A 108,622-nucleotide genomic window follows, 5' to 3' on the forward strand; every position below is an offset into this window, starting at 1 on the left:
ATATTTATCAAACATGACTTTTAAATTTAAAAATATTTTATAAAATAATACAATTAAACTAGAAGAAATACAGGCACGATTGCGCTGTGTTTGGATACTTTATTATTTTGTCTTACAGTAATTTTAATTTCATCTTTTATAAATACATTTATGTGTATATATATATATATATGTAATTTATTTATTATATAAATATAAAATAGTTAAATATAGTAAATAATTTTAAACACTTACAATTTAACTGTATTCTGTATAGTGTAGGTAGATAATTCTTTTATTTATGTGATAGTCTCTTCTGTGTGTAAATTAATTTTTTTATTTTATATTTTTGCCCTACTATAATTTAGTTATTTTTTATTGTCTTATTATTTTATAGTGAATTTTTATAATAAATTATGTATTGTAATTTTAAAATATTATTAAAATTAAAATAGATAAAATATTACTGAATAGGAAAATTTCATTGTATATTATTACACGAAGGTTAAGATAGCTAGAGTTTATTTATATTTGAATTTATTGAATAATCCTAGTTGCGGTGTTTAGATTTGAGTTGTAAAATTTGATAAAAGATAATAAAGGAATCATATTTATTTTATTTAAATTATTTTATATTTATATGATCCAGTTGGCAAGTTTTACTTATTCCGTGAGATCACAAAAAATATAACTTTATTAAAGTGTATTTATGAATTTAATTATATTAAATATTCTTTCATTTCAATTAAGCCATATGTAGTTAATTAATTTCTTAAATAATCAGAAATAGTTTATGATGCTGATGCTGATGTGAAAATGAAAGGCTCATTGATTTTGATGTATATACTAACAAAAATCCTTTTGAAATTTAAAAATATATGCTTGTGGAATAGGGTTTTTTAATTTTTGGAATCACGAGGGAGTGAAAAGAAAGATAAATTTGAGGATAGAAAGAGTAAAAATGATATTATTTTGAATTAAAGAAAAGATGGTGAAAAGAAAAGATGGTGAAAAGAAAAGGAAAAATATATGAAAAATTATTAATAATACGACCACTATGATTGGTTAAAAAAAATAATTGATAAAATTGTAAAATTATGATTTTTTCTTTCCTATAAAAAATAATTTAAAATGAAATTTGATTATAGAATTCGTATATGATTAAAACATTATTTCTGTTATAGCTTTTTTTATCATAAAAAAATAGTAGTCATTTAACATTATAAACTCATGTAAAATTGTTAAAAATAGATTTTGATAAAATTAAATAAAAATTATTGTAAAAGATGTAAGTAAAATTATAAAGATAGTAAAACTTAATAAAATAAATCAAAATTAGTGTAAAAATTTAATAACTAATTAATATTAAACAAATAACGATATAATACAAATGGTGAAAAGGAAAATTAAATTATAATAATTATGAGAAAATTAAAAAAATTATAATATCATGAGAAATCATTTGAGGATGTTCCTAAGTCAAATTTTCGTTCTAAATGGTTAAATATTAATTAATCTACTATGTCAAATTATTGGTTTATATTCATGCTCAATCTTAATTGATCTTGTTATTCTTTATTCCGTAAATTTGTTTAAAAAAATACATCAAACTCCATGTATAAACTACGAGAATAATGAACATCATCTTACTCATTGATCTTGACATCAAATTCCACTAACAACTCGTCTTAACACAACAATGTCAAAACACTTTCAGCATCAGTCTTCTTCAAAGCTATCAACATCAACAAAGCAAAACAAAGCATCTCACATAAATCATAACACCTAAAAACTAAGATTTGAAGATTCAACATTGATTTTTAATATTATGATAAAATCTTCACCTACTCATAATATAGTTATGATCATGCTAATCTTTCCTTCAAATATGTATGAGAGACCTCTTACATTACCTATGAATCTACTTTCTAATTATTCACAAAAATCATATAAACAAATAAGTGAGTTACCCTCTAATCAATAATAATTATTAATTTTTATTTATATATTTATAATTATATTATATAATTAATTATATTTGTTTTATTATATATAAATACATAATCAATTATATAATAAATATTTTATTATATTTATATATATATATAATTGTTATATTAAATATATAGTATATTTTGTATATAATTAATTATTATTATTAATTCATTAATACTTATATTTATAAAAAATAATGAAATATAAAATCTGTATTAGGAAACACAATTTGATAGTTAGTCCTAGCACACAATTACACAACAACCAAGAACCCTCAATCTCACGCGTCCAAACCAAACATCCCGACAGCGAGATGTGGGGTCAAGAATTAAATTCTAATCGCGCGTGGATTTGCGTTCTCGGAGAAATCAAAGCACTTTATATATCGCATTTAAAATGAGAAATTGAAAAGAGAAATTAAATTCTCATTCTAACGTGAAAGGGACAGAACAAAAAGAATGGGGTAGAGTGGACGTGTGTAAAGAATATTCACTAGATTTGAATTAATAGTTCAATTCCGCAATACTCTGGACTGGGTTCTTATCATACACGAAATGATAAGTCTATATGATAAGTAGTTCTACTGATTGAATAAGTCGATGTACTTATCTCTGATGGGTCAGTAGAAAAAGAGCGACCTTGTACAACGCATCGAAGATAGCGAGACCGAGTTTCTCTTCTCTCTCTTATCCGCAGCCTTTCAAACCCTAAAAATTCTCGAATTCTGAGCCCTTTATATAACCCAGGAGGCTCTAGATTTCATGAGGATTTTAAGGTTACCTGGGTTGGGATTGTTAGAGTCGGAGTGAAGAGGGAGAGTTTGTGGTTCACATCTTGTTGGTCGGTGGGATTGGAGTTTTGTACTGTTTTTGGTTCTTTAAAGGTCGTATTGGTTCTGTTCGAAGATCGAGATTCGGAGATCGAAATTAACGGTGTGGTTTTCAGATTGGAGTTCGATATGTCTTCTCTGAGCAGAGAATTGGTGTTTCTCATACTTCAGTTTTTGGAGGAAGAGAAATTCAAAGAATCTGTACACAAGTGAGTGCCTTTACTCCCCTTTTTTTCCCCTATTTCCCTGCAAGTTGCAAGTTGTTATGTCGTGTAATTTGGGTGATGGTTAGGATTTGGTCTGAATTTGAAATGAGGTAATCATGTTTTGAAAGTGTTTATTTTTTCTATGAGTGTTCTGGTTATCTAATTATTGAGGAATGAGGCAAAATAAGAAGAAGAAGAAGAGAGAAATGCTTTAATTTCATATATTAGGGTTTTTTCTTGTAATTTACAATTAATTGAGTATCAGAACTGCTGTGGTTTTTTTGCGTCTACATTACTGGTTTTTGGACGGTTGGGTTTTGTACGAGGGTCAATTACTCTGTCAATTGGGCAAATGCATTGGCAGAACTAGGTGTTAAACTCTGATATTTTGAGGAGGCCAGCTTATGATTTTTTAAAAATTATTTTTTAATTTTTTATAATTTTGAAGAGATACGTATCCCCTATAATCAGACATGCCATCCCTATATACAAGGAGACATTATTATTTACTTTGACACCACCAAAGCCTAACCAATCTCCACTTGAGCACTTGACAAATAACTGCGATTTATTAACTTCTATTTGCCGTACATTAAGATATGTCTAATGTTGAGATTGTTTGAGTCTATTAATGCTTGATAGCCTGGAATATGCAACGATTTTTCTTTCAGCAAGTGTATTAGATCATGTAATGTCTTCTCCTTTCTATGTGGCCATTACACTTTTCGGCTTTATGAATTGGGGAAAACAGTTAACTACTTTAATACATGGAAGCTGAACTTGTAAACCTTTTAATGGTAATAAGCCTGTTCCTTTCACCGAAGTTATATAATGTTCTTACTTGGTGGGCGGATTTGAGAAGATAAAAAGAAAAGCCGAATACCCTTTCGGTTTTCTGAAGTTTTTTGTGTAAGAATTTTCATTATTGTGCCTGTTCATGTTACTCTTTTAAAGGCTTCTTAATGTTTGCAGGCTTGAGAAAGAATCTGGATTCTTTTTCAATATGAAGTACTTTGAGGAAAAAGTGCAGGCTGGTGAGTGGGAAGAGGTTGAGAAGTATTTATCTGGGTTTACCAAAGTTGATGATAATAGATACTCAATGAAAATATTCTTTGAAATTAGGAAACAAAAATATCTGGAAGCACTTGATCGGTATGTGGAACTTCGTATTTTTTTCTTAGTTTTTATAAATGCATTTGTGCTTGTTGTAACACTGCACGTCTTGTTTTATCTATGGTGTTTTTCAAAATTTTAGGCAAGACAAGGCAAAGGCTGTTGAGATATTAGCTGGTGATTTAAAAATGTTCTCCACCTTCAATGAGGAGCTGTACAAAGAAATAACGCAGTTATTAACTCTTAATAATTTCAGGTAATATCTAAAATATATATAATCTAATGGAATACATTGTTTGTCACTGCCTTTTCTTGACTGTTAGGTGGATGAGATTGTACATGTGATTCATGAATCTTTGATTCAATTCACAACTAAATCTAATTAAGTGTTAAGCTTGACAGTAGAGTGGTATTTTGTTTCACATAACAGGGAGAACGAGCAGCTGTCCAAGTACGGCGACACCAAAACTGCTCGAAGCATTATGCTGATAGAGCTGAAAAAACTCATAGAGGCAAATCCTCTTTTCCGTGATAAGCTTATCTTCCCCACCCTTAAGTCATCAAGACTGAGAACTTTAATCAATCAAAGGTATGTATGATTATTTTTTATCCGGTAAATGATCAGAATTTGGAAGGTTTCCCATTCTTTTTTAACTATTTCTTGTAAATTTGAACTTTTAGTTTGTTTTGTGCCTTATTTTTTTTATCAGCGAATTTATATCTGCACCCTATCAATGCAGTCTAAACTGGCAGCACCAGCTCTGCAAAAACCCAAGGCCAAATCCAGATATTAAGACTTTATTCACAGATCACACATGTGCACCTCCAAATGGTCCTCTGGCACCTACACCCGTCAATCTTCCAATTGCTGCAGTTGCAAAGCCCGCTGCTTATACTTCTCTTGGAGCTCACGGTGTATGATACCTTTCATATCAAGCAACTGGTTATCTTGATTTTTTGTTGATAGATAGATACTATAATTGTTACCATGTTGACTAACTAATAATTCAATTTTTTAAATTTTGTAGCCCTTCCCACCAGCTGCTGCAACGGCCAATGCTAATGCTTTGGCTGGTTGGATGGCCAATGCCTCAGCTTCATCATCTGTCCAAGCAGCTATTGTCACGGCATCAACCATACCTGTCCCACAGAGTCAAGGTTAAGATTGTAGTTACCCTATTATTTTCAGTAAAACTGGCTGTACTATTTTTTATGACATTTACATGCCATGCACTAGTGTTTTTTACACTTTTTTAAAAAGCCTTATAATCTTTGGTGTCTTGGCTATTGCAATTTGCTTGGCTAAGTGAATAGGAATCTTTATATTAAATAAAATATCACTTGTTCAATAGTTTCACTATGTGGATACCTGAATTAAAAATCCACATTTCTTTAACAGTGTCTATCTTGAAACGTCCTAGAACACCTCCTGCAACTTCTGCCATGGTTGATTATCAGAATACTGATCATGAACCACTAATGAAAAGGCTTCGTTCTGGTCATTCTGTAGAGGAGGTAACTTTGAAGAATTTCTGTTTAATTTAGTTGTGTCTAACATACTTTATGAAGCCAAATATTTTTGTTACTTTTTTTACTTTTTGATGACTCATGACTGATTTCAGTGTCGTTCGTTTATATAATTTAAGGTTTCTTATCCCTTGGCTCGACAAGCCTCTTGGTCACTGGATGATCTGCCAAGAACTGTGACTATGACATTGCATCAAGGATCCTCTGTGAAAAGCATGGATTTTCATCCTTCTCATCATACCTTACTTCTTGGTAATGTTTATCATAACTGCATTATTCTAATATATTGGTTGTCAAAATACTGACAAAAGCATAATTTAAATTCCTTTTCTTCTAATGATATATATATTTCCATTGATTAGTTGGTTCAAACAATGGAGAAATTACCCTCTGGGAACTCAGTTTGCGAGAAAAGTTGGTCTCAAAGCCATTCAAAATATGGGATGTGTCTGCATGTTCATTACCATTTCAGGTTTCATACAGTGCAATATTTATTGTTTGATATGTAGTACCCTTGGTTATCAGTCTGACCCAAGAAAATAAGTGCAGCATAAACTATTATTGCCAGTATATTATTTTGCCTGGCCACCAGTGTTGCTGCTGGAGAATTCAAAACAATTGTAATTAATGCTGAGAATTTTTCAGGCTGCTGCTGCTGCTGCGAAGGATGCACCTATTTCTGTCAGTCGGGTCACATGGAGCCCTGATGGAAGTTTTGTAGGTACGGAACATTATGTTTCTAAAACCATTTTTGAAGCTGTCAGTAAATATCTAACTGGTTGCTTTTCTGTAGGTATTGCTTTTACTAAACATTTGATTCACCTGTATGCTTACACCGGATCAAATGAGCTAACCCAGCGTATAGAGGTGATATTTTTTTTCTTCACAAAAAGTAGCTAAAGTTTGTTTGCAGTTTAATTTACATTTTCTTTTTAAGCAGGTTGATGCTCATGTTGGGGGTGTGAATGACTTGGCATTTGCTCATCCAAACAAACAGCTGTGTATTGTGACTTGTGGGGATGATAAGTTGATAAAGGTTCACAAAATTTACTTTGCAATTTTTGGATTGTGCAAAAATTATCACTTTTTTCTGATTAAAATCTTGATAGGTATGGGATTTAAATGGACGCAAACTGTTCAGCTTTGAGGGGCACGAGGCACCTGTATATTCCATCTGTCCCCATCACAAAGAGAGCATTCAGGTAAAAAGTGATGCATCTGTAATATTTAATGTTTATACTAATGTTTTCTGCTATATACCGCTTGCTAGAATTTTATAAATCTTTTGTCTATTTCAGTTTTACTATATGTTATTTTGTATTAAACATTTGAACTTATAAAAAGCGGCTTTCATTGTCTTGAAAAATTACAGCCCTTTTTCTGTTACACTGCATGTATTGGCCCCATTGGATGAGAATATGTATTGATTTAACTTATTGCAATTTATATATATGTACACATATACACTCTCTAAATGTTGGTTATGTAATTTTGCAGTTCATATTTTCAACTGCCATTGATGGGAAAATAAAGGCATGGTTATACGACAACATGGGTTCTAGGGTTGACTATGATGCCCCTGGCAACTGGTGCACCACAATGCTTTATAGTGCTGATGGAACTAGGTAAGCTGGATCTTGATGAGGGTATATATTCCTCCAAGTGTCATGCTCAAAGGATACCTATGATGTATTATATTGAAGTTTCCTATGATGTCTTTCATTCTCCATCTTTCTCCAGGTTATTTTCTTGTGGGACAAGTGAAGATGGAGAGTCTTTTCTTGTTGAATGGAATGAAAGTGAAGGAGCCATCAAGAGAACATACAATGGGTTTAGAAAAAAATCTGCTGGCGTTGTGCAGTTTGACACAACCCAAAACCGCTTTTTGGCTGCAGGTGAAGATGGTCAAGTTAAGTTTTGGGACATGGACAATGTTAATCTTGTTATAAGTACTGATGCCAATGGAGGATTACAGGTTGGTATTTATGGTTAACTAATTTATTTCTTCTGGAATATGACACCCAATAAAATATCCTGTGTATATGAATTTGTTTAGAGCCTTCCACGGTTGAGATTCAACAAGGAAGGAAATATTCTGGCGGTTACTACAGTGGACAATGGATTCAAGATACTTGCTAATGCTTCTGGTCTTAGATCTTTAAGAACCATTGAAACTCCCGGATTTGAAGCATTGAGGTCACCCCTTGAATCAACTGCAATTAAGGTAGTGATACAGTTTATTTTTTTGCTTGAACACTGATGTTTAGATCTAAATATGTTTGATGTTACTGTCTACTTTGTTTATGCCATGTAGGTATCTGGCTCTTCTACTGTTAATGTTAGTCCTGTCAACTGTAAAGTGGAAAGAAGCTCCCCTGTCAGGCCTTCTCCAATTCTTGTATGAATCTAACCTTGTGAAGTTAATAATTATTAATTCATTATTATAATGTTAACAATGACATTGATAGTTGCTTCAATTCAGTACACACACTCTAGCATGTGGGCTATTGTTTAGTCCTTTTATTCTTTCTTATAGTATGCTCAAATCAACAATAATTCATTACCCATGTAAACAATGGAGGACCACCTTTTGGATCTTCTGCTTCACACTTTTTGAAAAAACATGTTCTATTTTTGTGGTACCAGTAGATCCAAAAGGCATACACAAATTTGTTTTACTTATAATTTGGCATTTGTATTCCTCTGGAATAAATTAGCTAATTGTTATTTATACCTTCTCTAAGTTGCATGTGTTGTGAATTTTACTGCATCTTAATACTTCTTTGCACATGTATTGATTTTGGCCTTTTCAATAAAGAATGGAGTTGATCCCATGGGCCGAAGTGTGGAAAAACCAAGAACTGTGGAAGATGTAATAGAGAGAGCTACTAAACCATGGCAACTATCTGAAATTCTGGATCCTGTCCAATGTCGGTCAGTTACCATGCCTGAAAGCACAGATTCATCCAGCAAGGTGTGTTGCCATTTGTTTATTTGAGATTGCCATTATTCTATGGCTAACTGTGTCCTGTACGGTGTTTTAATAATCTGATCCATGCATAGGTTGTTAGACTTTTATATACAAACTCTGGCGTTGGTATTTTAGCACTTGGTTCAAATGGTACCCAGAAGCTTTGGAAATGGGCTCGCAATGAACAGAATCCTACTGGGAAGGTAGTCTTCAGCAAATAATTAATTTGCATTTTTTTCCCTTCAGTTCTTTGTTTTCTCTGTGCTTTCCATATGTTTGTTCCTTTCAGTAGAGAACATAATTCTGATGTTAATATGATTACAGGCTACAGCCAATGTTGTTCCACAGCATTGGCAACCCAACAGTGGTCTTCTTATGACTAATGATATATCGGGTGTCAACCTTGAAGAAGCAGTCCCTTGCATTGCACTCTCAAAAAATGACTCATACGTTTTGTCTGCTTGTGGTGGAAAGGTTTCCCTATTTAACATGATGACATTCAAGGTGTGTCCTCCGGATGTACAATTCTGATATTCCATTCATTTGTTTAGTTTACTGATTACTTCACTTTTTAATAGGTAATGACAACATTCATGCCACCACCTCCTGCTTCTACCTTCTTAGCTTTCCATCCCCAGGATAACAACATTATCGCCATTGGGATGGAGGATTCAACCATTCATATCTATAATGTCAGAGTGGACGAGGTGATTACTATCTTTGACTAGTTTTCTTGTTTTGATACTTACACTATTGTTTCTAATAATCTCACACCACTCTTTTCCCTATTTGGGGGTATGTTCCAGGTGAAATCAAAATTGAAGGGTCACCAGAAGCGTATTACTGGTTTAGCTTTTTCAACCAATCTTAACATACTGGTTTCATCTGGTGCTGATGCTCAAGTAAGTCTATTATCTGTTTTCCATTCATACAACATTCAAAGTGGCACGGAAAACCTTTCAAAGTGGATTTCTGGTGCAAGTATTTTGCTGGCTCGCTACACTTAATAACTTGCGTTTTTTATTTTCTTTTGGCAACTAGAGTTACGGATCTGTGTTTTAGTTGTATTTGTGCCTCTTGCATTTTTCTATGCTCAATTTTTTTATTTTCGGGTCTTAAGAATTTTAATTATTTTGTACAGCTTTGTGTATGGAGCATTGATACATGGGAGAAAAGAAAATCAATTCCAATACAACTACCCGCAGGAAAGGCACCTGTTGGTGATACACGAGTACAGTTCCATTCTGATCAACTTCGTTTGTTGGTAGTCCATGAGACTCAGTTGGCAATATATGATGCTTCTAAGATGGAACGGATTCGGCAGGTATGAAACTTCTTCCAATATTGATGAAGCTGCTGGTTGCTGACAATTAAAAATTAGATCCTCATAAATTCCTTTGCTGCAGTGGGTACCCCAAGATGTGCTGCATGCCCCAATATCATATGCAGCCTATTCCTGCAACAGTCAGTTAATTTATGCTACATTTTGTGATGCCAACATTGGTGTGTTTGATGCTGATAGCTTGAGGCTTAGATGTCGAATTGCACCGTCAATATGCTTGTCACCGGCAGCTTTAAATGGGTAGGTTTCAGATTAGTAATTTGGACTCAATTTAGTCTCTCTTATATTAAAGTTGACTAACACACTCTTCTCTCAACACTATTATGGGTAGATTTCCTTTCAGTTCCGCTAAATAACCTATTCCACACTTGATTCAGTGACTCCCACATTCGTCTCACCCAATAGTAAATAATATATATTGCCCAACATTTTTCATGCAGTAAAGAATATGTATGTAGTAAAGAATATGTATGTATATGTATTTTGCTAAACATTTTCTCTTGTACTTGCGCAGTAAAATTCTGCTTAGTCATTTAATACAACAAAGTCGTTGCTGTTTCAATTATGGATATTAAAATGGATTTAGAATTAAAATCATCAATACTATGTTTTTTTAACAAAAAAAAAAGAATCCTCCCTCAGAAACGGGTGCATGGTGATTTTTTATTTGTATTTGCAAAGCCTGAGGTTAGGAGCTTGATCCTTGTGTATTATTGCAGAAGTCCATCTTTGTACCCTCTTGTGGTCGCCGCACATCCACTAGAACCTAATCAGTTTGCTGTTGGTTTGACGGATGGATCTGTGAAAGTGATAGAACCAAGTGAATCAGAGGGTAAGTGGGGATCCTCCCCACCTATGGACAATGGAATAATGAATGGTAGAACAGCATCATCATCTACAACAAGCAACCACACTGCTGATCAGGCTCAAAGATGAGCTCAATTGTATTATACTAGTATAGTTCTTTTCATCTGTAATTTTATCATCTTAGAAGTTTAGATTTTGATTCACCAATGTGTCTCGTCAATATCAGGTCAGAATTCGACATAAAATGCTAAATGCTTAGATGTACCCTGGTGTATACCTTAATTTATTCTAGTTAACTCAATTTTATTGTTTATATATAGTTGTAATGTTCTTGTTCTTGCTTACAAGTGTATCAGTCAATTTTCCTTGCGTGTTATCAATTGTCAATTTATTTATTGCAATTAGGAAAGGTCGTAGAAAATTTCATCTCCATATTGATGAATATTATATTTGTAAGAAATAATGACAAATTTAAGAGAGAGGGTGAACTTTAAAAACATTTTGCAAATTTAAGAAATTAGATTCGGTCTTTACTGAATCAACATATTGAAATTTTCACCAATAATCTTTTAACAGATAAAAAATATATAAAATTTGTATACTAGTTCACTATTTTATAAAGTTATATCTAGTTGCTGCCCCAGTTAAGTCTACACTAAAACAAATTTTTGACAAAAGATCAAGAACAATTTTTTTCACCCTACAAGAAATGGTTCAACATAATATTGTAAAACCCTATTAAAGAAAATTACAGTGAACATCCTATTTAGTGAAACACAAGCAATCTATCTGACAACTATTAAGCAATTTATTTAGTTAAGTTATTACACCTAAACTGAATACAACAGATATGATTATTTCTTGACCAGAAAGATCTTAAGCTAAAAGAAAGCTCCAAGAATTTGCTTTCCAAATTCAAAATTATAACTCTTAGGAAAAAGTTCTTTCTCACAAAATTTTCACTAATATCAAAATGTTTTCAAAGAGTTATATAGAAGTATGCGTGAGGTCTAATAGACTAAATATTTGAAATAATGAAATTATTTATTAATGAAATACACATATTGAATCATAGTTTCATGTTAAAACAAATTGATAAAGCCTTTAAAGAAGATAAGTCATTTCAATCTATTAGAAAAATAGTTGAACAAATTGTCAAACAAAGTTTTAATATGATTCTTGCAAGTTCTTCTAAAGACCTGTTTTTTTTTGTTATACTACTCCATTTTGTTGTGGAGTTCTAGGTGCAGAGAAATTATGAATTATGCCTCTCTTTTCACAACACATTAAAATTTTTTATTTTGAAATTCTCCCCATGATCACTTCTAATAGAGTTAATATGGAAACTACTTTCATTTTCAAGAATTTTGTCAAGCTTTTTAAAAACAAAGAAAGAATCAGTTTTGGATGTAATGAATAGTGTCCAGGTGTATATAGAGAAATCATCAACAAGAATCAAAGCATAGTAATTTTCCCCCAAACTCATGGTTCTGGAAGGTCTAAAGAAATCCATATAAAGTAGTTCAAGAAGTCTTTTTGTTGAAACAAAATTATTTATTTTAAAATAAATTTTAATTTGTTTTCTCTTTGATATGCTTAACAAATTTTGTTATTTTCAAACTTGAGTTTAGGAAGTCATATAACTAATTACTTAGAAATTAATCTCCTATGCCATAATCATAAATCATCATTCTTAGATACAAACATTCACTTATTCTTAAATAACAAACATTTACTTATTGATGTAGCATGGTTAATGTCTAACATGGAAACGTTATTAATTCTCTTTTCATGAAGCAAAATTTTATCTAATGCAATATCACAAATTAAAAAACAAATTTGGTTCAAAAACAATTTTATGTCATTTGTCATGTAGATAGTTAATGCTTAGCAAACTATGTTTCAAACCTTCTACAAACAGTACATTTTGAATGATGATTGAAGAATTGTTTCCTATTATCACCTCTGCCCAATATTTTGCCTTTTCTTTTTTCGTATGTAACATATCTTTTAAGTTGAAGTAATAGAATCACAAACTTAAAAATATCTCCAATCATAATATGTATTGAACAATCACTGTCCAAATATCACAATTTCTTCTTGACTATCAAGAGTTCCTGCAAAACAAATTAACTAACAGAATGTGGTATCGTTATTAATTTGGGTCTAGCATTTTTTAACATTTTCTCTTGCACCTTTTTGACATCCATTTAATTAGATCATCAGGCACATCATATTTTCTAATTATGCAATTTTTAGCATTATGAACTCTTCCCATACAATAAAAACAAGTGGTAAATGAAGAAGTGCTAGAATTTTTTAAGAAAAAATTGTTACATTTTTTAACTTTGTTCTGAAAAGTTGGTATGAAACTAATATTAACTCCCTCAAAAACACAATTTTAAGAACTAGTACATCTTCAAAGTTACTTCTTCCTATTGAAAACTTGGTTAGAGTTTTTAAAAGATATCGAACTTTATTTTAAAAAAATACAATTTTTATCATTCTTTGAGTTTTCAGTACAATTGCACAAAAAAATTGTAACTTATTTATAAGTTTTCTAAATCAGTTTTAGCAACTCATAATTCTTCTTCTAATGTACTAACTTTATTTTCTAGACAATTATTTAACCCCTTAAGTCAAATATTAGAAATTGCCAACGTATTTGCTTATTCATGTGTTTCTTTACAAGCTTGTAATAACTTACTCTAATTTTCAAAACTTCCAGAAGAATTAGAACTTACATTGTTGTTGGACGATTCATATCCAACCATAAGACATAAATTTGCTTATTCACTTCTTTGTGATTGCTTTTGGATGATTCATATGTAGTCATAAGACATAAATTTTCTTCTTCACTTCATGAACTTGATGAGGTTTCATCATTGTCATGTCATGTCATGCAATGTATGTTTTCTTTCTCATTTTTCCTATTAAACACTTTATCCTTGTTTTGTATATTTGTCCGTAGATTGGTTTTGACAGTATTGGATTTGGGGGAATTGTGGAAAATTATAATATATGGGTTTTAGAGTTGGTTTGAGTTGAAAAGGAGAAAAAAGAATATGGGCAATGAGCTGAGTGATGTTGGGGTACAAATAGAAAATTATAAGAGTTTTTTCTTCTCCAAATACACCTCTTTCTTCTTTCACCCTTCAAACCATTTCCTTCAATCATTCTTCCTCTTTCGTGTAACCCTTTGATCTTCAAACTAATTACTATGACTGTTAAGTTCTAAAGGTACGGTTTTCTCCAATTTCTGTTTACCTTTTCAATTGAGATGCATGCATCGAGAATTTTCATAAGGAAGTAAAAGAGTCTGAGTTTAAGGTTTAATCTTGAGTATGTAATGGTTCAATTTTTAATTTTGAGGTGTTATTGGAGTGCGTTTAGTGTTCTTGGCCCGCATAACTTATAAACCATTTTAATTAATTATGTTTCTAAAAAATGACAAAAAAATCACGCACATATATATTAATTGGATAATTGAATTCATTACAATAAAATATAGATACATACTAAATAGATTAATAATGAATGTGTTTTATGACAATAAACAAAGAGATCATTAAAAAAAGTTGATGCTTTTCAAACATTTTAAAAATAATAAATTAAAGTTAAAAATTCTAAACATTAAACGTAAAATGATAATAAAAATATATTGAACTCTATTAAGTTAGTGTTATTCAAATGCATTCCAATATATTTTAAATATAAATAGATATAATTTAAAATTATAATTAAAAAAAAATGTATTCAACAAATTAAATAAAAACAAAATTTCAAGTAATTTCTAAATATTAAACCTGCATTATAAAACTAAAAAAAAAAATCAGAAAATTAATCAGATCTTATATAAATAAAAAATAATATTTTTTATTATTAAAAACTCTATAGTAATAAAAAATAAAAAATACACAAAAAAAATATAACGTAATTAACAATAGAAAATAATTTCATAAAAAACTATTATCAAATAAATTACTAACTCATACATAATAATTATAAAAAAATATATTAATATAAACACAACAACAAAAAATAATTAAAAAGAGAACTTCAAATAATTTATTAAAATGTTAAATATATACTATAAAATTAGAAAATAAATCACATCGTATATAAATAAAAAAAATACTAATTTTTAATATTAAAAACCCTTATAGATGAATTATGATAAATTCAGAAATAATACATGCTGATGTGGTTTTTTCTCTACATTTCTTCATTTTGAAAAGAAGAGAATATTTAATGCTCACAGCTATATCCTCTCCTCATCTTCCATGCAAAATCCCCTGGATCCAAACAACTGATATCCTCTCATTTCTTTTCCTGTGAACAGTACATCCATAGATGCAAACAGAGTCTAAAGTAACAATTAAGTCATCCACTTAATAGAAAAATTAAACCATAAAGACTCAATTGAAAAGTATAAAAATTGTAAGTACTTAATAAACAAAGAAAATTTAAATAAGACTCAATTAAAAATACTCAAATTTATTATAAACTTGAAACTTAATCAAGCTTATAATAAAATATAAATCACTTTAAAATCACCTAAAATCAAAATAAATGACGAATGATGTCATCATCCTCATTATACACTAAGTAAATCTTGAAATTATCACTAATTAAAAATTAATATTAAAGATAATTAATTATTATATTGATCAATTTATATATTATTTTATAAATTAAAAATTATTAATATTTAAAGTAATTTTTATTAACATTAACTATAAAAATTTTAACTACTAATTATTTTAAATTTTTAATGGTTGTAATGAATTATTGTTGGACAATTGCTTCAAGGAATGGGTCTGTAATTGTCAATCCAACTTTCTTTTTCTTTTTCTTTATCGGTGAATTTGATATACATCTTACGATGCTCGGATGTCATCTAGCACTGTCCTATAATGTTACATTTCTAGCATTGGACTCCAACACCATATTTACAACATTGTTTTCAAATGCCTATATTTTTTAGGAACGAAATGTTAACATTACTCATTTTATTTTCTACTGTTTTTAACTTACATCACAAAAGATGTCCATGACAAGAAGTAAGAAGAATGTGTGAATATAACTTGTAATTGAAGATGTAAACTAATGGAAGAACTAACTTTAAAAGGAAAGGATATATTTTTCAGCCCGAGTGTATATTGAGATTTTGATCATGATGGGGTTATTTTTTTTTGCTTTTTATCAAAATGAGGTTCGTTTAAAAAGTTTACAAATTTAGACAAGTCGTGTCAATTCGGCACGACTTCATATGCACAAATCGTCCCAATTAGATACAACTCTGCCATGTCATACTGAAGTTGTGTTGCCACGACTTGTGCCCTGTCATACTAAAGTCGTGTCAACTTGACACGACTTCTGCCGCGTCATATTTTTTCTTTTAATTTTATTGTTTATATATTGGGTAGTAAGTTATGTAATGTTAAAAATTAATTTGATACATAATTTTCTAAGAGTATTAGTTTTAGGGAACCAAAAATTGAATAATCGTGTATGGATCATGTTTGGATAATCAGCTTATTCAAACTTTGAGTCATTAACTCCTGAAGACATTGCTGTCGGACATGGTAATGAGAGTTGATTAGAGTATCCAAAAATATATAATTCCTTTTTAATAAGCATATATATAAGATTTGAAAGCTTGATAACACTTCATCTTTGAAGTTAATTAATCTGAAAGCTATCCTATTCATATTTGTAATCCAAGTAGGAAATCGCTTTCAAATTTTATAACCAAAAAGATGAGTTGATGAGTTGAAGGTTGAAATGGACATGATTAGCTTTAGGCTGGAACTATAATCTGTTTCTCCTTTCTTCACGACAACATGCAGATTGAAATCTGTCAATGTTGAGTTGCTCTTTTTTATTCTTGCAGCATGTTAGGTAAATGTTGAGTTGTCTAACTCAATAATTAGTGAAGCTGCCTATGGAATTGATACCCACATGCCTAATCTCTCCAACCAGCAAAATCTTGGGACCATATTCTTGTTCTCAACAAGTGATGAACTTGGAGGAAACTTATAAATAATCCATGCAGCTATGCTTTATGTCTGCATGAAAATATAACCTTATCATGCCTTTAAACACAAGAACTTTACTTAAGGATTGATCTACATTTAAAAAAGGAATGCCATGATGGTACCAAAGCTATAATATGAAGATCGATTTAAGACGTACATGAATCCAGACCCACCAAGCTTTCTATAGCATAATAGTTTAATAACAAAAGGGGAATGAATGAACAGTGTTCCTGGTCAACAAGATTACTTGATCATTCACATCAAATGGCCAAATCTTTTCGACCAAATCATATGCATTTAGTTTATGAAATAAATTGTTCTTTGGCTTGGGACCAATTAGAATGGTTGCAGTACTTTTTGAATGTCTTCAATATGTGGGTGGAAACCCAACCCCAAATGTAGGGCCTTCTTTCTTAGTACTTTATTTAAGGTTTGAAGATTCATAATTATTTGATTAATACACATTAATGGAAATAATAAATGGTTCGAATTGGGTTCTGAATCCTTTGGACGGTACGAGGATGATCTGTTAATATTTTTTTGCATTCTGGTAGGCGGTTCTAGATAGAAGAATGGTAGTGTTATTTATGTATAAGGGTTGGACCACCTTTAAAATGCTTCTCATTTATTGATTTTTTATTGTTGATAAAATATATATATATAAAAAAATTAAATAAATGATTCCAATTGATCTTATGATAAGAAATAATATCTGGATTGAGATAAGTAAAAGTACATTAGTTGGAAATTGGGTTCCCAACCTTTAGTAAAGCTTCACTCCTACTTACCCTACTTAACTAACAACTACTCACTTCAAACTAGCTTTTGATCTCAACCCTCTATGAAAATAATCCATTTAGATTAATATTATAACATAAACATTAATTATTAGATTTTTTTTAAAACTCACAATAAATAAGTTTGATCCCAATTCTTTAATGATTTAGTAAGATTCCACGAAATATTTGTAGAAAAAGTTTGACTAAATATGAAAATTTCTAATTGTGAGAGGGTGTTTGGTGAGATGTGTTCATATCTCATAATTATAATCATTAGAATTATGAATTTTAGAAAATATAAATCTTAAAAATGACTAATTTGTATTTGGTACTGGGAAAAAAAATCTTTCGGATGTTTGTTTAAATCATTAAGGTGTTACTACATTAAATGATTTAACATTCAATAAAAGACATTTTCAGAAACCTTGTATAATGTAAATGTTACTTCTCCATTCTTTTTTAAATATCGGTTTTTTAACAAAATAAAATTGTTCTTTTTTATTTGTTATTCTTTTAATTTTAAGATTGTACATATTTTTTTAGCATATCCTTAATTTAAGTAATATGAAAAGAAAAAAATATAATAATATATAAATGTCTATTAAAATAAGAAAGCTGAAAAGAATTATCATTTGATAACTCACTTAAAATTACATTAAAATAGAAAAAAAAATATGGATGAAAAAAATAACTTAAACTAACTATTGCAAAAGAAGAGAAACTATCTTTTAATGTGAACTAGAAAATATACTTTTTCAACTTTATATTATAAAAACTAGCATTCCCACAATATAACATAATACATGAATAATATATAAGGAGATTCATTCATTTTGTGCTATATTATATTCCTAGTCTATTCTTAATAATGTATTTTTAAATAAGAACAATAAAAATAGAAATAAGTTATTCAAATCATAAAAGTAATTACAAACATTTTAACAGTATCATATATTATAAACCAATTACATCTTTTAACTAAACAACCTATTATAAATCACATCATTATTTTTTATTTAATCCATATATTAATTTTATTTTCTTAAAAAAATATTGTCACTCACCAGTATCTATAATTCTACTATGAACATTATCAAAAAAACATGATTTTCTACCATGTTATAAATTCAAATAAGGAGCAGTAAAATTTACTAATATATTGCATTCATTAATGTTTAAGAAAATGTTACTCCTTTCAAGACTAATCCATCTAATTCTAATATCTAATTAATATTTAGAGTACAATGGTTGAACAGCACCAATATTAGTTAATTTTGTATATTTCATTTTGTATAAATAAAAAAATAAAAAATTCATGGGATCAACCTTATCATCTATCATTTTCAACAATTAATAATGAAATAAATTTCATAATTTTAATTTCTATCAAAATTCCAACTCAATTAAAATGAAGTAAATAAATAATTTTTTATTTAAAAATTGCTTGAAATTTAAGAAAACTTCAACAAACATCTATTACTACAACAACATATTAGATCATATGATATCATATAAATATTTTAGTTTTTCAATTGAATGGATATCTATTTTTTATTTATATTTTTTATGTGCTTTATAAATAGAATATTCAATCATTTGAATATATGTGTAACAATTATCTTATTTAACAAAATATATCAATTTTCTTTTACTAAATGAGATATATAAAATTAATATGGTATATTCGGATATGGTTATATTTCCTCCTTCAACCCATATATCTTTTTGTAAGGTTGCAATGCAAAAATTATGACCTTGCAAAAAAACTTATTGCGCACATCATTCCAAATACATAACCATATAATAGATTTAGCTATTGAAATCGTTATCACACATGTGAAGCCAAGAAACCATCTGATTAGACTAATTTCATGTTTCATATAAAGGATCACCAATGGGTGGTGGCGAAAGACTTCCCTCAACAAATCATATATAGTTTGCTCTTCGATCGTAGAGATGTTTTCATAAACCACATTCATTCATGATAATTGCTCTCAGTTAGCAGGAGGTACGAGAACCATAACCAAATTTCATTGGTGCTGAGATAATAATACAGATTGGAGGGATTAGTGATGTAGTCTAGAGTTTGGCTTATCATGATAAAATGGATAAAATAGAGAAATAAAAGAGATGGTCGAAAACTTCTAAAAGTTTTAATACTATAAAAAATTAAGAAAGGAGGATCTTTTAAGAATATATTTATCATCTAATTAAAAAATAAATAAAACAGTAAAAGCTTCAAACTAAGAAAACAACGGCAAACACAAATTATAGAAATTAGTTGTATTAGGATAATAATAATTAATCATAAATAATATGAATTATTTTATTATTATATATATGATATATTTTCATGGATATTGTTTTGTGTGGTGTATTTTTTATTTTTTTTTATCTAGTAGATCTTTCTTATGTTTCAAAGGTATGCATAACGACTAGTATATGAATAATAAAGTAAACTATTTTTTCAAAACTCAATACTCTATTTCAAAATTTAATGGGATAAATATATTTATCTTCTTAATCTGTTTTTTCTTATTATTTTATAAGAAAAAACAAAAAAGAAGAGAAAGAGAGAAAAAAGAGAAACGGGAAAAGAAATGAAAGATTGAAACCTTCATCTCATAACATTTTTATTCTTTATTTTATATATATTAAGTCTATTGTATATATCCAATAACATGAATTTAAGAGAGAAATCACAGTATATAATTATATATATATATATATATATATATATAAGTTCAATGATCCAACTATTCAGTTATAGACGAGTTTGATCCGGTTCATTGGTTTTATAATATTATGTTATTTACTTTATTTCTTTCTAAATTTTGCATTTCAATTTTTCCTTATTTTATATTTTTCTATTTTTGTTTTGTTTCTTATTCCAATATATGAGGATTATCTCATTAATTTTACTAAAGTATATAGGTATATAAATGTTGGTGCATATATAGATAAATATTTAATATATGTTCAAATATAGAGAATGATGCAATATTAACACCCTATTATTGCATTATTAGCTTTATTGGTCTCATAAAGTATTCTTCTTTGTACAAATTCTGACATTAAAATATTACTTAAAAAAGAACTGTTTTTCAAAGCAACCATCAATTAATATTACATTACTTTTTTTACAACTATTTAATTCCATCCCATTTGAAAAACAAATTTAGATGTATAAAATTTTAATTGTAACATTCATTGTCACTATTCTTCATCTTGACTGAAAAAAGAAGTGCAAGTTTTAATTTTGTCAACAAATAAAAAAACACAAAGATTCATTAAAACTAATAATATTTTTTTCCACATAATTTAACACTCCTATAATATTAATGTATACAAACTAAATTAACTAAAATAATTACAAATTATATATGTATATATAGACGTCATTAAGACTTAGAATTACTTGTAACAAGTTGGCTGAAAAAGTGAATTCGATTACCACTAATAATATGTTTCCTTTTTATGCTATCAATATAAGAAATTCTTGCTTTTTAGAGTAAACTTAATAAATATTTATTTTTTATACTTATTGAATATTTTGCAACCAACTTTATTATGATGTTTTTTCTTTATTGGCGAAAAGGTAGCGATCTAATCATCAAGTCCAGTTGAAAGTACATAATATAATAATAATAGTAATAATAATAATAAATAAATAAAAATTAATAAATATGTAGAATTTGACATAAAAATAATTAGCATTTTCTTACCATATTTACATGCAAATATTAGTTATTACATATTTGAGAGAAGAGTGAGATATAAACTAGAAACTGATGTTTTTCCCACCCTTCAATGTAAACCATCAAGTGAGTAGGCGAGAGGCTCGGAACCAGGTTTGGTGTAGCTTTTTCACGTCAATATTAGAAACGGGAAACTACACCAACAAAGAAAAAATTGCCCTCAGAAAGTGAGAGAAAATTTTCAATACACATTTTCTCTCTACTTTCTACAATTCTTTGCCTTTCTCTGTGATTCTGCAGCAGCTCTTCTCAGAATCACAGGGTGCAACAGGTTCATTCTTTTTGGCTTTCCCTCAGAATTTAGCTAAACTATGCTTTCTTTTTCACAATGATCGAAGTTCTTCATGGAAGCCTTGGATTATACTTAGATTGGAATTAGAATCTGGTTGGAATTTTTGTTCTTGTTTTTGAGTTGGTGTTGGTTCAGCCAAGTCATGGCGCCAGAGCTAGCCTTGTCATTCTCTGTTGTATCTGTCATCGAAGATGTTCTTCAGACGCACGGAAGCCGCTTAAGCGACATTCACTTGGCATCAAGGAAGGCTGAAGAAGCTTGTACATATCCTCTTTCTCGTTCTTTTCCATTCTTAATTTCTTTTTTTTCAGGCAATGTTCACATTCAATCCATTGACAACGTTGGTTTTTTGCCTAGAGTGAATGACACTTTTTTTTGTGTGTGTGTGTGTGTGTGTGTTTTTTTTTAAAATTTGAAATACAGAATTTGGATACTTTGGTGTTATTTTCAATCAGATTAAGTTTCATGTCGTTAATGTTAATATGCAAAATAAAGGATTTCATTAAACATCAAATACAAGTTATTGAAGTGAAATTCTGATTCTGATTGGATATCAATAGCAAATGCATTTAAGGAATCACTAGTTTTGTGGTTCTTTTGATTGGTTGTAGTAAACCCTATATGTTGATGGCATCACAACAAAAAAATACAAGTTTGATAGTTGTTAGAATGCATGAAACTAAGACTAGTGAGTGGTATTGCAGCCTCGAGAAGGAATGAAGCAGCTGGGTGGCTGAGAAAGACAGTTGGAGTCGTTGGAGGGAAAGACATTCCAGATGAGCCTACTGAAGAGGATTTCAGGATTGCATTACGTAGTGGCATTGTCCTCTGCAATGCTCTTAACAAAATTCAACCCGGAGCACTGCCCAAGGTGTGTATGTATGTTCCCTTCTGTTTATGAAATTGAAATCTAGATTATAGTTCTTCTGCCCTCTTAGTATTATTTATGCATGCATGTTGTTGACATTGGATATCAATCAATATCATTATTACTCTCTGACAAATGACAATGATTGAACCTGTATTGTTAGGTAGTTGAAGTCCCCTGCGATAGTGTTATCATTCCTGATGGGGCAGCTCTGTCTGCTTACCAATACTTTGAAAATGTAAGGAATTTTCTAGTGACTGTGGAAGAAATGGGGCTTCCCACCTTTGAAGTGTCTGATTTAGAACAGGTGAGGTTAAGATAGTTCATTTCTATTCATTACTTCGATTGATTCAAATCACTCAATGCTGCACTAATATAATTCAATCTTATTCAACTTTAACATTTTTTTCTTCCATGTACAGGGAGGAAAATCTTCGAGGATAGTGAATTGTGTTTTAGCACTGAAGTGTTACAGTGAATGGAAACTGGGAGGAAAAAATGGGTCATGGAAATATGGTGGGAATCCAAAGCCACCTACCAATGCTAAACCACCTATTCTGAGGAAAATCTCAGAACCATTCATGAGGTCTTTGTCAAAGGGTATTACGTTAGGCGATAAAGATGGGTTACTGAATTATATTTCTACAAACAGTGAAGGGGTTAGAGAGTACTATCATTTATAATCATCTTTTGCTTTTGTGTCTACATGTGGAGAATGAATATAGCATCTGTCTGAGGTTTTTGGTTGGATTGGTATTTGCAGGGTTCTATACCCTCCTTGAATTTACTAATTCGTGAAATTTTATCTGATAAGAAGCAAGAAGAAATTCCCATTGTAAGCGTTACTGCTTATCCTTAGCTTCAATATACAATTTATTGTTCTGTAGTTCATTCTAACTTGAGTTTTTCAGTTTTTACCTTTTTATTTCATTTTAAATTTACTCTCCACTAAAGAGCTAATGTCTGTTGCTATTACAGGTGGTAGAGTCTCTACTTAGCAAAGTCATGGAGGAGTTTGAACAACGCTTGCTAATCCAACAAGAAATGGTGTGCTTTCTCTATTTTGTGGCAAAATTCAACCTCATTAGTGTCACCAATCAAAAAGAAAATTTTCATCCTTTTTCGGTTTGAATGTCTCCTCACAAAACTTGAGTCAAGAGTCTCACTGAATTTTATGTCAAAATTTTTACTATTGCAGTTCAAAACAACTCAAGACTATAAGGCACTGCCTGAAGCAGAGGATTCCAATGTGAAATCTGCTTGTAATGGTGAAGAGGTAAATCTAAGATTTCAAGAGACTTCTGAAAAATGCTCATGCAATCGTATTCATATATTGCTTGGTATTATGATGCAACTTTATGTAACTTAGTTTTCTGTTCAATCAATTATTAAGATGGAAGAAGATGAAGATGTAGAGGTTAAACAAAAGGAATGTGATGATGCGAAGTACAATGTCGATGAAGAACCAAACAGCCAGAATTTTAAGCAGCTAGAGTTATTTCAGCACCAAAACGAGAACGTCCAGGTAACTCGTGCCAGAATAATATCAAATAACCACACTTACACCGTGTATAAGTCTAATACGATACCATATAAACATGCAACTAGAGCTAGATTGAATGGTTTGACTCTAGAGTTTTTCTAGGAAGTCTATTCCTCATGGACCCGGAATAAGTTAAAACACTGCTTCCGTTATGCACTGCGCATAAGATAAAGTAACCAATTTGATGTTGACAATCCTTAGGAATTGAAAATGATGGTTCATCAAACAAAAACAGGAATGCAGGTTCTGCAACATAAATACCAGGAAGATATGATCTATCTAAGTACGTATAATGCTTTAAAATATCCAACATTTTTTACAAAAACATCTATATAGTCTAGCTGATTACTACCTACCCTTAATAGGTAAACACCTGCATGGCCTAGCTTCTGCTGCTTCAGGATATCAGAAAATTCTTGAAGAAAACCGCAAGTTATATAATCAATTGCAAGACCTGAAAGGTAAAACTCAAGTGGTCAGAGTCTAAACAATTTTCTCCCTTTATATCCACAAATTCTGAATATGACTAATAAACCAAATTTGATACGACGATAGGAAATATTAGGGTGTACTGTAGAGTTCGTCCCTCAAAAGGTGCCCAACCAAATCATCAATGCCCTGTCAGTAACATAGATGAAGGAAGTATCTCACTCATAGTGCCATCCAAACACGGGAAAGACGGGAAGAAGACATTTAATTTCAACAGAGTCTTTGGTCCTTCTTCAACCCAAGGTTGGTCTTTCTGTTGTCCTTCCATAAAAGTTATTGTCACTCCATATGTTTTTCTCATGGTTGCTTTTTTGTTTTCTGTAGCGGAGGTTTTCTCAGATACACAACCACTGATTCGTTCGGTTCTTGATGGCTTCAACGTGTGTATATTTGCTTATGGTCAGACAGGATCAGGAAAAACACACACTATGGTGAGGAATTTAGACTAGACCATCTTGTTGCTTCCTCTATGTTTTCTGCATCTAACTTACAAGTAATAACTGTCTTATTGCATCTTTGTATTGATACAGTCTGGACCAGACAACTATACCGAGGAAACGGTGGGTGTCAACTACCGCGCACTGAAAGATCTTTTCCATCTCTCAGAGCAGAGAAAAGACACCATTCACTATGATATATCTGTTCAGATGCTTGAGATTTACAATGAACAAGTCAGAGACCTATTAACGACAGACAGTGCTAACAAAAGATATCCTTTTCTCTATACTAAACTAGTTGCTTTCTTTATACTGGATTAGTGATTATATTGCTCATGTCTGTGACCCTTTAACACTTCATACACTAGAAATTCGCAACAGTTCTCATAATGGCATTAATGTGCCCGATGCAAACCTTGTTCCTGTTTCATCCACTTCCGAAGTCTTAAATTTAATGAACTTGGGACAAAAGAACCGAGCAGTTAGTGCTACTGCCATGAATGATCGGAGTAGCCGTTCTCATAGGTACATACTAAGTTTATCTCTTCAATTCTTCAACTTAAAGCATTGATTTCCTTTCAAAAACATGACCCAAAAAAAGAAAAAGTAGTCTTGGTAACTTCATTATAGATTTTGAACGTTGTATTTTTCTCATTACCATTTCAGTTGGTGGAAAAACTAGCATCCCGTTTTAGTGGGCTAGACTATTAACACATTTTGGTCCTTTTTTTGACCATTCACGTTTTCCATCACAATATTAATTGGTACTTACTTATAATGCTATATGATTGCAGCTGCTTGACAGTTCATGTTCAAGGAAGAGAGCTTGCATCAGGGAACAGTCTTCGTGGTTGTATCCACTTAGTTGACTTGGCAGGAAGTGAAAGGGTTGATAAATCTGAGGTCACAGGAGATAGGCTGAAGGAGGCTCAACATATTAACAAGTCGCTTGCTGCTTTAGGAGATGTAATTGCTTCACTTGCCCAAAAGCAATCACACGTTCCTTATAGGAACAGCAAACTTACTCAGCTACTTCAAGATTCTCTCGGTATGCTTTCATTGCTTTTATATTATATAATTCCTTCAATTACTACGGTTTGTCTTCACTTAGGTGTTATCTGTTAAGGAGGTGATTTGTTTATATGTACCAGGAGGCCAAGCAAAGACACTCATGTTTGTTCATGTTAGTCCCGAGCCAGATGCCATTGGAGAAACAATCAGTACATTGAAGTTCGCAGAAAGGGTATCCACAATTGAACTTGGTGCTGCTCGAGCTAACAAAGATAGTTCAGAGGTCAAAGAGCTTAAAGAACAGGTTCTTACAATTTTGTCCGTGTTCTTAAACAATTAGTACACTAAATTAATGGGTGCGTATATCACTGTATCTGCACATTGCGCATTTTCAACATGAATGTTTCTACTGCCTTCTTTGTCAGATTGCGAGTCTGAAGGCAGCCTCAGCCAGGAAGGATGGAGAATTGGAACAATTTCATCAGTCTGCAAATAGCATTACTGAAACTCCAAAGTCCAAATCTCAATTGTCTTCCATTGCACGGTCACCTACTTCGTCTCATGGAAATCGTAAGCCACCAAGGGAAGATTCCAGTAGCACGGTGGAGGTAACGTGTTGTCAACCGTAACTCCAAGAAATTAATTTAATGCATCTATGCTATAACTTTATTTTTAGAGATGACTCTCATTTCCTCCCGAAAATTTTGACAGTAAACTGATTGTGACAAGCTATCTTGAACACAGAATTAGCTGATCTACTCACATATTTAGTAATCTCATCTTTGGACATAATGATCCTAAAATGGGCATCTAAAAGTACAACAGTAACGGTTCATGCATAGAATGTGTGAAGAGTTTTTATTGTCATTCAATCATAAAGTGTATCATCACAATAATTTAGTTTTTTCTTGACTTTTATAATAATCACCTTAGTATCTATCACAGTAATTTCTTATTCATTGATTGATACCGTGAAACTTTTTACCTTGGTAGTGCACAAAAATTAAATACAAAGAATAGTATGTGAACGAATGCCCTTTGTCAAAACCAGCGATTAATTAATGTCACGCATAAGTTCTCTGAAAAATGGTTTTGTAGGACAAGAAAAGGGCTACCCGGAAGCTCACGAAAAGAGGAAGCCTTGAGCCCTTGGAAATTAGGAACTCACCACCTTGGTCATATCATGCAGAGGAAAATGGAGATGAGGATAATAAGGAATTGGTTTCTGGGGATTCTCTTGGTAAGAGTACAAAAAAAAGGAATGACGGCTTAAGTACTGAAAATAACCACGTGGGAGACTGTGACACAGAAAGCAAACGGTCATCTTCTCCAATGCTAAGTCCCACATTTCTTTCGGACCCTTCCAAAATATGCACGGAAGTGGCCACCACAAATGACTGTGATGAGCTTGAGTTAGCAACCAGTGAAAGTTCAGAATCAGACAAGAGTTGGCAATCACATGCACACGTGCCTAAAACAACCTCTCTTTCCAACGGAGTAGCAGCTAGAACAAAAAAATCAGCACATCCAAGAGAAACCAAGAACCAAGAAAACAGGTATTCATATTTGGGCTAGCTAGGTGTTTCACTTCATGATATACTTTTGTTCTTGTCAAAGGATCATACGTATTATTCAGTAACTGAGACTAACTTTTTATTCCACTTCTTATATCTTTTTTGTGTGTGTGAACAAGGAGTACGATCCCGTCATTGTCTCCTTCATCATCAAGGAGACAACCCACCGTAGTTAGTCAACAGAGAAAGCATCTACAAGCTAAAAGAAGAACTGGAAATGCCAAATGAGAAAGCTGCTCAAGATATTTGGTTGCTTCACCACCCTAACATTTTTGTTTGGGTTTGTGTATCTATAATTTAGTTGCGCAGAGAAAGGTTTTTTTTTCATTAGAGGGGCATTAAAATAGTTACCTGTGTTTTTCCAGTGGTGAGCATGATGAGTTCCATTCCAACCCATCATTTTATACAAACCTGGTTTTTGTAAGAAAACTACCCCACCTTTAGTTTCCTGTGCCCCTTGTTGCACTAGAACTAGAAGATTGATGAATGGAAAGGAGAATAAAGAACAGAAAGACGCAGGTTCATAATTTTGCTTTTGTGCTTCGCTGCAGTTTAACTCTGTTTCCCACGACATTATATTGGCTAACTTTTGTATATAAATATGTGAACAAATGAAGGGTTTGGTTCAGGACAGTGGAGAGGGTTGGAGGGTTATTGGAACACAGTGAAAGTTGTTGGTATAGGTAAAGTTAATCTTTTTAACGTGACTAATTAATATTAAAACTTCTCTAATAGTGTTTATGTTTTTATTATTTTTTAGAATGATTTTGAAATGTGTTTTAGACCGTATTATTAACTCACTTTTATTTTAGTGTATATATATATATATGTCTTTTAACTACTTTATATTAATAAAATAAAATTTATTTCATAAAAACCAGTATAACATAATGTTTTTATAATATTTTTCTAATTTTGAGATATTTATTTATAAAATACAGTGTAACTTTTTTATATTTTTTTATTTTATAATTTAACTATATATAATGATAAAACATTGATGTATCGCATTGTAGAATTAGATTGATCCAATCTCATTTTTTCTTATTTCAGTCGAATTTAAAGTTAAATAAAATTATTTAATTAAAAATTAAGGTGAAATTTCAAAAATGACAAACCTAGTTCATACTCTCCTCTATCAAATAAGAAAGAAGGATAATGGAGAATGAGAGCAAAGATTTTTTCTTCATTTCAATAAAAAGATAAAACATAATTTAGTAAGAATGGATGATGAGAAGGAGTCCCACACTTCACCTTAGAAAGAAATGGACGAGAACTTAAACAAGAGAATTGTAAAATATAAAATCTTATTTTGTTCTATGTGACAACACTTTTTAAAACATTCGTTCACCTAAAGAAAATTCATTAAACAAATATTATCATTAAAAAAATTATTAAATAAAAATCAATTTAAAAACAAATTATTAAATAAAAATTAATTAATTAATATATTAACTAAGTTATATACTATTTTAAATACTACAAAAGTTATTGATAAAATAATTTTTATTATTAATAAAAAATTTAAATTAATTTTTAAATTAATGTTTATTTAAGTATCAAGATTTTAACAAGCATATAAAATAATTTATAATTAAAACTTGGCAGCTATATACATAATCAACAATCACCTACACAAATTACATACAACAAAATTAAAAATTATTTTTTTATAATTTAATAATATATTTTTTATTTCAATACTTATTATAATAATAGTAATTTTTTCTCAAAAGAAAAAAGTGTAATTATTCATCTTTTTAAAAAAATATTTATTTATTTAATAAAATAAATAAATTAAAAATATTTCAAAATAATTAATAACTTCTTTTTTTAGAAATAAAAATTACATTTATATAACAAATTTCAACTTTTAATATATACAATTTGTCTTTTAAATAATAAATATATTCAATTGTTATAATTTAATGAATAAAGTTATTAAAAAAAATTGTAAGTAAATTCAAATAAATTCATGAAACATTAACTTTTGTTATGTAAGAATTTATTGTTACAATATTATAGTCTTCTATCTAGAGAATTTTTTTTATATATATATATAAAAGTTTTCATTTTAGACATTACTATGCAACTTGACATCTCAGTTAGGCTGACACTTTAAACAACAACCATCTGTCATCACATGAAAAAAAAAATAAAGAAAATACAAAAATATGGGGGACTAAACCAAAACTCATATGCTAACAAAAATGATACATAGACTATAGTTGATTTTTTTTACAATAATTAAGACAAATGAAACATTCACGAAACATTAGTCATAACAGTAAACACAACACAAACTAAGGCAAAGGGATAATCATATTCAAGTTAGACATTAGTAAGTCCATCTTTTGCTCCGTAACATGTATAACTCCATAAAACTCAGCAACCATAGCAGTTTGAAATTCAAGAAAAACGCAAAGAAAGCACCAATAAACTTCTCCATACTTTCACGAAAAAGACCTCCACAAGTAGTAAATCTAGGATACCCTTGCAGTCCCATTAGTGTTAATTTTAACTCAGTCTCGTGAATAAAACTCTCATATAACATGAAGATGACGAAATTTTTTATCACTATTAATACCAAAAAACTTAATCACGTTTAAATCCAACATATTATTTTTCATTAAAGCTTTAGACGAATCTCTCACTAGACAAGTTAAGTATTTAATTAATGAAATAGCCATAAAAACTTCAATCTTATCCTGAAAAGATAGGATAAAATTATCAAACTTTAAATTAGTGTTTCGTCACCTATTAATTCAAGAAAATTATAATTATTATAAATTTATAATATGTTATAATCCGGACACAAGGCATACTATAAATATAATAAATTTTATAATTTTTGTAAATTCTAGTTAATATATTCTTTATTTATCTTGTCTAAAGTTTTAACAAAAGGTAATGTTTAATTTCAAATTTTATTTCACAATATTAACCAAAAATTACTTTATTATTTTTTTTAATAATTTATTGTAAGTGTAACGTACCAAAAAATATAATATACTAGTTTATAATATATATATATATATATATATATATATATATCATATATAAGTATATATAACGTTCCCAATATATGTCAATTTGTTTTACTAATGTGAACCATTTTTTTTTCAATTTGTATCAACTAAAATAAAGAAAACTTTTACCCAATACTAACTAGGATTATTTTCTTTTATCAATGTTAGCTGTCAAGTTTTCGAAACATAAAAAAGTAAAAAAAAAAAAAAAAACTTCAATCAACAACATGGTAGAAATAAGTAATGTCAGTCTAAAGTTAATATAAACTACTCTGGACAGACGAGTTCAATCCAGAAAAAAAAAAATCTTTGATTGAAAAATACTATTGACTAAAAAAATCATTAATATTAATATTTTTGAAATATTAACAATTTTTAATATTTAAATAATTTTTTTGTTGCATTAGATGCGGTAGTTAGAAAACTTTATCCAAACGATAATATTAAAATTTAATAAATTGAAAGTATCTTGTTTAAATAAAATATTTAAAAAATAAAGTAATTTAAGATAACATCAATTAATATTTAATAAATTGGGAAAAATTCTAAAATTTCAATCTTTATATATAAATAACAACTGCCCTTAGTGATAATTAAAAAAAAGTTTAAGTTGAATAAAAAAGGAAAATTATACATTTATTCTTATCAAATGATGTGTTGAACTATCTTGATTTAATAGGTATTACTTCCCCGAAAATATACAAACTACTGATTTATTAAACTGCAAAGTTTCAGAGAAGATTATAATTTTAAAAATTGAAATAGAATTACTTTTATAACCTATTATTAATTTTTCATTATAAAAAGTGTATCTTTTAAAAAATAAATGATAAAATACATTTAATATATAAACAATAAAAATACTAAAAGTTGCACAATATCTTTATAAAAGATCAAACAATAATTTATTTATTTTTTTGTCAAATTGAGGAAGTATATAAAAGAAGGTGATAGTGGTGGGTGGAGATGATATAAAAATAAGTGGTATCTAATTTTATTTATTTATTTTGATTATAATACTATAATATAATTTAATGAAAAGTCAATGTCTAAAAGAAAAGGAAATGAAAGTGGGCCCAACAATATGAACGTATTATGTGGGCGACAGATAATAACCTTTCCAGCTGGTAACCGCAGGGATACTAACACCACGTGTCCACGTCACCATCATATTCCCTATATATATTAAATTCTTCAAAATTTCTGATTGATTTAACATTTTGAAAATTACGTTTCTCTGTGATTTTTATAAAACATTTTTTTCTTTATCACTTTATATTTAATATTATTAAGATTAATAACTAACGAAGGGTTTTAAAGTTTATAAAAGATTAATCTTTAATATGATTTTTCTAAAACTAATTTGAGGGTTTACTTTGGACAGCTGTATATATAATTAAGAAACTGAACTTTATTGGTATACTAATAATTTGTTATGGATGTAAAATATACTAATTGTAATTTTTTTCATTAAAAAATGGTATTACTCACTTTATTATTATTTAAAGTAAATTGATTACTTTAGAAGAGAGGACGAAAAAGAAAAGGTTGCAAACTATATTTGCCTAAATTATTTTTATTATTTGATAACGCATTTTTTATTCAATAAACTTAATGGACCCCTTCCTTAATAATGACCTATATGTGTTGAGACAATGATTAGAAAAAAAATATACTTGGAAATGGGAAATTAAATTACGATAATGTTGTTTTGACTTTGATTTTATAAATATTTCTTTTGAGTACACTGTGCCAATTCAAATACAGCTCAACAAATTAGATAAAATAATGTTTGCAATAAATTAAATTAAATTATATTTTGGTAATAAGACGAGTATCATTTACCAAAAATATAAATTCAAATAATTAAGTAAGTTACGATAATATTAAAATACGTATAATTTTTAGATTTCTTATTTTTTATTTACATTTAATTCAAGTTATGAAAAAAAAAATATTGTTAATTAGGGTTTTGGATTTAGTCGCATGCTTTAACTTTGCTAATTTTGAGCATTCTCATATATTATTGCGTCTAAAACCAGACAGCGAGCAATCACAGGCGTGATTTTGTTATATTCTTTGTTGAGAAAATATGAATTACGAAATTACATATTAAAAAAATGGTCTCTCAAGAGAAAAACAAAGAAGATATTAAAAAATTCAGCAAAGGACAGACGCTGATGTTTTTTCACGATTGTGACAAGGAAACATGATTTGCTTAGACAAATCTTTGCTTCCAAATTCAAGATAGGGACATTCCAAAATTAACCCCGTTCTTTTATAATTACTAAAATAAATATAAAAGAATGTTATTTACACAAATATCCTCTTAATTCTAAATTTTTCATTAACAATTTCCAAAAATCATTACTTGTTTTATACATTTTATGTTTTCAAAAAATTAAATATGTTTTTTTATATAAAAAGACTAAATTAATTCTTATTCATAATCTAAACATTAGATATGTTACATGTTTGTAACAAGAAAATTATATAAATGCATTTTTATTAATATTTTTTTAAAATAATAAATCAATTTTCAACTTTCTGTTATAATATTATAACGTTTAGGATGATAAATTTATATGAATATTTTAACATCTAAACTTACATAAAAATTTATTTATTATATAAAAAATTGACAAGGACAATTATAATAATTTTTTTTATTACAAGTAGATAAAAATCTAAAATTTAGTAAAAAAAATATATTTAATATTTTGTGAACTATATTATAAAGCTACAAGAGAATATTGAAGACGCGGGTAATCAAAAGAAAAAATAATATTATAAAGCTATAGTTTTTAGAAATAGAGAGCGAGACAGAGAGGGGTATTGATGTAATTTCGGGAATACAGCGTTGCGTTTCATGTTCTGAAGCAACAAAAAATTGAGGTTTACATTTAGGATGAAAACGTGATGATGAGGTGGTTCTCTCTACGCGTTCCCTCTGTCTAGAAACTTTTCTCTACCAATCAAATAACAGAGCAAGCAAAATCTCTCCTTTTCTCTCTCTCTCTCTCTCTCTCTCTCTCTCTCTCTCTCTCTCTCTCTCTCTCTCCGAGTCCGTGGTGCCTCCATCCACACTCACCCACTAGGGTTTATGATATTTTTCCTCCAAATGCTGAATCTTCCATCTCCACTTTTCAACTGTGAGTGTTGCTTTTCCCACACATCCACTCCCATCTTCTATTTCACTTTATGTTTCTTAGAAACGCAGCATCCTAGTTAGGTGGCTAAGCATAACAGCTAATTATTTATGTGATAATTGTTCAATTTTTAAAATTTGATGGGTTCTGGCAGCTATTGTAATCGCCAATTTGTTGAGAATTTGCTTCCTAATTTTTTAAACTGTATGGCTTTATTTGGTTTTCGGAAGTAAGTTCTTTGTAATGTTTTATTGTAAAATGCAAATTATCTAAGATCTGTTATAGACTTCCAGATTCTTTGCTCTATGTATCTACTGAATAGGGGGAGTTAAAATTAAAATACTAAATGGATCTTACATTGAACATAAACAGTGTGATATTATAGTGGTCTTTATCGCTGCTTCTTGTTTGTTTGAATTGTGTTGCTAAGTTATATATTGACATCCTAAGAGCATTAGATCTGCTTGAGATAATTGAGTCTTTTTGGATTTCTTTTCATTATTGATCATGAATCTTATTATTGCTTTTATTCTTGTTTTCGAATTTGTGTGGATTAGGATTTCTTCAGCGGGGTTCCAGAAATGTTGAATTTTGAACTAAGATGAGTAGGACTGATTCATCTAATATGAAGCAGCCGCCTGTCCCACTGGCAACCCTGATTGGCCGGGAGCTACGAAATGGAAAAATTGAAAAGCCTTTTGTGAAGTTTGGCCAAGCTGGCTTGGCAAAGAAAGGAGAAGATTATTTTCTAATCAAGACGGATTACCAGAGAGTTCCTGGGGATTCGTCAACACTTTTTTCTGTCTTTGCGGTATTATTTATTTTTTGGTTTACATCTTCTGTTGTATTTACTTAACATGATTAGCGTCCTTTTTGCTTTTGGTGAAATGTTTCGGATAGAATATAAAGGATGAGAATATGGCCTAACCTAACATAAGGCTGAATTGGTAATCAGTGATACGGTTATGCACACTGGAGACATGTTTGTTTCTAAGGTTTAGTAAATAAATGAGAATTGAAATGTATGTTTTCTTTCTTCTCCTATATTTTTCTCAGTGATCAAGTGGAGCGTCAATTTATTCCCACAATGGTTATGATATGATATCCATAAGGAATTCTTGATTGGCAGATCTTTGATGGGCATAATGGTATATCTGCTGCTATTTTTGCGAAGGAAAACATACTAAGTAATGTTTTAAGTGCAATACCGCAAGATATCAGTAGAGATGAGTGGCTTCAAGCTCTGCCTCGTGCTCTAGTTGTTGCTTTTGTGAAAACTGACATAGAGTTTCAGAAAAAAGGTACATTTCAGAATTTTCTTTGCATCCCAGTTGTAGTTCACCAAGTGCACTTTTCCCAACCTTTTAATTTCATCTTCAGGGGAAACTTCTGGAACAACAGCCACATTTGTTCTGATTGATGGATGGACTGTTACCGTCGCGTCCGTTGGGGATTCCCGTTGCATATTAGATACACAGGGAGGTGTTGTCTCTCTCTTGACAGTTGATCACAGATTGGAAGAAAATGTAGAAGAGAGGGAACGGATTACTGCCAGTGGTGGTGAAGTAGGAAGACTGAACGTTTTTGGAGGCAATGAGGTATATTGTAATCTTCATATTCCTTTCTAATCAGTGAATTTTTAACCAGCCCATTTTGGTTCCTTGATATATTTTATAGGTGGGGCCTCTTCGCTGCTGGCCTGGTGGATTGTGCCTTTCTAGATCAATTGGTGACACAGATGTCGGAGAATTTATTGTGCCAATACCACACGTTAAGCAAGTGAAGGTTAGCTGGTTTCATTTTATAATATAGTCTTAGTTTATTGATGGATGATCATTTTTGTGTGGATGTGTTTAATTCTAAATTTCAATACTAGCGATATTCTCTTTTTGGTTTGTCAGCTTTCAAAAGCTGGTGGAAGACTTATTATTGCTTCTGATGGCATTTGGGATGCTTTATCTTCTGATATGGCTGCCAAGTCATGCCGGGGTCTACCTGCAGAGCTTGCTGCAAAGCTGGTGGTTAAGGTGATATGATTAATTTAGGGAATCTTACTATTTTTTCAGGAATAGGTGTGCCCATTATATTCTGTACTCAATGCTATGTTCTTGTTTTCACTTTTTTTTAACAGGAAGCTCTAAGGTCAAGGGGGCTGAAGGATGATACAACTTGCCTCGTTGTAGATATTATTCCGTCAGATCATCCTGTATTACCAACAATTCCAACAAAGAAGCATAATATGCTAACTTCCCTTTTATTTGGAAAGAAATCTAAAAACTCTACAAACAAAAGTACCAATAAGCTTTCTGCTGTAGGTGTTGTGGAGGAATTATTTGAAGAGGGTTCTGCTATGCTTACCGAGAGGTAACTGTAAATACTAAATTTATATTTGCATGCTGCCGTTTCAAGTTTAACAATCGTTTTACCTTGTCAACTACGTGGTGGATAGTGAGAACAAAAGTTTCTTTTCTCAATACATGTATCTGTGATACTCAGAGTCTGTTTTCTTAAAATGCAGATTGGGTAAGGATTTTCCATCTAATACGAATTCTGGGACGTTTCGCTGTGCGGTTTGCCAAGCAGATCAACCCTCTGTAGATGGTTTATCAGTGAACACTGGGTCCTTTTTTTCTCCTCCAGTATCTAAGCCATGGGAAGGTCCGCTCCTCTGCACAAACTGTCAGAAGAAGAAAGATGCCATGGAAGGAAAAAGGTCTAGCATGCCCTCAGAAACAGTATAGTAAACAGTATTGTAGTAACATAGTAAATATTGGTATAATTCTTCTCTGGCAGTGTGAGCATGCTTGCATAGTTGGGTGGTGATTGTCTAAGGTGTGTAAGAATGAGGTTGAGATAGCCAGATTAGGTCTATTGGAGGTTGTTGCAAGTTTGTCTTTGGTGTGTGTGCTCTGCTGTTGGACTGACAGAACAAACAACGTTGCCTGTTAGATAACTTCTAATAGTTTGGTACTAACGGCTTGTAAAATTAAATGACAATTTCATGGTTACCTCTTTGTAGAGTTGTCTACAACTATTTGCAACGTCTTCATGTGTGACTGTAAGACAACAAGCTGATAATCTGTATAAAAACAATTGAGATTGCGACCCATAATTTGCAATTCACCCTATTATTAATTAAGGATATTCCAGTAATTGTGTTTGAAGTGATTTTCTGACGTAAATATTTCAGCCATATCTCAATAGGTTTTCTGTAAACGTGAGCTTTAGATGGAGAGAATGGTTAGTTTGATTCTTAAGTGTATGAAGAGTTTAATTTAATTGTAAATTAAAATAAAGTTTCTAAAAATATTTTTATCCTTTACATTTATTTTCATTTTGAACATATCTTGGTATGTAGTTGTTAAAATGTAATTCAGTTTTGTTATTATTAAAATATAATTTAATTCAAATTTATAAGATTTAAATCACATTTTAATAAATGATAAAAATTGAAACATGATGAATTGAGACAAATAATAAATGTGAAAAGTGGAAGTTATTTATTTATTAATATTTTAGTACCAACTTATTTATTAAATGCCTATAAATTTTTTTTAAAAGAATTAAAAGTAAACAGTAAATTAATATAATTAGAACACATTAATATAATTAAGAAAAATAAGAATCTTATAACATATCTTACCCAGACTCTTTAACCCTCCATAAAACGTGAAGATCTCAAATTTAAAACTCAAACATTATAAGACCTTGAAACTTAAAAATAAAAATAAAAATATTTAATTATCGAAAAATTTATTTCATTGTACTAATAGTTATATAAAAAAATTTAACTGTATTAAGATTTTTTTGTAATCGTGAAAAATGAAAACACACTGTAGACCTATATTACAAGAAAATCTTAGAGTTGATATGATAAGATGAAACACACTCAAATTAAAATAAGACTTCATGACTTTGATTAGAGATGCTCCATCCTTCTCTAATATACTTTACTATCACATGAGTTATTAAAATTATAAAACTACGTAAAATTCAATTTTAATGGAATCTCGTTACGAAAAGTATTTAACTAGCACCCTACTATTAACCAATGAAAAAAAGTATATTAGAAAGAATACATTAGTCTATAAATAACTCGTCTAATGTAAGAATCTACAATAAAGTTTGAATTGTGGCATAAAAGTAGGGCTGGATTTGGATTGTCTAGTTACAAGTATGAAGGAGTTTTAGTATTTGCTATGTCGGAGTTTTGGTAATAAACAAACCTGTTTCCGATATTTTAGTATTTGTTATGACTGATTTTCCCGAAATACATTGGTTCTGAGTTCGATACTGTCCTACACTGTAGGGCTGGCACCATCAATTTGATTAATAGAAAACTTAACATGGCTTAAACATAATTAAAAAATTGTTGATGCATTTTCTTTTCTTTAGAATCTATGTGGACTCTCTACGGGTTGCTACTCTGTAAGTCTCATCTCTTTTCTCTGAAGAGTAATCTATTATATAGCAGTATGAAAACATCATGATTTCTTTATAGCAATTATGTACAAAATGCTTAAATTTCTTAAATTCTTAGTTATGCATTATTTTGGCTTTCATACGTACTTGTAGTGGAAATGCCAAGTTCTTCAGAGCTTAATGGATGCGTAGTCCGTAGCAAGCAAATACCACTCATAATCTTATACTCATCTTCTTAATAGAATTTTGATCCACCTCCTGTCAGTCTATAATGCATTTAAATAAAAAGAACGTATATCAACTTATATTGCTTTGCTGAAAAATTAGGGTATTACGATTAAAAAAAATCCAGCGTTAGCAATATTCTAGGAGTATTTCAAGCAATTTTATTGATAGAAAATACATGAGTTCAATTCCGTTTCCATTTTGTTACAACTTTTGTAATTCAATCTTGGTGAATGCCATTTTCTGTATACATTTCTCAGGAACATGAAGATACGGCTCAAGAAACGTAGTAGATTTCGAAGATCCCAATGAATCACCCGTAATAGTCTACAAGTGATAGGCTGTCATTTCAAACATAAGCAAACTTTTAGAACTATGTATTTCCAAATATTTAGTGGATTAGTAATATTCATACCCAAACTACAAGTAATGGACACCATAAGTATGTTCTTCTACACCTCTCCCATATGTAAGAAAACAACCATGGGAAACTGAAATTCAGAGTGCTAAAGAATATATTGGAAAAAAATAAAATAAAACCAAAGCATTCATTACAAATGCTACTTCAGAAGGCTAAGATTCTTACAGAAGTAGATGCTTCCGTTAGATGGTCAGATTTCCTCTAAAACAACCCTTCACCTGCCAGCATATATATTTATTATTGTCAGGTATAACACCAGTCAATAAACTTCGATCTTAATGTTAAAAGCAATATTGTTGTGATTATGGATGTAAATGAGACAAGTCAAACCTAGTTATTTGAAGTTCAAGTTTGGCTTGTGAAAAACATTAGTTATTCAACTTTGGCTTGTGAAAAAAATAAAAATTATTCTAGTTTGGCTTATTTACTCAAAAAAATCTAACCAAATTTGAGATGAACTTATTTACAAAAAAAATAAGTTTGAAATTGCCTTGCTTAGCTTATTTTCAACTGAATTTTTTTTATGATTTTTTTCTTAAATTATTTTACAACTTTATTAATTTAGTATTTAGTAAAGATGTTAAATATTAGATGATAATCTACAAATAGAAACATATGCTGGAGATGTGGCATGGAATTCAAACATATTATAGACTAGTACATTTTCATAATCCATTAAATAAAAAATTCTAAACTTGCAAACACAACTTCAAAAATTAATATTAATGCTTGACAAATTTCAGCTGATTTCCATAATGAATATATAAATAAAGGCTAGTAAAATCTCCATCATCAAATTAAACAAACAAGTTATTCACATGTTGTCAATGTCGAGTTTGCAAAGATAGACTTGACTCGTTCTAATAATTGAATTCAATCTCAATCTAAAGATTGTTGTTTATTTCATTAACAACCAAACAAAGTTTCATTGAGCATTTAACAAGTTGAACTCGAATAGTTGACTAATAGCTCAACTCATTTACCCTAGTCATAAACGTAATTAAATTCTGAAAATGGTTACCAATTTTGTAGAAACAACTATTTCCAACATGTCATTATTTGCATCTATAGTTAAAAGTACTTACGCAATTCATCCAAGGAAGTTTTGTCAATGCTCTCTCCACTCTTGATGAGGCGAATTCTCCCTAAAGAGATAAAATAGAAAGTGACAATATGCCAACAAGTTTGAAAAATTAAGAATTAAAAAGAAACACTAACATCAATTTCAGTGGGTTTAGAATAGAATCCTTTAACACTAAAAGTAAAAAAAAGAAATGCACTGCTCGCTGTCTCCTTTTAAACAAAGGTAAAATCTTCCTTTCCATGCAAAGAAAGTATATTTGGGCCAGAAGTTCTATTGCATGAAATTGCAACAAAGCATTTTGTCCACAAATTAAATAAGCTTAAGGTTGAAGATAAAGGAACAATGGTTCTACAATGATTAGGTTTAACATTGATGACAAGAAGCTAGTCAAAATTGGGTTCAGCTTAAGTTTTGGATAGTAATTTTCCCCAAGAAAAAAAAACTTTGGTTTTTAAATTTAACTCAAGTTTAATATCCCTTGTGAAGGCAGAAGCAAATTAGTGCACACATAAATGTTGTCAACGTTTCTAACCTAGCAGGAGGCATAAAAGGAACCCATACAATGTCCACAAGAGAGAACTTAATGTCCGTTTGTTTTTCATAAAATCTATGAGAAAAAAATATTCATATAAATCGTCATACCATCACGACGAACACATATCTCTGGAATGCTTTTAACTTCGCCATTGATGCTATCATTATAAACTCTAGTCTCAATGTCACCTTCAATATAAACTGAACAGCTGCATTTAAACTTCAAGATTGAGTCTGGAACTTTTAAACAATTTAAATAAAATATTCTCTTGTACAAATACTTACTTTTTAAAGAGTTTCTGTACTGCATAGGCCCCCAGCATATCATTATGAACAGCAATCCGATGCCATTGAGCAGGCTTTGGCAAATCCTTTGGGCCAATTCTCTGGTCAAACATGCCCCCTGTCCCAACTGTAAAGATGGTTACATTTTTACCATTCCTCAGTATCTTCTGTACAGGGGACTGGCCAACTTTGCCACAAATAATTGCCTGCTTAAAATGGCTACCACGTTGGTCAAATTACTTGTCAGGTGAAACATGTAAACATTACATAAATTGCCAGTTTAAGCTTAAGAACATCAGCAAACATAAATCTTGTTCGTTAAACTTTCTTCTGTTTAAAGTCTCAAGCTGTGTAGTGATGTCTTTCTATTGGCTCCAGCATGACTATTGTGTATTCAATTCATACAAACTTGTCCAACTACTGGCTATGATAATAAATAAATAAAAACTAAACCCCTCTTAAATCCTAGTATTGCAAAAACTTTTACTCAGTCATAAATTGAGTTCACATGTAAGTTTTCTGATGTTACAAAATCAAAATTCATTCCAAGAGATGTTGATATCAACAATCCATCAATTAACAACGTCTAGTACCTTGTGCACGCCACGAAACCCCCAACCCCTCTTGGGATCCACACCTTGCAGTTGTAGCTCGGGCCTTCCACCAAGAAAATCATCAAATCCTTCATCCAATTCTTCGTTCTTCGGTTCACCATTATGATGTGAAGGCAGATCATCCACACCTCCAGATGGAGACGTCGAGTACCATAACGTTCCGCTCCTCGACACACCACCTGATTTATACCAACAAAGCTAGCTAAGCATCACACATCTTGCTATGCATACACATGTAATATATTATGTCAACGACAATGAAATATAATCTTAGCCAGCAAGTGTTCGACGAAATTCTCCCGTGAAAAAAAGAAGAATATAGCCAGCGCATACATATTTAGTGAACGAAACGCATACACAGAGTAGAGCAGAACCACATTTATTTATGTTATAGGTTACGAAGAAAACTGAAAGAAAGAACCGCACCGAGGGAAGATGAGGTCAGAGCAGAGACTCGGAGATGCTTCGCAAGCCTCACCGCCACAGAATTCATTTCCGGCAGCAACCTTCTAAGGTGAACCACTGCAAGGGTTTAACCAAATACTCCTTCCTGTAAAAAACGTTGTGGGTTTATGCTATTGGGCTCACTCTAAATGGGCCCGGCCCAAAAAAGGGTTAAATTATTAATTTGTTGTGTTAATTTTTTCAAATTATACTTAAAAATCATCTATTATAGTTCTTATAATACATGTTGTTATTAATAGTAAGATTGTTAAAAGAAATGTTTAACCTTATTTTATACTCCTTATAGTTAAAGTATTGTCTCCATTAAATTTTGTCATTTTGCTTAACTTTAATCAACATTTAAGAACAGTTCCATTAGAACCGGTCTTAGTGTTTATAAATTAACATGGTAGAAACTAAAAGGGGAAAAGAAAGTGGCCTTACATGGTTGAAGGGTGGCCGCAGCACGAACATTCCCACTCCCACGTTACCGTTAAATTTTGGCACCCACTAAGCCCACGTTATTAGTGGTACCTTCTAGGTTGGTTCAACCTGTAACCGTTATCTCCTACTTCACTCCTTGCAGGGCCGTCAGTACTTAGGGATTAAGATTTCCAAGTCACCAAAATGCAGAGAAAGTTTTGCTCTCTTGTCAAAGACAAAGGCAATGGTAGTGCTGGTGGCAGCGATAACGGGGGTGCAAGGTTTACGTGTGGAACTCAATTCTCCAGAAAATCAGTTGGGTCGGCATTCTCTTGTATGCTTGCAAACAAGGGACCACCTGGCAAGCATGCTTCCAAACTGAAGAAAAAAAAGGCTTTTGGTGACTCGGGAAACGGAAAAGCGTGGCATACCAATGGAAAGGCATCATGTGGGGAGGAACCGGTTGAAGTTGCATTTTCTCAGCTTCTTGCACTTGAGGAGACTGATCGATCAGGTGAAGGAAAGCAGAACAGCAAGGATAGGCAAGATGTGAAAATGAAGCTTCCTTTGTTGAGTTTTCTATACAAGAAGAAAGGATGGAACAATTTCACGAAGGCCAGATTTAGTATTGATGAGAATGGTGATAGCAAAAATGTTATCAGGCTCGGCCAAGCGAGGAGGAAATTAAACTTACGCCACTTGTTCAGGATTCCCTCCAAAATTCTGCTCTTTCGCCTCAAGTTGAAGTTGACAAAATTTCAGATTAAAAAGAAAGCGACAGAGCAGTTTGAACAAGACGCCGGTGATGATGAAAATGAAGATAGAGAACTATGCAAGAAGAGGATTCTCATGGGAGGGAGATGCAGGCCGTTGAGTTCGCCAGGTTACAAAGAGATGTATAGTAATTCCTGGACAAGGGCACAACCCTGATCTTTTCTTTTTCTATACTTCTTTTCAAATAGTCTTTAGAGATATTTCGTTTTTTTTTTCTTGGTTAATATCGTTAACAAAATTTCGTATTTTGACCTTTAGAATGTCTTCTTTTGTATCTGGTAATCAATATTGCAATCTTTATCTTCTTTATTTCTCCTTTGCAAAGAAACGTTACACTTTTCATTTCGTCAATAAAGAGCAACGCCTTTTTTGTCAAACAATTAGCAATACACCGAAGCCATGCCCGTAACAACTTGCGTAGGGAGTTGGAATTTAATTACTAATTTTCCATTGCAATTTGAAGGGGCACGTAAAATTCTTTATTTCATATGTTTTACTATTAAATCACCTGAAATTTAAAATTACCCCCAAAATCCACAAATGAATGCTAGCGGTATTTAATCCATAAATTTGATTAAGACAAGGCTGCTAAAAGTTTCTGTGGTGAAAATTCATACCAGAGGCTCTGGACATGGTCTCATTCAAATAAAAACAATCAAAAGCAGGCAATGGACATGTACAAGTTCGAGCTGGCGCAGCAACAGAAATACACGTATGTAACAAACTAGTCCTTTTGACTGGATAACTGCCACTCGGGGATGCACACGGAAAGCAAGCAGCATCTAGAGCCACAAGGTGGTAACATGGCATTTACAACCTTTAGTTTTTGGATCTTCAGTGGTAACATGTCACAATGCCCAGATCAGACCTTCAGTGGTTTCAAACCCAGGGCTGCTCGGAGCTTGTTCGCTTCTGCAATCTCAGGATCTGGGTGGTCAGTTCCATCATCCTTCTTTTCTTTCTTTTCTCTCTTCTCCTTCTTCTTCTTAGGCTCACCATCCTCAAGTCCATCTCCGTGTCTTCTAGGGCTTACAGTACTTCTAGCATGTCTCTTTCTGTAGTCACCACCATCATGTTCCTTGCGATCCCTGCTCCTACTTCGACTCCTTGAGTGGCTCCTTCGCCTTCCACGGTCACGATCCCTCTCTCTTCGCTCCCGTTCCCTACCCTCTCTCTCACGACCATAATCTTTTTCATCCCTTAGACGATATCGATCCCTGTCTCTCTCCCTATCTCTGTCCCTCTCTCTATCTCGACCTCGTCCCCGCTCTCGATCATAATCTCTATCATAGTCACGGTCCCTAAGAAATAACATCCAAAACCAATCAAAACGTGATCTTTTGATGAGCCAAGAATCACAACTGACAAAACACGTCCATTTTATACTTCATGAAAATTCAGTACTTCATTACAAGATCAGAAAGAGGAAACCCATATCAGATAACCAAAAAATAATGCACTTTAATGATCTGTGTAAAATTTGAAGGCACATGACAACAGTGAATAAACCAGAATGTCTAGTAACCTGTGCTTTAACTACGAGCATCAATTAAACCACACCACCGCTCAAATGAATGCACACATGTCACGGGTTCTTAAAATGACAGTATAATCACCACCTCATAACATAATGCTTCCAACACAAAAAACATGCACGCAATTCAGTTTCAAATAGTTCATTCAAATGTGGACGATTGGGATTGGGATCCAAACTAACATGCTGAAGACAAAGATTAACCCGTGACATTTTCATAATAAAGCTCAAAGATTGATGGACCAACGATAGAGCTTCAGATGATATTCTTTCTAAAGGTATCTCTTATAATGGTAATTTCATAGTGAAAAGGCAAAGCATACGGGGACAACATATCAAAGGTGTGGAAACGATTAGCTGTATTAAGTTATTAACCAATTTGACAATCAAGAAAACTAACATTTTCAGTTAAAAATGAAAAGATGATTCAATAAACATGAGTAAACTAAACTCTTCAATATAAGATAATATTTGTCAAGAACCATCAACCCATGCAACATAACTGTTTGACCCATCATACTTCTCACTGCACACTGTCAATGCAGAGAAACCTGGCAGGATCATTGAATCTTACTATAGGAAGCTGTTGTATACCACAGATAGCTCTGAATGCCAGAGTGGAAATAGAAGTGTAACCTTGCACAAATTCAAAAACAGCTTCCAGCATAATCTATTCCTTTGTTGTAAAAAAAGTCAACGTTTTCCTAGAATCACGTTATTTAAAAAAAATTTAATTGATTCGAGTCTTTAGACCCAGCAGCCGTGATACACCCCCTACACTACCAGAGAAGTTGATGAAAAGTTTTTCAATGACGAGACTCACATCTACATTAATTCACGCAAAACAGTTGGAAAGACAGAACAGTACCTGTATCTATGACTATCACGCCTTCTGTCCTTATCTCTTTCCCTTGCTGGGCTTCGCCCACGATAATAATCCTACAAATCATTCAATAATTATATCAAAACATAATAACTACTTGCATTTATTTAACATAAAAAAAATTAAGAGTGGAGAATATATCTCATGACTGAGAAAAAGGAAAGGGAAGTACCTTCTCATAGGCCCTATCTTCAATCTCGTCAACAGGCTGGTCATTATCCTCTTTCTCTTCTTCCTCCTCAAAATCTTCTTCAAGTGCACTTCGTCTAGGTTCCAGTGAATCCAAAGATTCAAGAGTCCACCTATAGCAAACAGAAGACCAGAACTATACATCTTAACACCGCAAAATCTCTAGTAATCTCTAACAATTTCACAGTTCCAAAAAATGTTAACTAAAATACATCATCATAAAGACGGAAATGTGCTCAAAGCTCAATTAGAAATAAAGAGTAGAAACATTTTAAAAGAGAAAGAAAAACCGAGAAGATACCTTTTCTTGACGCGAGGCAAAGCAATGTCACAGGAATAATCTTTTGTGAGAAGTTCATCGATGACCTCATCCACATGCGTCAATGTAAACTCTGCAAACCAAGAGCAACACTTTAGTTTAACAAGCGAGCTAGTAATTGATAAAATCAACAGAGTATGAACGAACGAGAATTGACATGAAACCCACGTCCATCAGAAGACTTTTGCCGGAGTTTGCGATAGTCATTGTACAAGGGTTCGAGGTAGCGGTAGACGTCAATGTCCGATCCAGTGAGACGCAAGTAAAACGCGCCGAGTATCCTAACGTATTTGTAATCCTCGTTCTTGATGAACTCGATGACGATTTCTTTCTCCGGCTGAATCTGGAGCATCTTCATGACGAGGCACATGAAAGGCGTAGGTTTTCGGTTTCCACCGTAGGTTCCGCCGAGGTGGTCGATCTCCATGGCCTTGTCCACCAACGTCTCCGCCGTTAACCCAAAACATTGCTCCTTCCAGTACGTGTTCTGATAAATCTTTGATCGGAGAATCTTCTCCACCAGGTTCTGAGGGTTCGTCCCTCTTATACTCTTCGCTGCTGGGTCCGTGCGATTCGCCATCGATTACGCACAAATGCACCGTCGCTGGAATTCAATAGCACAAACCCAAACCCAAACCCTAACCCTAATCCTTTTCAGGATCAGGTCCAGTACCAAGAAAGACTGATGGCATGGAGGAGTATACTTTTATTATTTATGTTAATTATAATTTACTTTTATTTCAATATAGTGCCTTTCGTTTACGTTACTATTTCCAAAACATTAGAAAAATTTTCAGGATTGGGCATTTGGTCTAGTGGTATGATTCTTGCTTAGGGTGCGAGAGGTCCCGAGTTCAATTCTCGGAATGCCCCTATTATCTTTTCTTTTTCAGTACTTTAATTGAATTAAACAAGTTTAAGTACTGTCCTAAAGGTTTTTTTTATTTTGGATTATAATAAAATATTCATTGATCCATATTTTTATCTTTAAAAAACTTTTGAACAAAAAACTTGATTCATTTTAATCAATTTGATTAAAACTCAATTCAATATATCTATAAATACTTTTTTCATGCATGGGTTCACCCATCTATAAAGATATTAGAAAAATCTAATTATATTGTTTTAAATTTAAGAAAAAAAATAAAAACCAAAATCTTAAGTATACACTTTCAAAATATTCTAATATTGATGTGAGGGTCCATCCAATTTTCAAAAATAGTTTATCCATAAAATTAAATAAATAGATTGAATTCAATTACTTTTTTATATTTTTGTAATTGGTAAATATCTAATATTAATTATGACTGTTTTGAAACATGCTACTGGAATTAGGGATGAAAATTGTATAATGGAACAATATTTTATTATTTCATCCCATTTTTAAAAGAAAAAATTTATCTTCATCTTCGTTAACATTATACCTAATGACATGATTTTTTTTATCTCATCATCATTCTCATGTTATACTTGTATTTATGTCTTTATTATTTTTAATTTACTTAATTTTTTTTTATTTTTAAAATATATATATATATATATAATATTATCAATAATTCAATGTAAAAATATACACATTTAATATTTATAAACACTTGAAATTGAAATATTCTCATATGAAAAAATGTCAATAAATAAAAATATTAAAAAAATAGAAACAATCAAATATGTGCTCTAAAAATATTTTATATAATAAAATAAAAAAAAATTCTGAATAAAAATTATTTGACATCATTTTTTACACAACGACTTCTCATCTCTCCAATCCTCATTGAGTCGGTTTCGATCTATTGTTCTTGATCTATGATATGGTACCTGCAAAAAAAACTTTGACGCTTGAGTCAGATGTATTTGTATGATCAAATGTTCATTATCTTTCATTTTAAGGGTGTCTGTCTATTTATAATTTTGTCATGAACTCATACCTCTAAGGGATTATGCTCGCCTCATAAAGACTCATGTTGTCTTAATTACATTTTTAGAAGATAATTTAAATTTTACCAATCATTGATCTTGTATATCTATATTATTAAGTAGAAAAACATTGTGACACGATAAGTCATGAGAAAAAGAAACTAGATAGAGAAAAAAAATACTTTAAGAATTTGAGTAAACTTTGTGAATATTGAAATCAACAAGCGAAAAAAAATAAATGACATGTCAGTGTTACAATTTATGTAATATTAAATTTAAATTTTCATATTTAAAATATTTTTTTAAAAATGATTTAATCGAAAATGTTAAAATTGTTTACCCAAATACAATCCTTGTATATGGTACACAAAAATAAACCGTGTGTCAAATATGCCACCTAGCAACTTTCCGCCCTAAGCGAAGTTTTGAATTAGCAGCGTTTTTTCAGGGAATGTAGATGATAAGGTGAAATAATTTTGCAGTATTTTAGAGCAAGTCCTATGAATAAGAATAAGGGCACCCTGCCAAAACTCTAGGCTAGGTTGAGGACACTAATTCGTAGACTCAAATAAAAAATAAATATATAAAAAAATAATATAAAAGAAAAAAACAGTAACGCAGTAACGCACGCTAGGGCTCTTTGTTTACGCAAAGCGGTGGGCGTTATTATAGTGGTAATGTTGTTGTTAACGAAACGCTCATATTCTCTCTCTTTCTTTTCCTCTTTCACTATCTGCCCTACACGTGTCCCACATCTTCAACAACAACGCTTTTCTCTTTCCATCAACCAAAACGCTGCCGTTTACATCTCCCATCCACGTGTACGGTGATGAGTTGTGCACAGGACTATACAATTCAATGTGTTTTCCAAAGTCAGATACAGTTGAACTGCTCCCCAGAGCAGGGTAATTTCGTCAGAACAGAACAAACTTCTTTAATGTCCAATAGTTTATCAACACTCCAAATTATGTGTTAGACAAAAATTTAATATTACAGTTGGATTATAATATATTTTTAATAAAATTATTGAATATTTATATATCATCATTATATATACTAGCCAAATATATATAAAATTGTATTTATTTTTTTATAAATCTATTTAAAAAATAATATAATTTAATATATATATATATATAAAGTATTAAAAAATATAATCATTATTTTTCTAAAAAGATTATTTAATTATTTTAAAATAAATAAAACTTATTCAATTAAATAAATAAACAAATTATTTAAAAGGTAAATTTGTCCAATTAAAACATGACATCAAAAAATAAATAAATAAACTATTTTTATTTATTAAAAGATAAAATTATCCAATTAAAAGATTAAAAAATAACATCAAAATAAATTATCAATATCATTATAATGGTATAGATAATATATATAATATAAGATTTTAAAAAAAATTATCCAAATCTTGTACAACTAAATCAATCTCAGTGGATTATTTCCAGATTGAGTGATAATGACTTGGGACGTATTACATTTAATTTGAATTATTTATAGTAAGTATATGTTTAATAAATTATAGTGATATGATACGAATCAAAATCAAATCAAACGGGAACAAAATAATTCTGGTATCTACTAAATTTGAGTTTAAATGATATTATTAATGAAATATTTATATACTTAATTAGTTAGAAATAGTGTTGGTATATTTCATTTGTACGACAATAATAATTGATAAATGAAATAAATGAATGAATTTGGATTGGTTGAATTTTAGAGATATTTTTAATTGTGGGTAACAAAATTTGTTAAATATAATGATAATGATTAGATTTTGAGTAACTTGGGAGTAGAAAGAGGAGGGAAAAAAGTATTAATGACGATGTAAAACGTAGTTACCGTTTTAACGTCCCTAAGTTAGAATGGTATTTTGGTAATTTGGGTGGTAACTCCCCAAGGTCGCAGAGATGCGGACGCCATTTGAACGTTCTTACATTTCAAGTGAAAAATACTGTATCTCAATGCAAAAATAAAATAAAATATTATTTATACAATTTAAATTAAAAAATGGGGAAAAGCAAAGAAACAAAAACAAGGCGAAAACCTCAGTTGCGGAAAGAAACATAATCTGGAATTTGAGAAGCAAATTAATCGTTTGCGGTTGCTTTGTTCCTCCTCTCGCAGGTAACTCAATCCTTATCTTCTCTGTCTCTTTCTTTATTTGTCCCTAGCTTTCTCTAAAAAGATTCCACTTCAACGCTGTGTTTCCTCTCGTTTTGATTTCACCAAATATCTTATTCGGAACTGGGTCTTTATCTTTTCAATTATTGCTAAGGGTTTGATTCCTGTGATTTACCCCCTTCTCTCCTTAATTTTACTTTTCTGTGTTGAAAGATTTTTTTTTCCCAAACTCAAAATTCATGGTAAAAGATGCCTAATTCTTGATTATTTTTGCATGTTCATATTGATCGGTACCCTTTAGCGTGTGTGGCATAATCCTTGTAAATTTATTAGGAAACGGATTTTGGGATCTCTGTAATTAATTTTGTCTCTGTTACTATTTTTTTTGTAGATTGGTAAATCAGATCCATGGTGGGGTAATTTATGAATGCTGTTATTTCCCTACCCGTTAGCAATAACCTTATTACCCCATTTAGGGTTTTGTTTAAAAGGGGAAACTTGTTTTCAAGAATCATGCCATTTATAACAATATATATGATTTTATATGTTTTTGTGTGTGAAGGTTTTAATTTTTTGACCCTTGACTTGAAAGGGATTCTTATATATTTGCGTGTTTTTTGCTATCTGGTTGTGTTAGGGCAGATGGTTAGGGGAGGAAGGTTTAGTGGCAAACGCAATTTCAGAAAAAGGGTTCGGTCAAAGGAGGGAGGTTCCGATGATTCGGATGAGGACTATGTGGTTTCAGATGACGGCAAAGAGGTATCTGACTATTATTGTTCCTCCTTTGATGGATGTGCATCAGAGGAAAGTTTTGGGAGTATTTTGGGAGAGGAGGAGGAGGAATTTCAAACGGTGAGGAATTTCAATAGATCCAAGGCAAAAAAAGGCACTGCTAGTAGGCAGAAAAATGCCAGTAAAAACTCGCACAAGGGGGGAAGGATTAAATATGTAGAGGAGGAAGAGGAGGAGGAGGAGGAAGAAGAGGAAGAAGAAGAAGAAGAAGAATACAAAGTGGAGGAGGAGGAGGAAATTCAAGAAGTGAGGAATTTACATAGACCAAAGGCAAAAAATGGTGTATGCAGTAGGAAAAGAAGTGCAGCAAAAATCTGCCCAAAGAGGGGAAGGAAAATACACACAGAACAACTGGAAGAGGAGGAAGAGTTCAAACTGGAGGAGGAGGAGGAGGAGGAGGAGGAGGAAGAGAAGGAAAAGGTGAATGAAGGTGGAGATTATGAAGAAGAGGAGGGAGATAGAGATGGAGAGGATGAAGATTTTGACTATGTGGATGAGGATGATGAGTTTTTGCCTGAGGAAGAAGATTATTCAGATGAGGAAGAGGAAATGAGAGGGAGAAAGAAGAACAATGATAGCATGAAAATGGTCAAGAAGGTTTTTCAGAAGAAAAGGTCCTCTGTAGTTTCGACTAGAGGTAGAAAAAGGCAGAGTTCTAGAGCATCAAAGAAGCCCTTGAGAAAGAAAAGAAGAAAGAATGCAAGATTAAGGAAGAAGGTAAGATGTGAAGATGATGATGAAGATGATTTTATAGATAATAGCCCAACCATGAGGACAAGTAAGAGAAAACGGGGCCAGAAGAGAAAAAGGGTGCTTATTTCAGATTCAGAAAACGCATTTTCTGGGTCGTCTGATTTTGAGTTTACCATATCTGAAGAAGAGAGAGAACAGGTGAGAGAAGCCAAGAAATTGTGTGGAAATTTGAGAAATAACTTGAGGAGTTCATCCCATCTAATAAACAACGAAGAGGTTGGTGTCCATGAGGAACAAATTCAGTTGCGGAAACCACCAGCTCGGAAGGGTAAGGAAAAGATAGAAGAACCTCAAGGAAGAAAGGGTAAGGAAAAGGTGGAGGATTTAAAAAGTGAGATGGGGAAGCAAGTGTGTGGGATTTGTCTATCCGAAGAAGATAAAAGAAGAGTTAGGGGAGTACTAAATTGTTGCACTCACTTCTTTTGTTTTGCTTGCATTATGGAGTGGGCAAAGGTGGAATCTCGGTGCCCTTTGTGTAAGCAGAGATTCAAAACAATCAGCAAGCCTGCACGGTCAACCTCAGGGATTGATTTAAGAGAAGTGGTGATACAAGTCCCTGAACGTGACCAGGTATTTGAATTCTTCCTCGTAGCTTTTATATTTTCTTAAATTTATTGCTCTTAATGAATATATTTTGATTTCATATGCAGGTTTATCAGCCCTCTGAAGAAGAACTCAGGAGCTATATTGATCCATATGAATATGTTATGTGTTCAGAGTGTCATCAAGGTGGAGATGATGGCCTCATGCTTCTATGTGATATCTGTGATTCCCCTGCACACACATATTGTGTTGGTTTGGGGCGGGAAGTTCCTGAAGGTAATTGGTATTGTGATGGCTGTAGACCAGTCGCTCTGGGATCTTCAAGCTCCCAAGTTCAAGAAGGTGTGGCTGATCCAAGGGTGACAATCCAGAACCTTCCTGTTAGACCACCCCCTGCTCTACATGTACGAGAAAGTATAGACCTCAACATGATTTCGTCACCCCGTGCAGCTTTTAATCCAGGTTTTGGGCATCTTCCATCTTCTAGATTTAGTGGCAGAAGTGTTGAAGGATCTTCTCCTGTATCTGGAGGAGCACCAACGTTATCAGAGAGACGCTGGATACACCGTCAAATTCAACAATTACTTTCGATAGATAGGATGACTTCTACCCCTGGCAGAACCACCAATGGTATTTCAGCTACCAGTTCAACTAGTAACTTATATAGCTCTCAAATTGATCAAAGTAGGGGAACCGCCACTCTTCATGCAAGGACGCAGGATGTGGGAACATCATACCACACATTTTTTGATGACAGGTTATGCAACAATACCTCTCCACTAATGCAGAATGGACCATTATGGCCTGGACTTATGGGGACACCCCCAGTACCAGATTGTGAACAAGTTCATCAGTTCAGCAGATCAAGCATTGTTCCTGATGATGGCTTATCCTCTGCTGTCAGAGAAGAGACCAACTTTCAGACTGCGAAGGAGCAGTTGCAGTCGATGGTTAAAACACACCTGAAAAGCTTGTCTCAAAATATTGATTTAGGTCAGTAAGTATTGCTTTTTCTTCTCAGTTATAGATTTTTTGTTTCTGCCACTTTTTTCTCGTTCATCATATGGGGAGGGAGGGGGATTTTTGCTACATTTGGGACTCGAATACATAAAGTGTGGCCTTCCCGTCTATCAAACCTCAGGGCCCGGATCGTTACGAAATTCAGGACAGACTTTTCTGTCTGTGAAGAGAACCTTCATAGAGGTACCTGTGCGTTGATCCTTTTCTAATCAAGCATTGGAATAGTTTTCCATTATGATATCTAATAACAGGGAAATTGCATCATGGTTCCATTGAAGGGCTTTTTGCTCATTTTCATTGCTTTCATAGAAAATCAAAATTCTTTTTATCCTTTTGATTCAGGCCACAGTACTTTCAAGGATATTGCTAGGAGTTCTATGCACACCATACTAGCAGCTTGTGATCTTGAGCAGAAGAACACTGAAGTTTGCAATGTGGCTCCTCCGTCTGCCTGTCCGCACATGGAACTAATGGTTGGCGGGCCAACGAGTCTGATTAAAGGTTGCTGCTCATCGTGCTTTGATTCTTTTGTAGGAGATGTGGTGAAGAGGGTTTTGGACACAAGAGTTTCGTCCCAGTGGTTACGATTAGGTCTATAGGCATGAAATTATTGCAATGTGTCCAAAGACACCTTTTTTGTTAGTTCAGAAAGACAAGAACATTTCATTTACCTGTTTATAGATATCACATGAATATGATTCACTCTACCTCTGAACAAAGGCTGCTGCTTCTAACAATATTTGTTTAACTGGGCGTTTATACAGATACTGGTTGAATGAAAAAGGAAAATGTGAAAGATTTATAGTGAACGTTATTTACGCATGTTTGTTTAAATATAAATGCGGAAGATACTACATATATATATATATATATATATTAATTTAAATCCAGATAAAAAAAAATTGTAATTCGTCTTATTTTATTCACTGCTTATTTAAAAGCGATATCGACGATTAACTACATTTAGTGTCAGACATTCCGTTTACAACATTGGGTTTACACTCTATCGGTAACCTCGTTGTTAGTTTTGTCGGTCTTGTCTGCCGTAGTGGATTATTTTTCCTTTATTATACAAACACAAGCTGCGCGCATTTGTGCCTCATCATTTCAGAATGAAATTCTAATCTTCATTTTTTTTGGTTTTTTGTTTTGCTTTCTTATAGAAAGGAAGCACATGACTTTCTGGCACGAAATTAAGTTGAGATACCCCGTTGTTTATTGTGATTTTGATGAATCACCATAAAATAAAAAAGTTCCAAGCACAATGCGATTACCGGTAGGAAAGGATCCATTTCATTTAAGCTTTATGATCTGAGATTAAAGGAGATGACAAAACTCTTGAACTAAAAACATCAGTTCACATATAAAACATAAATTACATTCATTTTCTACTACTTATTCCCACTCTGATCAAATACATAGACAATTTCACGAGGCAAACCATACATTCCAGGTATCGCATGTGAATTACCCACTACTGAAGCAGCCACCTCCATGATTTCCTTCATAAATTTTCATCAAGTATGGTGGACAGCAACAGCCCTTGAACAAACTCGCATCTTTTTGCCTTCTCCTCCTTATCCTTAACTGACAAGGTTGATGTCTCCACATTTCTAAACAGAAAGAGTAGACACATTAGAAACCAGAAGATGCAATTAAGACAATCAAACGTGCCACTTGATTTGTTATTGTTAGCATATTATGCCCATAGCAAACATTGTTTTGCAACAAAGCACTGAATTGATTGGCTGGGGCGGTGAAAGGTCATAGAAAGTAGACGTATTGATTAGAAAATAGTCTAGAAAAAACAATTGAGATGAAGCAAATAGATTGTTCAACTAAATTAGGCAATGCAGCTATCAATAAACTCAAGCAAATGAAACCTGCCAGTATCACATGGTTGGCACTAGTGGGAGAGTAGACAGGGTGGTCGAAAATCATCTCAGTGAAAAAAATCTTATCCAAAAATGTAACAATATTAGAGTGATACCAGACAGTTTCTAAACTTCAAATATTAGTACAACAAATGGAAAACAGTAGGCAACCAACCCCACCAGGAATACTTTTGCAATATTGAGCAAAATTCCATGAAGCGGAGGTAGAAGTTTTTCGAAAAAGAAATAGAACTGAAACAGATATACCTTGTTGACACACTCTCATCTGAGCCCCTTTTAGATGATCTTGCCTCAGTGTGTAAGTGAGGCTGAGAGGTGGTATGTTCATTAGCTAAAGGCAGTATAAATGATGACAACAGGGGATCAGCTGCATTAGATGAGGATACTATACATGAAGATCCACCAAAAAGGGACTGCAAATTTCCTTCTCGTAGCTCCTTCCTCAATAATGATAGTGTTGAATAAGATCCACCTTTCCGTGATTTCCTTTTTCGCTGCATGTATTCACTGGTTAAGAAAATCAATCAAGTAAAAGGGTTGGGTTTAAATGTAAATTTGCTGTGTTGTCTTCAATTTTACTTGACTATCCTTTTTAAAGTATACATTTTGGCAAAATGTCCCATCCCATGATGTAAAAAAAGTTAACTTGGTGAATTCTCAATTAACCTGCAATTAATTAAAAAAATTGTAGTTTTAAGAATTAACACAACCAGTTTAACTTAAAAAAGGATATCTTAAATATACTCCCATGTTGTAGAGTTATATGTGCCACCATATCAACCCCCACCCTCAATGCACAAACTGGACATACCTGCACACAGAAATGATAGAATCAGAAAAACCATTGATTTACTTAATTATGAAAACGTGTGTCACTTTGTTTCTAATATATTAGTCTCAAAATAAAATTTGACTTTACCCACACGAAATAGAGGGGAAAAGGTATATAGAAATGAACAAAAACTTAAGGCTATTCACTATTTATGCATCGATCAGACAGAAAATACTATAAATGCTTCTAAATTGCACAGAAAATTGTTAGAAGGCCAAAGAAAATAATCATCATACCCCATTTTTTGCTTCCATTGGATGTTCTTCGTCAATGTGGCAGCATAATCCAACAATATCAAAGTACTCGGAACAGAATGGGCAGAGAAACTCCTCCCTTATGTCATCATCCCCATCATTTTCATCGAAACCCATGAACATGTCTATATTCACAAAAATTCAATATTAGATTATCGAAAGAAAAAAAAAACAGAGCTAGAACAATCCCAAAAGCTCCTCTGCAGTAAATGCACGCAATTTAAAATCACAATATGATAACTTCTAATTTCACGTAATAGCATAGCTAACCAATATCTTCACATCACAAATCCAAATTATCCCTACCATCATAATCACCCCCGCACCACAGAAAACGAGGCACCGATACCAGCTTGAGCTGCGCTTTTCAGATAATATTATTTTAATTAGGCTTCCAATTTCATGAAATTCCCCATTTCCTGCCCAGTACCAATAATCCAAACCCATCAAACAACCATTAAAATCAACAACAACCAGCTGAAGAATTTCCAGGAAAATCCAATTTTCACGTTATGCCCCTATTTTCCCTCTTCGTATATACATCGAGAAATCGAAAATCCAACCCCCACACCCATACCCCTGAAAGTTGTAACAATTTAAAATTTTGTATAACAGAGACCTCGTCCTGAATAGGAGAAGGAGGAAGCGAAGAAAGGGGGAAAATGAATTGAATTGGGGGAAGTAGAGACGGCGAACCTGATCGAGATTGGAGAGCGGATTGGTAGCGCCTAGAGGCGGAAGAGAGACGAGCACTCCAAGTGGAATCACCGTCCATGTCTGGGCTCTGTTTGTGTATGTTCCGATTGTGATCTCGATTAGGATTAGGGTTTTGGTGGAGGAAGAGAAAGTGAGACAGTGAGAGAGAGAAAGAGAGAGATGTGAAGGAACAACACAACGATGCCGCAAAGGGAAATCTTACTGCATTTTCCTCCTTTCATTTATATCCTTTTTTTTTCATTTTCTTTTTTCTTTTATTTTAGTTTCACTTTTTTTTCTCTCAACTTCCCACGTCAGCAACAATAACAACAACAAGAGGTCCTATGTACAGACTTTCAAAGTCCAGCAAACTCTACATTGGAATGCACCAACCGTGTCTGAATCCTAATTGCGGTTAATAACATGTAATATATTAAAATACAATAATTAATTATCCAAACTACTTTAACTATACTTTCCCTCTACTTTAAATATCAATAATTAATTTTTAGTGTTTTTTAATTCCTTTTTACTATTTATTTTTAAAATTAATAGTATTTAACACCTAATAAATCCAATCATCTACTAAAATACTAATAAATGTTGTTTTACACATTGAAAATAATATACAAATTGTGTCAAAAAAAATAGCACATGAATAGAATGAAAATCTTTCCAAAAAAAAAAGAGAAACATAATCTGATTCCACTAATCCTAACTGTAAAATATTTTTCATCAGATGAATAAAAATAATTAAAAATAAAACCAAAATTAAATGAAAGGTATGGAAGTAATAATATTATTCAATAAGAAACTAATTAAATTCATTTATATTATGTCTGTCATGTATGAAGAAATGAAATCAATGCATTCATTGAATGTGTTTTTCTTTATTGTTTTAAATAATAGCAATAATAACATTGTACCCAGAAAAATTACACTTATATAATAAGAATTAAACCATAAAATAAAACATAGTTTTTTCAGGAGTGTAGAAAATTTACACCAACTATAAACCGTAATTCTGTTATTGTTTCTTACTAACCGTAACTTGTAAGTAATAAAAGGATTTTCTATTTTTACATCTCTTTCTTTTTTTATTTTTAATACTCACTTTTAACAGTCAACCACAAGAAAAACATCTACAACCAAACACAGAAAGCTCAGACATTTATTCTAACTAGAGTAGTTATAGTTAGTTGGGAGACGTGTGTAACTATTTTATATGGTTAACATTTAAAAAAATATTTTTAAATACACAATTTTAATACATAAAGTATATATTTAATTTATAGTGAATAATTTTAATTATTTTTTATAAGAAAATTATATAAGAAGATGGTAAAAAAAATGAAGATATCTTTATTTTAATATTTCCTATAGAGAAAATATATACAAGTATACCTTTTTCACCAAATTATAAGCTAATTATGTACGATCCAGGATTTTATTATTATAAAATTAATAGTATATAATTGTGTACAATATTGTACAATAATTACGTATAATTACGTATAATTTATAGCGGAAATTAATTGTACAATGTCTTTGTAAAAATATATGTGAGCAGTATTGTATCGGTGCATATGAATGACTGATTATTCGGCTTTGTTATTTGTAGTCAAAATGTATATGAAAATAGGACATAATTCATTGTTGTATTTTAAATGTTGCAAGTTGCCCGGGTACATAATACAAGAAATGTGTATTTTAATTTTACAATTGTATATAGAAAATGTATAATGTGATGTAGGTTAAACTTTTAACTTGTAAGCAAACTTTTGAACCTTGTGAGCATGCTCCTTGGATAGGAAAAGTGAAGAGGTTCTATGTGAAGTTTCTAAAGAAAATAGCAAGATTATGTATACATGGTGGGTGGGAGGTTAGTAAGGGAATGGAACATTGTTCTTTTGGAGTAGGGATAATTTGTGTTTGTTCTGTTGTTTATGCTTTATGTGTTAGGGAATAACCATTCATCAGCTATAGAAGGTGAGTTGAAGGTGCAAGTGTTATCCAACTTCATTGTCAATAAACTATTTTAATAAGTTATAATTGATTATGTTTGAGGTTATAATTGACTATAGCCTCTCATATAATCGGGTAGATTCAGTGCTATAATAAGTTAAAATTTGGATATAATAGATTACATTTTGACATGTAATAGTTTTTTATATAATCGATTATAGTATGAAACATAATGGATTATGGCTCTTTGCATAGTCAATGCCCTCAATTCATTTTAAATTATTTTGATAATGAATTTAGAGAAATAAAGTTAGTTTTCATATAATAAAAACATAACATTCCAATCCTTTTGGCTGAAGAAGTAATGATTGGATAATAATTGTTTCTCCTATACTACTATTTTGTATAATTGTTTAAATTGGTATGAACTACGTGATAGTAAATTACATGTATTTTTTGAAATGTTTTGTAAAATATTATTTTCATATTCGTTACAAGATTAACTAGTTATTATTTTTGATAGTCAATTTATTTTCTTCAATTATTTTTCGTTTCATAAATCAATTAATAATAAAATTGTATTATTAAACTCATAATATTGATGGTATGAAAATTTATTCTTTCTTATTTATTTATTTTTATCCAAATATAGAAATACAAACTTCATATATCAATATTTATCTTTATTTAAATTGAACTTATTAACAATTTTAAACAAATAGTATTTAAGTAAATGAATAAATAACACAATTATTTTTTTTCTAAAAAATCACATAATATTTTCCTCTCTTTTTTTTCTTCTTTTTCCACTCTCATCCTCTTCTAAACAAAGACACCATGTGTATATTTTTTATTAATAAACATACTATGTGTAGTTAGTTATAAAATGTATAGATGTTAAATAAAAATGTTTTAGAGAGATTAAAAATGAAGTATTTAAATATATTTTGTTAACTACTTGTTTAGCTAAGAAAAAATAAATTTAATTATTTACAACAAATAATACAAAATATTGGAAGTTTTATATAAAAAACAAATATAACTTTTTTTAAGAGAGCGTGTATTATGTGTTTATTGAAGAACTTCGATGGCACGTGAGTGGCTGTTAGATGTTGAAGCTTGATCACGTGAGAGGAGATTGATCGATTTTTGTTTCTGGTTTGACTGTAACCAAACGACGAAGCATTTCATTTGATTTGTTCCGAATCTGAATGGCGACGAGAAATCGCACTCTGCTTTTCAGAAAACACAGAGATGCGTTGAAGAGTGTTCGCATTCCCTCCTTCTCTTCGCCGCAGTCCACCTCCTCCCGCGGCGGCGGTGGCCCCGTCATCGAATTGGTCAGCACCTCGCTTCTCAATCCCAATCGCTCTTACGCTCCGCTTAGTACCGATGATCCTGGCAATTCGAGGTGCGCTTCACACAGATCTTACGATCTCACATTTCCATCGATTTTAGTTGTTATCGTGGATCAATTGTCCGATTAGCTTTTTATATGTCAGATCCGTAACTTTTTAATTGGTTCATGAATACTGCGAGGAACTATCTGTATATGTATATAGGACTAGGAGTGTTTCCTCTTGAAGCTTGGCACTCAAAACACGAAGCCATACCTGGAGGAATTTTAGACTAGTATTAGTAAAGTATATCTCTGGCATTATCGAGAGTCTTGTGGATTAACCGATGATTTTGTATGTGGTGCACTCTTAATTTTTGCAGGTAAATAGAATTTCGGTGGAACGGGGTAGTTTTTTTCTAAAATTGGACACTCGTCTTATAAAATTATTATGCATATCTCACTTCCTTCTGTTTCTCACATGTGCATGTTTCAAGTTAACAGATAAGACTTGAAAATGGTGAATTGATTATTATTTCTATGGATACAGTAAGGGTCCAAATGCAATCAATGTGGGACTACCTCCTGCATGGGTGGATTTGTCGGAAGAAATATCAGCAAATGTGCAACGTGCACGAACAAAAATGGCAGAGTTGGCCAAGGCTCACGCAAAGGCTTTGATGCCGTCATTTGGAGATGGGAAAGAAGATCAACATACTATCGAGACTCTAACACACGAGATAACTGACTTAATAAAGAGGTCGGAGAAGAGACTTCGGAGACTTTCTGCTTCTGGGCCTTCTGAGGATTCCAATGTCAGGAAAAACGTGCAGGTACAATTGCCGAACTCTTACAAAATACTAATGGGATAAATGAGTGATTATTGCTTTTGCCCCAAAACAATGAATTTGTTTTATTCAACTTGGAAATCCTTTTGGCTCTTCATTAACCATGCATCAGACACTTTCACAGTATCACTGGTATGGTATGCTGCTTTTATATTTTAGGAGTAATGAAAGGAAATTTGTCCGGTAAAACTATGAAGAACCGATGCTTACATCTACTTAAGGTATTGTATCTAATACATGTACAGTATCCCTCATACTTGGATACTTGTCCAATAATTCATCCTTTTTATGGATGACGCTCAATAGGGAATACGATTGACACTAATCTTGTCTTTAAGGAATAGATAGTGATTAGTGATGACAGTGATTAATAAGCATCCTCTTGGTTTGAATTTTTAGAATTGCAATTATATGTTTATTCTTTTTAAGAAGGTTTTATACGTATCTATATTGCATGTATCACATCCTATATATTTTTTGGAATAATCATCTTGTGTTGGATATATATGCATATTGCATTTGTGCATCATAGGAGAAACGAGAAAGAATTACAACGAGTGGGGGGAGGTTGGAAATAAAAGACTAAAATGTTCGACATAGTTCCAGCTTCTCTATTATCACATATGGAAACTCCATTTAAATTACTGCCTGGTGTGAACACACCATTAAATCAATGGGCTTATACCTTAAGAATGTGCAGACAGAAGGCTTACTAGACAAGGCTTACTGACAATCACAATGCCATCCAATAACATATCCCATTGGCATGCGGACATCCTTAAAGATGCATGTACTTTGCTTCAGCCAAACAATCACAATATTGTGCCTCCTTTTTTTTTATCAACCCTTTAAATTATGTCACGTGAAATTGTTCAAAGGTGAAAGGATAGACCCAGTATTCTGTAATAACCCCAAAATTTTATTACAAAGGACTGCAGTTAGAACACAGCAGAAAAAGTTCCACGCTATCCTATTGCTTAATGCTGCACAGTGAACCATATACCATGTTCCTGTATACAATTCTGTCAAACTTAAAATTAATCATTGGCCAATGTAAGCTAACAGATAACCATTTCAAGTTTAGTTGAGATTATTCTGGCAGTCAAGTATTCATTACAGAAACTAAGGTCTTATGACGAGAACTTAGCAAGGGGATGAGGAAAAGGCTTATGATGACCATTTACTTTTATACTATATTCTTGTGGCTTATTGATTAAACAGTTTTCATCAAGTCATCCAAAAGTTTAATAGGTGTTTGGTTATGCGACTCTAATATTTAGATGTGCATTAAGTTGAAGCTCTGTGTAGTAGCTTCTTGTGAATATTTGATGTGAAATCATAGCTAAACGCATGTAACTGAATTCAAACCAAACAAACTACGCTTGATTAAATTAATCCAAATATCTTACTTGTATATGAACTTGCTGCTTGTACCATGTTTAACATTTTCTTATTTTGTGTACTGCATGCAGCGATCTATTGCTACTGACCTTCAGAACCTCTCTGTTGAGCTACGCAAGAAACAATCAACTTATTTAAAGCGCCTCAGACTACAAAAAGAGGTGAAAGAAAAGCCTGTAGTTTTACTGTTCTTTCCTTGACTAACAAAGAAAATAAAGTACCATTTTTTTATTGGGCATTTTGTTGTTAACTCGCACAGTTGATTTTATAGTGACAATTCAATAAACCCAAAATAATACAAGCGTGCAAATCAATTTGATTCACTTTAGCTCATTAAATTCTATCCTCAATTCTTATCTAAGTACTATATGAAAACTTCATACCACACGCATCAATTTTTTTTTCTCTGTTGTGGCCAAATCATCTCATGGTAAATAATACTTTTGAAGTTTTGGTCTTTAACCAAGTCAAATGACGTCATTTAGTCCATGTAGCTGATCTCACCTAGGTGGGATAAGACTTTGTTGTCTTTGTGACCAAATGATCCCTTGAAATTTCTTTTCACTGGATAACAAGTAATGAAGTATAAGATCTTTTGTTTGTGTTGGAGATCCCATGTTAACTAGAGATGTAATGAAATTGTAATAAATTAGTGGGTACAAAACTCAATTTATGAGTTGGTATTGTAAGGTTAAATTAGACTTAAAGTTCAAGGAAAGTTTGTTAGACCTTTTGTATCACTCACTATTGTGTCACTATCAGACTACCCACTAATATCTAGTCACCCCTAAAAGCTGTCTGGTCTTCAGTGTGATTGAATGTGTTAGAGATCCATGTTGACTAGAGATTTGGCAAAAAAAAATTATAGTATACAAGTGGATTCAATCTTCATCTTATAGACTGATTTTGTGAGGTTAAGTTAGGTTTAAAGTTTCCTCGCTCTCTATCTCTTGCCTCAAGATTATCTCAATTCTCATGCTATGCACATCACCAAATAATTGATGGATTTTGTTTAAAGCTTTTGATCATCATTTTATTATATTGCAGGGTCAAGATGGAGTTGATCTAGAGATCAACTTAAATGGAGGTAAATCAAGATACGAAGATGATGATTTGGATAATATGGTACTTATTTTTCTGTTTCATTGTTTTTAGTTCACTTCTTTGTTTGTTGAGTACAGAATTGGTGGGCCCAATAATTTTGTTCCTACTCAGATTATTGGCTATTTATTTGCTGGAAGATTAATTGACAAATTATATTGTCCATATTGTCATCATACCCTTGCTGTAGTTTGATATATGTTATTTGATTGCTAAAGCTATCAAATTGTTTACATGTAGGTATTTAATGAGCATCAAATGGCCAAGCTAAAAAAAAGTGAAGCATTCACAGTGGAAAGAGAGAAAGAGATCCAGCATGTAAGCAAAAGTTGCATTTATGTACTGTTACTAATGACTTGTTTTGACCTTATGTTGTGTTCTAGATTGACTTAGAGCCTTTTTGTTGTTTGCTTTTATAGGTTGTGGAATCTGTGAACGAGCTTGCTCAGATCATGAAGGATTTGTCAGTGCTAGTCATAGACCAGGTCAGCAAATACCCTCCCGTGAGGAAGTTGACAAATTTCTTTATTCCACACTCTTTTAACCATTAACATCACATCCTGTATACATAGGGAACTATCGTCGATAGAATAGACTACAACATTCAGAATGTTGCAACCACAGTTGAGGATGGCCTTAAACAGCTGCAGAAGGTCCTACTTCTGTTCTACTATTTTAATTTGACAGTATTGCTAGCTTCCCTCTTTCACCCCCTCTATCTCATTTTCATCTCTTTTCCCCTATGATAAGTATTTGGTTTATGTGACATGCAGGCAGAGCGAACTCAGAAAAAGGGGGGTATGGTAATGTGTGCTACTGTGCTTGTCATCATGTGCTTCGTAATGTTGGTTCTCTTAATCATTAAGGAAATTATATTGTGATCAACGGTGATATTCAATTTATTTTTAATATCTGGTCACCCCTCATTTGTGCGACCTTCTTCGACACCATATCCATTGTATACTCGGATAGTACGCAACTTGTCTTAGCGAAGACCAAGCAGTTTTGGAGTAGACAAGCCATATTTTTTTGTATGTAGGGACCATATTAATTCTCTTGCATTTTTTTTGTTTTCCACTGGGTGGGGAGGTAGGGTGGATTAGATGTGTAGAAGCACAAGAACTTTTAGAAGTTGGTGTGGTATAGTAGGAAAGGATACACAAGGACGGAAAATGTATAGAGCGGTTGTATAAACCTCTACTTGGACATTTTTTACCTGCGGAACCGGGTGCATAGTTCCTTTTCATACAACTTTTTTTTCTTTGATTGAGGGAAGAATTCTGAATTTATGGATTGATGAAACCTGCGGAACTGGGTACTCAGTTCCTTTTCATGTATGTTCTCTTCCTTGATTGTTGAAAGAATTCTGAATTCATTGGTGAAAAGTAAAAATAGTACCTGATGGAATTGCATGCATAAATTTAATTGAGCTAATATTTATAGTAAATGGTAATTTGTTTGAAAATACTATTCAGATAAGAAAATTGATAGAAAAATATAAAACTAAAAATATGATTGCAATGAATAAATTGAGTTTACAAAAAGTATAACAAATGTTACACAATTAAGAATAAAGTTTCGTGTACGCCACATGGCCAGTGGGAGGCCCAGACGTGGCATTTTAAGTAGATATTTAAAGTTGGAAGGTTTTGAGTCAATGGTGAGTCAAATATTTATGTTTAAAAGGTGATGTCATATCTGAAGGTTGGGACTGGCGACAGAAGTGGATGACGGAGAGTAAAATGGTCGGCGGAGACAAACGTGGGCGTTTTGGGGATGATTGCGGGTAGCGGAAGCATCAATTAGAAAGGAGAGGAGTGAGTGGTTAATGGAGACTGAAAGGACGGTGCATGAACGAGAAACATGACAGTGTTGACGATGAAGGCCAAGGTCGGCAACAGAAGCGGATGGCGGAGAGTAAAGTTGGCGACGAAGATGAAAGCAAGTGTTTTGGGGACGATTGTGGGCGACGGAAACGAAGAGGAAGTAGAGTGTGGTGTTTGGATGAAAAGCAAGATTGGTTAATAAGATATTGCATTAAACTGGGTGAAATTTTTGAGTTAACATAGTTGTCAAAGTGATTGATTGTGTTGGAAAGTTAGATCAGTGTGTATTTTGATGTGAAAATGGTGGTGATTTATCTAAGAATGATGATAAACACTAGGTGAATGTCTTCAGAAGTTTATGTTGTCATTATCATAAAAATCAGTTTAATAAGATTAATAAAATGACATTTGTATATTTTTATTGCATGTTGACTTAAAAAATATATAGTGGAGAATAAGTTAAGAATGAGAATAAGTTATTTGTGAAGTGAATGGTGTAATTGTTGTTCATAGTTGGGACTAAGTGTCATAATTTTGTGAATTTGTGTATTATATTTTGATGGAAAACACACTGAATGTGGTTAAATGTGTACATCACTTGGGTATATGCAGAAATTAATTTGGAAATCATATCTATTGTTCCTCTAAATGACAAAAAAAGTAATGGGTGAATAATATATAAAGACAATTATTCATATTTTATTGTTCCTTTGGACTTTAGGTGACAAGTTTTACGAATTTGTGCATTACATTTTGGTGGAAAACGTGATGGTTAACATAGTCCTAAAATATGATTAATTGTATACATCATTTGGGCACTTGCATGAATTAATTTGGAAATCATGATGATTGTCTTCACAATGACAAAAAAATAGTGAGTGAATGACACATTAAGACAATTATTCTTTTAATCTTTTAAGTTACATAATATTTTAATTATTGAATTTACACAATAGAGAAAATGTCATATTTTTAGTTAGGAATTTACATACTAAAAATCGAATTTTAAATCTAATTTAATCTTATAAAATCTGAATGAAATGTATTTTTTTCCTAATAATAATGTCTCATCTCAAACATTAATTAAAGCTGTATTTAAATCTAAAAATTATGGGAGGTTTTATTGCTAGAAACAAAACCCTTTACTCTCTTCACAAACCTTTTTCCTCTCCTCTCTCTCTCGTCACAACTTTCTTTGAAGGTTCCAATACCTAATACCTAACCCTTTGCGCTTTTTTGTTTCAAAAGTTTCTTTCAGCATTCCAATCCCATTTTCCATACCAACACATCTTTCTGCTTTACTCCACGTCCCATGTCATCTTATTTAAAATGACACATAATGATCAATTTAACTAAAGAACGAATCTTCCTACTCATTTTATACAAATAATTGAGATTTATGCATGCAAAACTATAAAAAAAAGGTACTTCATTAAGTTACATCACGGACATCGATATCTAGAGTTTGAAACAAGTGCAGCGTCGCAATTTAGTTCCAGCTACCTAGGACAAGGGCAACACTATATCTCTTATATATCTTTATGAAAGAAAAAAATGTTTTCACAAAATTGTATAACTAAATTGATAATACATTTAATAATAATAATAATAATATAATTTGTTTTTATCAAAAATCTATTCGAAGAAAATTCTACTGAAGATTTGGATGTTAGTTTCCAAATAAATAGGGAAATCTACCTAAAAAAATAAAAAGTTTTCAATACTTGAATTATTAAAAGCACAAAAAATATAATGTGTGTCAAATACAAGTCTATAAGTGTATTAAGTAAGATAAGATGAAAGTTTGCATTTATAGATCTTTGGAATAGTGATCCTTATAATCATTATGACTGATAAATAACTGTTCAACAATGAATTAACCCTTGAACTCATGCATTGATGATAATTAAAATTAAAGCCTGATTATCCTGATTATAAAATACTGATAGCCACTTAGGATTGTAGATATTCTTCACTTTATGACGAATAGGTACATAATTTGACTTAGTTTAGTATAATAATAATAATATCAGTTAGTAAAAAAAAATGTTAAATGTGACGCTGAAGAAAAAACTGCATTAATTATATATTTTTTTAAAAGTGAATTTGAGCTAAGAAAAACCTCAATTAATTAAGTATCTATATTGAATTATCTTGTATCCACTACAGTGAAATGAGCTCTTGCAGCTGAGTTGGTTAGAGCAATTGCGTGTAACGGTGTAAAAAATGTTTTAAAATGAAAAATTTCATATTAAATAGACTAAACATCTGGCTTTCGTAGCTCAGTTGGTTAGAGCACCCGTTTAGTAAGCGGGAGGTCTTGAGTTCGACTCTCAACGAAAGCATTTTTTTGTCCTTTTTCATAAAAACAGCTCTGAATTTTGAAAACCATGAACATTGATTGATACTAACATATGCACACAATGTGAAAAACTTGGTTACTAGTGTGAATTCACTTCTTTCCTTTCTTAGCCTTCATCCAATCCGATAAATTGAACGATTTTTTGACAAGGCTGGACAAAGTTAACTTCAGATCAGTGGTCAACAATGGAAGTATCTGACATAATGTGTTCACATCTACCATGGCTCTGTGGGCTGATCCATCCACTTCAACTCTGTAAAACTCACCAAGGGCACCCAGTGACGCTGAAGAAAGGTTTGTTCCTATATGCAAACATATGTAAAGTCAATATCTTTTCATAGCTAAGCCTCAACTGTTTCTGTGTTATGAGAAATAGAGAGAAAGATACCACCAGACTTCATCAGTTCACGTGCCAGAGGAAGGGTGTCCAGAAACACCCAATTCTCAGGAATCTCCATGGAACATCGAATGAACTCCTGGATGAGGAAAGGTGCATCAAAAGTGCGAGCATTGTGTGCAACCCATAACACATATCCACCATTTTTCTCTCGCCTTTTTATGTACTGCAACAAGATGGGTACCAGTTCTTCCATCCTAAGACAAGTTTAGGAGAGAACAAAACTAATGCAGTCAATTGGTCACAAAAAAATGTATACCATCATCATAAAACATGCGGCAAATACTGAGAGATTATGGAAGGATAAGAAAATTCAACCACCATATTAGAACTGTTGAACTTGCTTAAAAATAATAGTCCTTCTCAGTTAGTTTATAGATAATGAGTCTTTTCTAATTTCAACATAGTATATACATAGTCATAATTTCTACTTATTCGTGTTATTTAGACATAAAACTCCTCGACAAGGAAAAGTAATTTACACTTATTTTGCAGGTCAAATGATCTGATAACCATCCAAACATACTCCCAAGGAAGGCACTTTCCTATAAGATAAGTATGAGAATATGTTGCCAAAATAGTCTACATGCATAATTTCTAAATTCTAAGCTGCTCTAATTTGTTTTGGTCACTTTAACAAATTTGTTCACTAAAAACAGAGAAAAAGACTTTACTTTTTGAGAGGTAAGCATAAACCAAGGAACACAATACATTAGGTGCAAAAGCCATATATAGTATATTTATTACCTTGGCACATCAGTTCGGTTCACCATATGGGTAGCAATTCCATGAATATGTGAATTAGGCACATGGCATTGAGGATTTACAAGAGTTTGGAAAGTGCTGTCCTCACCACCTTGGAGATCTCGAAGTGCAATCTCAATGATCCGGTCCTTTACTCTGCTATACCCAGTAGTCTCAAGATCAAAAACAATAACAGTGAGTAGGTCAGATAAGTTTTTATACTGAGCAATTTCTTGTACTTCAGGCCACTGAATTTTCTGGAACTGATCTAGCTGTGTCATATTTACATTCACTGTAGCATTTGGTAAAATCTCCTCTCTAGAAATTTCATGCTTGGTACGTTTTGATTCGGTGTTCCAAGTGGTTTGTTTACTTCCTTCTGCTCTTGTAGCTACAAGTCTTTTAGTCCACTTAGTAGCAAATCCTCTCTCAAGCCCATAAATTCTAGAACCAAGTAGTCTGATTCTAGAGTTGTTTCCATAAATCTTGATAAAACTACATAATGCTTCATCTTCCCTACAATTGGCTAAGCCGTGCATGCTGCATCTGGATAAATGCAATAGGGAAAAAATAGAAGACCCTGTCCTCATCTGAATTCAATAAATGCTAAGTTATCAAGCACTACTTATACAGTGAGCAGGTAGTTACAACCTGAACTGAATAAATAAATTAGTCAAACAACAAAAGAAAATATACATTCTATTATGGGAAGTCAACTCAAAAAAATTATATGGCATGGTAAATGATGAACTATTATCTGTTAAATCTACCATGATAGATAACTAGACAGAAATACTTAATAGTAATAGATGCATGAAGAATGAATAAAGTGCTCAAATAAAAAAGAAAAGTGGGGTTGGATAGTCATCTGATACACTTACTTACATGCTAACAATGACAACAGACTATTGACCACATGAAACCTTTATACCAAGTAAAAAAATCCCTAACTTTTCCTCCAAGCAGCACACAACATTGCCAAAACCCATTGTCTAAGAACCCCACAGCGAACTCAATGTTGAAACAAAATCGAGCTAACAACAAAATCTTGCTAAGAAGTAGAGACAAGTTCTCAGTCAGAGTACTCCAACATAATGGAATTGGATGGGACATCATCCCAATATGTTCATTTTCTTGTATCCTATTTAAACAATCTAAAAAATGAAATTTAACATTGTTTTATTATATTTCATCTCTGCATCAGTGCAAAATATATACATAATAGGGAAACTAGTAGGCAAACAACAAGCTATGTGTAGCAATATAACAATAATGGTGCATTTTGTCAAATAAATTGCAGTAGCAAAGAGGAGAAAAAATAAAATCGGTGGATACTTTACAACATTACAATACAGCATAAAATGATAGGCCCATGACATAATGACAAGAAAATAAAGGTCAAGTATTTAAAAAGAAAAAATACATATTTTTTTCTTCAATATATGAAAAAAAATCGAAACTTGAACTTAAAATGGGTGAACAGAAAAAGAAAAAACATACAGAAAGGTGAGATGATTGATTCAATGACCATTTTATGGTGTAAAACTGAAGAAAGAGATGAAGGGTGCATTAGGGTGGCGTAGAAGAGTGAAACTTGAAGACTCACCAGTTCAAAAATTCTCCGGCAGTGCAAGTGCAAGGAAGAGGAGGTTTGAATTGAAATGTAGCTAGACACTAAAGAAAAAGCATTTGTAAGAATTGCAGAGGTTAATAAAGTGAATATTTAGAAACGGAATAAAAGCAACTCAACAACGTTCCGTTTTCACTTTTTCCATGTTTGATTCACCTGTTGTCTTATTTCTAGAAACACCATATTTCTACTTGTTTTTTGAAATTAATTAGGCATCTTTATTTTATAACTTAATTTCTAAATTTTATTTTAGTTAAAAATTATTCTGACCCAGCATACTTACTAATTCTTCTTTTACGATTTATAATTTTTCCTAATTCTGATGGTGGTCACATATTGGTACATATTTTGCGTGGGGGAAGAAGTTTGAACTAAATACTTTTTTTTTTCGTTTACCTGAATTACCTGAATCGTTGTACTCTCTTTTAAGTTGTGATTTTATTGAAGTCATAAAGTATAGGACCATATTCGATGAAAAATCAAAACTTCGTTCATAACAGACCAATCAAACGGGGCAAGTTCTTCCTTGATCATATCAACTTCAATGTGTAACCTATGATCTTTTAAATTTTTCAAAATTAACCTCTATTCTAGATTTGAAAATCTAAAATTCAAAAAATATAATTTAAGAGTCAAAATCTTGTTTCGAAAAAGAAAATCTAAAATGCAAAAAATAATTTTAAAAAAGAAAATCCAAAACACAAAATCTAAAAATCTAAAAATCTAAAAATAAATTATAAAAAAGAATTTTTAAAATTTAAAAATATATTCTAAAAATTCAAATTTGGAACACAAAATCTAAAAATAAATTCTAAAAAAGAATTTTTTAAAATAAAAAATGTTTCCGAAAATTCAAATCTGAAAATATATTTTAAAAAAGGGTTTCAAAATTATTATTTTTATTCACACTCTTCTTTTATTTAAGATCATTTTCGTTATTTTGTAGGATATTTTTGTTATTAAGAGCATTTTCGTCATTTTAGTGATAGATTAGGTGTTGTTGAAATTGATATGGTGCATGGAGAATTTGCAATCAAACTTGGCCCGCAAATAACCTTTATAAGTCCAAACAAGTTGCAAAGCATTACAAATTTAAGTACTTTTAAATTTGTTAATGTTTAATTTATTCACATAAATTTTATATAAAAGGATTAATTATTTGTTTATACTTTTATTACTCAAATTTAACGCAAACGATAAAAAATAACATATTTTATAATTCAATTATTGCATTAATAATAACATAAACAACAACAGCTATATATTTTAATCTCTCCCTATACAACTGAGGATAAGTCGGTATTCTGTCTCATTGTGTGGATTATTATTTGCATTCATATTCTCACCTATTAAATAACTAATATCCCTCCTATCATAAAGAATCTATTACCTCTCGACATTCCAAACAAAAATACAAGTTATATAAACTAAAAAACTTCTAAAAAATACTTGGAAGAAAATAATGAAATTTCAATTTTTAACTTACGTTTTAAAAAAGTTAAAAGAGAGAACTTATGAAAAATTAAGGTAAATAAATTAGTATTAACATAAAATTATTCTAACTCTTGATTTCCGCCCTATAAATTAATATTTATCAATTTTTTCTTTTAGTTTTCATGCCTTTAAAAAATCACATTTTACCTGCCCTCGTCTTCATTCTATTTGTAAGAAACATGATTCCTTCCGTACTACGTACCAAATTCCATTTTCTCATCTAAATATAAAATAAACAAAGTTTGCTAAGACAATAAAAAAATTAAAGGAATTTATTTTAAAAATAATAATGGCTACACATTATTAATATATAAACCTAGGCATCAAGCAATAAAACAACACTATGAAACAATACGAAGCTACTTTACACTGCCAAATATCTCTAACAAAAATGAATCATGTGTAAAATATAAATGATTCATTTAATACTAGAGAAAATGAACTTAGAACTTCTTTGAAGGTTATTTTCTCATTTTACATCCTCTGCATCTAGATTCTTACTAAAGTAGAAGCCGTTTAGACTATCAAAAGACCCTTTGCCCTAGCTGAACTAATAGCATAGGACATTCTGTCTTTCCACTTTTGAACACGTGGAGTGAATGCACATAACTAGCCTGAAACGGATTAGAAGTATAGACTAATAGTCCCGAGTATAAATATAATGTTGAGATTACACAATAATTGCAGCATATTTTCTTTTGGAAACAAAGTCCAAAGCTGAAGTATTAAATAATTAACCAGGACCTACATAACCTGATAATAATGGAACTACGATGGGGTAAACTTCAGCCAATAAAGCTTACAAAGGAAGGGGATAAAAGAAAGACTCCAACGTTCCTTGTAACTATTTAGCATTTGGCATTTGCCAAAAAACCAATCGTAACTTCAACTGCAATCTATGACATATATATCAAGATAAAAAAAAATACGAGACTGAGCATTCATTGATTCTATGGAATGATCACTTGGCAGAAAGAAGACTCTACGGTGGCAAAAAAATATAGCCACAAAGCATTTTACACAATGAGATATGAAACACCAGGCACTGCAAAAACCTAATCCGGTCCAGCAACCATGTATTTACTTGCTGAACCTTGTAAGACCCAATGACAATGACAATGACAAGACTTTGTTGACTTGTCCCCCAACTGCTGTCCCGTCATAATGGAGGACATTACACTGATAGACCAACCAAAACTCCTGCAATTGAAGAAATTCTAAATAATCATTGCACAATTGAAGGAAGCACAAAACAAATGTAAACTGCAAAACATAATTGATTAATTTCATCAAATAATATACAGATAGGATAAGCAAGAGCAAAGCCAAATATAAAATGATACCCCCAGTAGAGCATGAGCATCTTCTAATTAAAGTTAAATCCACCGGAAGGCACAGCCGGAGCGTCATTGTTACCAAAGTTGAACCCTGACTGAGAAGCATCCCCAGGAGGCATAGTCTCGTCATCCTCCTCCAACCAATATGTCTCAAGAATCTTCACCGCCTTTTCATAAATCTCTGTATTGTCATGACTCTGGAGGTTCTCAATTTTCTCCAGCCCCTCAGCGTCATCAATGATTTGGGCATATAGATTCACATCACCAGTGTTGCCAATACTTTTATCAGCTTCTCCCACCTTCAAGATGTTTTCAAGGCCTTCCAGGCAAACTGTCACAATCCTGGGGTCGGGACAGATGAGAAGATCACACAAGGGTTTAATACACCCTTGACTTACTAGGAACCTGTAAACCAGGGAAAAAATAATTCTTATCTTGCAAGAAATAAAACCATGATATCATATTAACCTCCAGAAGAATATTGAAAAATGGTGCTTCTCCATACTTGATTTGTTCATGGGAACCACCGGATGTAGCATTTGAGATAGCCCACGCAGCCTCTTTCTTGATATCAAACTCGGCATTTTGAAGTAAGTTGACCAGAGGAGTAATTAAATTAGCCTCAATCACAGACTGTTTATTATCAGGAACCGAACAACATATTATTCCAACAAGAACTTAAATGAATAACACGTTTAATTATCATAAAATGAAGTAACTATACCTGAATCTGCTGTTTATTCCCAGCTGTAATATTTGATATAGTCCAACAAGCTTCCTTCTTAATGCTTTTTTTGTAATTATTGGTCAACAGATTCAGAAGGCAAGCAAGAGCCTGATGATTGATGATAACCTATTGAGCAAAAAACATTAGGTTAAAGCAAACATGAACTAGAAAAAAAAAATCATCAAATAAAGCATGTTTTTTATACCAAAACATCATTTTCAAAATGGAGATTGCTTAGGTGATCTTGGCAGTAACCTATTGAGTTACACCTTAAGAAACAAACTACAGATTGGAATCATCTGAATATGACACTCCGGTGAAAATCCTCATCTATACAAAAATAATCCAGCCGAGAGAAGGATTGGCATGTCTCAAGCAAATAGCATTTCACTTTGATGTACGTTAATCTGAGGTGAAAGGGAGATCACAAACCAACAAAGATCTAGTAATCTTAAAAAGGAACATTAATAGATAATAGATAAACTTACTAGCTGACAAACACACTAGATGATAAATCACAATATAAAAAGTCACACTATGGGGCACTTTGTATCAATGAACAAGACACCAATAATAAAAAAGTAAAATGGACGTTGCACTACAGGATCGTTCATGCACAAAACGAGGAAAATTCAAAATGCTAATTGCAAGTAATGCTATCACTGTTTTCCTTATTATGTGATAGTGTAATGTAGAAAGACAAAGTAACATACTGTGCACAACAACTACAAGAGATAATCCTGAAGATAATACCTGAGTTTGCATATCATCTCCAGTGACAATATTTCCAACAGTTCGAAGAGCAGGAATTAGTACTGAAGGGGATGGATGCCTGAAGAAACATAGGACAGTATTAAAATGACATTTGAGAGTACATATCTTTGCATAGTCATCTTTGAGAAGGGAGTACTCACATCAGAAGCTCAACAAGTCGGGGACAAACACCAGCTTCAATTACAGCTTGGATTTTATCATTTGTACCATCAGAAAGATATGACAGTGCCCAACATGCATCAGTCAAGACTTCTTCATCATTTGAATGGATAAGACGTGCAAGAGCAGGCAGTGCAGGTTTAACCTTAAGGGGAAAAGAAAGTAAAATATATGATTGGTGAAAATAGAAGTAGCAGCAAATAATCAAGCAGTAAAAGCATGACATAAACAAGAAAACTACTCAACTATCGAGCCAATGGGTAACCCTAAATTTTATACTAATTCAATATTTTTGGCTTTGCTTGCATGATTGTAAGTACTACAATTAATAGTAAAATTTGATCATAATGGCCTACTCAAGATGTACGCAAGTGAAAATATATTCAATTCAATTGGAGAGACTGAAGCGTGGCTCCTAATAAAGAGAAATATCTCACGACCTATAAAATAATGCCAAATAGACTAAAGTTTTTTAAAAAAAAAAACACTAAAGAAAATAAGAAAGGGCAGTATAAGATAATGCACACTACTTTGTAGCCAGAGCAACCTAAACTTTCCAAATTTCCCTCTCCCTCTCCTCCTCACGACCCACCCTCTTATAAACATTTAACTTTTACCCTGCCAATTCACACCCTGTGATCTATTCTATTATGCTCAGGGTTCACACATCAATTTGAGCCCTCCCTCACAGGCCTTCTATTCCTTATTTCTCCTACCATAGACATTAGTTTCAGAGCCTAAAAGCATATTTGCAACTTCATAATAGGAGAGGAAAGATTTTGCTTAAATAAAATGAAGAAAAAACTGAAGAATGTTCATCAGATCAAAGGACCAACTATAATAAGGTATCAATATAATGGAGAATCACATAAAATTCTAATCTATAAGGTAGATACTAGATACAGAGACTTGATTAACAAGAACATTCAAAAGAATAAATTGAGTTGTATATGACTGCTTTCCATGTAATCACATGGGACATGTAAATTACGAGGTTGATAACTACATAAATAATATTTTACCAAGAGTGAAAAAATTGTGTTTCAACATATTAACAGATAATACAATATCTATACAAAAAGTAAGGGCTAAAAATATAATATTTTTCACCAACACTTAATTATTTCCAGAGATTAAGAAATACATATTTTTATACCTGATCAAAAGGAGGCTGTGGCTTGCCCCTGCAGAAGTTTGAAAGTGTCCAAGTAGCATTTCTAAGCATAGAAAGCTTGGCCTGTTCGTTCAATTGTGCTAACAAAGGAATCAATGCCCCATGACCGAGAACAAGGTCCCGACATCTAGGAGAATCCCCAGCAACATTTCCTAATGCCCACACCGCCTATGAATACCCAAAACACCAAGAGTGAAATTTTTAAGCTTTTACAAAATGATAGCATGATACAAGGCAAGTATGCAACTATAAAGTATTATTCCCTGTCTTCTGTTGTCAGCTATGCATTAATAGTTAATAAATAAAATACCCAGCACAAGTATAAATCCCATCCCTTTCTATTGCATGTGCAAGCACGTACATGAGAACATCACACCCACAAACTAAGTTTTTGGCTTTCACAGGCAAATGAAGGTATGTTAAGATATGAATAATACATACCTGTTCACGGACATCATCACTGGGAGAAGCAAGTAGCTTCACGAAAATTGGGACAGCCCCATGGTCAATCACCACCTTGGTGTTTTCAGAGGTTCCAGAAGCTATATTTGTCAAAGCCCAAGCAGCCTCAAACTGCAGCACGCAACAGACAAAACATCAACATAAGTAATATTCAAATTACTAATTCAAAAACAAATAAAAAAAGCAGACAAGCAAAAACCTGCAACTGCGGAAAGTCTTCCCTCATCAGAAATTCGACAAACCGAGAAACTACACCGGTCTGAATAACCTCCTCAATCGGAGGACTTCGTTCTGGTAAAAAAAAAAACAAATTAACTAAACCTTCAGTAAATTCACCAAACAAATTAAAGACAGAGACCAATACGAACCAATCGAAAGCAGCTTCCTAAACTGAGTCGTTGCCTCGAGTTGCAGGTTATTGTCCTCAGTCCAAACACCAGCAACCATTGATGGAAGGTGTTCCAACTGCATCAACATACAACATACAACCGCACAACTTCAATTCAAAAACTAAATAAAGCAAACGCAACTATAACTAATTATGAAATCAATGGAGCAATCAGAGTGAGACGAATACACTAACAAAAGATAAAAACGAAAGCTATTCGTTAATTGACCTTCTTCTCTACCAAAGTAGAGTGAACGGAAGCAGGAATCTGTTGAGGCTGGAGCCCTTCGCGCCTCTTCTTCTGCAAACTCTCCTCTCTGCGGTTCTTCCGGATCTCCACCATGGTGTCTTCTCGCCGTCTCCGACCTTCCTCGGCGTCCACCGCCACCTTGTACCGGTTCCGGCGGACATCGGTCCTGGAGTTCCCGCTTGGGCGATACGACATCGTTTCAGAGATAATCGACGGAAACTGTACGAACTAAGAAGCAGCGCACCGTTCCTGGGAGTGTTGAATTGGGGAACCTAACGGTAGGGTTTGGGATAACTGGATATGGGAAAGTAAAGAGAGAATTTTGGGTTTTCTATGCGAGTTTGAATAGGGGAAGTGGAAAGTGAAAGGTTTATATACGAGGGAGGAAGTGGAAGCAGAAGTTGGGATGAAAGTGGACCTGGATCCGCTCACATTTTCGAAAATGCCACTGGTTTGAATTGGATTGAAATGAGGGAAAAAGTTACTTCCATTGTAGATTGTACTCTGTAAAGTACAATACTTCGAGTTGAAATACTATTTGATTATTTTTTAGCAGAAAAAACACACTTGGCTCAAACAATACAAACTTCGGGTCATTTAAGCTTTTATTATTGGTATAATTTATATTTTTTCTTATACATTAATATTCAATTTATGACAGTGAAAAAAATAAATCTCTATGTTTTTTAAAATATGTTTAAATTAGTCTTTTATGTTAAACTTTACAGCGCTGTTTATGCAACAGAGAAAAGTGAGATTTAGTGTTGTGTGAGGTGTCAAATGACATGGATCGAGAGAATAATTAAATGAAAAATAAATTAGAGATTTTTGATTTGGGGTTAGGATTTTTTAATTACAAACAATGAGTTTGTGAGGTACGAACCCATGAGGTGTTATTAAGGTTATAGTTCAATCCCGTGATGATCAACCGAGTTGATCCGATATCATGTCGAATTGAGTCGGTTTAGGTTCATATGAAGTCAAATACTTAATTTTTTTTATTTTAATTAATGTATGTATAAACATTTGTTGAATAGTGAGACATGTTAAAGATAGATATTATCAAAAGAATGTGATAATGTTTATCAGGTGTCAACCATTTTAATTTTTATGTTCAGTGTTGTCATTTAAGCAAGTCTTAATTTAGTCTCCACTTAACAAGTATTTTTTTAATATACATTTTTAGTTTGGATTTTAACCCAAGTAGTTCATTATTGGAATTATTTTAGAATAATGTTAAATAGAATTAAAAAAATAATTATTAACTAAAATATAAATAATGTTTAATACAATTTTTAAAAATAAAATGGAACAACAATAATGTAAATTAATAAATTTTACTTTGAGATAATAAATTAAAAAAATAAAAGTATATCAAAATATTATATAATTTTTTGGTTTGATTTAAATAAAACGGAGATGGTTTTTTATCTTGTGTTTACTTTCATGAAAAATGAAACCAAATTTTACAAAAAATTAACATAAAATTATTTTTATTGAATACTTTTTTTAACTTTTTTTAGACATAATATACAAATATTTAAATAAAACTTAACCCATTTTTTTGTATAAAATTAATTATTAGCTGCAAAAAGACATTCTTTGTCATTATATATTTTCAAGAAAATAAAACAAATATTAGATAGTTTGTAGTATAATATGATAATGAACTAGATAAGTGATCTGTCATATCCTTTCTTGTTGACATGTGTGGTTATTTTCATACATGTGTAGTTTATATTAGTTTTTTTTTTAATTCTTATGTATAATTAAAAATAAAATAAAAACATGAAATATATACACTAGACCTTATATAACTTTTTATAGATGGAAAATAAATTTCTTTATTTATGAATACCTGAATTATTCGTTTAAAATGTTGATAAAGAAATAAGGTGGCAGTAGTTTTTTGTTAAGGTTAATTTACCGTTTGCCATTTATAGAAAAGATCTTGTGGGTCCGATAGAATCTATATTTCCTAAACTTTTTTTATACATTTTAAACCAAATTAAAAAGAAGGTTACACGGCAAGTTAAATTGATAAGGTCTTAAAATTTATTTTTATTATTAAAATCATGGCAAAAATTAATATTTAATTTTAAATAATCACCCTCTATTCCTCGGTCTAATCTTTTTCTTCAAATCCTATCATGATCATGATAAATTAATGATACACACACCTATATATATATATATAGAGAGAGAGAGAGAAAGTCACACATACTGCGATGCAGAAGAAATACTGAGCTTGATAACCCTACAATCTGCAATTTTTTCCTATCGAATTCGTTTCAACTTGCAGTCGGTGAGTTTCTCCTTCTTCTCTTATTCCACTGTTCTGTTTTCATTTTTTTTTTCTTTTATTTTTCTTAAAAGTTTAGTCTCTTTTGTTTCTGCTGCATGTGTTCTTTTGCTTGTCATATTTAAAAAACGAGAGAGAAAAGCAACAGTAAGGAAGTTTTTTTTTTTTTTTTTAATTTAATATTTTTTATGTTTCTTCTCTGAACTCGTCTCCGAAGACGATGAAGCACGATGTTTCTCAAAATCACTGTGAAATAAGATGGTTTCTTCCGCAGCAAATCAAAGACGGATAGAACATTGTTGGTTAAGAGTCTAAGTTTTTTGGTAATTAAATCAATTATGCATAGTTATCATCAGAGCCTCCGAATTTCGAGTAATAAATGTGAGCAGAGAGATAATTGGTACTCCTTAATTTTTTTGTCCCTCTTTTATGTTTTCTTGTTTTCAAGTGCGTATCGCAGCATAACCCAAATGCTATTGTGGAATCAATTGTACACTCTCGCTGCATGTGTGTAAATATACGAAGAATGCAGGTTTCAATTTGGTTATATGTTTTAGTGGAGTTGTTGTTGCTTAAGTAGAGGAGCCATTCATTTAAAAGCAAACTTTAGATTAGATATATGAGATGCTCTGATTAATTTATGGTATGGAAAGAGTGTTGAGGTTCACACCTTTATATTTTGTTTTTCAGATGGTTATCTAAGGCATTTCTGCTCTAATTGTAGTTTTTACTAGTGATGGATTTGGAGGAGAAAGTAGCAAAGACAGGCAACACCAATGACAATGCTAGTCAAACGTGGACCTTGTGTACACATGCTTTTTATGATTTAACGCATGTCTCTCCGGTGGTATTTATGTTCTTGCTGAAAGAATATTATTATTATCGTATGATCTCTTCTCCTTTCAATGATAGTAATTGTTGTCTGAAACGGGATCATATGATGATGAGTGCTAAGTGTTTGGTAAATTGGTTCAATTAAACCTTTTTTGGTAGTTTGTTTTTTCTTTAGTTAACATCATGTGCCCAGACAGACTGGATATCAATGCTATTGTTAAGGTTTTAAATTAATGTTGTGGTGGTTGCTGTTTTGTTGCAATTGGTGATGTTGTGAAAAATTGTGGGCAAATGCAGCTGATGTGGTCACAATTGCAAATGTGGAAACCCCAAAGAGGAGTGTTAGGAGACACATTTTTTTAATAGATTGAAATTTATTAAAAACTACAAAATTAGGAGAAAATTAATTAAATATGACGTGGAACCTGTCAAATAACATTGATTTTTAAGTAAATTCCAACCAATAAATGAGACTGCGTTCAACCCCAAATGAGAGTGTGTTGTTAGCACTTCTCAACCCCAAAAGTCTTGCTGTTAGCACTTCTCAACCCCAAAAGCCTTGACATCGCTGTATTTTAAAACCTTAAATGGTTCACCTTTCTCTGTTTTCATGGTCAGCATGTTGAGCCTTTGTACCAACACTAATTTTAAATATATAATAAATACTAAATAACCATTGCAGTTTGTGTCAGACTTAGTGTTGGTCTATCCTTCTTGCTATTTCATTGTTGTTTCTTTTGAAATGCCATTGCATAGGTACATGTAAGGCAACAGCAAAATTCAGAGCCCTTCAACATCAAGTACATATTGTTCTCCATAATGATCCAAAACCTGGACCTGCAACTTTTATTGTTCATTGCATGTATGTGTCTCCGTTATTTGAAGATCATAGTCAAGGATTTACTCATCTGATAGTATCTGCTCTTTGTCGATTCCTGAAAAGATCAACCACTACAGAAGACTCATTGGAGGTGAAAGACTTGGTAGCACATCTACTTGTAGATGTCATGAGGGGCCAGATTTATCATGATGAAAAGATAGTCATGAAGCTAGTGGAGATTTTTAATGTAAAATTAACTAATATTGAGAAAGCAATGTGCCAAATTAAGGACTTAAGTTGTGGCATAGCAAAAGAATTGGTTGAAGAGTATATTGTTACTTTGGTAAAATCCCAATTGTACATGACAGCTGTAGCTTTAATAGAGCAATTCTCTATCTACCATTATGGCCAGTCTTTTCTCCTTGATATGATACAGAGTAATCAATTCAAAGCGGCAGAGAAGTGGGCAACATTTATGGGGAAACCAATGTTATCCATACTCGTAAATGAGTTCATTAAGAGGAACATGCTAAAGAATGCATATGAGATTATAAAGAAAAATAATCTAAAGCAGGATTTTCCAGATGTATACAAAAGGTCCAAGGAAAGGTAAATGATTTGTACTGGTTCTCATGGGGGATGATTTAGTGTTGTTTTGATTTGTACAGAGCATCTTGAATCCAATTTTGCAACCCCTTAAGTTTTTTCAATTCTTATTTAACAATATTACTCTTTGATTTTCAGCTCGCTAAAAAGCTTAGCAGAAAAAGGATGTTGGGATGTTGCCGAAGCAAGAATAAACAATGATAGACACCTTATGGAATATTTGGTTAGTTTTTAGTCTCTCTTTGATATTGCCTGCCATTCTATATGTACATACTGAGTTGGATAGATATATACCAGTAGAAACTGTAAAATTGCTAATCTTTACTTTTTAAACTATGTCTTTTACAGTCTTTTATTGAGTAGTTTTGCCGTTGTATTCATGCACATGTGATCTTGATTTTTTATTTCTTTATGTTGATTGTGTTGCTTACAGAAGACACTTAGACAGTTTGTTTCTTTTTCTGCAGTCCTTGTTGAACAACCTTTAGGTATCTTTATTAGTGTTAACTTTTATATTTTTTTATTTGTGTATTTATTCCTCATGAAAACTTGAGCAAACATTTTATTCTTGTGTAATGGGTCATTTAGGCCATGTGAGGTCTAAGTGCTGCTAAAATACGTAGAGGATCAGGTATATTTCTTATATTGTTTAAATATATTTTCCAAAGGTAAGATTATTTCTCAGTAAATCTGTGACTTTCTAAACCACTGCTAACCTTGGATAATTGAACTATGGAGCCCACTACTTAAAGACATGGGATTTTCAGGTGGTGCACTCATATTTGTTTGTTACAAACTGATGGGTGGTTAAAGTAACAGGACTAGGAGTCACATCCCAGAATATGTGGTTGGTTTTTTACCAGCTCTCTCACCTATATATCAGATACATAATACATATAATTTTAGCTTGATTTTTAGGTATTATCTGGCACTCTGCTATTAGAATTGCTTAGGGTGGATATAATAATTAGAGGAAGGCTGTGAAGTTTTCAAATTCAGAACAGGGAGGTTTCACGAGCCCATCATGTCCAATTTTGAGTGGGATTGAACAATCTGAAGTGTCTAGGATGTATTATTAATGCATCAGATGCTCAATCGGAAATTGTCATAGTTTCATTTTAAAATGGATACAGAACATAGGCTTAGAAGCAAAACAGCAGTACGCTGGTTCTGCATTGTATTGAAAGGAAGATGTAATAAGGATTATAATTCTTTTATTTATTTTGTTGGAAAAAAGTAGTACTCGTTGGATGTTAGTTTTTCTTAGCAGTTTTAGCCTTATAGCCCCAGCATAACTTTCAAATATGTATAGTAGTATAATATTTTAATTTTACTTTTTAAAGGTATATTTGGCAATGGAAGCTGGTTACACAGAAAAAGTTGATGAACTATGTCATCGGTACTCCCTAGACAGGTTTTTGGACATCGAAGGTAAGCCAACTTGTTATGCCCAATGAAAATTAGTAAACGATGAAAAATATTGCATAAATAATAATAAAATTCCGTAATCATTAAGACAGTTGGTTGCTTATTCTTCTTCTGCTTCAAATAGTTCCATTTTTTTTCTTGTATCCCTGAAATCTGTTTTTTACAGTCTTTGTTATCAATATCCTTACGTTGATGTTGATATCATTTATTTCATTAAATTTATTGGTACGTGAAGTGTCTATTTTCTTCTATTTATTCTCAAATGATGAACATAAAACTGCTTTATGTGCTGCAGTTCCAGAAACAAGTAACCTGCAAGGGCGATATTTATGTCTTGATGAGTTATTGGTTGAAAACATCTTTTGGGTTGATGAAGTGGAAAGTTTGTTTGATGCAACAAGGCATATTGAGGGGTTTAAAGTTGTAGGTCTTGATTGTGAATGGAAACCCAATTATGTAAAAGGTAGCAAACCAAACAAGGTAAGTGTTCTTCCTGCTTTTAATGCTTTTCCATCTATCTTTCTCTGTTTATTTAAATTCTTGAAAATAATTATATCTGGGGTCTTCAGAGATGTGACATTTTCTAATCATAAACCGAACACATGATTCTCCCCCTTCCTTTTCTTTTTGAATTTTCGTGTTTCAGGTTTCTATCTTGCAAATTGCTTCTGAAAAGATGGTTTTTATCTTTGATCTGATAAAGTTATTCAAAGAAGTACCTGACATTTTGGATGACTGTCTCTCTCGCATTTTGCTGTCACCTAAAATTCTAAAACTTGGTATGAAAATTCTAAACATTAGTCTTCAAATTATTGGCAAATATTTTTGGTGGACAAGATTGATTCTTAACTTCTGTGAATTATTACTTTAACCTGAATGAAAGTGCTACTGTTGTTGGGCTTGGATAAGCACTATATTCTTTCAATTGTAAACGAACATCCTCAAGACAGATGGAGCACTTGGTTTTGTTTTGTAATAGTAACCATTCATAGCTTGTATTTTCAGGCTATAATTTCCAATGCGATGTAAGACAACTTGCTCACTCGTATGAAGAGTTGAGGTGTTTCAAGAACTATGAAATGTTGCTGGATATCCAGAATATTTTTAAAGAACTCCGGGGTGGTTTGGCTGGGCTTACAGAGGTAGTGTGTGTATGAATGTCTCTTTTAGTGTTTCATGTCTCCTTTAAAGTAGTTCTGATATTTGTTGAGGGATAGTTATCAAAATCCTTGGTTTTTTCCTGTTAGCTTATTTTGACGAAACTAGTGCTTTTAATGGTAAATCAGAAAATATTGGGAGCTAGTTTAAACAAGACAAGACGAAACAGCAATTGGGAGCAACGGCCATTAACTCCAAATCAAGTAATTGTTTCCCTCTCTTCATTGCTATCCATTAATGATCTCCATATTCTTAAAACTTATCTGAAGATGCATTTGTGACATTTGCTTCGAAGAACTCGAGTTTTTGTATAGTCCCTAGTATGCTACGTCTTGCAATCCACCTACATGCATTGTACAAAGAATTTTATTTTTCTAAACGTGGATTGAGTGATTCAAATTGTACTGTTCATATGATTTCTAAAGAAATTTGGAAGTGTAAGATAAGAATGAACGATTGCTATATATTTGAGGCGAGTCATTCAGTTAACGCTGTTCTACATGTGCAGTTGGAATACGCTGCTCTGGATGCTGTTGTTCTTGTTCACATATTCCGCCGTCTTCCTGGTCATGGACATGATAAACCCGAGTGGAAGTCTCGCATTGTATGTTACCATACCTCTTTTCTGCCTATTTTCCTTTTTTGCAAATTCTATTTTTCTTCTGTTATCGCGTTTTTTCTTTTTCTTTAGTTGTTGCACAATTTTGTTTTACCCAACTATTAGAACCATGCAAAAGAAAAAAAAACTGCATGCATAATTATCGATTTTTACTGTTTTTAACTGTCAAATAGGTATCCCACTCGGAAAAAGGCAAGAAGTTCAAGAAAAATACACCAGAAGTTGTAGACACTGACATCGAGACCAGCCAGCGTTCATTCTGAATTGAGATCCATTCTCAGTCTATTAAATGTGTATATGTGGAAAACTTTATATAGAAAAATAAGAAACTTTCATCATTAATTTCATTGAATAGTATCTTCTTTTTAAAAATCTGAAAGTTATAAGTTTCCATTTTGTACAGGCTATATTTGCTAGCGGCGATTACGGGTATTTAAGGTGATACCCAAAATAGGCTCGATGAAAATTGTATTTTTAGTTTCTTATAAAATAACTTATACATAACTGAGGTGACGAACTTGACTAAATTCAGAGTGGTCTTCCACTCTTATTGCAGCTACGGATGACTTCCTCCATTCATCTTAAGCCTCTCATTCCTTCTTTACCATAAACAAATTCATATATATGAAACGCAAATCCTAGCATTTCAAGTCTCTTGAATTCCACAATCCTTTCTTTCTCTCTATCTAACCAAACCAAAGGTTCACATAGAAAGGGAGATAGAGAGGTAAGGAAACCATAACAATAGAAAACAGAATAGAATTCTGAGACTCGAGATTGAATTAAGAATCATCCTCATCATCCTAGTGGCAAATCAAAGAGATGACAATGGTATACCACCCGCAGGCTTCATCATTCAATGCAGCGAGGACAGAGATCAAACTACACGAGATGAGAGTGAGAACCATACATGAAAACCAAATGAGGATAGAAAGGAAAAGGGAGAGAGCATCTTCTTATGGTTCTCATTACGACTCAAACGTAGGTCTAATATTGTATAGTAGTTATACTCATAAGGGACTCTTCCTCCTGCTTCCTATAATGTAAATGCTTTTTTTCAGACTTTGCTATACACATGTTCGCATGTGTTTCTTTCTTCCACCTTTGATTTATTTAGGTGTCGGAGAATTCAGATTCCTTATTTGCATGTTTGCTGTTGTTAGGATCTCACATATACACACATGTATATGTATATATCACTTTCTTTCTTTCATGGATTAGTTCCATTTTGCAAAATCCGATCTTCTTTTCCCTTTCAATTGGGGTCCTCGAAAGTTTGGAACAATGAGGTTCTAAACATTTTTTTTCTTGTTTTTCTTACGATGGGATTCAAAACCAGTAAACAAATTGATTCTCTCCTTATTCGTGCCTCTATTTATTAGCTTTAATGATAGTTATTTGGTTGACTACTTTTATAATTTATCCTCTTTCAAAACTTGAGTACCAGAATTTGCTTATGAGATTGAGTATGTTTTTCTACAGACTAATATAATGTTAGTTAAATATTTTCATTTGCATTTGTTTATAAAAACTAAAGAGCATCTTGATCAATAAATTAAACACTCAGAAACTATTTTGAAATGAAATCTATGTTAGTATTTTAAGCTGTATATTATACATCATAAGTATTATTTAATTAAATTTCGTATTAAACAAAAAATATGCTATATTAAATAAATCATATATAACTTTTATAATAATAAATATATTTAAATATATATTACATTTTATATTTATAATAATTTACCCAATAATACTTTTGAATTATTAACTTTTGCTGTGTTAGTGCAAGGAAAACATCTTAATTTGCAAGTGTTTGGATTTTATTAATTAACTAATAAAAAATAATTATTAGAATGATGACTTTTAAGATATATATTATAAAATTTAACAAATTTTTCTTTCAACGCCCTTTATAATTAATAATAATATTACAGATTGTACATTACCAGTATATTTAAAATAATTAAAATTTTAATATAGTGATAAAATTCTAATCTTCGTACTAAACAACTCCCTATGCTGAGGAAATTGCCAAAAGATAAATATAACAGCAATACGACTTCGTTTAACTTTTTAAGGAAGCAGCAAAGTGCGCGCCCCCACCCAACCCTCTCTTAAACCTGGGAGCAGAACAGAACAGAAACATGAGAGAGCTAAATTGAATTGAAAGACGAAAAAAGCGCGGGAATCGAAATGGGAAGCTCTAGCAGGAAGAAGGAGCAAGATCTGGAGTTCGAGAAAGTTCGCTTAATCAGTTTAGCTCTCGATTTCGGCTTCGACGAATCCTCTGCCAACAAATGCCTCCACCGTCTCATCTCTCTCTACGGTACATACGCTACCCACACTTCACCAATTCGCTTCCCTTTCAAATCCCTTGCAATACAAATCAGTGCAATGCAACGCTATTAACTGAATTTGCTTCTCTTTTTTCTGTTCAGGGGAGGACGGTCGCGATTTCATCACCGTCGAGCACTGCGGCGACGATTTTCTCGTGACTCTAGCGGAGTCGATGCAGGCCACTGAAGATTGGGATGACCTTCAGGAAATGGAATCACAAGCGTGCGGAACCTTGACGCACGTGCTCGACAAAACCGTTGCCCCGGGTGCCCATGCGGATAACGACCACGCTTCGAGAAGCTTCATTAATGTCGTTGGCGACTCGCCTCAACCGCAGAAACGCCGCGCTAATGTAGTCGAGTTGGATTCGAGTGACGACGAGGATATGCACTGTAGTGTTCCTAGGGGAAAATCTGTGGTAACGCAATACTTTTATTTTGTCTTTAGTTTTTTTATTTTATTTGTTCAAGTATTTACAAATTGCAGTGTCTAAAATTTCTTCGGTTATTTTCTTTAATCTACCAGTGATATCAATATTATTTACTAATTATTTTCTAATTGTAAGAGCCTTTTGGAAAATAAAAGAAAAAAAAGTAATACACATTGTAATCTTTGACGCACTGTTCAATAGAGTGTTGAATATATAAGATTTGGATGTGGACAGGCATAACAGTGGATTAAACAAATATAGTGGATAGGGAATGAAGACTGACGCTGAAGAAATAAAAAAAAAACTGGAAGAGGAATGATAAGTGAGCTTTTCTAAAACTGTATCACAGTGATGTGTACACGTGATACTGATTAATTCAAATCTTTACGAAAAAGATTAAAGATATACCATGCTTTTAAAAGTGAGGAAAATGCATTGACATGGACAGAAAATTATCGTGGATCTGCGTATGTACTCTAGTGCTTAAATGTCTTGCTTCTTTAAAAGCCAAAACAAAGCACAAAGATTGTTAAACAATCTGGGATAAAATGAAATTAGAAGAACAGGAAATGATGTAACTCAAACCCAATATAGCAGCAATAAAAAATTGCAAGGAGAGTTTCTTTGATGATTGGGACATTGAACTGTTCCCAAAACATGTAAGTTTTTTACTTACCCTTTTTGCTTAGATGGTGAACTAAAAGTATTACATGGTTCTAATTTAGTTGATCATTTGGATGGGAATATTAATGGGTAGAAGTTTTTGTTATTTTTAGTTCTATTATATTTATTTTTTGTTAGCTACATTTTCTGGTATATAAGACTGATACCATGATGAGATTATACCAAAATAATTAATATTTGTTGTAGGATTACAGAAGTGGCATCACTCAAGGCTCCGTTTCATCAACTTCCAGTAAAATGCAATCCTCCTTTGCATCAAGGGATAAAAGCGGTACTCTCAATTACGAAGAATTGCAAGCTCTAGATGATATTGAATTGGCCAATGTTGTTATCTTTGGTAATAGTACATTTCGACCATTGCAGCATCAAGCATGTAAAGTAGCTTTGGCAAAGCAAGATTCCTTTATTCTTATGCCTACTGGGGGTGGTAAATCTCTTTGCTATCAGGTCAGTTCTTTCTTGTAACCCCCTTTCTGTAAGTTTATTATTTGGCCATATTCTTCAAATGACTTACTATGGATGATGGTTATATTATTCTGAAGAACTGTTTGCTCAAAAGTCCTAAAGATCTAGAATGTGGCAAATAATTGTGTATCTTGACTGTCCCTCTTTTATTCATTATTGAAAAGGGTTTTCCAAACTGTGATTTCTACCCAGAGACTCCATTGATTGGTCAATACTATTATCTGTTCCCTAATAGTTTATGTGCTTCTGACATTTTTGCTGTATTTTGTACTTACAGCTTCCAGCAACTCTTCAACCAGGTGTTACTGTAGTTGTATCTCCATTACTCTCTCTCATTCAGGATCAGATAATAACACTAAACCTCAAGTTTGGTGTACCAGCTACTTTCTTAAATTCTCAACAAACTGCTTCCCAGGCCACAGCTGTGCTCCAAGAGCTAAGGTGAAGTTTACTTCTTTGTTTATTCTTATCTATCTGATAATTTACCCATGAGAATAGTGTAGTTATACACTAAATGTAGTACACTTCCTTTAGAAAAAATCTTGTATGTTACTGCTTATTTTAATGTTTAAAATTTTCTTACATTAGTCTTCTTGTATCCAGAAAAGACAAACCATCATGCAAACTTTTATATTTGACACCTGAGAGAATTGCTGGCAACCAATCGTTTCTGGAGATTCTAAAATGCATGCATCGGAAGGTAAAGTTTTCTTGATTTGAGTACATTTTTTTGAGACCCTTTTGGCAGAGCAGTAGATTTTGAAGTTTGTATGGTCGGTGTTCCCTCTTGAATCCCAGGGACAACTAGCAGGTTTTGTTGTTGATGAGGCACACTGTGTCAGGTAAGCCTTGTTGTTTTTGTGTACAATCCCAATAATGGTTTTCATCAATCGGTACAATATTAGTTTCTATCTTAAAACCAATTGGCATTAAATGTAGTTGTCCAATAGATAAATAGTTGACTCCAATAAATGAGGCAGATGACATGTGACTCGCCCCCCTTCCACATATGTCAGCCAATTGTATGGAACTTTAGATGGACTGTAGACTCTAATACCATACAAGAATATTTCTCAAAACCATTTGGTTTATCACAATTGTATGGAACTTTGAGACATAACATTACCATTGATCACACATTCTTGAAGCTGTACTGCGTCATATGAGCTCATATATGACATACTGATTGATCACACAATATGAACAAGCTCCAAAGTTTAACTATTAATTAAGTATCATTATTCAGGAAATGTCTTTTTAAGTTAAGCTCTCTTGGTGCCAATTAAGAAGACAAATCGAATGAAAAATGAACAGATTGATTTTGGTTGGCAATAACACTCTTCGAAATAGTGTGATCACAAATGTGTTGGTGAAAATGATATGAAGAGAGTGAATTGAGGAACCCAATACTTTTAAAATCTTTGAATCACCCTTTTTGAAAAAATCTGAATTATTCTCTCCTTTTTAATGTTAGATCGTTCAATCTATTTGCTTTGGGGTTAGTACGAGATACGTTCTAATGCAAACTTCTAATGTGCACTGACCGACTTTGTACCTGCTTACATGGAGTAGAATGAATGAAATGATACAATTTGTATGTTCACAGTGCAGCTAATATCACAACAACAATGTCAATTTTATTCAATAATATCAAGATCCAAAGGTAATTCACAATTCAATCAATAAAAGAGTCAAGACAATGACCACACAGCCAATTCTCACAATTAAGTGCAAGAATTGGAAAAGATAGGGCTTAAGAGAGATCACAAGAGATTCATATCGATTCATCCTCTACAACCGACAGGTGCATTCTGTCCCCAATTCAAAAATTGATTTTCCATCATTAGTCGCCTTTGTACAATGACTGATCAAGGGATGACTTCACTTGATGAACTTTTTCCCTCACCAATTCCTACCTCCAAAGGACGTCTCATGCTTGGGATGCTTAAGAATCAGACCTAAACTAAAAAATTCATATAATGTGGTAAAAAATGCAATAGCACAAACCCTAGTGCTTCAAGAGTATTTAATTCTCCAAAAATAACTTAGACCCTTTGAGTTCCAATTTTGGCAGAGTTGGCGCTGTGGGTCTTGGTAACACAAATGGCCAGGTTGTATGGAATCTATGATGCTGAGTAGTTGATACTTGAAAGTAGTCTGAGTTGGGAAATGGTTATATATGTTTAAGATAAGAAAACTATAAACATGGTAAACAGTTTTTGCTATATTTTTTAAGGTTTTGATTATAACTCGTAGTTTTTAAGTAAGATGATCAGAATGGGTCAAACTCTAACTTTGGTGTGCAAGCAGTACTAAAAACTGCTCGCCTAGCAAATGTATGCTACAACTGGGATGGACTTGTTAAAGTTATGTAATTTTGTTGTTACAAGAGATATAAAATTATCTGCCATTCAATCATTACTGTCAAATTGAATATTATGCTTTCCAGCCAATGGGGACATGATTTCCGGCCTGATTATCGGGGATTGGGATCTCTTAAGCAAAACTTTCCAGATGTACCAGTCATGGCATTGACTGCCACTGCAACCCATGCAGTTCGTGAGGTAATCAGAATATCAAGTCACTACGATGAACATTTCTATTGAGTATTTTCGCCCCCTTTTCAACTTTAAATCGTTTTTATTTTTCAGGACGTATTAAATGCTCTAAGAATTCCCCATGCACTTGTTCTTGAAAGAAGTTTTGACAGACCAAATTTGAAGTATGAAGTGATTGGTAAGACAAAGGAACCACTAAAGCAGCTTGGACAGCTACTAGTTGATCGCTTCAGGAACCAGTGTGGAATTGTTTACTGCCTTTCAAAAAGTGAATGTGTTGAGGTCTCTAAATTTTTTAATGAGAAATGCAAGATCAAAACAGTGTATTACCATGCTGGCTTGGCTGCTCGGCAGAGAGTAGCTGCTCAAAAGAAATGGCATGATGGGGAGGTCCATATTGTGTGTGCAACTATTGCTTTTGGAATGGGGATAGACAAACCTGATGTTGTAAGTTGAACTACATTTTAAAATTCTGATTATGCTGTGATAATTCACAATTCTATGATCAACTTTGTTTAGGAATACTACACTTTTAAAAAATAAATTGCGCCCTTCCCTGGAGATAATTCCGTGTCTTGATAGTTGATGTATAAATTAAATGAACTATCATTGACTAAGAAATGACTGGGACCAACCTTTTTGTATAAATCCACAGCATTACCAAAAACTCCGTACTTTTGAAGTTTTTCTCCAGGCCTTTTTTTGTTGATTGAGTTAACTTACTATAAAAATGATACTCCTACAATTATTCAAATTCCTAGTGATCATCAGATAATTTTTTCCATACTGTCCAAGTTGAAAGTATACACCCAAAATCTATTAGATCCATTTACCGAACCTGCCTTGTATACTTAAATGTAACATATTTACGTTAGTGCAGCATTTGAATGCTTGGCTAGGTTAAATATATCTACTTTGAAAATATAGGGATTAGTTCTAATGGAAAGACTACTTTATAGGTATCTTAACTTTACAGATTTTGTTACACAAATTTTCATTTATGTCATGCTTTCAGCGCTTTGTCATCCACAATACAATGTCAAAATCAATTGAAAGCTATTATCAAGAATCTGGAAGGGCTGGAAGAGATAATCTTCCTTCAGTTTGCATTGCTCTTTACCAGAAGAAGGATTTTAGTAGAGTTGTATGCATGATAAGAAATGGTCAGGGATATAAAAAGGAAAGTTTTAAGAGGGCAATGGTTCAAGCCAAAAAGATGCAAGAGTACTGTGAAATGAAGGTAATCAAGCTCCTTTGCATGTCAACATCTATTGTTTTTTTCCTTTTCTCTCTCACGTCTTTTGTCCGTTATCTAAAATGGGGTTTAAAAGAGTAAAGTATGAGCTTTGGATATAAATTTTCATATAAAAATCATCCATATATTGCTCACCGTGTTTTTAAGGGTATAGCAAATTGGCCTCTAGTGCAGAAAGGCGTTTATTCACAAGACTTTATGTTTTATATTTGTTTGGATGGGTAGGTTGAATGCCGGAGACAAACTTTACTCAAACACTTCGGGGAATCTTTTGACAGAAAATCCTGCAAATATGGATCTAGCCCCTGTGATAACTGTCTCAAGACTGTATTATGAATTGCTGCACCATCAGTGTCAAGTCTGGTACGCTCTAACCAACTCTGGACTATCTGGAGCAGTACCTACTGCATTTTTGTCTTTCAGAATTTTTTTCTTAGGTCTTACCTGTTGAAAAGTCGAAATATCTTTCTTGGTCATTCATTATTGTTCAGATCTACAGAAGAAAGATGTCGATCCAAGATGTATAAAAATTTTGAAGGAAAAAATTGATGAATTAAATTTGCACATAAAATTATGATTATGCTAAACTGGAAATGACGTTCTATAGGTAGTATTGGTTCCTTCTAGGTCCTTGAAGTACAAGAACTGGATACAGCTGTACCAGCTGGTCCTCGTCTCCGTATTGAAGCTTCAAATTAATTTTTTCTCAGTTAATATGGGATGCTTTTGGGAACCATTATACTAATAGACTGATGGAGTTGTACATTTATATAAATTTTAATATCTGATTTTTCATTAATTAAACGCTGAAAAGTAATGATGATTCTCAATAATACTGTTTGTTCATATCAATTACATTCAACTTCTGCTCTCAATAACCCACCATAGAATCTTCTGGGACCAGTTATGATGTTGATTGATAACTTGTAGACATCGAGTACATATTGAAGCCTCTTTCACTTTCTCGAATAAGTGCATGCATTTAATTCTAATTGTCGGGGCACCAATGATAAAGAAGTCCATTGAGCAAAATGGATTTTATTGTGATGCACCATAAAAAATAAATTTATGTTCTCGTACAAATACTTTATGTTTTTTAATTAAAAAATATTACAAGTTATTTGGATAATACAATTGCATTTATAGAAGTTTCCCTAGTCGTGTGGAAAGATCAGCTCATGCATATAGACTGGGAATTAGGCTAATAACTGTTGAGTTTTTTTTTTATAAAAAGATATTTTTTTACTATGAAATTTCATTGCACATCATGACATATTGCAAGATGTGCATCCTTTGAGTCCAACTCCATAACCTAGAGTTCTTTACTGATTCACTTGTGATCGTGATGCATTTAGTATGGAGTCCACTGATATATTAAAAGCACTCAACCAAATATTTTGATCTTATTAACATGGTACAATGCAGAGTTTTAGTGAATGTAGGTTATGAAATATGAATCTGTGAATGTAACACAAAAATGACAAATCATAGTTTAAAGGTGAATTATAGGACATGAAAGCACATGCAATGTATTCCCAATTAGTCCCGATATTGTATTCTTTGGTGTCTTTTTATAACAAAAAAACAAATTTTCAGAATGACGTCTTAACTACATGCCTTTTTTTGTACCAAGTTCACCATCACATGAACTCTTCTATTAGTACATGTATGTATAGAAAGCTCGTTATAACCGGCGTAGCATGAGATGATAAGACACGTGACATATTAGACAAAAATCAACCTTAAAACAAAATAGTTCATAAATGATGTTTTTATTCTTTACCATAGAAACTAATTGTCCTTACTATATTAGTTTGCCTTCCTAATCTTAAAGCACCATAAGTTGTATGATTTGATGTTTGTTAAATCAAGCTTTCTGTTAAATGTAAATGTTTCGTTATGCAATGTAAAGGGCTTAGCGTGATGGTGCAAAAGATGCAAACTTTTTAAGATACAAAAGAAATGAAGTCTCTCAGATAATATGTCGAAATTATATAGCAAGAGGAGAAAGTAAATTCTGTGTATAGAATTCTAGAAATTCCTAACAAGGTACATGATTTCATCAAGAGAATAATTTCTTATTTTCCAACAATGTCAACGTTGTGGAAAGTAAGTCACAATTTTAAAAACAAGATAACCTAACGGTAAGAATAATGAAAACCAGTGAAAATATAAGGAAATAAAATATGTAAATGTTGTACTAATAAACAAGATTTAAAAAGCCCATTCACGTATAGGTGTGAAAAACTAAGTTGTAAGTACGAGACTCAATTTTATACCTCAAGTTCATGTATGTGAGCCTTACACATTTTGTTAACTATTTTGTCAGTTTTGCCTCTTACTAACTACTTTGTAAATTTTAAAAAGATACTAATATATACAAATATTTGAAAATAGTATGCGACTTTTTACCTTTTTGAAACAACATATGGTACACTTTATTTATTTTGAAATATAATAATTATGTTTAAATTAAATGTATATATAATTATTATTATTTTGAATTTAAAAAAATCAATAAAAAGATCATTAAAAAATCTAAATAATTTTTTAATAATAATATGATATGACAAAGATCACATATTAATGAATGTAATAAAATTGTTTTCTACTTTTAATATATCTTCGATGAGGATTGGTTTAATTTGGTTATGAGTACAAGTTATTTAAATGAATTAAAATATTACCATTTATTAAATTTAATTATTCAAATTTTATTTCACAAAAATCATAATCTCCTCAAAATAGTTACTTTGTTTTTTCTCTAAATTTTTTTGAAATAATTATTTCTCATTTCACATAAATGAATTCACTTTAAAGATCATGGTGGAAAATAGAATACTTCAGTTCGATTAGAAATTATTTTTGAACAAATTTTTCAATTTTTTTTTCTTAGGTTTGTTTTTGGGAAGAGTTACATGTCTAGGGTTAAGGCTTTGCATGTGAGGTTTCTAAAACAAAGATGAATCTATGTTCGATTAGAAGCATAATGATATGTTTATATTGTTGATTAAAGTATTTTATATACAAGTTTAGTTCTTGTGAGAGTAGTGGAGTTGGGAGTTTATGCTTGGTTAAACAAGTTGTAAAAGTAGAGGAAGCTAGTTATAATTTAATAACACCTTAAGGTAGATTATCAGGACTATGGATAAGACTTTGTCATAATGTTCTTGTACATGAATTGTGTTTTGTTGGAGAATATTTGAAGCTTTTTGAGTTTTGATATGAATAGTATATATAATGATAATTTCTAGAAATTTATGATAATGATTTTAGGTTTGGAATATAGTTGATGATTTTATATACTGAATTGTTGAAAGTGATGAAAATGGAGAATTTGTATACATTGTCTATGTGTGGAAACTATAGATCGGTTGTAATATGACATAATATATTAATAAAAGGATGAAATTGAGAATGATATTTGTGTTATTGCAAGTGAGACTAGTAGTGCTCGAACAAGAAATGTGCACCATTAAGATGTTTTGAATCATACTTGTTTATGTTGAATTAAGTTAGATGAGATATGTTGCAAGTGGTTAAATTGGTTTAAGATGATCTTCTTTAGAAAATAATTGCTTAATTATGTCTATGAAAAAGTGAATTATAACATTTTTGGATCAATTTGTCAATATCTATACAATTATACAATTCTACAAAAATTGAGTTCCGTATATAATTGTTAGGAAACCATTTATTCACTCAACAAAATTCATTTATTTAAAAACCTAAAAGGTTTGGTCATTGAATGACCACTTATTCATTTGGTGAAATTAAAATAAATAAAAACTTGAGAGTTTTACTTATGACTAAAAAGTGGCTAGATAAGCAAACTTATAGTTGAGAGAGCAAATTGATGGTTGAGCAAAGACAATATTTTCTAGACTTTAAACATGTTTTTAAAATGCTAAAATTTTTATATTTCACTAAATTGTTATTTTATCAAGTTATAATATTGAATATTATTATAGTGTGATGCATGGTGAATTTAATTTTATTAATATATTTTTTTATGTGACAATATAAAGTTTTGAATGATAAATTTGATGTGAGTGTATGGGTTATTATATGATTGATGATGTATGTGATAAGATGTAGAATTTGAATTGTATGATGTGGAATAAAATATAAATTTGAAATGTATATGAATAAGAATATATGATGATCATGTTGTGATATGACACATAGTATGTTATACACATTAGTGCAAAAAAGCTCTTAAAACAACTATTTTTAAAGGTCTTAGATAACAATTTTGAAACCGTAGTCTATCAGCACATAGTCTATACTTTTGACTTATAGACTACAATTCACAACCGCAGTCTATAAGACATTATAGACAATGGTTATTTTGATCAACTGTCAGTTATAGTTCACAACAAATAAGGTTAAAGTATACCAAAGAATGGTATAGATTGTAGTTGTCTTCAAAACCATCGTCTATACGACAATATAGAAGGCAATTGTAGACACAACCATTGTCTATTGAGTCTTATAGACAGAGGTTGTGGACACAACCTGATATGACCCAAATTTACAATAAGCTGACCACGAATCTAAAGGACTATTCAAGATAGGTCAAACATCTCATGCAGAGACATAGGGCCCCATCATCCATCAGAAGATCTTCAAGAGAAGAACAATTGGGCATGGGCCAAAGTATCAATTACTTTTCCTTCTAGTCTTTTTAAGACAAGTTTAATTTGTAATCAATTGACTCACATTGGCCCAATTAGAAGAAGAATAAGCTAGCTTAGGCTTCTAAAAACTCTAATTTTTAGAAGATCACACACGTGCTCACCTTTGACCTAGATTCTAGAAGACTCTCACAGTTGGCCTAGTTTCTAGAAGCTTGTACTCATTTATGCCCCTATCTTTTCTCTCTTCCTTTCCAAGGCACTCATATCTATAAATAGAGTGTCTCCCCTCTTGTAAATCACATTGAATTTTGAAGTAATGAAATTCTGTTTGAGTGAGTCTAGAGTGTTCCTATATTTTCTATGAGTTTTATCTTGGCAGAGATAACTACAAGTGACGACTCCATCCTCACTCATCTTGGAGCTTCCTCCCCCAAGTGGCGTGATCCCTCTTCATTTCTCTCCACTCCCTAAGCTTCCTCTTCTCCTTACTATTTTCTCTTCAATTCCGCCATTACACTTCTTTTCTTTTGTTCATTATCTCTTTAATTGTTTTGCCATTTTATCTTCCTTTTCAATTCGATTTCTTCAGTCCTTTGTCTTGCTTTATTTTTTGCAATCATCATCATCATCTTAGTAATTGTGTTTTTCTTTTACTCTTTTGAAGAGAACTTTCACACTTACTTAACCACTTGGTTAAGTACATGTCCAATGCCAATTTTCACTGAGTTTCGCCTATTATTGCTAATCAAAATCATAATCCAAGTGAAAATCTTAAAAAACATGTTGATGAACATATATTTATTCACACTCAATAGCTTTAATCATGGATTATTGGATTATAATAATAAATAAATTCATTGTTTAAATTAATATTCATATAATTGAGTTTATTTGGGCTTTAACTATTATTTGTGTTAATTTTGTGTTTTTAGAGTAAATGGTCTGAAAGAAGCGTTTACCTTTGTGAATCGGCCAAATATGCAAAAAATCTAAGTTGCTTCTTGAATCAAAACAAAAAACAAATTTCAAGGAGAAGAAAGAGAAAATAAAATCTACAATATCTCAGAAACAGAATTAGAAGTAAATCTTCTACAAAATACAAGAATTTTGAAAAGTTGGAAACTGTTAACAAAATCTAAATTACAATATTTTCTCAAGATCCTTGGAGCAGAAAAGTCTATAAAAGGACATAAGCATCAATGAGAAAAGGGGAGCTTGATAGGGTTTTCTTAGTTTTTTTTTTTTTTGTAATTCTTTTGTTTTGCCTTCGCATGAAAGACTAAACCTTTTTTTTGATTCCTTTGTAAATTCTCATTGAGTTCAGAGGTTTTGGTCAATAAAAGTTTCGATTTTTAATTCTCTATAGTAGTTGTTTTAATATTCTAATCTCCTGGAAAATTGGGTTTTTGTGAGAGATTGTACTTGAATGCATGATTGAGAGTCTTTTTTATCTTAAACTTTGGTTTCTTAGTTCGTATTGTTCTAATTAGTTTCTTGGACACATGATTCAAGAGAGAAGAGATAAGCATTCTCATGGAGTATACACATAAATAACTATTTTATTTTAAATTAATTTTAATCACAAAAACAAAATTATAATCTTACAATTTCATCAATTAAAAAAAACTATCAATTATATTCATTATATCACTCACAAATTTTTATAAATTTTCTTTCTACTTTATATTCTTCTTTTCTTAATCCAAATAACCTCAACTTTTACATCTTTTTTACCTTCAAATATATCATTTTTATCACTCTTAAGTCCAAACAAAACATTAATGTGCCTAACACATTTTTATTACATAAGCAGGAAATATATATATTACCTTATTTAATACTCAACTTCTGCAAAATAAAAAATAGATAATAACATTATTGGAAGTAATATTAGAGAAATAGTTACAGGTTTGTAGAGAAAATTAAATAGACTACAAAAATTTCACAGGCATTGTGCTTCACGTGACAGTATTTATACACATTAAGTAGAAATTAACATGGTTTCTGAACCTCGCTGACTTTTACAAATTAGCAACTCACCTGAGCTTCCATGATGAACTTCATCACTATATTATATTCTCTCATTCACCCACAAAATTTATCAGTAATAATAATAATAATGATATAAGAAAAATAATTTATACTTTTGTTAGACAATCCTCTTGCTTCTTCTCTTCTTACATAAACAATAATCTGGTGTATATATTTATTTTTAAAAATAAAGTGTTATTAGTGAGTGTGATTTAAGGCGTTAATTAAGAAATGAGTGAATAAAAAATATTTAAAAAGGTGTGATTTGTTGAGAGCAGTTCTTTGACTTAGCTTTTATTTATTTTAGCCCCACGAGACCCCCGTTTTATGACTCTGGGCCTTTCTTTCTGTCTGGTCTTTGCAAATTAATACCACACGCAAACTAATAACTGTTTTCTTCTTCTCTTACCTCTTTCTTTCTCTCTTTTCCTCCTTTCAGTAACACAGACAATACTGAATGCACGTTTCAGTGTGTTGAGACCGATGCAAAATAGAGTATAAGCATTGTTCACTGAGTGCTTTGTTTGTTGAGAGAGATTGCTGAAAATGACCCCTAACTCCCAAAGTTCATTTCCATTTTCAAGGACCCTCTTTCAAAAAGACTCCAGCTTTAGGACACACGATGTGTTTTCTGGATGAAAGAAGGAAACTTGAAAATGGGGTTTTTCTTCCGATGAAGGACTTCGGTTCTTCTTCAGATTTGGTTTTTGAGAGAAAGTAACTGTCAACACGATCTCATTGTTTGTTACAGCAAATATTTTAATGGAGATTAACAGAAAACGTCTCAAGGGAGGCTTCCTTAGCTTCTTTGATTGGAATGGCAAGTATCAAAAGAAGCAGCTTTGTGACAGTCCTAAGTTGCCTGGTAATTATCGGCAGTCTCTATTATATGTATTTATTGTTCTTATTTGTTACACTTCCGTCTTGCTTGCTTTGTTCAAATATTCTGTACCTTTCTCAGTCATTAGTCATTCTATGGAGTGAAGTGAGTCTGATGGGCCTGTTCTAAACATTTATGCTACATGTACTGTAGAAATTTCAAAGCAAGGAATGGAAAACATGGACAGCATGCCAAAATCAGAGGTCAATGAGGTGTGAATTTGTTCAGCCTTTCACAGTTCAAGAGTTATTTGTAACGTTTTTGTTTTTGTTTTTTCTGCCTTTCTTTCATAATACAGTTTATTTTTTGTTGGTTGTTGCAATTTTTTCAGATGAAAATGAACGGCAATGGAGCAAATCCTAGTAATAATGCAAGTTGTGGTTTTGATTGTGCCATATCAATTAGTAGTGATGAAGGGTGTCAGACCAAAGTCCCAGGGTTACTAGCCAGACTCATGGGTTTGGATTTATTGCCAGTTTCAACTGTCTCTGAGCTCTCTTCATCATCCACTTCCTTATATGGCTCCAACTCTCTAGGATCTTCCCATTCTGGTGATGCGGATGCTCTTCACTCAATGGTTGACTATTGTTGTCATGTGGATTCGCTAAACATGGGACTTAAGTCGGGCAAGTCTTCTTGGAGTGTCATGGAATCAAAAGTGAGAAACCCGGCCATGAAGGGATTTCAGACTGAGATGTTGCCTCCAAGGTCTGCCAAAACCATTCCAGTTACTTATACCAAACTTTTGTCTCCTATTAATAGCCCTGGTTATATGCGACCTAAGCATGCAACTCAAATTATGGAGGCAGCTGCCAAAATAATTGAGGCAAGTTCCCAGCCATGTATGAGGAATAGAATGTCTTCAGCTGGACCTTCATCTGTACCCTTAAGAATTCTTGATCTGAAAGAGAAATTGGAAGCTTCCCATTATGAATCCAAGTTCATAGGTAAGCACACTGCTAACCCTCTTAATGGAAAGCCTAGTGAGAGGAGAAACAGTTTATGTAAATCTACTTCGAAAGGCTTAAGAGATTCAGAAAAAAACAGTTCTTGCCGGTTGGCAAGCAAAGGAAAATCTGCTTCACTTGCAATTCCATCGAGAACCAATGTTCAGAGCTGTGATGAATTGACTTTGAATGGTAATAGGGGATGTGTGAAGCAGAAGGAACATAATGATATAAAATCAAACCAGTTGTCTCGGAGCCAGAAAAAACAAAGTGCAGACCGAGCCAGAGTCATTCAGCAGAAAGCTTGTACAGGCCAGAATAGTAATGTGCTTAGGAAGAATAACCAAAAGCTGAGTAGTGAAACCACCAAAGGCAACCCGACTTACAAGGCATACTCCCATAAGCCAACACAAAGTTGGTCTTTAGAAAGTTCTACTGGAGCAAAGAAGACCACAAAAAAGGGCGTTGTAAAAGCCAACACTGAGCCCAAAAGGTCAGGCACAAGGGTAACAGGTTCTCCAAAATCAGTTTCCAAAAGAAAGAGCATTTCCCAAAAGAAAAACTATATCAATAGGGAGGTTCACAATGAGGCAAGAGGCACTGATACTGCAGCTAATAATTATGAAAACAAGTCCATAAAATGCAATATTACAACTGATGGAAGTATTAACCAGGATGCATTTAGTATGAAAGGAAGCAATGGTGTGATTTCATTTACATTTACATCTCCCTTGAGAAGAAAAATGCCTGAGTTACAGTCCTCTATGGAGAAAACGATGGGAACAAGTAACAAAACTGATGTCAATTCTTGTAGCAATAACGATATGCTCTATCCCAAAAAATCATCATTATCCCCTCCCAGGTTACATGTAATAGATGGTGAGGCTTTAAGTGTCCTTTTGGAGAAAAAGCTGCAAGAATTAACATCTAGAATTAACCCAACTCAATGCTCCCTGAAGACAGAATGGTCCTCTGCTGGTTTGGGAGACAGAAGATTTCACCCCTACCTGGTTAGTAATAAATTCAATTGTTTGTCAAGTGATAATATGGTGCTTAGTATGAATCAGCAACCACTGGTCTCTTTCATTTCTTTTATACTGTCAGTTTCATCTATTATGGATTTCATTTTCCAATTTTGAATTATTAAATGTAACTACCTGGTATCAATTGTCAAAGGGAATATATTTTAGGGTTTTGTTAGGGAAGGAGGATGATATGGGGATATGTCTGATACGATCTGCTTACTATTAAGTTATTCTTATTTTCAAGTTTAAATATTTTTTTTTATTTTGAAGTTTGAACTGAAAAGAACCGTATACTACTATTAGCACTCAATCCCTCTTCACTTGTGCAGACAACAGAATCAATCGAAGGGCCTAGCTGTAGCAGCAATAGTGAAAGCAGAAATGAAAGTTACTTGGATAGTGCGTATGGTAATGCCTTAGTAATTTTTTTTTTGCACTGCCGTTAGCATATTTTTATCCAAATCTAAAAGCAAAATCAGTAGCCTTCACTTTCTTGTAGATTTATAATTGAATACTGCATCAAGTTTATGAATCTTCAAGGGGGGAGGGGAGTTATTATTAGAACTGCCATTGAGCTAGATGTGGCAATGAAACTATGCAGATGTTGTAGAAAAATCTAAATAACTGGCCAATTTTGCTTTATAATGGAGTCTTTATGACAGTTTCAATTTAATGTCTAACATCCAACTGACCCTGCATGTATTATGAAGATATATCTGTTATTCATCAAGTTTAGGTCATGAAAATAACTTGAAATTTTTGTTGGTTTCTCAACACAATTCCACAGGCTCATCAAATATTAACAGCTATCCATATTTACTTTCTTTTTAGGCAGCAGAGTTTATTCTTCCATGCAAGATGAAGAGGTATCTGGTTTTTCTCCAATGAATGAATCTCTGTCACTTGAAAACGAGGCCGAATGGTCGGACCAAAGCTCTTCCATAGTGATGGGGGATGACATGGTTGCCATTGAACAAATTCAGCCGAATTCAGTCGAATTTACTAGATCAGCTAGGAACGTGGAATTTGAATATGTTAAGGAAATACTCAACAACGCGGAGCTGATGACAGAAAAATTTGTAATGGGTGAGACAGATAAGATCATAATGCCAAATCTCTTTGATGTATTGGAGACTAAGAGCATTGTGGCAGAAAACTTTGGAAAGTACTCTAAGATTGAGAGGAAGGTTATATTTGACACCATGAGTGAGTGCTTAGAGTTAAGATGTAGACAAGTTTTTGTTGGAAGCTGCAAAACATGGCCTAAATGGGTGTCTTCAATTCAGAAGAAGAGCTTTTTAGCAGAAGAGTTGTACAAGGAAATGTTGAGCCTTAGGAGCACGGAAGAATTAGTGGTGGATGAACTTGTCTGCAAGGACATGAGCACCCAATGGGGTAGATGGCTTGAGTTTGACACTGAAGCATTTGAAGAGGGTTCAGAACTTGAGTTTGATGTTGTGACCTGTTTGATTAACGAATTGGTTTCTGATTTGCTGCACTTTTAATTCCTCAGCAGCTTACATTAACATTTTTCACAATGTATGTATACATAGTCACATGGTAGGCTTTGAAATAGTTCTCTATAATTGTAAACAACCACACCATCAAAATTCCCTCTAGGTTCTTTCCTTTGGATGCTCGTTATTTTTCTACTTATTGACACTAGAATTTATCTTAATCCTTAAAAGGTCTAATTTAGTATGTTGTTCTCCCTTCTCACAAATATTTGTTCTTTAAAAAGAAGTCACTACTACATTTAAAAGGTTAATGTTAGACATTAAAATAAATGTTCAAGTTAGCAATATTGCATAAGTCATATCTCACTTGTTTGTTTTGCTCTGCAAACAAAATATCATATTAAAGGAAAATCTAAAAGAATTCCAGTACTTTGAGACAAATTTCTTAATAAGCATATTTAGAAGAAAAAATAATGAAAAAGTTATAATTTGTTTTCTTAAATTAAAATTAGCTTATATAAAGTCTAAAATAAGAATTTAGATTGAATAATGTTATTTTTATAACAAATTTTACAACAATGAAAAGAGAGAGAAGAGAAAGTAAATAATCTTCTGGGACAGAAAGTGAAAGAAAAAAGGTTATATGAATAACAGTCATATAGACTATTTTGGTCTTGGTTTTGGAAAATGATACACAGTTTTAAACATATGACTTGCATAGTTTTTAACTTATTTATGATTAACACAAATAATTTGAGGGAGTTTACACATATTATATATGCATGTATATATATATATATATATATATATATAAATATAAAATGTTTGATTATCTCAAATAAACAAAACCTAACAGGTTAAAAGATTACAAAGAGAAAAATAAAATGATCTGGCATTTTCACACAAATGTTTTTTTGTGATTCAGACTAAAGTGCCATTTTTATCTTGAATTTCTATATTTTCAAACTAAGCAAATGTAACATCGAAATATTTGTTAGAATGTGAGATTTTGTTAATCAGTTAAAATTTCAAAAGTATCATATTAGTTTTATATATCTCATTTAGAGAGAGAAGAGAAAAGGGAGAAAATAAGAAAATGATATATTTTATTAATCAAGAATTGTTACACACTTACACTTGGATAAGTTGTCACGAAATAACCGAGGATGCAAAAGTTTGATCAACATATCAGTCACTTGATTAAAGGAAGAAATTGAAATTAAATAAATGAGATCTTCTTGAAGTTTAGTCCGAACGAAATGACAATCAATTTCAATGTCTTTCGCTCTCTCAAAATGTGGGATTCTTTGCTATGCATATAGCAGATTTATTGTCACAATAGACAACAAAAGATTCAGAAATATGAGTATGCAAATCATGGCACAAATATTGTAACCACTGAAGTTCACAAACAAATGAAGCTAGTGCTCTATATTCTGCCTCTGAAGAAGATTTCGACATTGTAGATTGCTTTTTAGACTTCCATGAAATTAAAGAGTTTCCCATAAACACACAATAACCAGTGATAGACCTTTTAGAATCAATGCAAGTTCCCCAATCTGAATCAGACAAAGTTTTGATAACAATTATTACTAGAAAAGAATAGACCAAGACCAGGACATCCTTTCAAATATCGTAATACACGAAGAGTTGTTGTCATATGAGGTTCTTGTGGATTTGAAATAAACTGACTGAGTTTATGAACTGCAAAATTGATATCAGACCTAGTGTGTGTAAGGTATAACAAGAGTCGAATCAATCTTCTATATTCATCTGGATTCAAAAGTAATGAACCTTCACTTTCAGAGAGAGGATAAGATGGTTCCATGGGAGAAGAGACGGGTTTACAAGCCAATAAACCACTATCAGAAAGAAGATCTAAACGATATTTTCGTTGATTGAGAACAATACCAGAAGGGGAATGAATTATCTCAAATCCCAAGAAATAGCGAAGAGTACGAAGGTCTTTGATACTAAATGAGTTATGAAGATGAGTTAACACGCTGGATTTCCTGAAGATTATTGCCAACCAACATAATGTCATCAACATATATCAACAGAGCGATGAAAGAATGATTGTCTATGCGAATAAATAAAGAATGACCAGTTGTACTTTGAACATAACCAAGTTGTATTATAGTATGATTTAATTTTGAGTTCCATTGTCGACTCGCCTGCTTTAGTTCATATAAAGATTTTCTAAGTTTACAAACTAGTGTGGGATGAGAAAGAGTAAGACCTATGGGAGGAGTCATGTAAATTTCTTCATATTATTCACATCTAGTTGATGAAGAATCCATCTGTTAGCACTTGTCAAAGACAAAATAAATTGAATAGTAGTAATTTTAACTATTGAAAAGAAAGTCTCAAAATACTCAATACCTTCGGTTTGAGTGTATCCTTTGGCAACCAAACGAGTCTTGTACCTATCAATGGTGTCGTCTGGTTTATGCTTGGCTTTGAAAACCCATTTACACCCAATAGGATGCTTTCTAGGAGGCAAATCCATCAAAGACCATGTTTCATTAGACTCAAGAGCATCAAGTTCATGTTACATAGCTTCTTTCCAATAATCATGTTGTATCGCCTCTTTAAATGATTTAGGTTCTTCGATAAAAGAAATATTATGACAAAAAGAAGAATATGTAGGAGAACAATTATGATAAGAGAGATACTTTTGTATATGATATTTAGTACTTGAAGAATGATTGGTAACATCTTTCGAAGAGAAGAAAGTAATGTGATAGTCCTTCAAGTATCTAGGTGGTTGTTTGAGACGAGTAGAAACTCGAACAGATGAAGGTTGTGGATCATAATGTTGGTGTTGCAAGACATCAATATCAATTAAATGTAATGGTGTAGAAGAATCAATATTAGGAAGACTAGATGGTAATATAGTTTCAGAAACTGAAGGAACAATATCATTATCAGACGTAGAAGGAAACAAATGCGTAAATATATCATGTGTGTCCAAATTGATATCTATGTTGTCCTTATAAAAAGGAAAATGATTTTCATAAAAAATAACACCGCGTCTCACAAAAATATTTTTCTGATTCATATCAAAAAGAGTAAAACTTTTTACCCTATCTTTGTAACCGAGAAAAACACATTTTTCTGGCTTTAGAACTAAGCTTTGTTCGTTGAACACTACTAGTAGTAGCGAAAGCCAAACAACCAAATTTTTTTATGAGATAAATCTGGTATGTCATTATAAACTATTTGATATGACAATTAATCATGTAAAAGAGAAGTATGAGTTCTATGATTTAAATGAACAAAGTGTTTGACAACATATAACCAAAAACAAAGAGGTAAGTGAGACTGAAAAATTAGTGCACAAACAACATTCAAAATATGTTGATGTTTGCGTTCAACAATACTATTTTGTTATAGAGTTTCCACACAACTATCTGATGAACAATCCCTAAACTTAAATCATTATCACTTCTTAATATTTTTCAAATGAGAATTAAACTGTTTTTCAATTATATTAATAAAATTTAATAAATGTGTGCGTCTTTCAGGTTTAGTTTTCATTAAACCATACATTTATGTCATGTACATAACCAATGTACACTAATAAGGTCATAAACGATAACTGAAACAAGTTAAGGGCATGATAAACTTGAAGCATGAATGTGTTAGCAGTGGGCCATGGAGGAAAAACAAAGAGAGGGTGAATCCAAAGAAATTGCAGGCATTAAAGAAAGAAAAATAATAGTTTTTGGAATGTAATGAAAATGGAAGAAGTTGTTATTGGTGCGCACATGGGTCCTCTGAGTGTGAGGTGAGAGAGAAAAGTGGTCTTGACTTTTTCAAGTTGATGCAGTTGTAGAGAAGAGAATGGGATTCCACACTGTTTCATGAATTTTATTGTGTGATTTGCCTCCATTGTCAACGCACTACACATGTCATAACATAACAATCAATCTATTTCTAACCTCAAACCATTTATTACAACACAACATCGCATGTGCTTTCTTTCTCACTTCCTTCTCTTTCTCTTCCTTCCTTTCTTCTTCTCACATCTCCCATCAACTTTCTTTACCCATTTAGATTCATCAACTCTCTTATAAACACCTTTCATAAATATAAATCTTATTTTATAACTTATTTTTATACTTACACTTCCCATTGCTATTAATGACCTTGCATTCTTCCACTTGCATGTCAAATTCCACCACATACTCTACTACCTACAACAAGTGTATTCATATTATATTAGGGTTGTTAAAAGAAATTCAGTTTGGTATTTAAATAACATTGAAAACAAAAAAGAAATATGCAAAAAAACATAGAGGAATGAGCATCTTCCTCCGAGTTTCGTTCACCTTTTCTAATGAAGTTCAATTATTAACTGGTATTGAATCGGATAAGAACAGCAACATTTCTTAATTCAGATTAGATTTCCGTACTCCAAATTATTTGCTGCTGACGTTGAGATCGGGAAATGGTATTAAGTGAACCAATTCAAATAACACATTGTATAATTATTTTTTAAGTTAGAATTTAAAAATGTAAATTAACAAACTAATAACAACATTAAAATTTAGAGGAAACATGTTGTAACATTTTGATGAGAAAAAAAAATTATAACAATTTTCGAGACGCAGATAATGGTTTGTATTACAAAGTGGACTTTAAGTTTAACTAAATTTCATAAAATCGGTTTATAGGATTGAGATTTGCACCCATTTATATACAATAAAAGATTCTAATCTCTAATCGATGTAGGATTCCAACAGTTTTTTTTTTTAATTTTGATTTGTTTAAAATTTGTGTAAGAACAGAAGAGAGTTTGTTGTTTTAATTTTGATTTGTTTAAAATTTGTGTAAGAACAGAAGAGAGATGCAGATAATGTTATTTTGTAACAGTGATGAGGTCTGATATTCTTTGGTTGATTTCTTGGGTTTGGAGAAAACTGAAAAGAGTCTCTGCTTTCTATGATGTTCACAGATTAATATGCTATGTATCTTCTTTCTATATCATTAATTTAATCCATTTTTTAATTACAATTATTACAAAATGCTCAACCC

At 32.2% G+C, this 108,622-nt stretch overlaps 14 protein-coding genes and 2 non-coding genes across 30 annotated transcripts; 11 read left to right on the forward strand and 5 right to left on the reverse strand.

Annotated features, from left to right (window-relative positions):
* The first annotated feature begins 2,508 nt into the window (after positions 1-2,508).
* On the forward strand, positions 2,509-11,082 carry LOC137830057 (topless-related protein 3). Of its 3 annotated transcripts, none has more exons than XM_068637153.1 (25): positions 2,509-3,012; positions 3,982-4,161; positions 4,265-4,378; positions 4,553-4,711; positions 4,863-5,037; positions 5,151-5,280; positions 5,522-5,637; positions 5,769-5,901; positions 6,012-6,121; positions 6,295-6,370; positions 6,443-6,516; positions 6,590-6,685; positions 6,759-6,851; positions 7,147-7,274; positions 7,390-7,624; positions 7,706-7,873; positions 7,964-8,047; positions 8,468-8,623; positions 8,713-8,823; positions 8,945-9,124; positions 9,199-9,327; positions 9,427-9,522; positions 9,762-9,944; positions 10,027-10,202; positions 10,682-11,082. In XM_068637153.1, exons 1-25 carry the CDS (start codon positions 2,933-2,935, stop codon positions 10,896-10,898), a joined length of 3,399 nt encoding a protein of 1,132 aa, XP_068493254.1. In that variant the 5' UTR covers positions 2,509-2,932; the 3' UTR covers positions 10,899-11,082. The 3 variants fall into 3 exon arrangements, with proteins under 3 accessions (XP_068493254.1, XP_068493253.1, XP_068493252.1); XM_068637152.1 differs by having other exon boundaries at positions 2,542-3,012; positions 4,833-5,037; XM_068637151.1 differs by having other exon boundaries at positions 2,542-3,012; positions 6,295-6,516.
* Positions 11,083-21,372: 10,290 nt separating this feature from the next.
* On the forward strand, positions 21,373-28,088 carry LOC137830058 (kinesin-like protein KIN-14G). Its single transcript, XM_090305331.1, is given in 19 exon segments — positions 21,373-21,899; positions 22,344-22,510; positions 22,671-22,814; positions 22,930-23,166; positions 23,271-23,342; positions 23,486-23,554; positions 23,706-23,783; positions 23,901-24,032; positions 24,252-24,333; positions 24,416-24,511; positions 24,606-24,782; positions 24,864-24,970; positions 25,070-25,293; positions 25,295-25,501; positions 25,771-26,024; positions 26,128-26,291; positions 26,413-26,595; positions 27,086-27,543; positions 27,681-28,088. Coding segments are annotated over 19 exon segments (3,078 nt in total). The 5' UTR covers positions 21,373-21,781; the 3' UTR covers positions 27,790-28,088.
* A 5,760-nt stretch (positions 28,089-33,848) lies between these two features.
* Positions 33,849-36,753, forward strand: LOC137830059 (putative protein phosphatase 2C 5). The gene is given in 9 exon segments (XM_068637156.2): positions 33,849-33,968; positions 34,297-34,550; positions 34,869-35,040; positions 35,120-35,337; positions 35,417-35,524; positions 35,641-35,766; positions 35,871-36,103; positions 36,258-36,440; positions 36,442-36,753. Coding segments are annotated over 8 exon segments (1,371 nt in total). The 5' UTR covers positions 33,849-33,968; positions 34,297-34,340; the 3' UTR covers positions 36,563-36,753.
* A 1,774-nt stretch (positions 36,754-38,527) lies between these two features.
* Positions 38,528-42,334, reverse strand: MTSSB (mitochondrially targeted single-stranded DNA binding protein). Of its 2 annotated transcripts, none has more exons than XM_068637158.2 (8): positions 42,213-42,334; positions 41,751-41,874; positions 41,304-41,503; positions 40,711-40,916; positions 40,534-40,634; positions 39,893-39,952; positions 38,973-39,025; positions 38,528-38,727 (listed from the first exon to the last, which is right to left on the reverse strand). In XM_068637158.2, the coding sequence occupies exons 2-7, from the start codon at positions 41,815-41,817 to the stop codon at positions 39,009-39,011; spliced, it is 651 nt and encodes a 216-aa protein (XP_068493259.1). In that variant the 5' UTR covers positions 41,818-41,874; positions 42,213-42,334; the 3' UTR covers positions 38,528-38,727; positions 38,973-39,008. The 2 variants fall into 2 exon arrangements, with proteins under 2 accessions (XP_068493259.1, XP_068493260.2); XM_068637159.2 differs by having other exon boundaries at positions 40,711-40,929.
* A 61-nt stretch (positions 42,335-42,395) lies between these two features.
* On the forward strand, positions 42,396-43,121 carry LOC150025984 (uncharacterized). The gene has a single exon (XM_090304286.1). It carries the CDS (start codon positions 42,396-42,398, stop codon positions 43,119-43,121), a length of 726 nt encoding a protein of 241 aa, XP_090160412.1.
* A 385-nt stretch (positions 43,122-43,506) lies between these two features.
* On the reverse strand, positions 43,507-46,607 carry LOC137830060 (PRP38 family protein). Its single transcript, XM_068637157.2, has 5 exons — positions 46,059-46,607; positions 45,873-45,963; positions 45,555-45,684; positions 45,368-45,438; positions 43,507-44,266 (listed from the first exon to the last, which is right to left on the reverse strand). Exons 1-5 carry the CDS (start codon positions 46,468-46,470, stop codon positions 43,828-43,830), a joined length of 1,143 nt encoding a protein of 380 aa, XP_068493258.1. The 5' UTR covers positions 46,471-46,607; the 3' UTR covers positions 43,507-43,827.
* Positions 46,608-46,691: 84 nt separating this feature from the next.
* Positions 46,692-46,763, forward strand: TRNAP-AGG (transfer RNA proline (anticodon AGG)). The gene has a single exon. It is a non-coding gene; the product is annotated as a tRNA-Pro (tRNA).
* A 2,954-nt stretch (positions 46,764-49,717) lies between these two features.
* On the forward strand, positions 49,718-53,770 carry LOC137830064 (RING/U-box protein). Of its 5 annotated transcripts, none has more exons than XM_068637166.2 (5): positions 49,718-49,946; positions 50,586-52,058; positions 52,139-53,024; positions 53,173-53,234; positions 53,394-53,770. In XM_068637166.2, the coding sequence occupies exons 2-5, from the start codon at positions 50,586-50,588 to the stop codon at positions 53,442-53,444; spliced, it is 2,472 nt and encodes an 823-aa protein (XP_068493267.1). In that variant the 5' UTR covers positions 49,718-49,946; the 3' UTR covers positions 53,445-53,770. The 5 variants fall into 5 exon arrangements, with proteins under 5 accessions (XP_068493267.1, XP_068493265.1, XP_068493269.1 ...); XM_068637167.1 differs by having other exon boundaries at positions 49,945-50,098; XM_068637164.2 differs by lacking the exon at positions 53,173-53,234.
* A 551-nt stretch (positions 53,771-54,321) lies between these two features.
* LOC137830065 (protein DEHYDRATION-INDUCED 19 homolog 3) lies at positions 54,322-57,117 on the reverse strand. The gene is made up of 5 exons (XM_090304325.1): positions 56,729-57,117; positions 56,015-56,157; positions 55,678-55,757; positions 55,193-55,444; positions 54,322-54,664 (listed from the first exon to the last, which is right to left on the reverse strand). Exons 1-5 carry the CDS (start codon positions 56,805-56,807, stop codon positions 54,556-54,558), a joined length of 663 nt encoding a protein of 220 aa, XP_090160451.1. The 5' UTR covers positions 56,808-57,117; the 3' UTR covers positions 54,322-54,555.
* Positions 57,118-59,743: 2,626 nt separating this feature from the next.
* Positions 59,744-64,771, forward strand: LOC137830063 (syntaxin-43). 2 transcript variants are annotated; one of them, XM_068637160.2, is made up of 8 exons: positions 59,744-60,104; positions 60,580-60,862; positions 62,350-62,439; positions 63,326-63,403; positions 63,620-63,697; positions 63,799-63,864; positions 63,952-64,032; positions 64,153-64,771. In XM_068637160.2, the coding sequence occupies exons 1-8, from the start codon at positions 59,905-59,907 to the stop codon at positions 64,258-64,260; spliced, it is 984 nt and encodes a 327-aa protein (XP_068493261.1). In that variant the 5' UTR covers positions 59,744-59,904; the 3' UTR covers positions 64,261-64,771. The 2 variants fall into 2 exon arrangements, with proteins under 2 accessions (XP_068493261.1, XP_068493262.1); XM_068637161.2 differs by having other exon boundaries at positions 59,830-60,412.
* Positions 64,772-67,476: 2,705 nt separating this feature from the next.
* Positions 67,477-67,550, forward strand: TRNAT-AGU (transfer RNA threonine (anticodon AGU)). The gene has a single exon. It is a non-coding gene; the product is annotated as a tRNA-Thr (tRNA).
* Positions 67,551-67,584: 34 nt separating this feature from the next.
* LOC137830066 (exonuclease DPD1, chloroplastic/mitochondrial) lies at positions 67,585-70,434 on the reverse strand. 3 transcript variants are annotated; one of them, XM_068637173.2, is made up of 4 exons: positions 70,315-70,434; positions 68,712-69,364; positions 67,956-68,161; positions 67,585-67,869 (listed from the first exon to the last, which is right to left on the reverse strand). In XM_068637173.2, exons 2-4 carry the CDS (start codon positions 69,296-69,298, stop codon positions 67,658-67,660), a joined length of 1,005 nt encoding a protein of 334 aa, XP_068493274.1. In that variant the 5' UTR covers positions 69,299-69,364; positions 70,315-70,434; the 3' UTR covers positions 67,585-67,657. The 3 variants fall into 3 exon arrangements, with proteins under 3 accessions (XP_068493274.1, XP_068493272.1, XP_068493275.1); XM_068637171.2 differs by having other exon boundaries at positions 68,712-69,298; positions 70,315-70,427; XM_068637174.2 differs by having other exon boundaries at positions 68,712-69,359; positions 70,315-70,420.
* A 2,068-nt stretch (positions 70,435-72,502) lies between these two features.
* On the reverse strand, positions 72,503-77,631 carry LOC137830067 (importin subunit alpha-2). 2 transcript variants are annotated; one of them, XM_068637175.2, is made up of 11 exons: positions 77,083-77,631; positions 76,834-76,930; positions 76,665-76,756; positions 76,445-76,576; positions 75,986-76,171; positions 74,811-74,974; positions 74,650-74,728; positions 73,894-74,022; positions 73,675-73,802; positions 73,176-73,574; positions 72,503-73,032 (listed from the first exon to the last, which is right to left on the reverse strand). In XM_068637175.2, the coding sequence occupies exons 1-10, from the start codon at positions 77,296-77,298 to the stop codon at positions 73,199-73,201; spliced, it is 1,599 nt and encodes a 532-aa protein (XP_068493276.1). In that variant the 5' UTR covers positions 77,299-77,631; the 3' UTR covers positions 72,503-73,032; positions 73,176-73,198. The 2 variants fall into 2 exon arrangements, with proteins under 2 accessions (XP_068493276.1, XP_068493277.1); XM_068637176.2 differs by having other exon boundaries at positions 72,503-73,049; positions 77,083-77,450.
* A 1,594-nt stretch (positions 77,632-79,225) lies between these two features.
* On the forward strand, positions 79,226-85,242 carry LOC137830068 (Polynucleotidyl transferase, ribonuclease H-like superfamily protein). Of its 2 annotated transcripts, none has more exons than XM_068637177.2 (11): positions 79,226-79,408; positions 80,096-80,289; positions 80,996-81,668; positions 81,804-81,888; positions 83,009-83,096; positions 83,389-83,573; positions 83,740-83,872; positions 84,099-84,235; positions 84,380-84,454; positions 84,760-84,855; positions 85,044-85,242. In XM_068637177.2, the coding sequence occupies exons 2-11, from the start codon at positions 80,142-80,144 to the stop codon at positions 85,131-85,133; spliced, it is 1,710 nt and encodes a 569-aa protein (XP_068493278.2). In that variant the 5' UTR covers positions 79,226-79,408; positions 80,096-80,141; the 3' UTR covers positions 85,134-85,242. The 2 variants fall into 2 exon arrangements, with proteins under 2 accessions (XP_068493278.2, XP_068493279.2); XM_068637178.2 differs by having other exon boundaries at positions 79,256-79,408; positions 80,130-80,289.
* Positions 85,243-86,940: 1,698 nt separating this feature from the next.
* Positions 86,941-93,454, forward strand: RECQI1 (RECQ helicase l1). Of its 3 annotated transcripts, XM_090305435.1 has the most exons (11): positions 87,018-87,199; positions 87,312-87,628; positions 88,511-88,595; positions 88,688-88,771; positions 89,067-89,230; positions 89,393-89,489; positions 89,588-89,631; positions 91,239-91,353; positions 91,441-91,794; positions 92,363-92,587; positions 92,828-93,454. In XM_090305435.1, the coding sequence occupies exons 4-11, from the start codon at positions 88,736-88,738 to the stop codon at positions 92,936-92,938; spliced, it is 1,146 nt and encodes a 381-aa protein (XP_090161561.1). In that variant the 5' UTR covers positions 87,018-87,199; positions 87,312-87,628; positions 88,511-88,595; positions 88,688-88,735; the 3' UTR covers positions 92,939-93,454. The 3 variants fall into 3 exon arrangements, with proteins under 3 accessions (XP_068493280.1, XP_090161561.1, XP_068493282.1); XM_068637179.2 differs by having other exon boundaries at positions 86,941-87,199; positions 88,511-88,771; XM_068637181.2 differs by lacking the exon at positions 87,018-87,199 and having other exon boundaries at positions 87,496-87,628; positions 88,519-88,771.
* A 6,146-nt stretch (positions 93,455-99,600) lies between these two features.
* LOC137830070 (uncharacterized) lies at positions 99,601-103,756 on the forward strand. Its single transcript, XM_068637184.2, has 5 exons — positions 99,601-100,138; positions 100,307-100,365; positions 100,485-102,110; positions 102,455-102,533; positions 102,957-103,756. Exons 1-5 carry the CDS (start codon positions 100,036-100,038, stop codon positions 103,628-103,630), a joined length of 2,541 nt encoding a protein of 846 aa, XP_068493285.2. The 5' UTR covers positions 99,601-100,035; the 3' UTR covers positions 103,631-103,756.
* The last annotated feature ends 4,866 nt before the right edge of the window (positions 103,757-108,622 follow it).

Source organism: Phaseolus vulgaris, chromosome 7, assembly GCF_051622355.1.
Source record: "Phaseolus vulgaris cultivar YP4 chromosome 7, ASM5162235v1, whole genome shotgun sequence".
Taxonomy (NCBI): domain Eukaryota; kingdom Viridiplantae; phylum Streptophyta; class Magnoliopsida; order Fabales; family Fabaceae; genus Phaseolus; species Phaseolus vulgaris.

Bases quoted from the DNA above. Each gene is read 5' to 3' on its own strand.
- LOC137830057 (XM_068637151.1), top strand. From the start codon at position 2,933: ATGTCTTCTCTGAGCAGAGAATTGGTGTTTCTCATACTTCAGTTTTTG. The intron at 7,874-7,963 runs GTAGTGATACAG...TATGCCATGTAG, and splicing joins TTGAATCAACTGCAATTAAG to GTATCTGGCTCTTCTACTGT. The intron at 8,824-8,944 runs GTAGTCTTCAGC...ATATGATTACAG, and splicing joins AACAGAATCCTACTGGGAAG to GCTACAGCCAATGTTGTTCC.
- MTSSB (XM_068637158.2), bottom strand. From the start codon at position 41,817: ATGAATTCTGTGGCGGTGAGGCTTGCGAAGCATCTCCGAGTCTCTGCT. The intron at 41,504-41,750 runs GTGCGGTTCTTT...GGTATAAATCAG, and splicing joins TCTGACCTCATCTTCCCTCG to GTGGTGTGTCGAGGAGCGGA. The intron at 39,953-40,533 runs GTATGACGATTT...TTATCTCTTTAG, and splicing joins GATATGTGTTCGTCGTGATG to GGAGAATTCGCCTCATCAAG.
- LOC150025984 (XM_090304286.1), top strand. From the start codon at position 42,396: ATGCAGAGAAAGTTTTGCTCTCTTGTCAAAGACAAAGGCAATGGTAGT.
- LOC137830060 (XM_068637157.2), bottom strand. From the start codon at position 46,470: ATGGCGAATCGCACGGACCCAGCAGCGAAGAGTATAAGAGGGACGAAC. The intron at 45,685-45,872 runs GTATCTTCTCGG...TGTTTGCTATAG, and splicing joins TTGCCTCGCGTCAAGAAAAG to GTGGACTCTTGAATCTTTGG. The intron at 45,439-45,554 runs GTACTTCCCTTT...AATGATTTGTAG, and splicing joins AAGATAGGGCCTATGAGAAG to GATTATTATCGTGGGCGAAG.
- LOC137830064 (XM_068637164.2), top strand. From the start codon at position 50,586: ATGGTTAGGGGAGGAAGGTTTAGTGGCAAACGCAATTTCAGAAAAAGG. The intron at 52,059-52,138 runs GTATTTGAATTC...TTTCATATGCAG, and splicing joins AAGTCCCTGAACGTGACCAG to GTTTATCAGCCCTCTGAAGA. The intron at 53,025-53,393 runs GTCAGTAAGTAT...CTTTTGATTCAG, and splicing joins GTCTCAAAATATTGATTTAG to GCCACAGTACTTTCAAGGAT.
- LOC137830065 (XM_090304325.1), bottom strand. From the start codon at position 56,807: ATGGACGGTGATTCCACTTGGAGTGCTCGTCTCTCTTCCGCCTCTAGG. The intron at 55,445-55,677 runs ATCCTTTTTTAA...CAGTGAATACAT, and splicing joins CATGGGAGTATATTTAAGAT to GCAGCGAAAAAGGAAATCAC. The intron at 54,665-55,192 runs GTATATCTGTTT...CTTTCTGTTTAG, and splicing joins GATGAGAGTGTGTCAACAAG to AAATGTGGAGACATCAACCT.
- LOC137830063 (XM_068637160.2), top strand. From the start codon at position 59,905: ATGGCGACGAGAAATCGCACTCTGCTTTTCAGAAAACACAGAGATGCG. The intron at 60,105-60,579 runs GTGCGCTTCACA...CTATGGATACAG, and splicing joins GATGATCCTGGCAATTCGAG to TAAGGGTCCAAATGCAATCA. The intron at 63,404-63,619 runs GTACTTATTTTT...GTTTACATGTAG, and splicing joins ATGATGATTTGGATAATATG to GTATTTAATGAGCATCAAAT.
- LOC137830066 (XM_068637173.2), bottom strand. From the start codon at position 69,298: ATGAGGACAGGGTCTTCTATTTTTTCCCTATTGCATTTATCCAGATGC. The intron at 68,162-68,711 runs GTAATAAATATA...AACTTGTCTTAG, and splicing joins AACCGAACTGATGTGCCAAG to GATGGAAGAACTGGTACCCA. The intron at 67,870-67,955 runs GTATCTTTCTCT...GTTTGCATATAG, and splicing joins TGAACTGATGAAGTCTGGTG to GAACAAACCTTTCTTCAGCG.
- LOC137830067 (XM_068637175.2), bottom strand. From the start codon at position 77,298: ATGTCGTATCGCCCAAGCGGGAACTCCAGGACCGATGTCCGCCGGAAC. The intron at 76,577-76,664 runs GTTTTTGCTTGT...TGCGTGCTGCAG, and splicing joins AAGACTTTCCGCAGTTGCAG to TTTGAGGCTGCTTGGGCTTT. The intron at 76,172-76,444 runs GTATGTATTATT...GGGTATTCATAG, and splicing joins GTGATGATGTCCGTGAACAG to GCGGTGTGGGCATTAGGAAA.
- LOC137830068 (XM_068637178.2), top strand. From the start codon at position 79,271: ATGATACACACACCTATATATATATATATAGAGAGAGAGAGAGAAAGT. The intron at 81,889-83,008 runs GTTAGTTTTTAG...TACTTTTTAAAG, and splicing joins GACACCTTATGGAATATTTG to GTATATTTGGCAATGGAAGC. The intron at 83,097-83,388 runs GTAAGCCAACTT...TATGTGCTGCAG, and splicing joins CAGGTTTTTGGACATCGAAG to TTCCAGAAACAAGTAACCTG.
- RECQI1 (XM_068637179.2), top strand. From the start codon at position 87,067: ATGGGAAGCTCTAGCAGGAAGAAGGAGCAAGATCTGGAGTTCGAGAAA. The intron at 89,231-89,392 runs GTGAAGTTTACT...TCTTGTATCCAG, and splicing joins GCTGTGCTCCAAGAGCTAAG to AAAAGACAAACCATCATGCA. The intron at 92,588-92,827 runs GTAATCAAGCTC...TTGGATGGGTAG, and splicing joins AAGAGTACTGTGAAATGAAG to GTTGAATGCCGGAGACAAAC.
- LOC137830070 (XM_068637184.2), top strand. From the start codon at position 100,036: ATGGAGATTAACAGAAAACGTCTCAAGGGAGGCTTCCTTAGCTTCTTT. The intron at 100,139-100,306 runs GTAATTATCGGC...CATGTACTGTAG, and splicing joins TGACAGTCCTAAGTTGCCTG to AAATTTCAAAGCAAGGAATG. The intron at 102,111-102,454 runs GTTAGTAATAAA...TCACTTGTGCAG, and splicing joins GAAGATTTCACCCCTACCTG to ACAACAGAATCAATCGAAGG.